General features: G+C 44.9%; 3 protein-coding genes across 8 annotated transcripts; 1 reads left to right on the forward strand and 2 right to left on the reverse strand.

The window, feature by feature from the left end:
- The first annotated feature begins 693 nt into the window (after positions 1–693).
- Positions 694–58,052, forward strand: SMG7 (SMG7 nonsense mediated mRNA decay factor). 6 transcript variants are annotated; one of them, XM_066597454.1, is made up of 23 exons: positions 694–913; positions 31,168–31,199; positions 33,616–33,733; positions 34,814–34,946; positions 35,039–35,210; positions 36,071–36,142; positions 38,254–38,404; positions 38,485–38,620; positions 39,818–39,980; positions 41,074–41,230; positions 42,120–42,190; positions 43,463–43,523; positions 45,563–45,682; positions 45,975–46,404; positions 46,498–46,621; positions 48,543–48,811; positions 49,812–50,207; positions 51,348–51,497; positions 52,317–52,397; positions 52,499–52,658; positions 54,640–54,810; positions 54,903–55,054; positions 56,394–58,052. In XM_066597454.1, the coding sequence occupies exons 1-23, from the start codon at positions 885–887 to the stop codon at positions 56,505–56,507; spliced, it is 3,462 nt and encodes a 1,153-aa protein (XP_066453551.1). In that variant the 5' UTR covers positions 694–884; the 3' UTR covers positions 56,508–58,052. The 6 variants fall into 6 exon arrangements, with proteins under 6 accessions (XP_066453551.1, XP_066453548.1, XP_066453549.1 ...); XM_066597451.1 differs by having other exon boundaries at positions 695–913; positions 48,543–48,928; XM_066597452.1 differs by having other exon boundaries at positions 695–913; positions 48,543–48,928; positions 52,320–52,397.
- Positions 58,053–59,796: 1,744 nt separating this feature from the next.
- NCF2 (neutrophil cytosolic factor 2) lies at positions 59,797–101,443 on the reverse strand. The gene is made up of 15 exons (XM_066597458.1): positions 101,174–101,443; positions 98,219–98,301; positions 97,283–97,391; positions 90,430–90,567; positions 85,362–85,469; positions 82,448–82,507; positions 77,915–77,958; positions 77,607–77,748; positions 72,635–72,697; positions 70,977–71,076; positions 69,955–70,004; positions 67,983–68,134; positions 65,059–65,164; positions 62,155–62,311; positions 59,797–61,224 (listed from the first exon to the last, which is right to left on the reverse strand). The coding sequence occupies exons 1-15, from the start codon at positions 101,345–101,347 to the stop codon at positions 61,154–61,156; spliced, it is 1,557 nt and encodes a 518-aa protein (XP_066453555.1). The 5' UTR covers positions 101,348–101,443; the 3' UTR covers positions 59,797–61,153.
- A 9,215-nt stretch (positions 101,444–110,658) lies between these two features.
- ARPC5 (actin related protein 2/3 complex subunit 5) lies at positions 110,659–123,724 on the reverse strand. Its single transcript, XM_066597459.1, has 4 exons — positions 123,470–123,724; positions 118,652–118,727; positions 116,339–116,515; positions 110,659–112,888 (listed from the first exon to the last, which is right to left on the reverse strand). Exons 1-4 carry the CDS (start codon positions 123,694–123,696, stop codon positions 112,826–112,828), a joined length of 543 nt encoding a protein of 180 aa, XP_066453556.1. The 5' UTR covers positions 123,697–123,724; the 3' UTR covers positions 110,659–112,825.
- Positions 123,725–144,179: the final 20,455 nt, after the last annotated feature.

Here is a 144,179-nt window from a genome sequence, read left to right on the forward strand (position 1 = left end):
TATGTGCCTGTTCTACCAGTCATCATCGCTCAGCTGTGGGAGCCGTGATGCCCAGAGTACGGCACGGGTCACTGCGGCCACTTATAAGATGGCACTATTGGCGAAGAACGGGATCGCCAGGGCAGAAGTGAGTGGCGGTTCCTTTCTTGTTTAATCATATTTCTGGCTTTTTTCACATTTTTTCCCTCCAAACCAAATACCCCCGTTATTAGCATTACCCCGCAGGAAGCATTACGTTTTTGCCGTAAAACCAAAATCGACTCATTTTTACATATATTTTAATTATAAAACAAAAAAAAAAACGTTTCCTGGCGATGATGCAGAATGACCTCATCTGTATACAAGCAGCCTGCACGCAAGGTCAAGAGCTCCATAAGTGCTGCTGTTCTATATACAGGGCATATACACAGGAGCTCCAGCGCGGATGGCCTAGGGCAGCTGCTGACGCACTAAGGCCTAGCGCCGCCGCACTCAGTTGCCTAGGAGACCGCTCAGCAGCAGGGAACTCGTTGCTACAGCAACCGAGTCCCCTCGTTCTCCCCTCCTCACCGCCTACCTTCCCGTGACGTCACTCCTACGGCGAAACGCGTCGCGCCTGCGCAGTAACGATGGGTAGGCGCGACTACACTGTGCGCTGGGAAGCTTCAGCCGGAGGGATATAGAAGACGCACCGACCGGAAGTTCTGTTTAGATAGCTGTTTCCGGAGGGGAAAGCGTTCAGTGGGACTCTCCGGGGGGTTGGTTGTCAGGGGGACAGGGGGGGTTTGCAGGCCCGGGTCCCCGACCTCACAGGCGGCTGGGGGGCCCGGAAAAGATGGCTGACTCACGACCGCTTCGATATTGAGCCTGTGTGAAGGGACCGAAGCAGAAAGCCCCGGTGGAGGATGAGCCTGCTGTGTGCGCAGTATCTCCGGTGAGGGGCAGAGCGGGGACGGTGCTGGTGGGATGGGGGAATGCTTCCATGTGTGCTGCTCGTCTGCTGTGCCATTGTGTCTGCTGGGCACCATGTGCTGCCCACCTCCCAGGATGCTGTGTGCTGCCCACCTCCCAGGATGTGTGCTGGGCACCGTGTGCTGCCCACCTCCCAGGATGCTGTGTGCTGCCCACCTCCCAGGATGTGTGCTGGGCACCGTGTGCTGCCCACCTCCCAGGATGCTGTGTGCTGCCCACCTCCCAGGATGTGTGCTGGGCACCATGTGCTGCCCACCTCCCACGATTGTGTGCTGCCCACCTCCCAGGATGATGTGTGCTGGGCACCATGTGCTGCCCACCTCCCAGGATGATGTGTGCTGCCCCTCTCCCAGGACAGTGTGTGCTGCCCACCATGTGATGCTGTGTGCTGGTCACCCCTATGGTAGTCTGTGCTGCCCACCACATGGCTACTGCCCACTGATCACTGGCTCTTGTGAGGTCATGGGGGTCATGGTTGCCATGTGGTGGTGTGCGCTGGGCATCTATGATAATATTTAGTCATCACCTGCTATGTTGATCTCTTATGGCCAGTGTATATTTTTTCACCCCTCGATGGTAGTTGGCGCTGGGCATCGGTGGCAATATTTAGTCATCTCCTACTATGATATATGCTGATGTTTTATGTGCCAGTGTATACTGGTCACCCACGGTTATAGTGTGTGCTGGGCATCGGTGGCAATATTTACTCAAAACCTACTGTATATGTTGATCTCTTAAGTGCTGGTGTATACTGGACAGCTCCGGTGGTGCTGGGCATCTACGGCAATCTTGGTCCATCACCTACTATGATATATGCTGATCTGTTATGTGCCAGTGTATACTGGACATCCCTGCTGGTAGTGGGCGCTGGGCATCTGTGGTAATATTCAAAATCTGTTACATATGCTGATCCCTTATGTACCGGTGTACACTGTGGCGGTGTGTGCTGGGCATCTATGGCAGGTTATTCATCACCTACTATGTTACATACTAATCTCTTATGGTCTTGTTTGCCAGTGTGTACTGATCACCCTCTGTGCCAGTCCCTCCATGTAGCTGGGTGCGCCGTTCATCTCCTAGTATTTACTGACGTCTTCCTCTTACTACTAGTTATGTGATCTTCCGGCCAGGTCTAGGGTCACGCCACGTGGCATTTACTGGTCCGTCGTATTCCCACTGGTTGGCACACGGCTCACTACATGCATACTGGTCCTACATACAGGTAGCGCTTCCCTAATCCTTGTGCTGTATAATACCGGGGGATTCTCCACCCCAAACTTCCCCAATAACACTTACAATTTTGTTTGGTTCCCGTGAAAACACCCAGATGGAGGTTGTGCAGCAGATTTCTGAAAGCTGTCTAAGACCCCGTTCACACGTAGCGGAAATCGTGCAGGATGTCCGCAGCGGAAATTTCTCACTAAATTCCACAACAAAAACCATGTCAAAATCCGCAAAATTGGTGCGGAATTTCGCAGCAGATCCCCAGGTGAAATCCGGTGCAAAAACCACAAGAAATGGTGAGGATTTTGATGCAGATCCGCACAAAATATGCAGCATGTGACCCTCCCGCAGGGCTGTGTATGTTAATGCAGAACTGCACCAAAATCTTGCAAAGATCTGCAGCAGTTTTCACGTTTTCCATTGAGGAGGTGAAGTTCGCCGCGGAGCCTCGTCAAAATCCGCACCAACGATGACCGAAATTCTGATGGATTTTGGTGCGGATTAGTGTGAATGCAGCATTAAAGCAAGCGGGTGTGCTGCCCATCGCAAGCAATCACAGAGCGGCTTTCATATCTCAAGAGCACTGCGAGGAGAAAAAGCTGCACTGTGATTGGTTGCTATGGGCAACAGACTGTTTCGGAACTCGTCCGCTGGGTTTACTGAACCATCACACCTGTAGGGTAGCCTGCATGTCCAGACATCGCTGCCACACGGGCTTAATGAGGACATCAGCATATGCGCGCCTTTTTTCTCGCACCACATGTCCTATCTTTGCGCGAGCCTCGCACAAGAATAGTACCTGCACGTGGGTGGTCTCCTGTAGATGATGCAGAACTCGGACAGCGCTGTCTGCGTGCCCGAGAATGTCGGCCACAACTCGCCGTGTAAGTACGGCCTTATGCAAGCGGGAAGGAAATGGGAAAGTTATTTTGGCGACTGATTCCTTTTATAAAATCTGTAGCCGCCAAGATCAGGGGGACCCGCCGCCGCCGGATGTCGTCTTATAGGGCTTTCTGGAGGGTTGCCATATGGCGGTGGGAAGTTGTGCCATCACTAGTGTCATATTGGCAGATGTCTTCACCAATATGCAGACTGGCATACGGATGGCGGAGGGGTCATCCTCTGCGGCTGCTCCGGGCGGCATACTACGTGATTACACATCCGTTTCAGATCGCCAGTAAGTCCGTAGACTTTGTGACTCCCAGCTTCGTGTTCAGAGCGGCTCTGAAGCAGAATGTCAGCGTTGCAGTTCCCGTCCGGCTGGGTCCGGTATTACTTGTATTGCTTGTGTTTTTTGTTTCTCGTCTGTCATTCTCCGGATCAGGGTGATGAAGTCGCTGATGATAATTCTCCATCTCCAGGGTTTGTTGGCCTGATGAGTCCGGTAGCGTCACCAGTGTCGTTTTGGATGTTTTCGATAATGTAGAGTATCCCGAATATAATGTTGGCTCACGTTTAGACCAAGCAAGAATCGTCCCTTTTATGCATGTATAAATATCATCGTTGACTCGTTCACTTATCATTCGGTGTAAACAGCAGTTGTTCAGTCTTTCACATTTGCATATGCCTGTCTAATCCGGCGGCACGAGAGCGAGCTGGCGGTGATGTAACTTACTCATTCAAACAGGAATGGTCTCATCTAAAAGGACCCTTAGCGGCTTAAAGGGGTATTCTGGTAATATCAGGTTATACACTGTCTGATTGGTGGGGGTCTAGTCCCATGGAGCAGCAGTCGAGCATATCTGTTGTCGCTATACCCACTACAATGGAACTGTAACAGGGGCGTAACTATAGGGGATGCGGTTGCACCCAGGCCCAGGATCCTTAGGGGGGCCATAAGGCCTGTCTTCTCTTTTATAGCGAGCCTAGTAGTATGAATAAAGCATTTTGCATTGGGACCCCAAATCTTCAAGTTACGTCTCTGGCATGGGTACAGATGGAGGAAGGATGGCCCAGCTTAACTTTTGCACCTGGGCCCCTGAGCCTTTAGTTACGCCCCTGAACTGAAGCATTGGGCCAATTCCGGCAGTCCCATCGGAAGGAAAGGAGATGCTGCGAGCAGGCTTGACTGCCACTCCATTGAAATGACAGGGATTTGGGACCCCCATTCTGGCAATCAGTGGGGTGTCATCTGTCAAGTCCTGATCTATCCAATGAGATATTATTGGAATACTCCTTTAAAGGGGTTTTCCACTTTAATATAAATGAAGCATAATTGTATAACGCATTGTTTTTAGATTCTTTGTTATGGTGCTTTCACATTTGCGCTCAGAGTTCCTCTTTCCTGCGCCGTTCGGAAAGCTGTACACTTATGCATTGATCTCTCCCTTGATGTCTTGATAGTTTGCTACCGTACAAAACGAAGCAGCCTGAAATCCATCGAAGAGGTGTCTGTCCTTACAAGTGAATGGCTCCTTTTGTTTCCGTTAGGGGGATTCCGTCAAGCTCTGTTTTGAGCAGCTGTTGCAGAACACCCCCCCCCCCCTCCACAAGTGCAGTCACATAGCGTGTACAAGAACACCATGTGAAACACCCCCCCTCCTTCCCGGACTGTGATAGGAGGGCCTGTAGCCTCCTGTAGGCAGTTTCTGTGGTTGGGATCATGTAACCATATCACACAGACTGAGAATCTGACTAGACACTGAATACATAACCCCAAGCAGATCTGAGCTGGGCCGAACTGAGATCACATGACCATCTGAGGCTGGAGGCTTCAGACAGAAAAAGATAACTAACCAATGTAACATTAGCCTGCTTGGATATACTGGGAGATAGCTACATAATGAATGATTTTAACCCCTTCCTGCTCCAGGACATACCGTATATACTCGAGTATTAGCCGACCCGAGTATGAGCCGAGTCAGTAAGTTTTACAACAAAAAATTGGTAAAACTTATTGACTCGAGTATATGCCTAGCTATACTCAAGTATATAGTAGGTAAAAAAAAAAAAAAAAAAAAAGCAGTACTCGCCTATCAGCTGGCATCTGTGTCCCCCATACGATGCTCTCCCCTGCGGTGCAGCCAGCTGCTGCAGTCTTCTCCCCGACTTGCTTTTGAAATCTCCGCCGTCAGCGCTGTGATTGGATCGAGCGCTGGCCAATCATAGCTGGCACTCGATAAACCAATCACAACCATTCAGAATGACATCACTGAATAGCTGTGATTGGTATATCGAGCGCCGGCTGTGATTGGCCGGTGCTCGATCCAATCACAGCGCTGACTGCGGGGTTTTCAAAAGCAAGACGGGAAGAAGATTGCAGCATCTGGCGGCACCGCCAGCGAAAGCATTGCGCCGGGAACACAGACGCCGGCTAATAGGTGAGTATTGAAGGTTTTTTTTTTTACCTCATTTGAGTATAAGCCGAGGGGGGCTTTTTCAGCACACTTTTTTTTGTGCTGAAAAACTCGGTCTATACTCGAGTATATACAGTACATTTACGTCCTGCAGCATCAGAGTATGTATGAAGAGAGGTCGCGGCGTGACCTCTCTTCATACAGCGCGGGCGTCAACTGTTTGTTACAGCTGACACCTGCGGGCAATAGCTGCAATTGACCATGCCGCCGACCGTGGCTATTAACCCTTTAAATACTGCTGTCAATTCTGACAGTGGCATTTAAATTCCCCGAACGATGTTCGGGAGTCCCATAAGGCTCCCCTGCGTGATATTGCAGGGAGCCGTACAGGTGTCCTGGCACCCGGAGTCCTTCTGAAAGGCCCCAGGCCTGCCTTAGCAGACTACCTATCAAGCCGTCCCCATGGGGTGGCCTAATAGACTGCCTGTCAAATCGCAGTATGATGTAATGCTACAGTATTACGTCATACTGCAGGAACGATCAAAGCATCGCTAGTTGTGGTTCCCTGTGGGGGCTAAAAAAAAGTAAGAATAAGATTAATAAAGTTTTATTAATTGGTAAAAAGAAAAGTAATAAAAGTTTAAATCGACCCCCTTTTTGTCATATCTATAATAAAAAATCGGAATCCTAAAAGAAAAATACATAACTGGTATCACCGCATCCGTAAAAGTCTGATCTTTCAAAGTAGCGCATTATTTACCCCGCACGGTGAATGTCGTCCAAAAAAGCAAAGAACGCCAGAAATGTACTTTAAGTCACCCTGTGTCCCAGAAAAAATGCAATTAAAAACGATCAAAAAGTCGTATGTATTTCGAATTGGTATTATCGGAAACTACAGAACATCCCGCAAAATGAGCCTTCGCACAACTATGTTGCTGGAAAAATAAAAGTACAGTTAAAAAAAAAACAAAAAAACTATAAAGAATAAAGTTAGTGTCTTTTTTTTATTGCAGACTGTGTGGCGTAGAAACAAGATGCACTGAAAGATGGCGGAATGCCTTTTTAAAAAATTTTTTTCTTCTTCATTTTACTCCACTTAGAATTTTTTAAAAGTTTTTCAGTACATTGAAAAATACAACTTCATACAGCGACGTCGATGAATAAATAAGAGTTACAATTTTTTTAAAAAGGGGGGGGGGAAATTGGGGAGGGGGGGGGGGGTTAATATTGTAGCATAAATCCATGGACAAATCTGCATTCACAGACCCAGACGCCGATTTGGCATGGAATCTGCGGTGCAATGAGTACGGTGCTATCTGCTTCTAATGCTGGTTACACTGACAGCGGACACGGCGATTGTGGGACCCCCACCAATCAACTGTTGATGACCTATCCTGCGGATCGTCATTAGTAGCAAGTCCTGGAAAACCCCTTTAACATCAATTTAAGAAACCAGTTCAAAGCATATTAGGAAAGAACGTAACTTTATACAGTGATTAAAGGGATTTGGGAGGTTATTTAAGAAATTTCCAAACGAGAAAACCCCCTGTATTTCCTCTTAATTGTCCGGCTGTTCCAACGCAGAAGCTTCTGCCGTGATCACATGGTGGTCGTCGTTCACGTGAGCGCTGCAGCCAATCACTGGCCTCAGCAGCCCCTGCCATTAGTGCCAGTAATTTAGATGATGAACGCCATGTGACCGCTGCGGGATGTTATGGCAATGGAGCGGTGGGTGGCAGTCTTGTTGAAATCTCAATCTCAAGCCTTGTATTGGAGATGCTGTGGATCTTCTGCACGCATGTTTTCTGCAACATATACCCCCGTGTGGCCGGACTGTCAAGTTGTTTTTCCTCCCAAGATGTTTAGGCATATGTACCTAATTTTTTCCGCTAGCTGGGGATCCAGTCTCTGAGAAGTCTTCCTATCACACCCACCTCTTTATTCAGTCTGCAGCCCCTTGAATGGAGAAGCAGCAGTGAGTGGACCCCAGATCTACTGTGGATCCCACTTATCAGGTATGTCCTAAATATCTGGGATGTCAATACTCCTATAACAATAGGAATCCATAGACAAACCTCACTCGGGGTCATTACTTCTACTCCAGTAAGTAGAGGCTCGGCTAATAAACCGGTGGCCTTGGATTAGTGAAGGTGGTGGTCTTGTGTCTTCCTCGGCTCTCGGCTATTTCTTTGTTGTATCTTGACTTGTAGATCGCACCAACACGCTCGCTAAAGCCTGCCATCAATAATTATAGGCTCTTGCTGGCATGTTGAGTATTTGTGTGACTTCCACACACTTGGGTGTCAAAACATCTAACTCTTCTCCACCTTCTCACCTCTCAGTCACCCCCTCCAAGTCCCATCAGCTTTTCTACAGTACTTCAATGCAACTAGCACTCGTTATGTACTATCCATTATATATTGGACCATCTTCCCCAAATTTTGTCAAACAGCCTCTTTTTTATATATATTCCCCTTTCCATAGATGCAACCTCTTATTTTTGTGACATCTCCTACTGGGGGGGGGGGGGACATCCAATGAGCAGCAATCTGCTTCCTCACCTGATAAAAGGCTCTCTGTATGCCCATTGACAATACCCAGTATACAAGCTCTGGGATTAAGACCAACATCAACAAGATATGTGAAGGGCTGTCACAGTGCAGAGGGATCAGCCCTATTCTCATTTGTACAAGGAAAGACCAGAAGCAATGGGATGAAACTGAAAGGGAGGAGACACAAATTAGATATTAGAAAAATCTTTCTGACAGTGAGGGTGATCAATGAGTGGAACAGGTTACCACGGGAGGTGGTGAGTTCTCCTTCAATGGAAGTCTTCAAACAAAGGCTGGACAGACATCTGTCTGGGATGATTTAGTGATCCTGCACTGAGCAGGGGGTTGGACTGTAAGCACAGATACTGACTGTGTCTGAGAAGCAAATGCATGTCGTAACTGAAGGAACTGGAAACAATAACTATGGGGAACATCATAGAGCTCTCGAAGTTGTTCAAAACTGTAACAAAGAAACCCCAGAATGTACCTGTTCCAAGAAAATTACCCCTCTCTTCTCCCATGGTGAAAACACTCCAACCTGAAAACATTTTTGAGCGATTTTTGTTTTTTCCAGAGGGGATGGGGGAGGGGTTTAAAGTCAATCCGTTTAGATGCAAAGGCTGCTTAAATATATTCTATAGTTATATTAAAGTAATTGTCGGCTATCGTCCCTTCTTTCATTCCTCTTTCACATGCCATTTATAGGGGGGCTACAACCAGTCATCTTAGACACTAATCTGCCCATCAACCCCACCCCATTTCTCTTTCCCCAACCCTTCAGACAGTTTATCGCTTTAAGGGGTCTCCCAATATAATTCTAGCAGATCTCTTGTTCTGTAATCAACCCCTAAATATCTGATGGAGTCTAAAAAAATATTGTACTGGAATCCAAACTGGAGGGTTTGTAAGGATATAAAGGAGTCGTGACGACCTAACCATGTTGATAAGATTCCCCCTGCCAAGTATCAACAATGGGAGACGATTCCAGACCTTGAGTCTATCCTCAAACCTTTGTACCAATGGAAGCAAATTGGCAGAAGTACGGTAGTTTTGAGGCTTGGGGCGCTTCTGCACAGATTATCATACAAATTCAAACATGGCTAACGATTTGTGCGAGCACGAACAATCCGTGTAAGAACGCAGGCATTGAAAGGTATGGACTTTCACTTTTACCTTTACACTTGTCGATACGACTTGCTTTGTTTTGCCTTGGAATCTGGATGGACGACTTCAGTTGATGTCATTGAAGGCCATCTGACCTGCAGAGTCGACGCTGTCGCTTAGCATCATCGTTGGGAAATGCCAACACGGAGAGAACCTGTCCTGCGCATGACCGCCTGTGAGGTACGCAGGGTGACCGGCCGGCCTCACAGCCGGAAACCGCTGCCCGCCCTAAATGCAGAATCAGACCCGTTTATGTGAGCTCGGCCTTAGAAGATGCCTCAACTCCCAAATATCTGAACTCTCTCACTAGATGTTCCAATGACTAGTCCACCGCTAAGGGATCTAAGGGAAGAATCGCAGATTTTCCTGGTTAATAGTAAGACCCAACATCTTACCAAATATATCAAAAATGGCCGTAATGGTAGCTTTCCTGGTGTAAACGCTCAACGTAAATTCATTCATCGTTCAATAATGTAAAAAAACAAAAACGTTCAGTCATTCGCGTTCCCTGGTACCGTGCCTCAGACCACCAATGATCGTGCCAATAAATTGTTTACTCGTTAGAATGATTTCTCTCTCATGACAGGAGCCTTTGGCCGTATTTACATGTCAAGAGTATTTCTTAATTTATGTATCTAGTGTCGCCCATTGGGGTATATACTGAACATGGAGCGTGTTGTCGGCGCACTTGGGGCCGGTTCACGGGCATAAACGGATTTCAGATGTGTAAATGCGCTGTGTATTTACCCAACTGAAAATCAAGATTGTCTGCGAATTTTGACCGTTCCTGCGGGTTTTTGTTTGTTTAAATACGCTGCATATTTACACACACAGAAAAATGCGCAGAAGGACCCATTGATTTGCTGCACATATCGGCAGTGAATATACATGTTTCCTGCACATTCACTGCGTTTCTTGCACTGGCGCGTTCACTTCTGTGGCCTGTTTCGTTGCGCAGTATGCACCAAAATAGGATGTTCTGCGTATTTATTTTTTTCTGCCACCCTTAGAAGTCATTTGACGGTCAGGCACCTGTGGACCGACAGTCGCTTGGTGAATGATCATTTTGCAGACAAACATAGGTATTGGCTGTCTAGAGTTGTCCAAACTGGCCATAGTCCGATTTCACATCTGTGACAGAACCTCCGGTCAGCAGATCCGGCTGAAGATGCCTAACGAAGAAGTGGTTGAGCCCCATTGTAGTCAAAGCGGTCTGTCTGGTGCTGTTTGGTTCCATCCAGAGACGGATCTGTTTGGCTGCAGGGGAACCCCAAACAGAGCCGAAAGCGGAACCCCGAGTGCAGATGTGAAACCACCCTGATATGTTCAAAGACACCGACCAACAGACGAATGATCTCTTAGGAACATTCTTTCAAGGAAAGGTCTTTCATCCAACTTCCGGGGTCTCTAATAAACTGGCCACTCTGTGTGTCTTCGATGCTCCGGCTTGCCGCTGTTCCTTCCTATAGTAAAAGCCTATGTTACTCCTGGCACAAGGCGAGGCGGATCAGTCATGATTAGATCAGTGTGCGACCGTTTCGGGTGAACGAGTCTGTTACCACACGGCTTGGTATTACTAAGGTCCCTTCAGTTGGTGACTGATAAAGAAATAAAATAAATCTTGTTATTTGTATAGCGCCAACTTATTACGCAGTGCTTTCAGGTAATTTTTTTTTATTTTTTACCCCCCACTAAGCTGTCTCATCTGACCAGATACAGGCTGCTGGAAGCTGACATACATATGGGGGGTCCTGAAATGAGGCTCAGGCACGCTTGTTGATGCTAAACGGGGATCTACGGGTGATTGATTTCAAAGCAGGGCTGGGCAGTCTTGCCTAAAATTAAAATCTCGATTTTTATCTTTTTTCGATTATAATGGTAACCTACTATGTGATGCCTCCAGTTCAGCCCATTTCCCCCTTCACCCATGTGGATCCAGAGGAAGGCAAAAAAGAGGGTGAAAAATTTTATATATATATAATTTTTTTTTTTTTTTTTATTTATTTTCCTTACATAAGGTAATTGCATGTGCAACAATATATCATATACTGACAATTCTGATTATCAGAATGCACCAAGGAATTGCTGTGCATGCATGGTCGTGTACATAGAAAAAAGAAAAAGAAGGGAGGGGGGTCAAACTTGAGTTGTATACACACATAAGATGAGGCTCCACTCCCTTTAAGGCCCATTTAGACACAACGATCACTTAAAAGCCATCTTTTACACGCTGTGCCTAAACTCGTGCCCTTTGGGCAGTTTTCGTATATCCGTGACTTCAAGCCAGCTTGAAAATCATCATGTGGTCTTATCAGTACTGCACGCTGAGTTCTCAGCGGGATAGCGCTGATGGCATTCTTTTAGCTGCAGTCCCGCTCGAGAGCAATGGAGCTGAATGCAGATAACAGACCTCCAGCTGTTATCTGCATTCAGCGAAAGGCTTCATTTGCACGCTAATAGGCTACCAAGTAGCTGAAGATCTCCTTAGTAGTTTATGCAAAATGATTGCTCAAAACTGCCATTCAGGTTCTCTTTTGAACAAATTTTAAGCGATCGTCTTTGCGTGTAAATGGGCCTTTAGTCATCACGGCTCCTCATGTTCTGTTCTCTCTCCCCTCTTATCACATTTCCCCACATATTGTCCTCTCACCTTTCATACAAGTCCACTGATGTATCTGAGGGTGCATTCTCACGGGCAAGAAAAGCGCTGCGAGATGCATGAAAATACACATGATTTGTAATGGGTGTATTTACATGGGTGGTTTTTCTCTCACAGCGACAGAAAAGTTACAGCATGTTGTGTTTTTGCGTGAGTCTTGTACAAGAATGGGACATGCAGTTGTGCGGTGACGGACGGACGATGTGCTGTGCAATTAAAGGGGTTGTCCCGCGGCAGCAAGTGGGTCTATACACTTCTGTATGGCCATATTAATGCACTTTGTAATGTACATTGTGCATTAATTATGAGCCATACAGAAGTTATCAAAAGTTTTTCACTTACCTGCTCCGTTGCTAGCGTCCTCGTTTCCATGGTTGCCGTCTAATTTTCCCCGTCTAATGGCCAAATTAGACGCGCTTGCGCAGTCCGGGTCTTCTCTTTTCTCAATGGGGCTCCGTGTAGCTCCGCCCCGTCACGTGCCGATTCCAGCCAATCAGGAGGCTGGAATCGGCAATGGACCGCACAGAAGCCCTGCGGTCCACCGAGGGAGAAGATGCCGGCGGCCATCTTCAGCAGGTAAGTAAGAAGTCACCGGAGCGCGGGGATTCAGGTAAGCGCTGTCCGGTGATCTTTTTTAACCCCTGCATCGGGGTTGTCTCGCGCCGAACGGGGGAGGGGGGTTGGAAAAAAAAAACCCCGTTTCGGCGCGGGACAACCCCTTTAAGCTCTCACCCAAGTGAATGCACCCTTGTTGTTTAACAGTCACACTTCACTTTCTTCTGCTACGTGGTGCGGTCCTCCAGCTGTATGCCAATGGGCAGTCCGACGCTGCCTACGGTCCGGGCTCTCTCCTTCCCCGGTGTTTGAAAACCGCCCATTTCCATCCTTAGTGACGTCTCGATTTCCGCCCCTCTGAGACTTTACGCGCTGATGATGGAATGCACGATGTGAATGGACCCATTAAAACTAATGGGTTGTATTTCTGCGCTTGTTTTGTGTAACTCGTCCATATTAAAGGGGTTGTCCCGCGGCAGCAAGTGGGGTTATACACTTCTGTATGGCCATATTAATGCACTTTGTAATGTACATCGTGCATTAATTATGAGCCATACAGAAGTTATTCACTTACCTGTTCCGTTGCTGGCGTCCCCGTCTCCATGGTGCCGTCTAATTTCAGTGTCTAATCTCCCGATTAGACGCGCTTGCGCAGTCCGGTCTTCTCCCTTCTGAATGGGGCCGCTCGTGCCGGAGAGCTGCTCCTCGTAGCTCCGCCCCGTCATGTGTGCCGATTCCAGCCAATCAGGAGGCTGGAATCGGCAATGGAACGCACAGAGCCCACGGTGCACCATGGGTGAAGATCCCGGCGGCCATCTTCGCAAGGTAAGTAAGAAGTCACCGGAGCGCGGGAATTCGGGTAAGTACTATCCGTTTTTGTTTTTTTTTTTAAACCCCTGCATCGGGGTTGTCTCGCGCCGAACGGGGGGGGCTATTGGAAAAAAAAACCAAACCCCGTTTCGGCGCGGGACAACCCCTTTAATGCACCCTGATGACTGCCGGTGGCACCTGTCTCTTTGCATTTCATCTATTTTTTTGATCCTCTTTTTGGCTATTTCTGTCTGCATAGTAATAAACAGGCAAAAATAGAAGTTTTATGTGAGGCAGCTAGTCTGGGTTAAGGGCCTTTTACACGGGCCAATAACAATCATTCGGATTCCCGCCATCCCGTGAGAATCTGAACGATTTATTGTTCTGATTCTCGTGGTGTAAACGCGTTCGACTGAACGGCATACGAGAATTCGTTCACTTCTCATTCGTCGTCCCGTTTCATCATGCAGAAAACTGGATGAGCGTTCCATGTAAACAGACAGTCAATCGCTTATGAACCACTGCCTGTTTACTGTGAATGGAGGCGGGCGAGCTGCAACGATCCCGATCCGCCTCTATTCACTGAACAATGATCGTTCTTGTGTAAAAGCACGAGGGATTATCGCTGGGACGAGCTGTCGGGTATCTGCGGCCCGTATAGAAGAGCCCCTACTCTGCTGCCTCTTACAACTTATGTAAGTGATCACCGTTGTGCCTTAAGTTTCAGAATAGTTTCATAACTCGACCTGTGAAAGCGTCTTTCTTTTGGGGGTAAAGGAGGGGGGGGGGTATGCATTTCTAGAAGTCTTTGCACTTTGCTGTAAGTCTACCTGTAGGATCACATGTGGGGTATGGAAACGGCCAGTAATAGACATCTGTTGCTTTCGTGGACCGCTAACTTCTGATTATGAAATTTGCTTAAAAAACCATGAAATCGAAACGACCCGTTACTTGTGAAAACTGTGAGTTGTGTTTGTGGAGTTAAGGGACGGGATGTTCATTAATGTTTAACATTGTGTGGGCTGCTTGTATACTTTATAACAAGCCATCACATAGGATACCTGGCAGTACATGGTATTTGTCTCACACATGGTTGCCCCATCCGTTAGTTGTGGGGGCTGCAGCCGCACTTCACAAAGTTTTACTTTGCTTTAAAAGCCCAAAGTGATGGCAGGTGTTTGGAATGGTGACGCTACAGCAGGCACCTAACATCTGGCGATAGCAGCAGCAACGAACACTGGGACCACAGCGGGGCTGCAGTGGTGGATTGCGGCAGCAGTGAATAGGTAAGTACTGCTGTTATTATTTTGGCACAATGGACATTAAAGACACTCTGTCACCATCTTGTTGCACCCTTATCTGAGGACAGCACAAGGTAGTGACAGGCACACGTGCGGTTGCAGCACCGGCCTCATTGAAATCAATGGGAGAACATCGCGATCCTCTGCCGCAGCTGTGACGGGGGATTCCTTTAGCCCTATAGTGAGGCTGGCGCATCCATGTCAATGGGGTTAGCCATTGAAAACAGTGGGAGACCATCGCGATGAAGGGAACCCAGACGGGGATGCGAGTCTGTTTCCATGTGAAACCACTTCGCATCCAGGGGTTGTGAGAAGGATTGTGAGGGCGATATTGGGCCGTGAATCACAGCCCAATATCACACTCTCCAGTGTGCAGGAGCCCTGACAGGCACCTCCTTAGGCTGCCTGTCCATGGGCATTGCGATATCTCGCAGCGGATCGCCGCCGCAGAGCAGGAGCCAACTGATGGATCTCTGCTGTGAGCCTATCTGACTGATAGGCTCACTGCGGAGAATGGCGGCAATTCGCAGCATGCTGCGATTTGCCATCCGCGAGTGGAGAATCGCTATGATTCTCCGCTAGTGGACAGGGGGGCTGCGCTTTCCGTAGTAACGCTATGGCAAGCGTTCACTGCTTTCCCTGCGGCCATATTCTTGCCGTGGGGAACGCAGTGAAAATTCGCCTGTGGACAGGAGCCCTTATGGTGCTCTCGGTGAGGACACCAAAGAGGTGGTGACACATTCCCCTTAAAGGCTTCATGTTGTCTGGTAGGTGGGCAGCCCCTTCAGAAGCTGATCAGCATGCGTCCACCACTCGGGATCCCCGCTGATTGTCTGACCCAGTGGGAATTTGAACAATTCTCACTCGGTGTAATCACACGCCACGAATGAACGACAAACGAGAATTCATTCGCTGCTTCCTTGTTTAGTTCCTGCATGCAGAAAAATGGATGACTGGTCATTCCGTGTAAACGGGCAGTCGTTGACTTGTATGGACTTCCTGTTTACTGTGAGTGGAGGCAGGCGGGCTGAGACCATTCTCGGTCCCTTCACTAGTAACGCTCGGTCCTGTGTAAAAGCACAAGGTCTATTGCTGGGGTGCTGTGCATCTGCGTCTGACAGGCCGTCCCGTGTAAAAGGGCCCTCAGGAACGTGTTGGCTCTCATTGCTTTGTGTAAACCTTGCAGTGATCGGCCCACAGATGAGGCGACGCCGGTCTGTTGGTCGGCGGCACGTTTACTTGGGACGGTTTAGAGGCAAGGACTATTGTTCATAGTTTTATGTGAACACTAATCATTCAGCCAGCGATGTATGTGCGCGTCCGAACTGGCTGCACGGGCGAACGATGGCGGGATTTGTCCGTTTATTCATATGATGGTTTGGTATAAACAGACCCGTTATCATGATCACAGGTCTGTGCCAACGTTCGTGCGGCGGAGCATCGTCCGTGTGAAATGACTTTTAGAAACTTTGGTTTGTCTGATTACGTCTTTAACTAGGGGATATACCGTTGTACGGCGCTACAAGCGCGCGGGGGGGGGGGAGAGGGGGTTGAACATCGGGCTCTCAAAAAGATTTTCAGAATATGAGTCCTGGAATATACGAAGAGGGCCACAAGATTGAGCCAAGCACCGCACTGTTATGGAAGCTGTGCAAAAGAAAATCTGTGTGGCCTACAGTAACCAATCACAGCGCAGCTTCCATTTTACCTCAGCAGTATAAGAAGTGGCAACCAATCACAGCGCAGCTTTCATTTTACCTCAGCAGTATAAGTAGCAACCAATCACAGCGCAGCTCACATTTTACCTCAGCAGTATAAGAAGTAGCAACCAATCACAGCGCAGCTTTTATTTTACCTCAGCAGTATAAGAAGTAGCAACCAATTACAGCGCAGCTTTCATTTTACCTCAGCAGTGTAAGAAGTAGCAACCAATTACAGCGCAGCTTTCATTTTACCTCAGCAGTGTAAGAAGTAGCAACCATTGACAGCGCAACTCACATTTTACCTCAGAGGTATAAGTAGCAACCAATCACAGCGCAGCTTTCATTTTACCACAGAAGTATAAGAAGTAGCAACCAATCACAGCACAGCTCACATTTTACCTCAGAGGTATAAGAAGTAGCAACCAATCACAGCACAGCTTTTATTTTACCTCGGCAGTATAAGGAATAGCAATCAATCGCAGCGCAGCTCACATTTTACCCCAGCGGTATAAGAAGTAGCAACCAATCACAGCGCAGCTTTCATTTTACCACAGAAGTATAAGAAGTAGCAACCAATCACAGCGCAGCTTTCATTTTACCTCCAGCGGTGTAAGAAATAGCAACAAATCACAGCGCAGCTTTCATTTTACCTTAGCGGTGTAAGAAATGGCAACCAATCACAGCGCAGCTTTCATTTTACCTTAGCGGTGTAAGAAATGGCAACCAATCACAGCGCAGCTTTCATTTTACCTCAGTGGTGTAAGAAATAGCAACCAATCACAGTGCAGCTTTCATTTTACCTCGGCGGTGTAAGTAGCAGCAACCAATTACAGCACGGCTTTCATTTTACCTCAGCAGTGTAAGAAATGGCAACCAATCACAGCGCAGCTTTCATTTTACCTCCGTGGTGTAAGAAATAGCAACCAATCACGGTGCAGCTTTCATTTTGCCTCAGCGGTGTAAGAACTGAAAGCTGAGCTGTGATTGGTTGTTGGCAACAAAAATCACAGGGGAAGACAGTGAGTTTTCGATTTTTAATTCCGCCAGTATTCGTCGCCGGGTGCTGAACAACGCTCACGCAAAATGTCACTCAAGTCAGAACAGAACTGTGGATTTGTATATGACACGAACAGATTGTGCGTTCTATACATACGATGTGAACATTGCTATCGCCCCTTGGTGCCCGCAGCCAGCCCCCCTCCCCTTGGTGCCCGCAGCCCGTGTGTAAACAGCGTACGCGTTGCCAACAATAATGAAACTGTATACTAACGATGGGTCACATACAGGACTGCTGCATGTAAATGGAGCTCGCCAGCGCTAATCCACCTGCTAATGTGGTTAATCCGCGCGCTATGCGCAGAACATCTGTGTTACAGGCCCCCCAGGCGCTCCCAACTCCTCTCCTAGAACTACAACTCCCAGCATGCCCTGACGGCCAGACGTTCTGAGGACATGCTGGGAGTTTTAGTTCCACTACTTCTAGAATGATGACTGACTTGCATCTTGTGCCGTGTAGCGCTGCGGTAATGCGAAGTGAACTAAAACTGCGGTTCTTGCAACTTTTCCGCAGTGACCTACTGTCTGAACGGCAGCGTGGCGGTAGAACAATCTAGTGGAGGGTGTGGGGTGAGACGCTGTTTGCCGGGACGCACCTTTTGTAAGTGTTTCCTGGAGCGGTTGTGTCCTTGTCACCGGCTCTCCTTGTATTGTGTCAGCCATGATGAATCACACTTGTGACATGTCGCTGCCTCCAGTGCTTCCACCGCAGCGGCTCGGGATCCCAGCTTCTCACTTTGATCTTAATGCAGTCTGAAGACTTGTACAAGTTCCTCGGGCGGCGTGTGGTGAGCGGGGGCTACAGAATATACAGATTACCTTCCATCACCTGCAATGTGTAGTCACGGCTCTGTTACATTTGGGCTGTTGTGCTACTATCCCATGTCGTTGGGGGTCTGGCAGCCCCTCTCGTCAAGCCTGTACATACACATTGTGCCGTGCGGCCCTTGCGGACAGGGTCTCAGTTCTGTTTGGCTACCGGTTGGTGAGGCCCCCTCCTCTCCTGTGGAGTCCTTTAAGTCTGTCACATCATTTTTGCAATCTAAAAGAAATGTAACTCGTTGCTGACTAAATCGGTACTTTTATTTTCTTGGATAGATGCTGCCGCGGAGAGATACGAGACGCGCCACCCCTGCCGTAGTCCAGCGACGGGTGAACTGTCCAATGGGCATCTGTCCTTGCTTTCCGGGTCGGCTGTCTCCCATTTCTGTCCTGTAAACGCAACCCTTGGAGTGTTGATTGACGTATCACTCTCTGGCAGCTGGAGACTTCTTGCGTTCCCAAGTTTTTTGCGCATGCACCGCACTACGGGAGCAGGCGCATGTGTGTGACCTCACTCGTAGTGTTGGCCAAGAGTAACAGTGCTTTTACACGGGATGAGAGATGGCCGTTCAGTGAATGGAGGTGGAGATCTCTTCTGGATGCTTACCTCCGTTAACTGTGAACAGGCAGTCGTTCATAGGTAAGCGGCTGCCTGTTTATGCTGAGTGAGAAGTCACTCGTTAGTCTCTTTTGGTTCCGGGAGCTGAAACAAAGTTACTAGTGACTAATGAGCGATTTTCTTGTTCCGTAACCTGCTTCTAGGCCGGGCTCACATGGTCAGATTGAAAGGCATGCATTTTTGCTTTTTGTCGATACGAATTACGTATAGCGCAAGCGCAAAAAAAACGCGGTATGCTCTATTTTAGCGCAGGTGCCCTTCATTTGAGGTCAATGGATGCTTGTGTTCCGTCGCACATACGCAATTAACATTGTGCATGAGTGATGGAAACGCTTACGAGAGAGATCGATCTTCCATGTGGATGATACGCTGGGAATCCAACCTGTGTGTGCGCGAGCCCAGCCTTAGGGCTCCTTCCCACGGACGGATATCCGCCGCGTAATACGCTCAATGCTCACAGTGCGGAATTCCACCGCGGAATTCCGCACCGTGAAATCACCGGACCTCACCCACGGCATGCTCTATTTGCCGCGGGTGTACGCACAGACGGCTTCCATTGCAGTCAATGGAAGCCGTCCGTCACGCTATTTTCCGCTGTAGCACAGCGGAAGATAGCGTAAAGCCGCTTCCCCGCCTACCGACGCCGCGTGATGTGACACGGCCGGCTGCGTCATGTGACGCTGTGGGCGTGTCATGTGATGTGGCTGGCGGTAGGCGGGGAAGCGGTTTCACGCTATCTTCCGCTGTGCTACAATGACTGTGCTACATTGACTGCAATGGAAGCCGTCCGCACGTACACCCGCGGCAAATAGAGCATGCCGCGGGTGAGGTCGGATGATTTTACGGTGCAGAATTCCATCGTGGAATTCCGCACCATGAGCCCTGAGCTATTAGGTTCAATAGAACCTAATAGCTGTGGGCACAGCGCAGCCGATTTCCGCCGCATAATATTACGCGGCGGAAATCCGTCCGTGGAAAGGAGGCCTTACACAAATATCAGTCTAAACCGCTCGTTTGCCATAAAAGAAAAGTTAAAAATTTGCTCAGATAGTTTGCTCTTGACAATTTACCTTAAGTCAGTGCGCATGACGCCAATCCCTCACTGCAGTGAATGCGCAAAAACTTTGGGAAGCTCCAGTGGTCATGTTTACAGGACAGAGGTGGGAGGAGGAGGAGAACTGTTCTTCCGATAGTCTACTCATCATTGGCATACCGCATGGGAAGCGCATCAAGTCTTGTCTCTCCACGCGGCATCTATTTAAGAAAATAAAGGTGCTGCTCTAACCCCATAGTGTTTTTACGTCCTAGCTTGCTGGGCCTTAATCCCCAGGGACGTAAAAACATGCATCCTGCATGGATTAAGGCCCTGCAAGCTGTGGACGTGACAGCTCAATGCTGCCGGAGCGGTCATCCCGGATCGCGAGACAATTATCAAATGCCGGCGATCATATGAAACTCAATAAAACATAAATAGAAGTTAAAGATTCAGCTGCCCTGATGGATCGGATCCATTTCAGTGCAGCTGAAAGTACTCACCCTCATCCTCCGCAATGTCCTGCGGCATTCTGGTCTCCCACTCCCGATAGCGCCTCCTGCACATGCGTGCCCAACCTTATACCTTGGGTGCGTCTGCAGAAGAGCGCGCGGACCAGGTAATTTAAATCATATCCGTGAGGGTAGATGAAATTATGTTCCTAAGGCCGCCAGATTTATCCGCAGACCTCACCACTGCTTCTGCGCACACGCCCGCCGCCAAAATGGCGGACGCATGTACAAAAGCCACAGATTGCCAGGGTAATTTTAAAATCTCCCTGCTCCTGGCTATCAAACATAGCCAAGAGCTGGAGATCTCACGGGGGGGCTGCGGTACGCGGTCCCTGGTCATGGGACTGCCGTTTTTCAATAGAAAACGGCAATCACATAAAAGTAAAGAAAAGCTAGTTTCACCTTCTATCACGGATTCAATCCTCCCCGCTCTCCCCCGCCAGCACCCGAATCTTTAGAGACGAGCGGGCAGGTACTCGCTTAAGGCACTACTCGTTCGAGTAGTTTGCCTTAGCGAGTACTCTCTATTAATAATCATTAACATCTTCTAAATGGTTAAACACTGAAATTTTCCAATGTGCTTCCACAATAAAGTAATCAGATGGAAATATAGATCTCATAAAAATGTGTACATTGTTTGCTCATATTTGAGATATTGCAGTTTGAAAATGTGAAAAAATGACAATTTTTTTCAAAATGTCCCCATTTTTGGCACTTTTAATAAATATACACAAGTTTGATCAGTCTATTTTCACCACCTTAATGAAGTACAATATGTGACAAAAAACAATGTCAGAATCACTTGGATATGCAAAACCTTTACGGAGTTATTCTATGTTAAAATGACTCTTGTCAGATTTCCAAAATTTGGAAATCTGACAAGCCTGTTTGCGCCTTAAAGGGGTTGTCCCGTGAAAGCAAGTGGGGTTATATACTTCTGTATGGCCATATTAATGCACTTTGTAATGTACATCGTGCATTAAATATGAGCCATACAGAAGTTATTCACTTACCTGCTCCGTTGCTAGCGTCCCCGTCTCCATGGTGCCGTCTAATTTCAGCGTCTAATCTCCTGATTAGACGCGCTTGCGCAGAAGGGTCTTTTGCCATCTCTTCGCTCCGGCATGAGCCGGCATTCTGGCTCCGCCCCCTTGTACGCGTCATCGCGTAGCTCCGCCCCCGTCAATGTGCCGATTCCAGCCAATCAGGAGGCTGGAATCGGCACATTGACGGGGGCGGAGCTACGCGATGACGTGTACAAGGGGGCGGAGCCAGAATGCCGGCTCATGCCGGAGCGAAGAGATGGCAAAAGACCCTTCTGCGCAAGCGCGTCTAATCAGGAGATTAGACGCTGAAATTAGACGGCACCATGGAGACGGGGACGCTAGCAACGGAGCAGGTAAGTGAATAACTTCTGTATGGCTCATATTTAATGCACGATGTACATTACAAAGTGCATTAATATGGCCATACAGAAGTGTATAACCCCACTTGCTTTCACGGGACAACCCCTTTAAGGCGCAAACAGGCTTGGTCACTAAGGGGTTAATGGGCAGCAGGTCCCACGTCTTGCACTAAATTTTGTTTCAGATCGCAAAAATGTGACAGAGTTTCTTTTAAAGGAGTTTTTGAGATTCCTACAAATTAAATGAAAGCCAAGCATTATTATAAGGCTATGTTCACAATTGCCGGGTAACCGTATATCTGGCTTGGCTTTTATTCCCTCTGGTATAACGGTGAAACCGGGAGGGAAATTGATGCCAAAACTGATCCCAGTTTTCTGCGGGATTGTGCGGCCTCCAGCGCATCAGTGCTGCCGTGCAGAAGAACGCCTGGCTACGGATGCTGGACCGCGGCACAATCATGGCGTTAGTGTTTGGCACCAATCCACTGGACGGACGCAACGTATATCTGGGACGCGGCCTAATAAAGTGGCTGTTCAGTCTAGATGACGATCAGACTATATTTTGGAATTTCAAAGGGTTCACTTACTTTTTCCCTGTAACTGGGACCCTTCAGGAAACCTGAATTGGCTGGGGCAGGCCCTTTCAGTGCAAAGCTCTAACCGCTGAGTCTCGTGGCTCGACCGTTGCAGACACCCGTGTAAAGGCGCCTAATAGACTTCTTTATAGTTGTAGTTTTAAAAACTTTTTTTTCTATATTAGTGGTAAATTAGTTTGTGGTAATGTTCCTCATCCGGCGCTGTTATCGCGGTGCGCGGTCCGTAACGGGTCTGACGTGCAGAATATTAATTGTCCTAATGTGCCAAAAGCCGGGTAAGAGAAATCTATAATCTGTTTGGTGCGCTTCCTCCCATGTAGTCCGCTCCCCCATGAGACCACCGCTTCCCAGCCTTCGGCTTCAGAGACGTGGGGTGGGTGAATGTTAACTCTAGTTTAACCCAGTCGTTCGTAAAAACACTATTTTGGTGATTTTATTTGCAGCTGCATGAATTGATTTTTTTTTTCTTCTCCTTTTTACTAACAATGGTAATATTTCGTCTGTACAAGGTCTTTGGGTTCTTGTCTATTAGGATTCGTTCACACGGGCGAGCGCGATATCAGGACGAGTAACTCAGCCCAATATGGCGCTTGCCAACATGTGCGAGGCATTTTTATTCAAAACCGCCTAGCATCACTTCTGATCCTCTGGCGTGTTACATGAGTCCGAGGATCAGAAGTGTTTCCCATTCATCCCATCATACGACATGCAAGTGCCATGTGGTGTCTTTTAAGGTCCCATTAGAAGGAACGGACGAGTCCTTGTACAAAACGGTGCAACATTCTTGCCAATGTGACCTCAGCGTTAGGGCTCATGCCCACAAGCGCCGCAGATTTCCGGAAATCTGCGGGAGTATCGCGTTTAAAAACGTGAGTGATCGCGTATTTCCGAGGTCTCCATTAGTACTGTATTAATGGAGACCTCCTGCTGCGGAAATCTACGGTGAATTAGAACATGCCACGACTTTTTTCCCGCAGCAGAAATCGGTGGCAGAATTCCGCATGTGAGCATTGGCAGCAGGAAAGCTATTAGGCTCAATAGAACGTAATGGCTACAGGAAACGCAGCAGCAATCTGTCCGTGGACATTAGCCCTAAGGCCTCCCTCACACAGGGTGTTTGCAGAAACGCAGTGTTTTTCAGCGCTGCGTTTACTGCAGATTCTGCCCGGTTTCTGCAGCGCTGGCATTCTTTATGCCAGCGTTTTGAGCACAGCTGTAAACGCAGCCACGGATGCTGAAGAAAGAAAAAAAAAAAAGCAATACTCACCTAGCCGCTGTCGTCCAGGTCGCGGCCGCTGGTCTCTGCTGCTGATTCCGGCTTCCCCTGCACACTCAAGTCTATTGCTGCAGGCCAGGTTTGAGATCCCCGCCTCCAGCAATAGATTGCTGTGATTGGTTCTGGCCGAGAACCAATCACAGCACTTCATTGACTGTCTCAGCCAATCAGAGCTTGCGGGAGGGGCTCTCTTTATTGGCCCCAGTAGTAATGGGGGGTCTCCCTATATTGCCGCTATGCTCTTCAGATGCAGGGAGAGGTTTAGCAGTGCGGATTACAATAGGGGCAATTGGGACAGCTGTGGGCCCCCTTGGACTCTCAGACCCAAGGCTGTCTCCCCAAACTCCCCTATTATAATCTGCCATTGGTCCCAGCTCTACTCACCCCTGTAGCCGTGTCCCGGCAGCCTGTACTCAGGAAATTAGCATGCAGGACCCATGGTCGGCATAGCAACGTAGATCACATGACCGGCGCCAGCTCATCTGCATTGCTATGCTGACCACAGGTCCTGCATGCTGATTTCCTTAATGCAGACTATCCAGACACGGCTACAGTGGTGAGTAGAGCGAGGCCTAGACCCTCCATCGGAGCCTCTGAGAAGCTCTCCTGTAGCCCCCAGGGCTCTGCACACCCTGGGAAACCCTGATTGGGAAAGGTTTGTGTATGCAATTCTTTGTGGCTCCTCCTATTTTAAAGGGGTTGTCCAGTTTACGGTGCATTCACACTTCCGTTAGGGCCGCCTGTTATTATTCCATCTTTATTACAATTTTGGAGCAGAGAAGCGGTATCAAAACGGAAATCCTGTGGGTTTTCGAAGGGAGTGATGAGAGGGAAAAAAAGGGAAGCGGCTCATTTAACGTGTGGAGTTTTTTTATCCATGTTCACCAAAGTTGAGACCCTTTTAGACAGAACGATCATCGTTCAAACGAGCAAAAGTGGCCGATTATCATTTGGTCTCAACGCACGTCGATGGTGAACGCTAATTGATCACTTTCCGTTTGTCCATTTTATACAGGCATACAAATTGGCGTTGGCTCATTCGCTTATTCAGTTTCTCTGACGCGCCTTCATTCGTTCTCAGTCACTTACACAGCGAATGTGAATGACTGAACAATTTCTCTTGTGAGCGCGCCAATGATGTACATGCCGGTATAAACAGGCTGCACCAGCGAACTCTGACATCATTGGCTCGTCAAACGATAGTCATTTGGTGTAAACGGACCCTTCGGGGGTCGGCCGTGCTTCTGAAGTCCGCCTTGGAGGTTACCGTCTGCAAGGCCTCATTCATACAGGGGTTTGATGCCGCGTTGCAAACGCTGTAAAATGCCTCCATTGATTTCAATGGAGCTTCTTAGACTAGTGGTTAAAAGCGGCATTTGTAACGCCACGATTTTCGGCACCTTTTAACGCACCTCATCAACCATTGCAGTGATGGGGTGCGTTAAAAAACCGCTGGCGACTGCTTTTGAAAACGCTGTAAAATGTGGCATTTTTCCGGGCGCCAGTGTGAGGCCATCTGCACAGTGAACAGGACGGATTCCGCATGCGGTAGATCACAGCGAAATCTGACCATATGCCTGTCCGGCGTCCGCGCGTACCTGAGGGTGAAGTCACACGAACGTTGTCCTCGTCTGCGGGGGGGGGGGGGGAGGATGGAAGAGCCCGGAGCAGGAACTGAGCTCCCGCCCCCCTCTCTGCCTCCTCTCCGCCCCTCTGCACTATTTGCAATGGGAAGAGGTGGGGTGGGGGTGGGGCTAAGTTCTGCAAATTAGCCCCACCCCCCCATCCCACCTCTCCCCATTGCAAATAGTGCAGAGGGGCGGAGAGGAGGCAGAGAGGGGGGCGGGAGCTCAGTTCCTGCTCCTGGCTCTTCCATCCCCCCCCCCCCCCTGCACACGAGGACAACGTATATCGGCTTGGCGTGAAAACCGAGCCGATATACGTTCGTGTGACTTCACCCTGAGAGTGGCCTATAGGCTAACTGTCTACGGGCATTGCTAAATACCGCCGTGGGAGCCACCGCTATTTTTTGCGACGAACACATCATAGTGATATGCCACGATTTTTAATACATGAGCGGCAAATCAACACGATTTTCCGCTCATGTACATTGGGCTGCACTTTCCATAGTTATACTATGAAAAGTGTTCATTGCGTTATCGTCGTTGGTAACGCAGTGAAATATCACCCGTGGGCACCCGGCCTGACTCATTTTTAAGCTGACTGACATCACCAAGATTGTGCTCAGCAATACTGAATGGTTGAGTGGCTGATTGACAGGCTTCTCCCCTCATTGCTCCTCTTTTATGTCCTTCACAACTCCACAGTATACAGCACCACTTCTTATGTGCCTCCTGAAGATGCCCTTCCGCACGATATTAGCCTGTAAATCCAGGTAGTTTCCCCCTTTGGCGAATCGCTTCCATCTGTCCTTTAGGGTGGTACACTATATATCGCAGACCGTGCGTTTACACGTATCTACGCACAGTAATGGCTGCTCCACGTAGTCTGTCAGGGCTGTTAGTAATTCCAGCAGTCACTTATAGACTGTAATAAGGGTTAAGGAGGTTATATTGTCTTCCGTGTACCCGGCTGCCTCCTCGCCGTCTCTGGCATTCGCGCCGCAGACCTGCCTGTCTTGCATTGAGGTAGTAATTAAACTGACAAACCAGTTTTGTTGATGCCGGCGCTTCTATCGCCTGATCTGCTCGGCACGGTGGAGCGCAGATGAAGTATGGCCGCTTGCTGGGACCCGGCGCTTCTCTCTGCAGCTCCTTCCAGTCATCTCCTTTCTTGAAGTGAGCAGATAATTGATGCTGAAGGTTCACTAGGCCACAAGATGCCTTCTTGGTGCCTCAGATTTTGCATTGAAGTGCGCGACTTTGAATTTATTTTTAGATGCCGCTTGTATCTGTCAAAGCATCAACTCCGCCGTCGCTGTCTGTCTGACTGTAAGATGCCCCAAGTTAGTGCAGTTTATTGGCAGGGGACAAAGACTAGTCTTATCTGCTATACCTGGAATTCATGGACCCCATTAACCCTTAGTGATGGCCAATACACCTTTTTACGGACATGACTAATGGGCTGCACATGGGGAGAAAAAATAGTGACGACTGACAGACAGGCTCCTGCTCTAACTGCAAGGAGAGACCTCCGATTCTGTTAATTTAACCCTTTGCAATCCAATTTTTGATTCAGGGTTTCCTAGGGGGCTTTCTCTTTCTGCCATTATACAATGGCGCCATCTGCTGGCTAGAGCCAGTACTGCGGTATGGGACATGTTGGAGAGGCCCCCGACAACAAAGCGGCCAGTAATATATAGTAAGAATACCCTGCCGGACGTCTTCCGACATCGGAGCTGTACAGGCTTCAATCAGAATGTCTTCAGACAGTGGATTGGAAAGGGTTAAGACCTTACATGCCACAGTCAATAACTGCAGCATGTGAGCCGACGACATGGGGAGGTGGCTCCTTCTGTCACCCATCAGCACCCCACAATTTGATCGGAAGGCACCAAAGTCGTCTCATGGTAGACGAAAAACCAACAACGCTATCTGCTCATCTGAGTACATATGCAAATTTTCTATTCTTTCAATGTGTGCAGAATCCCTCAGATCGTCCGTGCAGGGGATGATCGCAGATTCCGCAATTCAAATCTGGTTGTGGGACCAGCCTAACTCGGCAGACCGGCCTAACCATGCCACCGGCGGACTCGAATTAGGTTGTGGTCATTGGCATAGTAGACCGCACTACATAAGTAATGCAGTGGGCGATCGTATCTTTGAGGGACTAAAAAAATTGCGTGTTTTTAAAAAAGGAAAGTTTAAAAAAAAAAAAAGTTAAATACCCATTTTTCCTCACAAAAAACCCTTTTAAATGCGTAAATTAAAAAAAAAATCTACACATAAAAGATATTGCCGCATTCATAACGACACAAACGATAACCTATTGTATTTCTTGTGTAGTTAACGCTGTAAAAATACTTTTTTTTAAAGTCCTGCCAGAATTGCTATTTTTTGCTTCCGATGGTTAACCCCCAAAAAAGCAATAAAAAGTCACTCAAGTCCCCTATATCCCAGTGTGGTACCAATAAAAACTACAACTCTTCCTGTAAGAAAATGGACGTCACCGAGCTCCGCTGCCGGAAAACTAACATGGTCATGGGATCTGGTACGCGGCGATGCAGGTTCAGGTTTTCTTTTAAAACATGTTATTGTGCAAAAGTAGTATAAAATAAAGAAAAATCTGTTTTTTAAAGTGCTTTTAGACGGAGCTACCGTAGTATCGTTCAAAGGCAAAGGGTATCCTTCAACCTAAAAGTGAGCCAACAGCCGATGATGAGCGTTCACTTTTTGTTCGTCCATTTAAACCGATTTTTCGTTTAAGCATCGCTCACTGTCGGGGCAGCCTTCAGAATGGTTCAGTCGTTCACATTCACTGTGACTGAGCCAGACTAAAAGAGCGCTGGTTAAAGCGAACAGTAAGTGAAAGGGGCAACAAGAAATCCTCTCTTCTAAAGAGACCCTTAGGCCGCCTGCACACGAGCGTTCCGGATTCCGCTAGCGGATTTTCACGCGCGTATGGTACCTAAATGTGCTTGCGGATAGGTGCGGATGCGTGAAAAATCACGCGCGGATATACGCGGATGTGTTGCGGAAAAAAACGCGCAGAAAAACCAGCAGACACCCCTTATTGTAAACCCAACCCCTAGAGAACTGCCCATTCCTTGGAAAACAGCTTTAAAACCAACACCCAGACTCCGTTTTGTCCCTCTTGCTTGTGCGAGCACCGTTAAATTATTCTGGCAACATGCTTTCACCCGGTGAGCAGATGTCTTTGTGGGCATGGTTGATCCATGTAACTTTTTTCGGGCGCTTCTCCAGCGTGACTTTATTTCAGTCACTGCAAAAAAATTCACAAGAGGAATTCATTACTACAGATTTTGCATTCTTACATCCTGCATTGACAAGAAATACTACCTATCTCCCTCTACAAATTTGCCTGTGAAGCTCTGTGCTGTGTGTTGGGACGCCTCCTACCACGCCTACTTCCTGTAGCCATAGCAACCAGTGACTCCATCCGCAGCTGCACTGCGGATGTACTGCGTGAAAAAACGCACCCATTCACTTGTATTGAAGGCTTCACGCGCAGAATCCGACCCAAATTAGAACAGGTCGCAGATTTTTTCACGCGCGTGAAAAAACGCGATACAAATCCGTCCGTCTGGGGACAACTACGGATCCTCATAGGAGTATATTGGCTGCGGTCTGGGGCAGATAGGGTGCCTGCACACGAACGGAATTTCCAGTGCGTTATTTTAGGCACATTATCTGCCCCAGACCGCAGCCAATATACTCCTATGAGGATCCGCAGTTGTCCCCAGACGGACGGATTTGTATCGCGTTTTTTCACGCGCGTGAAAAAATCTGCGACCTGTTCTAATTTGGCTCGGATTCTGCGCGTGAAGCCTCCAATACAAGTGAATGGGTGCGTTTTTTCACGCAGTACATCCGCAGTGCAGCTGCGGATGGAGTCACTGGTTGCTATGACTACAGGAAGTAGGCATGGTAGGAGGCGTCCCAACACACAGCACAGAGCTTCACAGGCAAATTTGTAGAGGGAGATAGGTAGTATTTCTTGCCAATGCAGGATGTAAGAACGCAAAATCTGTAGTAATGAATTCCTCTTGTGAATTTTTTTGCAGTGACTGAAATAAAGTCACGCTGGAGAAGCGCCCGAAAAAAGTTACATGGATCAACCATGCCCACAAAGACATCTGCTCACCGGGTGAAAGCATGTTGCCAGAATAATTTAACGGTGCTCGCACAAGCAAGAGGGACAAAACGGAGTCTGGGTGTTGGTTTTTAAGCTGTTTTCCAGGGAATGGGCAGTTCTCTAGGGGTTGGGTTCACAATAAGGGGTGTCTGCTGGTTTTTCTGCGCGTTTTTTTCCGCAACACATCCGCGTATATCCGCGCGTGATTTTTCACGCATCCGCACCTATCCGCAAGCACATTTAGGTACCATACGCGCGTGAAAATCCGCTAGCGGAATCCGGAACGCTCGTGTGCAGGCGGCCATAATGTGCCTAAAATAACGCGCTGGAAATTCCGTTCGTGTGCAGACACCCTAACTTAGTGGAATAGTAATCCTGCTGATCCAGATGAGAAAGTTATGATGTTTTACCAAATGGGGACTACTGTTAAAACAAAAACGCAAAAAACGATAACGTAATTTTTTTTTTCTATTTAACCCACCCCAGCCCAAAACATAAATTAATAAGTTCTCCAACTCATTATATGTTCCCTCAGAGTGGTCTCTAATAAAGTAGCCATTCAGTGCATATTGGTGATCCTCCTTGACGGATGTGGGAATCTAAATAATTAATCGGCCCGTGTAAAAGGGCCCTTTACGTGCCGGGTACGTTGGATTTGGTGCTATTTTTAGTAGGAAGATCCTTTATTGTGAAGGTAACGATGCAACGACCTTTTTAAAGACTCCATTCCCCACGCAGGCGGCAACGAGGACAAATAGAGCCTTCCACAAAGTAGATCTATTGAAAGCGGCACAAGACTGTCGGGCCCAGGAGCGCCCAACAGCCAACCCATATGTTACCGCCCAACTATCCCTCCTGTGCTTGACAAGAGCGATAGCCTGTCCAGTGAATGTAGTCGGAGTGCCGGGTATCATTCTGGCCTACCCGCCAGGAGTTGCTCTAACATGGACTGGCTTCTGTTTACTCGGCCGGAAAGTTGTTTAGTTCTTAGTTTTGCTGAAAACCGAGCGACTTTGAAAAGTTAGCGATTTCTCACTTAGTCCTCTGTCGGTGGCTCCATGTATACGGGGTGACAATTTGGGCAGACATCAAACTACTCTTGTGCAGCCGCCCTTACACTTATCACATGATCTATGGGAAATACTCTATTGTAATCCAAGGCATCTTTGGTAATTGGTACAATTTAGTTACGTTGCAACAAGATGTCGAAGACCTGGTGGGTCCAGATATGGAAGCCAAGGTCGCCAGGTCAGTAAGAAGACCTCCGTCGCATTAATTTCTCCGTAGATCATCACATTAGTACTGGTTATTACAGCAGATATGGGTAACATGTGTTGCCCTACATACAGATTGTGATAGTGTATGGGTGAATACCAGGTGGTTTGTCTCCTACAAGGAGGACTGTAGTATTTGTTTGCTCTTTAAATGTCACCTCTGCTTTCGCCTGCCTGTGTTGCTTCACCCAACTTATTTCTGGGTCGTTGATGACTTTTCTTTCTTCGCAATATTGTTTATATCACATTTTTATGCACATTGGGTGATAAGTTACCAAATACTGCGAAAAAAAGTGTTGCCTGTAATGAGCAACGAAATTTCAGCTCCCTTCTTTCTGAGGTCCTTTGGAAAATCTATTCAGCAGTCCTGATTGCTGCGGGCAGCAGCGCCGCTTACTTTGGCCTCAGTTTCCATACATTTCCGTTATTGATGGGATGAAACCTATTAACAGATGTTTTGGCGGGAAAAAAATGACAGTTTATTGCTATAAAGATTTCTTGAGTACGAATGCGATTGTCTGCGGCGCGTTGGCTGAAGCGCTGATTTGTCCTGTGTTACTGACGCTTCTCTTCTCTCCGTACAGGCAGGCAGAAGACCTGAAAGCAGATATGACAGGTGAGCATGTTCTATCGGCACTCTTCCCATCACTGGTACCTCTGATGGAGTACACCGCCCAGTTAAGTCTCTTACCACTTGTGTGGATGAGGATAAACGCAAGTAAGACTGGCTCACACAACCATGTGGGTATAGCATATTCCAAGTTCCCGTAGGCGGCCATGTTGCTACTCTCACGCATTTGATCAAAAAGTGCACGCAAGGAAAATTGCAGCATGTTCTATCTTGGCACATATTTACACCCTAAGATAGTGGCAATGGGCAGTACGCAGCAGGTACACCAAATTATGGCCGTCTGAGCCTGGCCTAAGGCCTTTCACGTAGCTGTGTTTTTAGATCAGCATTTGTAAGATCCAGTACACAGAAGATGCACAAATCTTTCCATGATACTTTTATTTTTTTATCTTTGTAGGACCCATTCATGTTTTACCTTGCAAATATTGATGCAAAATACTGGCTAGATCTATATGGTTCAAGTCAGTTTCCTAGCTGCAGTACCAAGGGAAGCCTGTAGGAGCACTCCATTAATGGAATACAGGCTATTGTATAAATACTATGCCCTCCCCCCCCCCCATTTTAAGTTCATTATTAGCAAGCTTTTGGAGTGTGGGAGGAAGAATATACGAACTCCATGCAGATGTTGTCCCAAGGTGAATTTGACACTTGGTCCTCAACACTGCAAGGCAACAGTGCTAACCACTGAGCCACCGCGCTTTTAGCTTCTAAGCCTTGGATTGTGTACTAATGTGATTTGGGGCACAAACCTTTACAGTTTTCTAGAAAAGTCCCTCGGAGCTGCCGCACTCTCGTCATTCATCCACTCTCTTTCAGTGGGCAGTGACTGCGCCCGAGCGCTCTGCCAGTACTCGCACTTTCCGTTAGTCAGAAAACCTCAGGTTTGGTAAATAGAATTACAATTTCCTAGTTATCACATTGGCTATCGTAATAACATAGTTTTAGGGAAAAAGGAATGGGTACGACAGGGGGTGCTGTGTATATTCGGGGTGCCCCACGTATAGATTGTTAATTCTTGCTAATAAGGAAGATGGAAAAATACCTCTACAGCGCCATCTATTGAATGGCAACATTCCTTAAAATCAAAGGGACTTCTAACAAGTCCTCAATGATTGGGAATATTAAACAAAGCCAGAACCCATGCTGTTTCGGGGTGTTTGCCCCTCATTAGTGTACAGTAGGTCTTTGGCTTAGTCTGTGAGGGGCCTGTGATGTGGGTCAGAAGCGGTGTCACGTCTCCTTAAGAAGAGCACCCAAGAAGTGCATGGAGATACCTAGGGGGTGAGTGGATCAGGGGATGGCATCATCTCTCCCCAAGGAGAGCACCCAGAAGCGCTGTGGGGACACCTAAAAGATGAGTGAGGAGACTTATAAGGCAATGCTCCTCTGGGACATTTATGCAAATAAATATGGAGAGACTATACCTTCCCCTGATCCACTCACCCCCTAGGTGTCTCCCATACATTCTTGGGTGCTCTCCTTAAGAAGACACAGCACCTCTTCTGACCCACACAGACTAAACCAGAAGCCTGCTGCACACTGATGAGGGACAAGCACCCCGTAATAGTCTGCCTGTGTATGGTTTCTGGCTTTGTTTCCTGTTCCCAATCATTGAGGACTTGTTATAAGGTCACTTTGAATTGAAGGAATGCTGCCATCCAATAGATGGCGCTGTAGAGGTATTTTTACATCTTCCTTATTAGCAAAAAAAACCCAAACCCTTCATGGTAAGTACACCCTTTTTGTGAACCCTACCGTTTAACGTATCTGGACATAATAAAATCTTGCTCCCCTCCCCCACCCGACCCAAAAAAAAGTGCAATTGCGGTTTTTTTCCTTTTCACCCACCTACAAATTTTTTTTGCAGTATATTATTTAGTATATTAAATGATAAAATTGAAGAAGACAACTTGTCCCCAAAAGGAACAAGCTCTTATTCTACAGCTAAGTCGGCAGAAAAATAAGCGTTATGTTTTTTTGACGGTGGACGGGGAAACGAAAAATGTCCCTGTCCTCCTAGGGGTTAAAGAGAGCGAGTCTAATAAGAATGATATACAAGGAAGTTGTCGGCTCAGTAACTTCCTGGTGTAACCATGGAAGTAGATTCAAACTAGATTTTCGTGTTCTTGCACTGTTGATTTGTGGTTCTGGCTGACATTTTCCACCAGTGGAGTGACGTATTCGGCTTTTCTACAGATGATCTTGCGCCATAATATTGCACCACCACCCGCTGTGCGTTATACTTTGTGTATACAAGGCGTTAATGGAATTTTCTGTGTTACCATTGGCTGCCAGGGACGGGCATGGTTTGCCCAGATGCAGTGCTGTGCGTCTTCATCCTTGGGCTAACATGAAGAACTGTAAGTCTCTTGGCTGTAAATATGTGACTTCTTGATTTCAGAATCCAAGCCTGGCACAGCGGAGGTGTGGACGTCACGTCAAGCTCTACAGGACTTGTACCAGAAGATGCTTGTGACCGATCTGGAGTATGCACTGGACAAGAAGGTGGAGCAAGACCTGTGAGTTCTTGATTGGTTAGACAAGCTTGTGCTCCTCCACTTTCACCTGGGAAGAGACCGTCATTTGCTTTGGTTCCTAGCATACATTAAAGGGAATGCGTCATCACAACATGACCTATTATAGAAATCACATTTTTGTGTTAAACACATTGTTTTTTTAAGTAATCTTTGACTTTTTTTTTTCAATTTTTTTTTTTTTTTTAATTTCAGCCATATCTTATATTAAAAAAAAAAATCCTAAAATTCTGCCTTTGTCACACTGACCACAGAGCTCAATGTTAGGCTGATACTTCCTGATCTGTAGGGAGAATTTTGCAGCCATCATCTCACTAACCTCACAGGCCGGATTACACTGGGAGCTAACACCTATATGTAGAAGACACAGGATCCACCATTCACAATAGGCGATCAGCTGTGACTATATACTCCTCTCCCTGCACAATGACCCCTGCATAGGTCCAAGCATGTCTAGAACAGTCTCCCATACAAGTTAATGGATCGTCTCCTGTCCATTATGTCAATGGCCCATGAAGCTGCTGTAAATGCTGTTAAATGTAGCTCAGGATAGATGGCCGCCCCCCCACAGTCATGTAGAGCAGAATTAAGAATTGCACAATTGGGAAATAAAAACAGATTGGAAAAATAAAACGGTTTTCTCCATCTGGTTTTAATTAATCAGAAAGCAAAAGTATAGTAATACATATCATCGAAAACTTTTTTTTGTAATTGTCAAAATAACGAATGCTCAAGTTACATATCTTAAACCTGAATGCCTCCCTCTATCCCTGAGACCTCCTTCTGCTCAGACTTTATGGTGAGAACCTAAGCGTAAAAGCAGAGGTAGGTCATAGGTGTATACTTCAGGTATTCCTGGCCATCTCATCAGTTACAGACCACAAACCAACCTGCTATAGTCCGACCCGCATGCTTTACACCTCTTGCTAACGTACATCCGGTGGGTTGCAGAAAAGTAATGGACAGATGGAAGTCTTTTCTATGCACGGTTACATGATTGCGCTGGAAAATCAGTGTCAGTCATGTGCAAAAATGTTACCCAACTGATCTGTTTTGTCCATTTAGCTGGAATCATGCCTTCAAGAACCAGATTACAACACTGCAGGGTCAGGCTAAAAACCGGGCAAACCCAAACCGCAGTGAGGTACAGGCCAACTTGTCATTATTCCTGGAGGCAGCTAGTGGATTCTACACACAGGTGAGGCGGCGGGATTGAAGACTCGCTTGATTATGTAGATGTATATACTTATATTTCCATTTGTGTATGACTTTTTTCCTTCCTTCCAAAAGCTTTTGCAGGAGTTATGCACTGTGTTTAATGTGGATTTGCCGTGCCGTGTGAAGTCCTCGCAGCTGGGGATTATCAGCAATAAGCAGATGCACTGTGGGACCATGGTGAAGCCGCAGTCCAGCTCCTGCTCCTATATCTGCCAGCACTGCTTGGTTCATCTTGGAGATATTGGTGAGACTTCCAGTATGCTTTTGGTTTTAGGCTAGTGTGTTGTCCGTTCGCTATACATAATGCCCTATGATTACACCAATCGCTGCAGCGGGTTTTTCTTGTTTTGTTTTTTTAATCACTTTTAGACTATTTCTTAAACTGTGGTGTAAATTATATGGCAGCTCATGAGAAAATAAGATCCACTATCTGAAGACCGTAAATAAATGTTTCCACTAGGGCTTGTAACTGGTTCCCTTCTTCCCATCTTGTGTTTTGGCTTAACATATGCAGTTCTTGTGGGGTCAGCACATGCAGTTTTTGATGCAGTTTTCTGAACCAAACGCAGGAGTGGATATAAAAGACTTTACTTTAGGGCTTATTCAGACGTCCGTATATCGGCCACGTATTCACGCAGGCCGATATACGGCGTCCCTCTCTGCAGGGGGAGGAGGCTGGAAGAGCTGGGAGCAGTGCTCTAAGCTCCCGCCAACTCTCTGCCCCCTCCCCGCCTCTCTGCACTATTTGCAATGAGCGAAGACAGGACGGGGGCAGGGCTAATTCCCCAGACCTTAGCCCTGCCCTGTCCCGCCCCTCACTGTAAATAGTGTAGAGGGGCGGGGAGGGGGTGGAGAGTTGGCGGAGAGGGGGCGGGAGCTCAGAGCACTGCTCCCGGCTCTTTCAGCCTCCTCCCCCTGCAGAGAGAGCCGCCGTATATCGGCCAGCGTGAATACACGGCTGATATACGGTCATCTGAATAAGCCCTTATACTGTTCCTTTTTATGGGATAGACTTCTGGCTTTGACACAAAAAAAAAACTGAACCAAGAACGCTAAGATTCCAGCCTAAAAGATCTATCTATAATTTAATCTCTCTTTTTACAGCTCGCTATAGAAATCAGACAAGCCAAGCTGAATCCTATTACAGACATGCTGCTCAACTTGTCCCTTCCAATGGTGAGTAGTGACTTCTATATTTATTTATTTATTTATTTATTTATTTTTAATCCCTAGCCTTGAAACTTCAGGAAAACTTCAAAATGTTCTTTTCTCCACTCTGAAAAGAAATCTTAAGATATTAAAGGGGTTGTCCAGTTGTAAACTATTGATGGGTTATCCTCAGGATAGGTCATCAATAGTAAAACAGCAGTGTGTGCTGTTTTCTGACCCGTGCGCGCACATTTCTGCAGACAGCCTAGTTTCCATGGTATTTTGGTATTGCAAGACAAATTCCCCTTAAAGCAAATGTGAGCTTGGCCTGCAATACCAAGACTGGCCACTGCAGTGGGAATAGAGCTGTCTACCTTCTGCAGAAATAGTCTCAGTGCACGTGGGTACCGACCTAGAGAACAGCTGGTTGGTGTGGGTCCCAATTGATGAACCCTCGCTGCTCTATTACTGGTGACCTGTCCTAAGGGATAGGTCACCAGTAGTTTACAATTTGACAACCCCTTTAGGTCTCTCTATAATTCTAACCTTTACTTTTACACGCTTATGGGCTTATTCAAACGTCAGTATTTTGTAAGCCAAAACCCGGAGTGGTGACTCTAGCTCTCACAATGGTTGTCACAGTCTTCTCCATCCCCACAATATCATCTACAATTAATCCAGTCACACAATGATGCCATAAACCTCGCCCAGATCCAGTAATCTCCCACTTCCTGTCAAGTTGCCAGTTCAATAATACGCCATTGTTTCATATAGCGCTGATGTTCCTGTGGTTCAGGGCAATAGATGCCTTTGCACTGAATTTTTTTTTCCTTGTTTATTTGCTTCCTAAATGAAAGGGGTTTTCCTTGCTTTTATTTTAATTTGATGACTTATCCTCAGGATAGGACATCATCATTAAAAGATCTGTGGGGGTCCGACAACTGGCATCTCTGCCAATCAGCTGTTTCTTGGAGCTACTGCACAGCTCCGTACATTGTGCAGTGGCCTGGCATGGTATTGAACACGCTCGCTCCCATTAAAGTAAATTGGACTCAACATGCAAGACCATTCTGGGACCCTGCTAGTTAGCGTGCAGCAGCTTCGGAAAACAAATGATTGATGACCTATCCTGCAGCGCCAATCAAAAAACTGGAAAATCCTCCTCTCACAGTAGCTTTGTGTTTGATACCCAAAGGTAGGTGGGGGAGCTTTTACACAGATTGTGGAACTGAAAGCAACCATGCAAGTCTGTAGAGAGAAGATCACACAGAGGTGCATTGTATCAGAATATCAGATGCATTGTATCAAAATGTAGATAAGGCAGTATTTAAATGTTTATTAGCTACTTTTAGCCAGCCATAAAGAAAAAACCCTAAGGCAGCGGTGTCCACCAATTCCCAGCATTGCATTTTCCACACTCCTTCAATCTGGCCACAATCTGCATCTCCTGATCTTATATTTACCCAACCCGCTAGGCGCACTTATCTTTATGTTGTAGGCATTGTAGGTGTCTCCAGTCTGCTGTGGGCAAAGTGGCATAATTCTTATTGGATTGATCTTTATTAGCTGCTTTACTAGGACTTTTGTGTGTTTGCATGATTACAACATATATAGAGAGCTCTATACAAGCTGTAATCATGCGAACACATGAGGCCAGGTAAAGCAGCTAATAAAGATCAATCCAACAAGAATTATGCCGCTTTGCCCACAGCAAACTGAAGACCCCTGAAAACCCTACAACATAAAAATAAGTGCTCCTAGCGGGTTAGGTAAATAGAAGATCAGGAGATGCAGAGATTTTGTGCACACTGACTGCAGATCTGAGAGCTGTGTGTCGGGGAGCTGAGCCTGTGAAAATGGCCTCTCCCGCTCAACTATTAAGATGTCCAAACGTCCCAGTTACTACAGAAGCTGAGTGCCTAATGACAAGCGGTGGATTGCAGAGACGCCGCACTTCAGTCTTGATTTACAAGTGGTAAAACCAAAAACATTAATGAAAGTATACTGCAAGATTAATGAGACTCACGGACTATTATATGAACTTAGTGTCTGTAAGCTTACTGTCTCTTTGAAAAGTATTTCCTAGCCGAATCTACACACATTTAAATGTAGTCTCTTGAAATGTTTTTCTCTTCTAGGTCAGCCATATAATCAGCTGGCTATCCTCGCCTCTTCAAAGGGGGATCATTTGACCACTATTTTTTACTACTGTCGCAGCATCGCTGTTAAATTTCCGTTCCCAGCAGCCTCCACAAACTTGCAGAAGGCTCTTTCCAAAGCACTGGAAAGGTAGGGGTTAACTCGCTGACAACTCAATGGCTTTTTTTTCCTTTTGTGTTCATCTCATTTTCTTTTTTTCTTTTTTTCAGTCGCGAGGAGGTGAAAAAACGATGGAGCGTCTCCGATTTTATCAAGTCCTTCATTAAGTTCCATGGACACGTTTATTTAGCAAAAAATTTGGAGCGGCTGAGCCATTTACGAGAGCAACTGGAGGAGCAGTTCAAGGTGAGTCGCATTTTAAAAGGCTCCGTCATTGAAAGCAACCGAGCAGCCAGGTTTCCAGGGCAACATATATCTGAGAAAGTTCTCTTTGTGACAACTGCAGGAATCGGCCATGCACGCTGTTACCACGTTCTTACACTGTGAACCGCACCGCACATTTCACCCAAATTCTATAAAGTGATAATTAGAGATGAGCGAGCACATTAGTTTAAGGCTGATGCTCAATCGACCATCGGTCTTGTCGAGTAACTGACTGACTACTCATCCGGGGGGATCTCTCTCACTCCCCCCCTTCCCCCGCATGGTGGTCGGACAAGTAATCAGTTACTTGACATGACCGATGCTCGATTGAGCATCAGCCTTAAACTATTGTGCTCGCTCATCTCTAGTGATAATGTGACGAAATGAATGTTATACAAGATATACATAAGGGAATAAACCCTTCTACTAATATCTATATTTTCTGAGGTACATATATGCTAATTACTATAAGACCCAGGTTGACAAGTTGCAGAGTTCACACCATGCCTTTACGGATTTTAGCAGATCCTGTCCTTCATATTTAGCAGGCATTTTGTGGATTTCGCCCGTTTCACAGCAGGTCTGCTTTTTTTCCAGTCCAGAAACCTCGCTCTTGTTCATGTATCTGGCATTGCCAGATGTTATATAGGTTAGTGGGAAAAGATTTAGTATTAATTGTATTTTCTTTTCATTAAGTTCTCTACTAATTCTGACCTTCGATGTCCTACCAGTGATTGACAGCAATCTGTGTATTTCTGTGCTTACAGAAATGGCTTTCAGTCATTGATTGAATCTCTAAGTCCAGAATTAGCAGAGATCTAAAGGGGTATTCTCATCTCGGTAACTTATCGACTACAGGATAGGCAATACATTTACGAATGGTGGGGATCAGCCTACAAGGACCCCCACTGATCCAAAATTTCGACAGCCGTGGTCAAGCTACTGACTTCAGTGGGACTGCCGCCAATGGCACATTGCAAGCGCTCGGCAGTCCCATTGAAGTGAATGGCACATAGCTGTCAAAATTCAGTGATGCGTCAGGGCAGATCTCTCTGGATTGGTGGGGTTCCCAGCAGTCGGACTCCCACCAATCGTCAAATTATCCTCTATTGGACCTTTTCCCACTAAACTATACATCATACTGCCTTTTAATACATTCTCCATTTTCTTCCTTTGTAGAGTATGATATTTCAAAAAGCCTTCAATTCCCAGCAGTTGGTTCACATCACAGTGATCAACCTGTTTCAGCTGCACCACCTGCGCAATTTTGGCTCCGAGACCGAACAACAGAGCTTTAGCCAAGACGAGGACCTGTGCTGGTCTCAGCTGCTGGCTCTCTTCAGTAAGTGTCATTCTCCTCCACCCCCAAATTAATTGTATTCGGACTGTAGCCTTGTCCCAAAGACCTTCACACGTGGCAGATTTGTTCTTTTTGGCTCCATGTTTTTTTTTTCTGGTGCTCTGGGGGGAAAAAGCTGCAACATCCTGGTGCATGTAGGTGAATGGGATCATTTAAAACTCCCATTCACACACTGTTTAATGGTTTGGGGTCTTCACACTGTGTCTGAGCTCTACGGTTAGTGTGTACACCATGAAATGCTCCTGGCTTATGTCGCACAAATTCGTAGGGCTCCATTCGCCTGACAGATCTAACTGGAGTGTTGTTTTGTCCTCCATCGCATTTGTATACATTGGCATACTTTTTTTAATGTGTATATAAGTACAACAGTGTGCTTCGCCTATACAGTGGGTCATCACAAAATAACATACTGTGTGGCTTAAGTTGTGGGGGGTTCATTGGCCAACATATATGGCATTGTATGGCTATACAGCGGTGTACTTTGGGAAATCTCCCATCATATAACTCACATTAAAACCTGGAACGCTATGTGTACGCAGCCTAACTGCTTTTATTTGCTATTGTAGCATGCCCTATCTCATTTTATTCTTCTTTTCTTTTTCTCTAGTGAGTTCAGTAAGAAAAGACAATTTTAGGCTGGATTCAGACGAACGTATATCGGCTGGGTTTTCATGCCCAGCTGATATACGTCGTCTCTCTCTGCAGGGGGGACTGCTGGAAGAGCCAGGAGCAGGAACTGAGCTCCCGCCCCCTCTCTGCCTCCTCTACGGCCGTCTGCAGTATTTGCAATGAGGACACGCGGTCGAGGGCAGGGCTAATTCTTGTCACTTAGCCCCGTCCCGCCTCCTTTCATTGCAAATAGTGCAGAGGGGCGGAGAGGGGGCGGGAGCTCAGTTCCTGCTCCTGGCTCTTCCAGCAGCCCCCCCCTGATAGTTTAGCATTTGTCACTGTAACCACTTGTACCATAGCACTTGATTTTTTTTTTCTTTTCTACACTCTGTCCAATATTGTATGAGGAAATGTACTGCTGCCTTGTCTATGCTGACAGTCTATGTTGCCACTTTTCCTTGCACAGTGTCGTTCCTTGGCACACTTTGCAGAAGTCCCTCAAAGACCCGCCACTGTGATGAAACATCCTGTGCTGATCCCCTTCCTGCTATCAAGGTGTCTCTAGACTGGATGAAGCTACATCCCACTGTATTTCAAGAGACTGCGGTGGAGGAAAGACAGTAGTAAGTAGCACTGGGACACCATTGATCCATTGTCTGCGCTTGTTCACAACTTTCTGCATCATCTGTGCTCCATTCAGCCTTACGGCAGAAGTTTTGTTTCTCTGCTCATAAAAAATCCCAACTTGTGCGGGAGCCAGCTAGAGGGAGGGCCATTCTGGACCTGGCATTAACTAACAAACCAGACTGAATAATGGGGGTGCAGGTGCAGGGACACTTGGGAAATAATGACCACAAGATAATTAAATTCCAGCTGTTCTTCAATAAGAAGCTCTATCGGAGCGACAAAAAAAACTAAACTTCAGTAAAGGAAAATTTGATCAGCTTAGAATTGCTCTTGGGAACATTAATTGGGACGGAGTCCCCAAAAATAACAGTACAAAAGGCAAATGGGAGAAGTTTAAAAACATCCTAATAACGTCATGTGAGCAGTTCATACCCTTTAAAAATAAGAGAACTGCAAGTAGAAGGAAAGCAATGTGGCTCGACAAGACAGTAAGGGGGCAATAAGCGAAAAAAAAAAAAAACATTGCTAAAGCAAAAAGGCAGCGAAGAAGTGCTAAAATCATACAGGGAAAAAACAAATTTATGTAAGGAGAAGATCGAAACTGCCAAGGAGGAGGCAGGAAGACTGATCGCCAAAGAGAGCAAAAATAACCCTAAACTATTCCTCAATCCATAGAGGAGTTTAAGAGGGACTAGATGCCTTTCTAGAGCGCTGTAATATTACAGGATATAGACATTAGGTGACCAGTAGGGATGTTGATCAAACTCTGGATGCCCATGAATAAGTTTGAAAAAGCTTTATTTGTTCTTTGTTATTGGATGTACATATAATTTGTGCACAGTTTTTAATTGTAATATTGTGTAATACTTGTTGCTTTGCTTGCAGTGTTTGGCCATGGCTGATTACTCTGTTAAATAGTTTCCATGTGCTAGAGGAAGACCTGACCAGTGCCAACTGTAAGTAACTAGGAGTTCACGCTGAATGCCTCATGTTTGCTTACAACCTTTCAATGAGGAGAGTTTTGATCTATTCTTCTACAGGCCAAATTTTGCTTTGTTAGAATGTCATCTTCTACTCATGTATGTAATCGTCATTTACATTGTTTACCAAACTCAAACATGTTAAGACTGCTGCTTTGGAGCCAAGGGTATCATGAACCAAAAATTGGTGCGACGTTTGGCATAAACCAAATTAATGGTATAAAGTTAGACAACAGTCTAAGGCCGGGCTCACCTGAACAGGTGGGATTCCGCATGTGGATTTCCACAGCAGAAGACCTGCATTTATTTGCGGAAGGTTATTGAGAATGATAGCTGATACAAGCGGTTTTCCACATGGCTGTACGCTATGCACAGCGTATCGGCCATGGGGTAGAAAGAATGATCTCTGCCGGCATTCCGGCTTTTCTATTTTCCTTTTGACGTTTGCAAGCGTTTCCACCTCTCATATGCAAAGTTAATTGCGTACGAGCGACAGAACACTTGCGTCCATTAACTTCAATGGGAGCCGTCCGCACGGAATCCATGCTGAAAGGGAGCATACTGCGATTTTTCTGCCACTCGCAGACTACACAATTCGTACTCGCGAGTGTGAATGAAAAATCAAAATGCCTTTCGATGCCCACGTTTTACCGCAGATCTTCTGCACAGACGGCGATCGGGGATTCCACAATTAAAATCCAATCCTGTGAGACCTCCCCGTAAAGATTTGACAAATTTATTATTCAAACTCTCAGAATTTCAGGAAACTGATGTCCCCTGATCAGACTAGGTAAGTTCTGCGCTGTCACTACAATGAAAAAAAAAATCTTGGGAAGATGCAAACTCTGTCCAAGTCGATCAAAACATAACTTTTCTTGACAAATTTTCAAAATCTCAGTACACCTGACAGCTAACCTGTGGTTGGTGAGCAGGATAGTCGTCCTGAAAAGGACGACCCTGCCCCAGAATCTAATCCTTAGATTGCCCTATTGAACCCTGATTAAGGGTACCCTACTTATCAACCACAAGCTAGCTGTCGGGACATAAAACGGTGTAATAGGATTTATTTTTTACATTTCAGATAAGTTATGTTTAATCGACTTTGACACAAATGTATTATTCAGCATGAGCCAGTATGATGAATCTAGAGCATTTTAATTTTGCATGTCTAATTAGACAGTATCTGTAAATCTGCCTCGATATTTATCCAAAGTCACACTTTTTAACATTTTTTTTCTTCTTCCCTAGTGTTGCCGCTTCCAGAGGAGTTTGAGCTCCAAGGGTTTCTGGCTCTTCGACCAGCATTCAGGCAAGTGTGCTCCTCCTGGGATGACGACTCAGTAACCTTCTGCTGGGCTTGTTTCTTGATACTTTTACTCTTTCTCCCTCCAGTAACTAAATGTACAGGGGAGCAGCTGCAGGTCTGAGCCGGCGGCCATTGATTTCTATAGAGCTTGCTCTTTTGTGCAGTGGCTTACCAGAACAAACCTGCAGGTGTCTGCCTGCTCTCCATATCTTGTAGTCTGTCCTAGGCTGCTATCAAATCTGCTCCGGGGGTTCTTGCTCTGTTATGGGAACAGGAATGGGTCCGACGGTCTTATGATGGAACCGAACAGTGTCAAACGGACAATCTATAATGTTCGGTTTCTGCTGATCTGCCCAGCATTTTACTGTAAGAAAAAGCACAGCATGCAGCGCTATTTCTTGTGGTATATTGTGCCAGATCTACAACGGAACCTCTGACCGGAGGTTCCAGCGCAGAATTGGAACGGGGCCTTAATGGGAGAATTTTAATGCCATTAGATTAGTACAGACTAAAGGTTTTCTCTTTTTTTTATCTAAAGAGCGTCCCACGTGTGTAAAAATCGCAAACAAGCTGATACCAGCCTTTTCCAAGTCCTTGCTATGTCCGGAGCTGCAGCTCCTGGTCTTTCCCGAGATGTATTGTTTTGTATGGGATGTCACAGGCTGCTGCAGCCAAAGGCCGACTGCACACGACCGGGTCGGATTCCGTATGTGGAAGCCCTCAGCGAAATCTGACCCTGTGCCCGGCTGGTATTTGCATGTACCTGCTTTTCTGTACTACGGTGAGCTGTCTGACATGCGCAGTACAGATATATATTTTTTTAAAATCCCTGCTTTTCCCGCATCATCACCTAGTAATAACACAGAATCCGCGGCCTTTGAGTTCAAGGCTACCCATCCGCGCGGAATCCACTTAAAAATAGAACCTGCTGCTATGTTTCCTCCGTGAGCGGAAAAATCGCAATGGTTTCCGCTTGTGTGCAGGAAAAAGCATTTTTCAATAGCATTTCATGGGCGGTATTTGCTGCGGAATCCGGAGGTGGACGCCCACTTCGTTCTCTGCAATGCAGATGTGCCTGTGTGCAGCCACCCAAAGACAGAGCCCTGTACTTTACCGCTGAGCTCTGTCATTTGCTGCAGCAGCCTTTGATGTCCTGTATGTAGGATGTGGCAGCCGGCAAACGTCACTGGGAGGACCCGGAGCGAGTGACCATCTGCTTATGTGCCGTCTCACTGCTGACAATCAGATTTTTTTAATTTAACTCTCTTTTTTTAGTAGCCGTTCTCCCGCACAACAGATGTGCAGCACAAAAGAATATAGAAGTAAAGAAAGTCGTTATTCCTTAGTCCTCGGTGTGAGGTCCTGATCGGCGTTAGGAGGTCCAGAACAGTGTTGAATCAAAAATGGGAGCGGAGAGTTTTGTCCTTAAGGGGTCAGAATAGATTTTATGGACTCTGGTGATCCTTGTCCAAGTTATGTAGTGTAAATGAACATACAGAGTATAGTGAAGAAGTGAACGTCACCAGGATGTGTGTGAAACGCCTCTCAGGGTCTTGTAGACTTTTTAGAATGCTGGTACTGACACATTTCTGTAATTGTATCTAATTTCTAGTTTCTGTATGTTGCTTTTTGGATGTACAGATAGTCCCCCTACTTGCGAACATTCACGTTACGAACGTCGCAAGATATGAGCAACCTGTCCTGCAGTATGATGTAATGCTTTTGGCATTACATCATACTGTGCAGCGATCGGGCAGGCAGACTATCAAGCCGTGCCATACACACGGCTTGATAGCTTTTCAGAAGGCCCCTGGCTGCTGTGGCAACCGCACGGCAACCCGCAATCTTACCGCAGGAGGCTGTACGGGACCCCCGAACGTCGGGTGCAGGCTATGTCTTACACCCAACGCTCGGCAACAGCAGTTCCGACAAACCCCGCCGCTCAATTCTGACAGCGCTGTTCAAAGTGTTAACAGTTCCGACGAGCGGTAAGCAACGGGGAGTATCGGTACATTCTAAACAATATTCTATTTCTATTTTAGAAACCTTGACTTCTCTAGAGGCCACCAAGCCATTATTGGAGATCGAGAGACGCAGCACCGCAGGCTGCGACCCATTCGCCTCGTCTTGTTAGGAAAGTGGATATCTGAAAACCAACCAAGGTGTGTATTCTAAATCAATGCTAGCTATTAGTATATAGCCAGAAGGCTAGTATTAAGAAATCTTCAGAGGAAATTAAAGCGATGGAGCAATCCTCTTTTGCCTTCAAGTTAAAGATTTCTTGTGACTTAAGAAAAAAAAAAAGATAAGCTATAAAACTCCAGCCTGTACCCCACTGATGGCACCAGAGAGGTCCCAGCGAGCCGGCTGTGCTCCCTCTCTACCTATATGCATAGAGAGGGGCTGCAATTTTATGATCATTTCTATCCTGTTCTCTTCCATTTCTGTTGCCAGGCTGCTGCAGTACCGCACTGTGCAAGGGGAAGTTTCCTTCTCCACGGATATTCCAGAAGTCATGATGGAAGATGCAGATGATACAGAAGACTTCTCACCGCTGGAGGCTAGACAATTGGACACTCAGAGAACAGAAGGGAGTCCCGGTCTGAAATCTGTCCTTTCCACCGGGCGCAGTCCCAACGGTGAATCTTCTGAAAAGCCTGTGGTTACTTTTAAAGAGAACATAAAGCCCCAGGAAATAAACCGTGAGGTGCCGGCTCGGAGTTATACGAGAACGGCCAATGCTGGGAAAGAACAGAGAGACTTTATTAAGGGGATTAATGCTACTGTTAACAAGAAGGATAATAACAGTAAACGCAAGAATGACCTCAAGAAGCCCGGTACGGACAAGGTGCAAGAACCTACAAAACAGAGCATTGCTGTGCAGGTATGTGCCATATACTGGGAGCAGTCACTGATTGGTAGAAGTACACAATGTGTCATGTGGGAGACTTTTATCACCTTCCTGCCCTATTTGCAGGTAAAAACGCCAGTCTCTGAGGCCAGGAAAACGCCAGTGACGCCAACTTCCAGTCCAAGCACCAACACACAGTTCATACCTATCCACCACCCTGGAGCCTTCCCACCTCTGCCTAGTCGACCAGGTATTTGTTAGAATTGCGCTAGGGCTATGCGGCAAAATGAAGTTCGCAGCGTTGCACTGCAAAATCACGTTTAATCATCACACTGGGCAACAAATGTTTTTTAAAAAGTTCGTATCAAAAAGTAATTGATCTGTTTCTGTAAAATTAAAACCTGCTGATTCCACCGGTTAAACTGAATAATAGCGGCACGTCTTGTTTTGAACTTATTTAACCCCTTCGTGACCAAGCATATTTTTTCGTTTTAAAAAATCATAACCCCTTTTTATTTATCCATCGACGTCGCAGTCTGAGGGCTTGTTTTTTGCGGGACGAGTTGTATTTTTCAATGGAGCTATTTAATGTTCCGTATAATGTACTGAAAAACTTTTAAAACGTTCTAAGTGGGGTAAAATGAAAAAAAACCAACTGAATTCTGCCATCTTTTGCTGCGTCTTGTTTCTACGGCGCACAAACTGCAACAAAAATGACACGACATAACTTTATTCTATGGGTCAGTACGATTACTATAATACCAAACTTATGTGGTTTTTTGTTTTGTTTTTTGCTGTACTATTTTTTTTGCTGTACTATTTTTTTTTTTATTTTTATTTTTCCAGAGACCTTTTAATTTTTTTTAAAACTATTTTCTGCCGCCATCTTCTGCGTGCAATAACTTTTTTATTTCTTCGTCCACATAGTTGTGCAAGGGCTCATTTCCTGCGGGACATCCTGTAGGTTGCGTTAGTTCCATTTTGGAATATAAACGACTTTTTGATCCCTTTTTTTTATTGCGTTTTTTTTCTTGGAGACAGAATGACAAAAAAACATTTCTGGCGTTCTTTTTTTTTTTTTTTTTTTTTTTTTTTTTTTACGACATTCACCGTGCGGGGTAAATAATGCATTACTTTGATAGATTGGACTTTTATGAACGCAGCAATGATTTTTTTTGTTTCTTTTATTTAGTCTAACGAATGACCTGTAAAAACACAGTTCATTAATTACAACTTAAAGCCCATTTACACGCAACAATTATTGCTCAAAAGCTGTCTTTTGAGTGATAATCGTTGTGTCTAACTGCACTGACATTGTGCAGTTTTCGTTAAGCCGTCTCAGATCTTTCAGCATGCTGAAAGACAACGATGAGCCTTATCAGAAATTCACAGCGGGATACAGCTGATACTATTGTTTCAGCTGTATCCCGCTCCGTGATGACAGATTGGGTATGAAGAACAGAACGGTCCAGCTGTGTTCTCCATACCCTGCTCGGAGTGCTCAGCTCCGTTTTGTCTTCTGCATCCTCTGCTCGAACTGCAAGGTGATCGCTCAACGTTTGAGCGATCATCTTGTGCTGTAAATGACAAAACAATTATCGCTCAAAAGACATCTTTTCAGCGATAATCGTTGTCTAAATTGACCTTTACTGGTGGATGATTCACAGTGTTTACACCACGTGGACAAATACCCTATATGTTACATAAACCTACCCTTATAGTGTTCAGTCAGCGCATGGTGTGTAACCGTGATTGCAAAATAGTTGCATAATCACTTTTGTTCCTTTTTTTGAGCTATGTTAATGGTGAGCCAACTGGATTAATTGTATAGGCCAAATCACAGCTCCAAAACGGTAACTCAGTGTCATCTGGCATAGCATCCATGTGTTCCATGGCTCACCCAAAAAATTGGGTCTTGCTCTTTTTTTTTTGCTGGGAAAGACAGCCGAGACACTGGGGGGAGAGGGGAGGCACACCAGTGATGCATACGGATTCAACACAGACATACACACAGATTTGAAATCTGTCTGTTTTATCGTAAACCAAGATTGGACACTGAAATAAACAATTATTGTGAAGTCCTCTATAATTTTACCTCTTTTCTGAGTGGTGGATTTTTAAACTTCTGTAGCGACTCAACATGGCAAGTCTGACTAACTACTTCTCCGCAGGATTTCCCCCTCCTACCTACGTCATCCCACCTGTGGCATTCTCCATGAGCTCTGCGTACACCTTTCCTCCTGGAGTCGGTGTTCCTGGATCTTTTCTGCAGCCTTCATCTCATTCTGCTGCTGGGAATCAGGGACCTCCAGGAAAACAGTCCCACATTCCCTACAGTCAGCAGCGGCCTTCTGGCCCAGGGACACCTAACCAAGGAGCTCTTGGTAACCAGCTGCCCGGCCAGTCGCAGCCACAAGCTCCGTCCAGCTCTCCAACGCAGGCAAGCACACCAACCTCAGCACAGCTGCAGATTCAAGTAATGGCGCAGCAGCAGTCGCCCACTAAACCTATACAGCCACTTGGAAAGAACCCCCAACACCACCCCTCTCTCCAGCAGGTAGCATTCTTATTGTTCACTAATTTAGACTTATTGAAACCCACCCCTACTTTCAGTTACCCAAATTTAGTTTTTTGCAGTTGTTAACCTTTTAGCCACAATTTCGCTGTGTATTCGCATTTGTTCTAGTATTTGCTACGCAGCATCGCATATTAAATGCAAAATAGTCAAATTATGTCTTTAGGTATATTATAATGATGCTCAAATCTCCTAAGATACTACCGTGAGGCAAAAAACATAATGCGTAGTTATTTCCATCTAAGACCTTTATGGCGTATCGACTGTATATGCTATAAATGTGTGATAAATATGTGTCCGAAATCTGGGACTAGCAATAATTTTGCAATAATGAGGTCTCCAGCTTTTAACCCTTTGCAATCCAATTTTGGATTCAGGGTTTCCTAGGGGTTTTTCTCTTTCTGCCATTATACAATGGCGCCATCTGCTGGCTAGAACCAGTACTGCGGTATGGAACATGCTGGAGAGGCCCCCTGATAACAGAGTAGCCAGTAATATATAGTAAGAATACCCTGCCGGATGTCTTCCGACATTGGAGCTGTACAGCCTTCAATCAGAATGTCTTCGGTCGTCAGACAGTGGATTTGAAAGGGTTAAACGGGGTAGTAGCTGGTATTCCATTCAGTTGCTACCTAGATGCAGTAGTCATTAGCCGCCACAACAGGCACAACGAAGTTGGGAAACCCCGGTTCTGGAGACTGGTAGATGCCGGTTCCATTTCTGCTGTTGATGGCATATCCCGTAAATGTACCATAAATATCTCAGATGAGACATTACCCCTCTCATCGAGGGGGAAGGGGGGGGGGGCTAGGAACCGTATTTGGATTCTGTCTTTTGTAATTCTTTACTTTTTGTGTTTTTCTAGTACCAGCAGGCAGCAGACGCATCTAAGCAGCTATGGAACTCTCAAGTCCCAAACTCACTTGGAAAGTTGCTGCCACCCATGAAGCAAAACTACTTCATGGATGGTCGTCTACCCACGGAGTCCCTGAGCATGTTGGAGCAGTGCCTGCAGCATCCGGTCATGCAACAGCAGCAGCAGCCCTTGGAGAAGAAGATGAAGTCTTTCCCAATGGATGCCTACAACCAGAACACTTCTGAGATGAAGATGTCAGACTTCTACTGGGGAGACCAAACCTCCTACAACCTCAATGATAACCGCGCTCTGCTGGCACAGCAGTCTATCAATAACCAAAGGGGCAAGCGCCAACCGTCTGGCTATCGTTCAGGGCAGGATTCAATGACAAGATTGCCGTTTGAGGTAGGATTTTATTGGGTGAAAACCGTTTAGTTGCCGACGGCTTATTAATCTCTTCCCTGCTATTCGCCTTCTTAACTTTTGCGCTGTTATCAAGTGTGTGAGTGGCTTTCCGGCTTTGTGGATTTCTGGTTCTTGAATTTTTTTTGTGTTGTGTTTTTTTTTTGTTTGTTTGTTTTTCATTCTTTGGCACATTTGATGGAGATTGCAGAAAAAAATACAGCACTATAATCTGCACTAAGATGCACTTCTTCACACGGTGATTGCTCTTTGTAAGCTAAAGCTGAACCCATCGCCAGCTTCATGCTACCTGAACCATGGGCAGCATGAACATGACATAGATGCCCGTTCTGCTCATGTATGTATTTTTTATTCTGTAGCGTCTGCTGCAAGGGAAAAAAAAAAACATTCTTAGAAGTTTGACTCTGTGCTCCGTTAGAATGGAGCTCCGAGTCAGAGGTGGACGGCGCTGGGCTCTCCCCGATCATTCCTTCGACTGGAGAGCTCAGCGCAGAGCCAAGCTTCTAAGTTTTTGTTTTTTCTGAAACACAACCGCGTAAAATATACATAAACCAAACGGGCATATCTGTCCTGGCCTCATACTGCCCCTAGTTCAGACAGCATGAACCCGGTGACCGATTCACTTCAAACAATGTTTAAGCCATCTTTTCAAATGAGAGAAACAAGATGGATTAATTTTTGCAACTTTGCCGTCGGTCCTACTGAAAAACTTTTATACAGGTTTCCCCCCCCCCCCCCCCCTCCAATCTACAGTTGCTATGTAGTCCTATACGTCTCCGTAGTAACAGACTACAAACAACCCTGTGTGGTGGGATCCTGTGGTCCTTTTCATTCGTCTATCTCCTACTTCTTGCTTAACTTGCATACAATTGTGTGGTCATTTAAAAAAAATTGTAATTTCGCCGACGGACATTAAGCCTCTGACTTATAGACCGAATTTACTGTGCTGCAATTTTCGTGCAACTTCCCCTTTGCATGATGAACTTTGTATTATACTTCTTGTATTCTACTCTATATATTTTGTATAACCTCTTCTCTTGTACGATCTCCTTTTTATTTTTCTGCTCTTTTCCTCCTTTTTTTTCTTTTCTCCCTTGTTTGTTTCTGCCTGTCTCTTACTAGGAACCCAAGCGTTCCCCTCTCCTTCCCCCGGACCTGTTAAAGAGTCTGGCTGCTCTAGAGGAGGAGGAAGAGCTGGCTTTCTCCCCTCCTCCTGACCTTTACCCAGCTCTGCTCGGCCCTCTGGCCACACTCCCCGGACGAAGCCTCTTTGTATGTATTCTGTGTGGTGCGCTTCTCCCTGCTTCTCATTAATGTCACCTTTTAAGGACTTTGATATCTTAATGCTACATTTTAGACCTTGTTCTTGCTTCTCTCAGTGCAATACTAATACTCCTGTGTACTGATATGTATGTCTTTGTGGAGTTAAATGGGTTTTCCGTCTCTTCCACTAGCCAAGGTAACAGTTTGCAGTGTTGATTCTGTAAATCCAGTGAAGTGTAGAACATGGTGGGACCTTGCTGCACTCTCGTATCTGTCCAGCGTGCAGCTTCAGGGTGGTTTTTTGGGACACTTGTCACTCCAATTAAGTAAACTAAAAGGGCAAGCTAAACGGAGATGGGTTACTAGAACACACACTCAAGGGATTTCTAGAGCTCTGCATGAATATGGTAATGCAAAAGGGGTTGTCGTCTTTAGGCAGCACCTATTTATTGGAAAAGGTCTCCCAAAATAGGCTGAGCAGAGAGAGTCCCTCTGTTGCAAACCCTATCAATCGTCTGCAAAGGAGCCTTGTTTAAAAAGTGCTCCGTTTTCCTATAGCACCTCCACAGGGATGCCAAGGCATTACATCACACCCATTGAAATCTGTGCACTGCCAATTTAATGCATGGAAAAGCCAGGTCCTCCAGAGAGAGGTTCTTGGAAGCCAAACAACCACTTTTTAAAGTATTTAATACCCTTATAGTTAGGTGTGTGCAAAAGTGAACAAACCAGTCTTTGACAAAAAAAAAAGTGCCCGTACCCTGCCGCCACAGTCACATGTTGGTAGTAAATTGGTCTGGCAGTAAATTGTCTCTCTTTCTTTTGGAGAAGTCTCTTCTGGAAAAGCCATCTGAGCTGATCTCCCAGCCCCCCTCTTTCCTCTCACTCACTGGATTTTCACTGAGCCAGGTAAGGGAGGGTATGAGAGCGGATTCGTTAGCGGAGACAGGACTTGTGATTTTGCAGTGATTAATTTTCTGTGATCTAATGCTGCATTCTTCGTGTTACAGGAAAGGTTCCCGAGTAACAGCGTCTTCAATGATGTGTACAGCAAGTCGCCCTGCAGTAGCACCAAGTCTGAAGTGTGCGCTCCCATCGGACAGCAGGAGACCTCTCTGTATTCCCTGTTTGAGGGTAAACCTTGGTCACCATCTCTTCCAGCAAGCTCAGGTGAGGAGGGGTATTGGGCGTCAATACACTGGGGAAATGTTTGAGTTGGGGCAAGTTTACACCTCGCACACAGAAAATCTGCACCAAAATTCACATACGATTCTCACGTGGATTTTGGTGCATTTTGCACTGCAGAATTTGCTCAGCGTTACAATGAGTGAATTCCAGAGTGAAAATCTGCGGCATTTTCGCAACAAATAGAATGGCAGCATTCCTGCAAATCAATGTCCGACCCTTTATACAGGTCTTTATAACGATGATTGGGAATTAACATTTGTTTTCAATTACCAGTTATTGTTATACAGACCTGTATAAAGGGTCGGACATTGATTTGCAGGAATGCTGCCATCCAATAGGTGGCACTGCAGAGCTAATGTTCCATCTTCCTTATTTGCATATATTACCCAAAGGAGCATGCATGGCCTTAAAGGGAGCCTGTCGACAGAATCGTGCTGCACTAACTGTGCACAGCATGAAATATCAGCAGGTTCTCAATACAATTAAGTAATCTTTTTCCTGAAACTTTAATATTGCGTTTTCTATGAAACTCCCTAGAGAGGTTGGCTCTTGGAACGTGTCCACTTGATGGCCCCCCTTTGGTGGCTGCTCTCTACCCAGCTTGGCTTGATTGACAGGTCTCTCCTTTTAACTTAATAGGCAGAGACCTGTCAATCCAAAAAGAAAAAAGATCAAGGCAGCATCACATGGTGCAATTAGAAATCACCCATGCAGGATGGAAACTTTTACTGCACTCCACAACCTAGCAGCAACGTTTGGACCCAGAAATAGCAGGGTCTTCGTCAAGCTACCTGGGTCAAAACGTTGCTGCTAGGTTGTGGTGTGCAATAAAAGTTTTCATCCTGCATGGATGATTTCTAATTGCACCATGTGATGCTGCCTTGGACTTTTTTTTGGAGTTGACAATTTTTTGGATTAAGGGTCCTAATCCGTCCCTTTGGCGTGCATCTGTGATTACCTCCGCGGATTGCCGGTAATACTAGGATATGCCATCACTTGCTGATTTATGGGGGACCAACTGTAGAGATCCTCACTGATCGTGAGAGCGAAGAGCCTGAGGAAACGTCTGCACTTCCTCTGCACAGCACCAAATACTGGTGCCAGTACCCCAACTCGGACCTATTCACCTGAGTGGGGGTTTCTTCAGAGCTCCTGCATAGGAGTGACAAAGACGTGCATAAGGCCCTATAGTAACTTTTCGTTCATTAACAAAAGGGGTCCCTGTGGTCAGACGCCAACCAATCAGCAAGTGCAGCCATAAGTCTTGTAGACGTTCACCTGTTTACTTAGTCCTGAGATGGGGATACATCAATTTTATGATCAAGCGGTAGAGAATATCAATGTTGTGGCAATTTTTTATTTTTTTTCAGCCCTGCCATGATTATAGTGATGGCTTGAATCATCTGAGCCAACAGAAACCCATCCATTGCAAAGGAAGAACTGTTTTCATCATTTAGTGCATTGTATGATGCATTTTACATATTGGCACTTTATATTGGAATTAAAGGGGTTGTCCCGCGGAACAAAGTGGGTCTATACACTTCTGTATGGCCATATTAATGCACTTTGTAATGTACATTGTGCATTAATTATGAGCCATACAGAAGTTATCAAAAGTTATTCACTTACCTGTTCCGTTGCTGGCATCCTCGTCTCCATGGTGCCGTCTAATTTTCAGCGTCTAATGGCCAAATTAGACGCGCTTGCGCAGTCCGGGTCTTCTCCTTTTCTCAATGGGGCTCCGTGTAGCTCCGCCCTTATAAATATGTGCAAGATTTACTTTTTTTTACAAGCGGATGGTTCAGTGTGAGTAATAGTGAAACCTTCATTAGAATGTATTAGGGAAAGGATTACATTTCCTATTGAGGTGAAGGATCTCCTTTGTGACGGTGTAGAATTGATTCCATAATGTAATACATGCAAGAAGTTCATTATTTAGATGCTTTGTCTTTAATTCTTCTAGATCATTCTACACCAGCCAGTCAGTCACCTCATTCTTCAAACCCAAGCAGCTTACCAAGCTCTCCACCCACCCACAACCATACAGCTCAGCCTTTTTCCAACTTTGGGCCTATAGGAACCCCAGACAACCGCGATCGGCGCGGCGCTGACCGATGGAAAACTGACAAGCCAGGTATTCCTTATTTTATTTTTTAATCTACTATGGCCGGATCATTGTACATGTCTGTTTATAGTGAATACTGATTTTGTCTGTCTTCCTGCCAGCAATGGGTGGTTTTGGTCTGGACTACCTGTCTGTGACCTCCTCGTCGGAGAACAGCTGGCGCCAGATAAATAATTCCAGCAGTGCTAATGCTTGGGCAGCTCAAAGCAACGCAAGAGAGGACTCTTCTGCTGCGCTCATGGAGAGCTTGAAGGTTTGTGTCCATGTGTTCCTTATTATACTTTATAGATTGGAGTGGGAAGGTCATCTGTTCAGGAACCCCCCTGTAATACACATAGCAGGGTGCTTGCTCTCGTTCACTCTCTTGCTGAATTCTATTGCACAGTCTGACGGCTATTGACTTTACTGGGTCAGATAATTCTTTTCATTCAATGCAATGCTTCAGCAATAGAAGAGTAGCATTCCAACAACTTACAGGCTATCCCATTTGAACTAATGCACCACACCAATTTTACCACTAGAGGGTGCAGTAGGACCACAAAACTGCATGCAGGCATGGTAGGCTCCATGCTAAACTGAAGTGTATTAATGCCATGCATATACTGTACACTGATCATTAGATTTCCTGCTGCAGCAGAAACTGCTGTTGACAGGCTACAGATATGCTGCTTTAATTTTTTTTTTGCCTTTTTAGAAGCTCAATGCTTTTTTATGAATATAGCTAATTCAATCTAAGGATGTAGAAATCCATTGTGGAAGTACCAGTCTGACTTCCATAGTGGAAAGTTTTATAGGCCTTTAAAATACTAGAAATATTAACCATAGTGTGTGTGTGTGTGTATGTATGTATATATATATATATATATAGTGTGTGTGTGTATATGTCAATCTCTACTAAAGTCAGGCCTTCATAGCGACGCGTTGCTCAAGATGCTTGGCATGCTAATCTTTACATGCGTATGTCTTGGACTTCATGGAGATATTTTGCTGTATTAGCTTCGCTATTCTATGAAGTATGGGTAAGGAAAACAATTCTGATTTGTGAGAATCAAAGTGTTCGACAACCTTTTAAATACCTTTACATCATGGACATATGCCGTGTGATGTAACGCAGCACCATAGACTTTCATCAGAGGCAATTTTGCACTTTATTCGAACGTGAATGTGCTTCTACGATTATTGCAAGCAATGTGATGCTTGTGGAGCCCTGACCTGGAGAAAACCTCATGGAAATCTCTTCCCGTGACCTTTCCGTGTATTACATGTTAGTGTTTGATGTGTAAACTATAGTATGGGCGATACTAGTTAGTTGAGGTAACAGTCATATAATGCCATTCCTGCTGCCTGTCCTAAGGTTGCGAGTTCTGAAGAAGTCTTACCCGCTTCCCTCGCTGCATCAGCAAGAATCCAGAGGGGATTTTCTGATGTTATCCTGGGTAATTTTAGTTGTTCTTTACTTTGGCATATTTGGAAGAAATTTCTGCTTTAGGTTAATTTTGCTGAATATTTGCCTGGGTACATTTTCCCTTGAACTGCGAAACCTTTTGTTTGTTCTTGTTTGATTCCTACTGACTGTGTGTTTCCTCCCTTAGTCGATTTGGTCAACCACAATGATGCATCCTGGCCCATCAGCCCTGGAGCAGCTCCTGATGCAGCAGAAGGAGAAGCAGCAGCGAGGACAGGGATCACTCAATCCTCCGCACTGAGAGAGACAGGGAGAAGAACCCAGTGATACATATGGCATGATTGGTCAGCAGCACAGGACAGGATATGTCCTGAGCCCTGAGGAGGGCAGCCCTCTCTCCCCCCTCACCGATCTGGGGGGAGCACATGTGGGGGAGCGTCCAGCGTACCCCACCAAATCTGAAAACCCCTGCCCGCAGGCGACGCAGTTACCTGACGGATACAGCAGGAAGTTCCCATCCAGAGGGAGCTTGGGACTTCTTGAGTATGGGGGAAAAGGGGTAACGTGCCCCCATCTTTCTCGTTATTTGTGCATGCCTCTCACAGCACCCCCTGAACCTCCGCCTAACACACGGATAGGAAATATCCCCCAGCAGTGCAAGGCAGGTGGGGGGCAATAAGAACTCTCCCTTCCGTTGTAATGAGTTTTTATGGTTCTGTTTCTAGGTGGCGGGTGTACAAGGAACACCCCCACATCCAATTTACAACCGAATGTCAGGAACTCTCTCCATTAGTGGAGGCGGAGGAACTGATCCCCTCTCGTCCGCCGGCTTGTGCTGGCTGAGGGAGGTGTGATTGAATGGGTGGCTTTTTTTTTTCTTTCCCCTTTTTTAAGGGGAATGGGTGAGGGGTTGTGTGTCTGTGTCACCGTTACGAATGCTTGCTTGTTCCCATTGAGTGTCCTTAACCTACTTTTGGTGTCTGTCCTTCCCTGCCTGCTTAATCGTCATGTGTGTTTGTGTGTGCGCTCAATGTTCCCCTAAAGCTGAGTATTACAGGATGGATGGTGGCATAGTAGGGGAGGTGCTTTTATGATGGGGCAGAACATAGAATCAATAGAGCCTGGCTATACGGCCTCCCCGTGGTTATAGCTAGAATACAGCTGACTTTTTTTTTTTTTAACCCCCTCTTCCCCTTATTAGCCTGCCTCTTTACGAAGTCCCTTCCGTCTGGCAGAGGGGCAACCGAAGCGTAGGATCAAGTTGCAATACTAGGTGCAAGTGCCAGAGCTCATAGCACAAGGCAAGAACACAAACTGTTCTGTCCTCGACACTGCTCCAGCAACATGATGAGCAATTGCGCACAAGCAGTGAGAGAGCTGGGATGGTTGCGATTGGTGAGCAGGACGAACACACGATCAAGTGGAAATACGGTGAAAATGAGCATGAGTGCCTCACGTTTCCATCTGGAAGGGAATGAGAAATGGTTCTTCTACCTGGAGTTATCATACAGGTTCCCCTGTGTGTGCTTTTTGTGTATGTCGCTGGTACCATTTGGTGTTCCCAGCACGTTTTTAGCACCTCATGCATTGAACATACACCTTGACACACAGTTTGGGGCCAAATATTTTGTGTAGCAGGAAGGATTCTCTTGGAAGAAGCCAGTTCTCTATAGGGATAAAAAAAAATAATAATAAACTAAGAGATGGCAAAGTGCCACTTTGGCTATCTTTTTAGCAGGATCTAGAGTGTGGAGACCCCTATTCACTCCCACCCTTTCCTTGTGTTCTTGTGTGAGCACCGTCTGCTCAGATCTGCTTTACCATTAATAAACCCATCTTCTCTACAGCCATCAGCTTGTTTGTCGTCTTTTTTTGTTCCATTCTGTAAAGAGTGCAAAACGCCGCACTCTATAGTGCAGCGGGCTAGTCAAATCTAGCAAATAGGAATATTAGTACCTGGATGGTTGGCCCACAAAAGAAGCAGGTCCTGCACTTAGACGCGTCGCCTATCCAATTAAAGTGTTAGCCAACTGCTGATGTCTTGGTTCCAATGTTGAGCAGCACCCCAAATACCCTGCTATGCCTGCTTTGTGTTAAAGAATAAGGCTGGCGTTGTAAGGAATTGCTGCTCAGTAGATTTGTGATCTGCTTAGGCCATGTTCACATCTGCGTTTCGGAGGCTGTGCCGCAGATCTGGCATTAAATGACAAACGAAAAAATCCAGTATTTCAAGTTGCTTGTTGGAACACAGCCCCTACAGACAGACCCCGTTATAGACAATGGGGTCAGATCGGTACCATTCAATCCCCTTGCCGGGTACGTTTAGCCAGGGGATTCCCCTTTCCTGCCCCCATAATCTGAGCAGACAAACTAAATTCCCAAAGCAGATATTGCCTTGGTCAAAAATGATCCACTTTTGTGTTTTGGAGGGATTTTTTGGTTTAAAATGAATAAACGTCCTATTGCACAGGACAAGAACTAGCTCGCCAAAAAATGGTTTCATTGTAAATGAACTTGCAGGAAGATATAGAATTTGCTAAAGGTTTTTTTTCCCCATCTCTCCAGTCTTTTTATGGCATTTTCAGAAGTCTGGTAGATGCTGGTCCCATTTCTGAGACCCACTCTTGCCTTGAGTTAAGGTCCTGGCCGCGCTGAATGCAGTCGTCAGCAGGATGAAAATAGCTGAGCAGCCTGTACTACTCAATTTCAATAACTCCCATAGAAGTCAATGGCAGTTACACGAATGGTATAGCACAGTGAGCTAAGTGGTTTTCATAACTCAAGAGCTGTGGAAACTACATAGTTAGCTGTGCTACGCTGTTTGCGCAGTTCCCATTGACTTCTGTGAGCACAGAAACTGTGTAGCTCAGCTGTTTCTATCCTCCTGGCCACCTTGTAATCTGTTGTGGAACCATCTAGGCCCTGTTGGTCGAGATGGGAAGACCACTCTTAAAGTTGACACCTAAAATGTCTTGCTAGCAGAAGGCTGTCAGTTCATCGCATGAATACTGCAATATGATCTCTGTCCACAGAAACAAGTAACCCCTGTAGGTGCAAGGCCAGCACGTCAAGAATCACCCGAAAAAGCTTTATTATGAAAAACAGGAGTACAATCCATGCATAGGCCATTTTATTAATCTACGCATTTCGAGTGATAGCTCTTAGTCATGCCATGTTGTATATGAATAAGAGCTTATTGCTTGAAACGCGTAGTCCTCTTTAAACCTGTGTGTGGTTTCTACTCCTGTTTTGCAGAATAAAGCTTTTCCATATGATTCTTAACATGCTGATATTTGAACCGGAATGGTATACAATAGGGGTAGAGGGGTGGGAGGAGGGGTGAGTACTTGCCTGTTAAACCCAACTATAGCTGGTTATGCAGTGATGACCTCACATACATCATTGTGACTACTTCACTGGCCTCAAGGATGACTTGCATGGACGGTGCATGAATGCTTAAACCAATGATCATGGGGCAAATTCTTTTCTGGATGTTTTAGTAGCTATTGACAAACACTGCAGTCGTCTTCCTGACGTCTATTACAGGATAGTACGGTATTTGTCATCAAAACACCAATCAAAAGGCATGCTTTTTTTATTCTAAATTTTATTAATGATATTTTAAGTTACAAAGTAAGAGGTTATATGAGAAGCCCTCCAATGTTATAGATATTAACCCTTTGCAATCCAATTTTTGATTCAGGGTTTCCTAGGGGGCTTTCTCTTTCTGACATTATACAATGGCGCCGTCTGCTGGCAAGAGCCAGTACTGCGGTATGGGACATGCTGGAGAGGCCCCCGACAACAGAGCGGCCAGTAATATACAGTAAGAATACCCTGCCGGACGTCTTCTGACATCAGAGCTGTACAGCCTTCAAATCAGAATGTCTTTAGACGGCAGACAGTGGATTGGAAAGGGTTAATACATGAAGGAAGACCGTTGCTACTGGTAGGACTTATTGAACAGGGTATAGAAGAGACATCACTACAGCCAATATTTAGCCAACAAACTGGGCCAATAGCCAATATCTATGGCCCATTGGAGGTGGGTTTTAGTTTGTTTTTTTCTTATTTGTGTTTTCTCCTTGGACTTGAACAGCACTGATCACCCACGGAGCGGCCGGGACCGCTAACGCAAAGTGATGTAAAAAGACTATTCCTTTCAAGTTTTAGAAATTGTAGTTTTCAAAGACTACAAGTATTCCTAGAACATTTACCGCATCTACATAGTTTTTGCGCACTTTACATTTAAAGGGGTGTTCCAGGCATTTAGATCTACAAATTAAACAACTTTGCTAATTGCCGTTGTGTTTACAGCTCCTGTGCAGAACATGTAATCTATATGGGGACATACATTACACTCCATGCAGTCAGATCCTCAGGACTTCCTTCCCTTTTTGTTTATTTTTACCATTTGCTAATATATCAAATGTACGATAGAAAGAAGTTGATCTATTTCTGATGATGCATGTAATGTGTTGGCTGCTTTCTTTGCATATGATACTTCTGGAGCAAATTAGACTTGCTGAAGCTGTAATCTTGCACAAAAGTTACTGACTAATGGATACTAAAATGGATGTAAAATCTGGAGACTTGCAGTCATTCTCCAAAAAGGTTCTTGATTGTTTTTTGCACGCACGCACACACTTTAAAGCTGTTGTCCCAATTCTGGCGGTTTTGCTGCAGGAAGCAGACAGCTCTGTATATTGTATAGTGGTCCAGGTTCATACTAAAGGATGAGTCCTATTGAAGTGAATGGGATACAGCCTGCAGTACCATCCCGAGCCACTGTGCAATGTACAGAGCTGTCTGCTTCCTGTGGGGCAACCCCCTTCCAATAAGAGCTTTTATTGCACAGCAGGATGTTACACAGTCTTGAGAACACTTGCAGGCTGCTGGAGTCCTTGCCCTGGCATGGTATCGGTTGCAGTTTCAATCGCTGGATATTTACTGTACAAAAGCAGATGGAAAGATGCCCACTTTCTCATGACATTCTCCTTCCCACCATTCCTGTGACACTGCAAGAGAGCAAGACAAACTCCTTAGTACAAAAGTACCATTAAATGTATCATTGCTCATACTTTATAACTAAAGGCCTCCGTGCAGAGAATCATTCCCGCTATACATGTGCTCTGCCATGACGGCGCATTACATCACACTTCAGAGCTACGACTTCTAGCACGTAGCCTTTGGGGCAATGTGTCACATCCAGCGGGAGAGACATGGCTCTGACCACCTCCCTGTCTTTAAAGGGACTAGATCACAACTTTTTTTTTTTAATTAATTAATTAAGACCAGATAGTGAAACATTTTCCTAAATTGTTTATTTTCTAATGGACACAACTAATACAGATCTCAGAAGTCCATGGCTGCATTAATGACCCGCCTTAACTTCATAGAAACACACATTCAATAGATAGAGGAAAAATGCATTGCGGAGCTTCTCCCTGATAGGAGCAGAGAGTCTAGGGGAGAATATGGCGCCTTTGATACCAGCTGGAGTGCCTAAGGGGATGATTTAGTGATCCTGCATTGAGCAGAGTGTTGGACCAGCTGCCCCTGGGGGTCCTTTCCAACTCTACCATTCTATGTTACTAATGGGCTGTAATACCATGCTGCCATATAAGATCCATCTCTGTTATCATTCCCATTTTTCCTGGTTAACCCTTTCCAATCCACTGTCTGACCTCTGAAGACATAATTTAAGGCTGTACAGCTCTGATGTTAGAGGACGTCCGTCGGGGTTCTCTTACTGTATATTGCCAGCCTCTCTGCTGTAGGAGCCTATCCAACGTGTCACATCATGCAGTACTGGCTTTAGCCAGCAGATAGCGCCATTGTATAACAGCAGAAAAAGAGTAAGCCCCCTAGGAAAACCAGGATACAAATTGGATTGGAAAGGGTTAAGAACCTCCTCGAAATAGAAGCCAGAAGGAAGCCATGCTTACCTTTATTGAGAACCTTGATAACATCTCCTTTTTTAAATGCCAGGTCTTCGGGCTGCGATGCAGCATAGTTGAACAATGCCGTTACGGTCGTCCCTGCGTTATCTTGTAATGCCAGACTTAGGCCTTCTTCCACGGCGCTTAGCAGAGACTGTTCCATCTAAGAATAGTAGATGTGCACACGGGTGTTCAGGCTTAATTTATATTACAGGGATAAGGCTACAATTAGAGGGGTGTAGTGTATATGTAATAATCTGTATCCTCAAAACAACATCACAGATCCCAACGGTAGGACTGGGGGTCGGGGTTGGGGGTCATTTTGTTACATATAGGATACAGTAAGGTAAGTTCACCTATACCATGGCCATTTGAATGAGGCCTACTGGATTACTTGCAGACACAAATTAACTGAGCAGATGAGTTGTGTATATATATATATATATATATATATATATATATATATATATTACATATACATACAGTGACTTCGGTTGTACCTCCAAAGCTGCTGGCTCTCTTTAATAATGATTATTATTTGTATAGCGCATGCATATTACGCAGCACTTTACATTACTTGGTATTGGGTTCTGTCCCCATCGGGGTTCCCAGTCTATAGTCACCTATCAGTGTGGGAGGACACCCATGTAACGCTGCTGATCACTAAAAGGGGTTGTTCAAGATTAAGTAAACATGGCTGGTTTCTGCTAGACGCAGCGTCATATCTGACCATGGGTTGTGCATCATATTGCAACTGCATCATTCACTTCAATACAGCTCAGCTGCAATACCAGACACAACCTATGGACAGGGGTGGTGCTGTTCCAAAGTGAAACCAGTCAAGTTTTTCTAATCTTTTAAAAACCCTTTTTAAAGGGAATCTATTGTTTTAACCATATAGTGAAGCATTTTTCCTAATCAGATTTTGTTTTCAGACTTATTTTTTATACGATTTTAGACATGACTACGGCTGCTGCTATATTCCCTGAGTAGCAGTTCACAGTCTTTAGGCAGAGACTTTTTGCAGCAGCCTCCCAGGCCAGTCGCACAATGGATAGGATATGACCAATGGCTCTCTATGGGAATGTGGTGTGGGCATGGTCTGTGACCTGTGTAGGGAAGGGGAGGAGGTGAGCTGTGACATCAGCTATTGTAAATGGTGGATACTGTGATGTATTATAATAGTAAAAAAATAAAACCAGTTGAGAACTTTTCAGCAGTCATCTCATCGCGGCAGGACTGCAATAAAAGGTAACACACTATATTTATACACATATATATATATATATATATATATATATATATAATAGTCTATTACCTGGAACTTGGCTCCGCCCCCACTCCGCCTCCTCATTGCAAATAGTGCTGAGGGGGCGGGAGATCAGTGCACCACTCCCGGCTCTTCCAGCCTCCTCCCCCTGCAGAGAGGGATGCCGTATATCGGCCGGCGTGAATACCCGGCCGATCTACGGTCGGCTGAATAGGCCCTTATGGGGTATTCCTGTGTCAACTTTTCATAGCTGAGCTGGGAAAACCCGATCCCTTTGTTCCGACCAACTGTGGAAAGAGCTGAGACCTAAGAGCTTAGCTCAGCAGATACCACGGCTCTTGTTGAAGTGAATGGGAGTGACGGAAACAGTGTAGCATTCTGTACTACACTGTTTCTATAGTTTCCATTTACTTTAATCAGAGCTACAGGAACAGCGATATCCTGAGCACTCTGCCACTGCCAGGTGCCCGTTACCCATGGCAGTGCGTTCCCATCTATGCTATGAAAAGCCAAGAAGAAAATACCCCTTTAACACACACACCACAGTCATTTAGTTCCTGAATTCTATTGATTAATGGGAGCCACAAAGGAAGTGTAAATTAGTTGGCACCATAGTGTCACGATTCCTATGTTAAGCATGGTCATCCATCCAAAATCCTTCTTTTCCTAGAACAGATCAACAAGTAACTAGAGCCAGACCCGGTCCACGTCGCTTACTAAAAAAAGAATGGCCTTCTAAGTCTTCTCACTGTCTAGGTGCTGTTTCAGACAAGCGTCTATCGGCCGCCCAATACACGCTACGATGTGAGGCGTAAAAATTTGTGAATGGGCACACAAATCTGGCGCATGTACACAGTGGTCGCCATGCCGTTGCCCCTTCCTTCGCCCTCACCGGCTCACCTCTCGCCTCACCTCCGGCTGATTTCAATGGGAGTTGGTGGAGCTAAGTGCAGCCTCCTCACATTGCTGGTTGGACAAAGGGGCGGGAGCTTAGCTCCGCCCCATTCTTTGTCCTCAGCCAGAAATGGGGTGGGGTGACTTAGCTCCGCCCCCTCCCATTGCAATCAGCCAGAGGAGAGGATAGAAGAGGGAGTTTAGCAGTGATACTGCTAAACTCCCTCCCACCTCCCTTCTCCGGCCGCGGTCATTAGCTTCCATAGTAACCCATGCAGCGGTCGACGTATTCCATTCCAAAAGATAGTTCCAGGACTATCCTTTGGGCCTGTCCTATAAACGCCCGGCGCTATATTGGCCCGGCTGGGCGCTTTTACGTCGTGGGAATACAGCCATGTGATCTGATGCATTGGAATCCAATGCATCAGATCGCAGGGTATATCGGCCGACCGTGAAAACGGCGGGCCAATATAAGCACGTGTGAAAGAGCCCTAAGGAGAAAAGATAGCATTTCTGACCCCTGTCCCAGGCCTCTTAGTAGCCAACCCAGACTCCTGCTGCACACTGATGAAGGGCAAATACCCTGAAACAGCTGTCTGTGCATGGAGTCTGGCTTTGGGTTTAATTCACAGTCATTGTTATAAGTCTTGTATAAAGAGTCTAACTTTGGCTTGTATAGGAATGCTGCCTTCCAATAGGTGGCACTGTGGAGGCATTATTCCATCTCCCTTATTTATGTCTCTTACTTGCACATCTGAGCATTTGAGTTTCAGGCAGTTGTCTGTGATTTGTTCCCATGCTTTTCCTACATTGTCCTTGCTGAGCAGGACTTCTGTGTCGCCATCTAGAAAGCTGAAGAAAATACAGGTAATGGCATATATCAATGGATTCTTAATAGAGATGAGCGAGTATACTCGCTAAGGCACATTACTCAAGCGAGTAGTGCCTTAGCCGAGTATCTCCCCGCTCGTCTCTAAAGATTCGGGGGCCAGCGGAGGGCGGGGAGAGCAGGGAGGAACGGAGGGGAGATCTCTCTCCCTCTCTCCCCCTGCTTCCCGCCGCAACTCACCTGTCACCTGCGCCGGTCTCCGAATCTTTAGAGACGAGCGGGGAGATACTCGGCTAAGGCACTACTCGCTCGAGTAATGTGCCTTAGCGAGTATACTCGCTCATCTCTAATTCTTAACCCATACAGACCATAAAGACATATATTCATTCATTCATTCATTCATTTATTCGTACTGTGAGCAATTCCATATACAATTTATATTTCTCCAAGCTTGCAGTTCAGGGTCCCTTGCTTTACTTACAGATAAAGGATTGAGGGCTCCTTCACACGAGCGTATGCGTTTTAACGGTCGCCTGCACGCGCTGTAGAATCGTAGAAATGAAGCGAGCAAGTCCCAAGCTTAATTAGCATTTCTCGTCCATTTACACGGCTGGGTGCGACGTATTAGCGGAAAAATGTGGTGCAACCTGGGAATCACTCAGCTGCCATAAATCCTCGGAATGACTTCTAATGCCCAAATAGAGGCACCTGTAAGCTTCCCTGCATTCGCAGCACAAAATCATCCATGTGAACAAATGCATCGGCATCCAATGCCTTAGATGATCTTGATTTCCGTCCGGCGTGAAAGTGCGGCTAAATGTAGCTTAGCTCCACCCCATCCTGCCTTCTCCCATTGCAAATAGCCGAAGGAGAGAAGAGAGGAGGTGAGCTGACGAGGGGGAGGTAAGGGGGAATGTCTCCCCAGGCTCCACGGCATGGCAGCCTTGGCGTATATGGGCCAGGCCCTTTGCCGTTCAGGCATTTTTACAGCGCCGGCAGATACACGTAAAACGCCTATGGCCGTGTAATTGGGCCCTTAGGCTGCATTTCCACAGGAAAGAATAATGCATTTGTGAAATGGACAGAACTCGTTGAAATAACCCATTATTTTCAGCACGTTAATTTACATGGGTAAATTATTTTTTTTTGGGTGTGGTTTGCACACAATAGCTCGACATCGAAAAATTGGCGCTTGTCCTATCTTTGTGCACACAAGAATAGGACATGTAAGGTGCAGTGTCCCGCACAGCACACGGATTGCCCATGTGCTGTGCTGTCCGAGTTGCACTTGAGATTTTGGGGCACAATTCGCTCTCGGCCATGTTACTATGGCCAAAGGCTGTGTTCACACTAGCATTACTTTTGACTGATCCAGTTTTATTTAAAATGGATGTAAAATAGAAAACATTTGTAAGGTTTCCATTTACATTCATTTTTCAATATTTAGGAAGGTGGTGGTTCTTCTTCAATGAATGCGGCTCAGTTGACTTGCAAATGCTGGGGTTCTAGGTTCAAATCCCATCAAGGACAACATCATCTTTGGAAAGCTCCTTAAGACGTCACCCTTGGTCAGATTAGAGCCTATAACTCCAGGACTGCAAGGCTGCGGTGCTAATGACTGAGCCAGCATGCTTCAGGAGAATGGGAACATACAACCTCCATGCAGATGTTGTCCATAGTCAGGCGTCAACCTAGAAGCCCGGTGTTATAAGGCAACAGTGCTAGCCAGTCAGCCATCAAGTTTCTTCCTTCCTCCAACTGCTTCTTTGTCAGGAGGAAGAGTAAGAATTGGCGCATATGATGTATAGCTGCTATACAGTTCAGTACCACCTCTATGATCCCGTATAGGATACCCTTAAATTATGACCTGTTGGTGGGTTGTGAGGACTAGAATTTGAGAAACCCTGCTCTAGACGGTTATATAGTTGATGACATTCCATACCAAGCTGGAGTCGGGCTTGACTCATCCATTTCAACTGTGTTGTGCTGATCATGTGACACACTAGTATATAATTGTTGTGGGTTGTTTTCATGAGATAGTGTCAAAAGACCTTTACTAATGACTTCTGTCAGTGAAAGGCCCTTAAAGGGGTGTTCTGACTTCTAGTGGTTTTCAGACAGCTCTGTATATTGGTCTAGGATGTCACTGCAGGCAGAGTCCTGTTACAGTGAATTGTACTCTGTTTGCAGTCCCAACACGGGCCACTGCACAATGTACGGAGCTATCTGCTAGAAGTGGGAGACCCCCTTTAAGTCAACCAACCAGTTATAGAAGCTTTATTTTTTTTCCAATATGAAGGAGCTGGAAAACTACTATGTGTAAAGGAAAGAAGGGCATTTGGCGCATTGTTTAGAAAGAAACACATCTCCAACCCCTATAAATGTATATTATGGCATTATGGTGGATGTTAAGTTTGTTTGTTAGATTGTAGCTCAGTGTTTAAAATATCTGTTTTTGTTCGGTTCCGAAAGCATGCTTATACGACTGCATGTCCATAGACCTGTGTCAATGCCGGAGCAGTGTTTGGCACTTATGACCTATCCACTGATCGCAGAACAGATGTCCCTGATTCCTCATTATCTCCAGCAGCAAGACTGTAGCTAAGAGACATTTGAATGGAACGGCGTTGGTGCGGGCACCCTGTAGCTCCATTCAAAGCTGATAACGCCAAAGGAGACGGGCAACACGCAGAGGTCAAACCTCCACCGATTCAGCATTTATTACCTGTCCAGCGGATACATGATAAATACTTATAGCTGAAATACCACAATAATAGATGATGTGATTTTTGAGTTTGACCCTTTCAACAACAAAAAGAACCAAAAACGCATTGCACTTACTGGAGTTGGATGGCGCTGGGACTCAGCTTCAACTTACTGCTGATCAATACCAAGAGGTCGTCATAGGAAAGTTTTTGGGAAACTTGTATCGCTACCGTATATTTGTAATACACTTTAACAATGTACGATGCTGCGGCCGCTACTGTGGCTTCCTGCAAAAAAAAGACATGAGGCATGAGATGGCATAGCCCTTATCAATCAGGCTGTATTTGCATTGGCGATGCCCGTTAAGCGCAACTTGCATTGCACAGCAAATGGATGCACAGTTCAAGTGTTCTGCGGGCCGTCACACATTACATGCTCTATTATCGGGCGAGACTTTCAAACTTGGACCATCAGTCTAAGTGAACAAAATCGCTTGCGTGCATGAACCTATTCAGATAAATGAGTTCTTTACTTGTGAGAGTTCTCTCCATATTGCATCAGACGTAACTTGCGCATGTTTCTTACCCGTGTAAATAAAGCCTCATGGAGCATTTTTGTATAGCAATGCTTTAAATAAGTCACTAACCCAAGTTCTACCTTTGCATATTCCATCAGTCATATATAGGGTGGAAGCAGAGCATCTAGCGGACAGTCATATATAGGGTGGAAGCAGAGCATCTAGCGGACAGTAATATATAGGGTGGAAGCCGTGCATCTAGCGGCCGGTCATATATAGGGTGGAAGCAGAGCATCCAGCGGCCAGTCATATATAGGGTGGAGGCAGAGCATCTAGCAGCCAGTCATATATAGGGTGGAAGCAGAGCATCTAGCAGCCAGTCATATATAGGGTGGAAGCAGAGCATCTAGCGGACAGTCATATATAGGGTGGAAGCCGTGCATCTAGCGGCCGGTCATATATAGGGTGGAAGCAGAGCATCTAGCAGCCAGTCATATATAGGGTGGAAGCAGAGCATCTAGCAGCCAGTCATATATAGGGTGGAAGCAGAGCATCTAGCGGCCAGTCATATATAGGGTGGAAGCAGAGCATCTAGCGGACAGTCATATATAGGGTGGAAGCAGTGCATCTAGCGGCCAGTCATATATAGGGTGGAAGCAGTGCATCTAGCGGACAGTCATATATAGGGTGGAAGCAGTGCATCTAGCGGCCAGTCATATATAGGGTGGAAGCAGAGCATCTAGCGGACAGTCATATATAGGGTGGAAGCAGTGCATCTAGCGGCCAGTCATATATAGGGTGGAAGCAGAGCATCTAGCGGAGAATATGTCTACATACAGCAACCGTCAGAGCCAACTGAGGCTCACTGCCGTGCAGACACTGTGCACCAAGCTCTGCGGTATATAAGCTCTTATGACACAGGCAACCTTAGGGTGGAGTCACATGGGCGATTTTCACGCGTGAGTTCCTTTAGATAGTGATATGGATGGAACCCACATGTGAAAAGTACCTATTGATTTTAGTCTATATATTCAGGTTGGTCCCAGTAAGAAAAGTCGCTGTATGTCCCATTTTTGGGCAATTTCTTGCTTCCAATCACCCATTATTTTTAATGGGTTCTTTAAAAAAAAAAAATCACATTGCCCTCGCATGTCATGGGCTCTGCATGTGAGTGCGATGCAATTTTTACCTTTCAAACTATTGAAAGTACTTGTGATTTTTTTTCACGCATGCGATGCCCTTTAAAAAAACAAAACGCATCATACTTGCATCCAAAATCACAAGTTTAAAAGTCCAATATCAGTCCGAGTTTTCCAGACCGATATCGCATTCGCCCATGTCAATCCAGTCTTACTCCACAGCCATAGTCTGTGAGCGTATATTAACAAAGTAGTTCCTTATATAGAGGCAGCGTCCATTCCATACATAGAAATGGGATTGCTTCTGCAGGATATACTTAGATCTCTGCAGCCACATTCAGATATTCTCCGCACAAAATCTGCTGCATGTGAATGAACCGTAATGAGCTTTATAATGTATGTCATTGCTGTTGTTAGTTCTAAATATATGTGAACCCCTTGCAACACGTACCACAGGGCTGGTTGGGTATTTTTCTCTTGTGATAGATATACTTGGTTTGTCTAGAGGTAAAAAAAAAAAAAAGAAAAATTGTACCATAATTAAACGCTGATGGCAAAATCTACATAACGGTAATCTGACAGTTTAGTATATATTTTTTTCTATTTCTACATGAAAAAAGACACATGTCCGTCCAGTTCAGTCTATTACCCCCCCCCCCCCCCAATGTTGATCCAGAGGAAGGCAAAAAAAACCAATGAGGTAGAAGCCAATTTTCCCCGTTTAAGGGAAAAAAATTCCTTCCTGACTCCAATCTGGCAATCGGAATAATTCCTGAATCAACAACTATTGTAAATTTATTAACAATTATAACTTATAATATTGTATCGCTCAAGAAAGGCGTCCAGAATCCTTTTGTACTCTTAGTGAGTTCGTCATCACCAACCACATCCTCAAACAGAGAGCTCCACGGACTCACTGCTGTTACAGTAAAGAACCCTCTAATATGTCGGTGTAGAAACCTTTTTCCATGTGTGGTCTGATCAGTGACTTGTAAAGAGGAAAAACGAAAAAGAAGGGGGTTTGGTCTGGTGTTCGCCAGTAGAGCAAAGTGTGATTGTTCACAGTGAGAGAAACGAAGTGATCTTGTAGATCTGATGCCTTTAAATGGCTAACAAAAATACATAATTTTTTTTTTTTTAAAGCCTGATGAAGGGTTGATGGAAGAACCTGAAAGCTCGCTGTAACATCATGTATGTGTGGTAGCCATTTAAAGGTATCACATCTACAATCTTCCTTGGTTTCTCTCTCTGAGAACAATCACACTCAGTAAAGAGGAAGAACAATCTTCTCGTCATGAGCCCCTAGACCTCTATTGACGCACCCCATGATCCTATTTGCCTTGGCAGCAGCTGCCTGACACTGGTTGCTCCAATTAAGCTTACAGTTAACTAAAATCCCCAAGTCCTTATCGATACTGACATATATCATCTGTAAATAAGGAGTACTGGATTTGCTAATTCGAGCACCCGGACCTTGCACGTTTGTAGGGGCAGCAGAAGTGGGAGCTGCAGGAATGTCGTCCTTTGGAGTTGTAGCGGTTCCTGATTCTTCCTCTTCCGTTGACTCAGCTGCCTGAAAGTATTAATGAAGATTATACACCACATTAATGGTCTTTTTCAGATTAAAAGGGGGCGTCGGGGCTTGACTACACCGCTAAAAACTGTTGCTCCAACCCCTTTGTAGTGGCCAGCTCTTGTAATCGCAGGCACAGCTCTCATTGAAATTAGTGGGAGCTGTGCGTCTGACTGCAGGCGGGGTTCACATTGATTTCAATAGGTTTTGCACCTGCAATTACGAGTGCTGGAGCAGTGGCTTCCGCTCTGACTCCGGTGTACCCTGGCACTGACAGCCGGCGCTGCCTGGAAAACCCCTTTAAAGCTCCTGGGCTTCATTGCAAAATCTATAACAGCCCTCCTACTCCTTCCCCACACCTACCATGCGCCTTTCGTGACATTGATGTCTTTTGATGTGACAGAGGGGCCTCCTACTTCTGCATCCCTTACAACTATGCCTCTAAAATCTTTTGTGCCCCTTGCATTTCTCATAACCCGCTCCCTGGTTCCTGTCGTGCCCGCCGCTGAAGATTGCACACAGCGTTGAAAATTCAACTCCTTTCACAGTGCTATGTGTGCTCTCCGATACGAGTCGGTGGAAGGGCGCACGTACAGCACTGTGAAAAGAGTCAGGTGATAAGAAAAATACCTCCCTAGCACCGTCATAACTTAGTTTATGATGCTGTGACGACATGACATGAGTTTTTTCTTCCAGTTCGTGTAAAAGCACTGAGGTTTATCTTGCCACATTGACTAATATGGTAATATGGGGCTGTATGCTGTCCAAGCCTGGTCCATTTTTCTTTTTTAGCCAGGCAGTATGCAGACAAGAAACATGCTAGTGTGCTGGAGGCCTTTCTGTGATAGATAGGTGAAGATGTTGGGGTGTAGTGGCATAGCTATAGGGGTCGCAGGGGTTGCAATTGCGACCTGGCCCCTGTAACCACATAATATGTCTGACGGTTAATATGTCTGACTCTGTAGTCAGTGTGCCTGTCTTACTACAGAGCATCTGCCCACTGGGCGTTGCTATCAGTGGGAGCTTTCTGTCACAACTGTTCAGTCACCTAACCCGACAGAACAGAGACTGACTTCTCTGTGTCTGCTGTCTTTGGCCTGGAGACACAGGAGAAGCTGGGCTCTTATGCTTCCTGGTTAGGTTACTGAACGGCGGTGTGAGAAACTTTGAGTTCCTGCCACAACTCCTCGGTCATCTAACCTGGCCGGCAGCATTGGAGCCTGACATTGCAGACAGAGGAGCAGTTGGGCTTTGATGCAGCCTGATAGGTGACCGAGTGGCAGTGACATGAACTTTGCATTGATAGCAACCCTTGGTGGCCAGAGAGCCTACAATAGGGTAAGGGGCCATCCTTGGTGGCACTTTTACTAAAAAGCCACATTTGAGAGCACTCTTACTCAAGGGGGCATTTTTCCCATAAGGGGCCATGTTTGGAGGCACTGTTGCCTTGTATCGGAAGCCTGCACTAGTAACGTCCCGCCAATCAGAAGAGTCCTGTTTCTTTTGGGTACCCCCGTGTATTGTCTTTGTTGGAGGCATATTATACTATAGGTCTTACCTGGGCTTGGGACTTAAAGCGCAACTCTACGGGCTCCAGATAATTGCACGGTACAATCCCTTTCTGTTTACACATACAGGAGAGAACAGAAATAGAGGTCAGTTCACAAAGGATGGAAGTGATGCAATAAGTAAGGATCTGCCGCTGAACAAGGGCCACAACTGATATGATCAATAATACATGATATGTGTTCAATGACAGAAAGGACCCTTAGCTTTACCGTATGACCATTGTGAAATTACATCTGGAATATTTTATAGTGTCCACGTGGGCTACAGCTACGTGTGATACGCTTCATATGACGTTTCCCTTTTCTGTGTAAGTTCTCAGATCCCTCGTTCTGCGGTGAACATTTCCTTATCTCTTCCTCAGTCTTATCTCCCACTTATGGTTTTACCCGCAGTATATCAGCAGGCTCATACTTTCAGCTTGAATCACAGAGATTAGCATTCATATCTACTGCAAATTGGCTATATGGTGTTCGCTGTTATGCATGGCTCATATGCCATAGTATATCAGTAAGGGATCCTCTAGTCCTGCAGTGTTCGGAGGAGTACTCATGTAAGGAGAATTCGTGTATTTACCAAGGAGAAGACCGTCTCAGATCCCGTGTAGAAAGCATGGGCCCTCAGGAGAAATACAAATCACACCAGCCTGTTGCGGTATCCAATGATTTCTAATTTAGTCGAAGTTGCATGTGGTTTATATACCATAAATGACATCACAGGAAAAGTACATACCTCTAAGAATAATTAGAATACATGATAGGCTACAACTAAAAGGTTTAACATAAATTACACCTTTTAAGGTTTAACTATAATATACAATGAAACCCTATGATTTCACTGGGAAGGAATGCAAGGGAGGGGTCTGGGGGACCATCTTACCTTCTGTCTTATCTCCTACTACTCTCTGGTATATAGAAATGGTTTCACTTAACCCCTTCACTACTTATACTAGCAGCATGCTATATCTTCCTAGTCTACAATCTAATAGCAAAAACAATTAACTGATACATTGATCTACAATTTTTTTTAACAACTTACACACAAGGTTACTTGTCATCACCGGAAAGGCATTTCCAATGACCTTGTTGCTGTCACAGAACTTACCCTGGCTGCAGAGAAAGTCATAACCCTAATTACTTTTAAAGGGAACTTGTCACAGTTTGACATCCCAAGCCAAGTTTACAGACAAACCCTCATTTTAAAACAATTATGTTCCTTAACCCCTTAAGGACCATTGTCTTTTGGTTCTAAAGAACCAGATTTTTTTTTGTGATTTTACCCATGTGGTGGTTTTATGGTCCTAGTTTTTTTTTAACTGCCTGCCAAAATTATTGTTGTTGAGTTTTTTGGTGACTCATAGGGCTATTTTTTTTATTTAATTTTTTTAGTCTATTTTTAATACCTTTTTTTCACTGAGTTTTTTCAGGGTTTTTTTTTCTTTTTTAGGACTAATGTGTACAAACAGTAAAAAAAAAACAAGTTTTATTTTTACAGTTCTTTATTTTTAAGATTACCTGTACTTTAAAATAAAGTACAGGATGGGTTCACCAACTTGCTTCAGATGTTTTAATATATAATTTGTATACAGGGTGGATATGGTGACAGTATAGGTTGGCGATGGGATGCTTTAATTTTTATCTATACATTTTTTCTTTTATTCTGTAACTTTTTGGCACTTATTTTTGTAATTTTTTTATAACATCTATGTCCCCCATGATGTCATTACAGACCTCTTGTGGACATTCATGCTGTATTTCTTTTTGGATTTCACACTTTCCCACTGTAACTGGGGTATCCATAAGAGCAGCATGCACAGGTGCCCCAGTTACAAGGGAAAACATCCTGCTATGGTGACATTTGTCACTGTGAGAGCTGAGCTGGGGTCTGTTAAGACCCTGCAGCTCCGACATGCCAGGGATCGTCAGGTCCCATGCAGAAGCGGCACTCCCACTTCCGCATTTCAATATAACGCACTGAGCAATATGCAGCCTGTAAAAGAGAAGGTAGAAGTTGTTATGAACCGCTTCTATCTTCTCCTCCGGATCCTCAGCTGTCTCTGACAACCGAGTACCCAACTGCTCCCGATAGATTGCAGGAGCTTTAATCCAGTGCAGTATTTTTACAATGGTGCGGGATTAAAACCCAGGACTAAAGGCCTTATATTTACGGCATTTGGTTCATATCTGGTTAAGGCACCTTTACTATCATTTAAATAGTCACTCAGAAAAGTCGTTGAAGCATACGAGCATCAGTCATTCATTTGCTTTTACACGGAGCGATGATTGTACACTAGTTGTTTGCTGAGATATAGTTCATAGAGGGGATCTCCATGCAAATTCATTAGCAAGTCGTCAAATATGAACGACTGTGACGTCACACCACAAGACTTTTGATCAACTAGTGACTTTTTGTTTCGGTAAGCTGAAACACCACTACTACCGACTTATCGCTTGTCAGCCTTTTGCTGGCCAAGTTTACCCTGAACAATAGTTGGTATTCACTCTTCATGGGATTATTTGGCCACCAGTCGTTCCGTGTAAAGGTACTTTTTAGATGCTCAATAGTTTGTAAAGCAGCCCATGTCACTCTATGCTCCTGTCTCTATATGGTAGAGGTAATGAGGAGAGATGGGTTCGAGGTCCTCCTGACACTCAGAGCTAACCATTCAACCTTCTTCTTGGTTGACATCTGCCACCCCCCTTTCTGAAAGCAAAATCCCGTATATGCGCATGCAGTGTATTGCTTGGTACATGCGCATAAATGTACTCAAAGTGCCCTGTGGCTTTTTCTTTTGTACACTATGCATGTATCTGGATCCATCAAGACATCGTCATATGGCCTGACAAAAAACACATGGGCAGCAAAAACACTTATGCGCATGATTTCTGTTGAGATTGGGAGGACTTAAGGCCCATTTACACGGAGCGATGATCGCTCAAACGACAGTTTGAGTGATAGCTTTGAGCGATCATTTTGCATAAACTTTTAAGTAGCTACTCAGCTACTTAAGAGCAATTAAGTATGCAAATGAAGCCTTAGCTGAAAGCAGTTAATAGACTTAGGGCTCTTATCAGCTTTCAGTTCTTTTGTTCTCCAGGGGAAAACAATGCTATCACCACTACCTGCGGAGAACTGTGGTAAGGCTGAAGGACGATTTTTAGGTTGGACTGAATTTAACGATCAGCTAGCAGTGCCCGAAAAAGTGCAAGATGGCCGCACATTTGGACGCAATGATTATCGCTCAAACGATTGCTTTTTAGCGATTTTTGAGCGATCATCGCTCCGTGTAAATGGGCCTTAAGCGGGGCCAGTGCTGTTGTCAGGCCTGGATGCATGGTTACAATACGGGGATGGCAGCCTTGGTGATGCTGAAGAAGTTATTTACATAGTAGGGGGTAAAAGTTCCAGGGCACAATAAATGGGTATACTTGTGATTTTAGAATGCAAAAACAAAAAGTCTGAGCTACTATTTAGGGCAACTACTAATACAAGGTGGTGGTGTTTTATGGGGGTAAATTGTGGTGACAGTTTCCATGTACTTAGAATTACTCTCAGATTTTCTGCCTCAGTGCTGCAGAAGCTGCCTCGTAGGGTAATACTTTAACTTGTAGACAGAATAGGGGACTTACATTTGAGGACCCAGTTCCGTGTGCTGCCCCTTCTCTATGTCCTTCACCCCATAAGCATCCCATACAATTTTCCTCCCCAAGCGATGATGTTGGTATTATTTAGTGGTGGCTTACAGGCATCTCGTTAATTTACATGAAGTTGTATAATCAGATACATTATGCTACTGGCAGATGGCTCTCACTCAGGACATCCAGTTTCATGACATTATTTCTTTTTGCAGATGGTTGGATGTATCCAAATGACATATGACGAAGATTCAGAACAGGATGTAACCATTCATACTTCTCTGGCACTAAATCGTTCAGCCCGAAATATCTAGAATGCATTCATTTCTTGTGAATTGCTTGAATGAATCCAACAGCAATTTAAAACAAACACAAAAAATGTAAATTATACTTTATAAGTTCCATATTCACCTCTGCAGGAGTAATGTGGTGTCACATGGGTGACCATCTGCATGTGGTCATGCTCAGTCCTCCAGCGTGGGAACTGTTCTTGGAAGTTGGTCTAGCTCCTGGAGGTCAGTCCTGAGCAGGGGACCCCAATCTATATTCCCTTTGATAACTGGGCGGCTAAGCAGATACTGAATAGACCCCATTATAGTCAATGGGGCCCGTTCAGCGCAGTTTGGTTCCATCCTAAGACGGAGGCATTTGGCCATGGGGATTTCCCTTTCCTGTTCACTCTGCGGTGAGTATATTTCTTTTATATAGTTTTGGGCATGGCGAGCCCAAAACTATGTAAAATAAATAACGTGGAAAACCCCTTTAGGCTTAACTGTTTATGTAGGGTCCTGTGCAGACTTTACTCATTTCACGGTTTTAACCTCAACAATCCCTTAAAGTGATCCGGGGGAAAATTCTGAATCGCGGTAGGGGGTATACTATTGGCAATTGTTCTCTGCTGGCCCTCTGATCTGCTGGTTTTGGGCCCTGCTTTTGGATATCCAATATGGCTGCAGCAATTTTCTATCTACCTAATGCACACAGTGTACTGCTATCTGATTGGCCAGCGCTGATCACATTAGCAACTCAGTCCAATCAGAGAGCAGGTATAGTGCATTGGTAGTCTAACACTATCAATGTACTGTGGTCTGAAGATTGCATCAACCATCTTGGATGGCTGAAAATAAAACCCAAAAACGGTGTATCAGCGGAATGGCAGAAAAGAACAACTGTGGGTCATATACCTCCCACTTCCTTCAACCCTGGGACAGAAATTTGTCCCAAAACCAAAGGGTCGCTTTAATATGTGCCTGCCACATGTGCCTCTTAAGCGCCTCTGCTGCAGATGCTGCCTAGAGTACCTGCCACAGAAATGACCGCCATACTTACCTTTCCATTGAACAGAACAGTTGCCCAATTATCATCTCCTTTCTTGAGCACAAACACAATATTTCCTGGCATGACCCCCATCTCTTCTATGGTTTCAGGGGTAAATTCAAATAAAACTCGGTGCGGTTGTCCCTGGAGGGTCCTAGATGATACAAAAATTATTCTACTTTTAATAGGAGCAAAATAATAAAAAAGGGTACATTCTGAATCTTTTGGTACCTCATACATATCTAGCACAAACCTCATCAGACACTTGAGAATTTCCTTTTTTTTTTTTGATGGCCAGGATAAAAACCTATTTGACTTACCTCAGGATCTCAGGGGTTTTTGGGCGTGGGGGTGGGTTGTTGGCCTATCAAATAAAAAAGGCAAAAGCATTATATAAAATCAAGATATAAGGAAAGTAACGTGACTATTTAAAATACACTGTCTCCATCTGTCTTGTATCATGCAGTTTAATGCCATATTAGTGCTAATCTCTATGCTTTTTACAAGCACACATAGATGACATTTGAGTGGGCCGTATCAGTCTCTGAAAAGGGAAACCTTAGTAACATACATTTACGAAGAAGCAGCAGTTTTGCAAAACTTTTTAGGAGTTTCCACTTATAAATAACTTCCCTCTTTGCTTACTCCATCCTCCAACGCAGAGCATGTCACGCAACCTAAAATTTCAGTGTATGATTGGGTAAGTATTTTAGCTAGTATTCGTTCTTCAACAGCTCATCAACTGGTGGTTTACATGACATTTTAGCAGAGAGATGTAATCATAGGACCTCATTGACCCGAATGTCCTTTTGCCTTAGGTCAGGGCTGAATAGTTGACTATGCTATTCAATACAGAGGTCCATTCACATTAGCAATGATTCCTGCATGGCACCATGATGGGATACTATGTGGGAAACACATCGCAGCATGTCCTATTATTCTGCGACGTTGACCATAGTTTTCAATGGGGCCAGCGGCAGCACTGCTGGCCCCATTAGAAGCAATGGGAGAACTCTGTGATCCTCCAGGATTCCTTCATCCCCGCAGTGATGCAAGGCTTTGGGAGCGCGATATTCGCGGCCCAATATCAGCCATGCCAGTGTGAAGGAGTCCTTACTGCTTCCATAGAGCAAATAAGAGGGTAAGTAGCAGCTGGTTGCTGCTAATTAAATGTCCTTGATTAATTGATCACCAGCAAGTGCGACCACCTCTATAAAAGAAGAAGATTTGGCAGTTTGCTACTCTGGAACATTTGGACAACTAATAATAGAATGCCAAGGAGGAAGAACATCAGCAAGACTGCAAATTTCATAAGGGTGATTAGTTCTTGAGAGCAATTAAAGATAACTACCTTACCCAACTTGTGCGGGAGCCAACTAGAGGGAGGGCCACTCTGGACTTATTATTTACTTACAAACCAGACAGACTCTCAGGGGTGCAGGTTGAAGGACACTTGGGAAATAGGGACCACAAGATAATTATTTTCCAGCTGTCATTCAATAGGAAGCCTTATCAGAGAGTGACAAAAAAACTAAACTTTAGCGAAGCAAAATTTGATTAGCTCAGAATTATATAAAAAACACATTATATAAGGAAAAGATCAGAACTGCCAAGGAGGAGGCAAGGAGACGGATTGCCAAAGAGAGCATAGTTGACCCTAAACTATTTTTCAATTATGTAAACAGTAGGGGGATTTGCACTGATAGCACTGGCTCATTAACAAATAATACAAGAGAAACCATGGAAGACGATCGGAGGAAGGCAAATCTATTAAATAGTTTTTTATCAAGTGAATTCACGAATGAAAAAGAAATGTCACACGAGATGCAGGGGGATAAGACAACCCCCCATCCTCCAACCACCTCCACTAAATATCACCTGCCTATCACAGGAGGAAGTGCAGAGCCGGTTAAAATCAACAAATCTCCAGGTCCAGATGGAATACACCCAAGGGTTCTGAGGGAACTGGCTGACGTGATAGATAGACCACTATTTCTTATATTTAAGGACACTGTTGAGACTCGTGTTTTGCTGCTGGATTGGTGCATTGCCAATGTGGTTTCAATATCCCTTCTGTATATTCCAATATCTCTTCTTCGGGTAAGAAGAGAGCCTAGTAACTACAGGCCGGTAAGTCTCACTACAATAATTGGAAAAATATTCAAGAGGTTTCTGAGAGATTTTATCCTAGAATACCTCAAGGAAAACAACAGTATAACTCCTCATCAGCATGGGTTCCTAAGGGGTTGATCATGTCAGACCAATTTGATCAGCTTCTACAATGAAGTAAGTTCTAGGCAGGACCTGAGTCTATTGATCTCATATATCTTGATTTCTTTAAAGTATTTGACACCGTGCTGCATAATAGGTTGACATATAAAATGAGAGAGCTCGGTCTAGGCAAAATCGTATGCAGCTGGGTAAAGAACTGGCTCGGAGATAGAAAGCAGAGGGTGATAATAAATGCCTCGCACTCTGATTGGGCCACCGTTGTTAGCGGGTTGCCATAGGGTTCAGTATTAGCCACCAGTCTGTTCAATATATTTATTAATGACCTGATAGAGGGATTGCACAGTAATAAATGTAAGACTATGCACATGGGCAGGAAAAATGGATGCCACCAATATACACTAAATGGGGTACTGCTAGGAAAAAGGGATATGGAAAAAGACCTGGGGGTACTAGTGGACTGTAGACTTAACTGCAGCAATCAATGCCAGTCAGCTGCTGCAAAAGCAAATAAAGTCTATGGGTGCATTAAAAGAGGTATAGGGGCGAAGGACGAGAACATTATTCTTCCACTATATAAGGCACTTGTCAGGCCTCACATGAAATACTGCGCACAGTTCTGGTCACTGGTGCTCAGGAAAGATGTTGCAGTGCTGGAGGGGGTTCAAAGATGGGCAACTAAATTAATAAACAGAATGGAATACCCAGAGAGGCTAACAAAATTAGGATTATTCACCCTGGAAAAAAGATGGTTATGGGGTGACAAAATAACTATGTATAAATACATGAGGGGACAATACAAGGATCTCTCCCAGGATCTGTTTATACCCAGGACTGCAACGGTAACAAGATGGCATCCGCTACGTCTAGAGAAATGAAGGTTTCATCACCAAAACAGAAGGGGGTTCTTCACTGTAAGAGCAGTCATACTGAGGATGTGGGGATGGCAAAATCAATGGAGGAGTTTAAGAGGGAACTAGATGTATTTTTAAAGCACTATGATATGACAGGATATAGACATTAAATAACCAGCGGGGTTGTAGGTCCGGGTCTTGAAGTCAGGTAGGAGCTTTCAAACATTGATCCAGGGATTATTCTGACTGCCATTATGGAGTCGGGAAGGAATCTTTCCACCCCAAATGGGCTAAATTGGCTTTTGCCTCATTGTTGTTGATTTTTTTTGCCTTCCTCTGGTTCAACAAGGGGGGGGGGGGGATGGAAGCAGGCTGAACTAGATGGACATTATCTTCTTTCAGCCAAACATACTATGTTACTATCTATATATCAGCAGTATTTCTCCAAGTATACCTCTGATGTACACAGCAAATGCAGAATGAACATAGCCTATCCTATAGTTACGAGTTTTAAAACATCATATATATTTTCACTATCATCATTATTAGCATAATATTAATCATCAGGCGAATCATCGACAAACAATACACGGTGAGGTGCCAAGGAGGGTGCACCACGCTTCTGGAAAAAGCCCTAGATGGCCCATTATTTAAGTACATTTTTTGGTTACAGTAATCTATGCTTGATTGCACCCTGAAACGCGTTGTATCCTCTTTTCACCTCACCCTGTATTGTTTGACGATTTGTGGTCCTTCCTTCCAGATGAAACCATTTATGATACACCTTCTCTATATGGCTGTTTGTTCCATTTAAAGGGGGCCTCAAGCACTATACTTTTTTCCCTTTTTTCTTATGAGCGCAGGATATTTTACACTTTTTTCCTGTTTTATCATCCAAATATCTCCCACGATATCTGGTGACTCCCAAGCGCTCTCCCCATTGTGTGGCTGTATCATTGTACATAAGGAGTGGTTTACCTTTTTGCCTACCGGGACGTCCGGTGTTTGCAGCTGGCCTGTATCCTGGGTTAAGCTGCTAACACCAGGTGAGTTCTTTCTTGTTTTATCATCACCTATTCTATTTTTTTCACATCATCATTCCAAAGCACTGTTCTTCTTATTTGTCTTTCTTTCTATATATACAGAAAATGGGCATGTCTGCTTTTATTTTCATAGTAATCTTATTTGTCCGTATCATAGTACACACAGGACACATCAATAAGGTCTAATAATGGGGTGCACAACTTTTTCTGGTCTTAGGGCCCCATTGACTGATCTATTACATCCAAGTGCCACAACACAACTTACAGGGATTGTCCACTTTCTACTGCTTTTTACAGTTTTTATTTATTTTGTTACAGAACAGGAAATTATACCATTTTCTAATAGACCAGTATTTAAAATTCTGCTCACATCCTTTTCCTATAGCAGCGCAGGGGACCCTATCTGCACAGTAGAATGGTATAGTCCACGGATTGGAAGTGCATAGTAATGGCGTCGGTCATGTTACCTCTGGTCTTCAACTCACACTGTTCAGGAAAGCTATACGATTTCCTATTCCATAACTAAATAAATAAAAACTACCAAAAGTTGTAGAAACCCCGTTAATTTATATTATTATCTGAATCATCTATGAAGAAGAACAAGCACATCTGTGTTTTCCCAGAGGTATATAATGATAAGACTGCTTCATCTACTCCTCATGGGATCGCAGCTTCTGTACTAATTGCTACAATTTTTAGATGATCCATTAGTATAGATTAGACTTACCTGAGGTTGCAGGGGTGCAAAACCAGAGAAACTGTCTTTGTCAACAACAGAGGCCACAACCTGCAAAGCAATAATGTTCTTCATTACTAAGAGAACTCAGGATGTGATCAAAAGCCAATTTGGAATAATATGTTTCCATTATTGCAAATGCATAGTGTAAGGAAACCTAGGAAGTTGTTTAGGTAGTTTGAGAGAATGCTGATAAGGGACAGTAGGACCAGGGTAAATGCATAGAGCCACGCACACACTGAGCAGGGTCCTTCTACCCAGACATCCCTCATTCAAAAAGGCACATTTTGTAGACTCTGCAATTTGTGAATCACTTTTAATATGACAGACAGTGTAGACCCACGCTGAATATTGAAAGGGAAAAGTCCTGCCAAAGATATGAACTAGTGACACATTTTAGCTTAGTGTTAAAATATGGATTTGATACTTTTGATCATTTTGACTCAAGTACCGAGTTCTATGGTTAGGTGCAACGTCAGCTGAGGCCCTTGTGGAAGGTCGAGACTGTTATTCTTAAACCTATTTAGCCTATTTACAACTTTGGTAAAGACCTCAACTGACGTTGCAACTAACTTTAGTAGTACTCTGACCAGAGGGGTAACTTTAAGCTCCGGGGGCCCCAATGCAAAACCTGTAACAGGGCCCCCAACTATAACGCTTTATTCATAGTACTGGGCTCCCTATATGGAGAAGAGAGGCCTTATGGGCCCCCAAGGCTCCTGGGCCCGGGTGCAACCACATGCCCTGCATCCCCTATAGTTATGCCTCTGACTCTGACATACCAATAGGGCTTGAATTTTGACCAACTGGTTGGGGAATACTGATTGAAACTAATGGTGATTAGAGAAGGAAACTGTGATATTTGGAAGTCTGTATTTACATAAAATAGCATTAAAGTATAGGTACCATTTTCTACTCTATTTCACTTCCATTAATCCCTTCACTATCTTAACCCCTTGCTGATGGTAGATTAACATCGCTGCTACCTGTGCTCTATGCAGCAGCCACGTAAATTTGTCAGCCACTCTAACGTTGATAGTGACCCTCCCAGCGGGTAAAACACCCGTAAGAGGCTGTTCAGGTGCTGTCATTGGTACCTGATTTGTTCAGGTACAGATGAAGTCATCAGGGTGACAGCCGCTGGAGCCACTTCTTGCGCTGGCCACGAATGTTTCCTATACAGTCAAACTTCTAGTTTTGTTGGTAATCCGTTCGAAAGAAATCGGCTAAGCTTGAAACCAATGAAACTCGAGGCAATTATTTCCATAGGAATCAGTGTAAATCCAATTAATTCGTTCTAGACGAAACTAGAAGCAGGCGACGAAAGAAGAGGCGAAATCCTGCGTTGAAGAATCGGCGAAACTGGAAACCGGTGGAAGAAGAAGGCGACAAAAGTAGAGCTATGACTGTGGTTACAAAGTTTTCTGGCTTGTCAGCAATGTTCAGGCCCATTTATATAGAGCGATGATCGCTCAAAAATCGCTAAAAAGCGATCGTTTGAGCGATAATCGTTACGTCTAAACACGCGGCCATTGTGCACTTTTCGGGCACTGCTAGCTGATCGTTAAATTCAGTCCAAACTCAAAATTGTTGTTCAGCCTTATCAGTAGTTCTCCGCGGGTAGTGCTGATAGCATTGTTTCCCACTGAAGAACAAAAGAACTGAAAGCAGATAAGAGCCCTCGGTCTATTAATTGCTTTCAGCTAAGGTTTCATTTGCACACTTAATTGCTCTTAAGTAGCTAAGTAGCTACTTAAAAGTTTATGCAAAATGATCGCTCAAAGCTGTCACTCAAACTGTCGTTTGAGCAATCTTTGAGCGATCATCGCTCCGTGTAAATGGGCTTTTAGTCTCTCCTTCCCCAGGGGATAATAACTAAGGATAATAGGCACTGCTCTAGAGACTATTACGCACTACTGGCACCAGTGATATTATCAAGATAAAAGTAATCTCACTAGACCATAGACTCAGTAGGGGTCTTTATTTTCACTACTGAGTGTGGCTCGTGACCAACAAACAGTTGGGGACCGCTGCTTTAACATAATCTATAAGTGAGTTCTAAATGAGAAGCTGCACTTAAAGGGATTTTATCATCAGGTTCAAAAAGTTTGACTTGGAGCTGAGCTCTGAGTCATGAAGGCAGCCACATAACCTCTCTTCGCCCTTAGCATGCAGAATGACAGTTCTCTCCCTATACACAAAAGGGGAGAATGCTTTCAATCTGCTTGCTGCGGATTTGTTTTAAAGATTGGTCTCACTGAATTCAAAGTATATCTATTGTTTCTCTTTTTTTTTTTTTTTTACCAATATAGGTCCAACATTCTCTGCTGATTATTTTCATATATTTATAGGAATCAGAGTCCTAGAGTTTTTTTCAAATGTACTGCTTACCATCATCCAGCGAGCATAAAAAGGGGTTGTCTGGGACTTTTACTATTGAGGACCTATCCTCAAAATAACAAACTAAACACTGGTTAGATGTCACCCTGGTTCCAGTGCAGTTATCCCAGGCCACGAAGCTCCTGCAGCGATCATATGCCATTCATTATTCACATGCATGCTGCAGCCAATCGCTTGCCTCAGGGGTCATGTGCCATTAAAGGCAATATCACTACTGATATCAGTGCTTGGCTGCAGGGATCACATGAACAAGAAATGGCATATGACTGCTATATGAGCTTTCGGGCTGGATTGGAGCAGTGTTGGACTGGAGGGACCTCTAAGAGGTGCTTAGTTTGTTATTTTGTACCATTTACTGCCTATACATAATTTATTAGTCTTGACAAACCCATTTAACACACCCTAATATCTACTTGCTCTAATGAGAAGTCCCAGTGCCCTGTTTGCCACCCTATGTGATGCAATTCATGTTCTCGTAATGCGCAGTGCAGCTTTCCGAACATACCAATGCTTTCCCCAGGTAGTCCTTCTTCTCCAGTTGCTCCACAAATTTCTCACTAGGCTGAAACAACCTTCCTTTTGGCATCGTTATCGGGAGAAAGTCCTTTTGTTTCTGAAGATATGAATATAACATGGTTACCGTGTGGCGCCAGCGAGGAAGCGTTCATCGTAAGCTATAATTATCATTGTCCCACTGTGCATATATAACGGTCGCAGGATCAAACACATTGTCCAAAGGACTTCGGAAGACAAAGGCTGCAAACACTGTTCAGTGAATGTCGCCATGTAATCACAGGAGGATCTCATTCGGGAAAGTTTTCCTCTCTTTTGTTGAGAACATTTGATTGTGAGATAATTAACAGGACGTACAAAGCGCTGGAGGTAAAAATAGCTGTCAGCCCACATATAGAAATTATGTAGGAGCTCTAAAACCATTGGGGGCTGCCATCCGAAGGCTCCGAGCATTGTACAGAACACTTCGCTGGTACTCGATGTTCTTTTCACACTCTATGGGAAGCTCCTCATTATTCCCCGCAGTATTAGATTCTGCCTTTTGCTATTCTGAAAAATACTCAGTTTTGCAGAATTATTGGAAACAAGAGTGGCAATATTTATCTCGATTTACCTCGACTTAAACATTAACATATATGTGTATAGGGTTCAGCTTTGCTAGATCTACACTGATATCCTAGAGCACACGTCATACACAAGGGCCGCAAACGAAATCCGGTTCGCCGCCTTGTTTTATGTTGCCCACCGGCCGAGCAGCATTCTACTCACCCAGCCTACAGGTGAGTCCTATGGGTGAGTCCATTGGCGGCAATGCAGTCTGACCGCTGACCTCTCCACCCGAGAGTCTGTGTGCGCCAACCTGTATGCAGCGCGGATGCTGAGGGGGAAGGTCAGCGGGCACAGAGTGGGTGAGTGGAATGTCTGTAGGGATGCTGCCTGGCCCAAAGGCAATAGAAAGTCATTAGCCCAAATGGGACTACTATGGGTGTCACTTATTACTACTAGGGCCAATATATGGACACTATTACTACTGGGGTCACTATAGGATGCACTATTACTACTGGAACCAATATGGAGGACACTACTACAACTGTGGTCACTATTAGGGCTCATTCACACAGGCGTAAGAGCATTTTGATCACGTTTTTTTGTCCCCTCTGGTATGTTTTTGTGTGTCCAAATACGCTGTGTATTTGTGCACGCAAAAAAGAATACAGACGGACGCATTGAAATACATAATCACTGCGTATTTGCACTGGCCTATCACTGTGCGTGATATGCAGCAAAATAGGTCACGACGCATATTTTTTCATATGATTGTACATCGTGTGAAAATATACGCTTGTGTGAACAAGCCCTTACTATACAGTCTCACAATTACAATCAGCCCTTTGGAAGGCAACCATAAGGCTGATGTGGCCCTCGATGAAAATGAGTTTGAGAACCCTGTCTAGGAAGGAATTCATATCTATGCAATTCTCTTATACTTTTATTAATGTGATGCATTCTGGTAATGTGGCATGTAGGGTCATACATGGTACAGGGGCATCCTATGCTGTTTTTATGGGGCCCTTAAAGAGAGGGGGCTAGTGCACTGAGGGATGGTGGCACAAGTACCAAGATATGATGCAGCAAATGAAGTAAATAGAGCGCAACGTTTTTATTGAAAACACAGAAAAGAAAGTGAACAACTAAATATTAACGAGTTTGCAATTAAATTTTCACCTTCATTTATTTATTTATATATATATATATATATATATATATATATACTATTAATTATAGCATGGCAATAACTTTTGAGCAATGGCAATGATACTTTACTAGCATCAATATAGTTTAACTGATATACGGATTACAGAACATTACACACAGCATCTCTTTCGGTTGAGGCTCGTGCACCTCTACAGTAGTCTTTCTATTTTCTCCATGCAAATCTTTTCAGTCCTAATGAGCGTCCCACGTTCACCAATACAGTGATGCCGCTCAGGACTTAGAGTGACGGAGAATGTCTTTAATGATTCAATCTCGCTAATATGATCAGTAGATGATGTGGCAGGCATGCTGGCTTTTTATTAGCTCTCCGAGGCTGGCCTCACTTACAGTTTGATGCACTAGGCAGCTCAGCCTATACTGACAAATATTATCCCATGGCTTTAACAGGGACTGGAACACTATTCCTCACTCCCTCTGTCCATTTCCTGCCGTTAGCCTTGCACCCCACCAGCTTAGGGCTGTTGCTCCTCCTTGGTGTCATTCAGCACAGACACCAGATTGCTTGCTCCCTGGTCCTGCATCAGCTCAGCTCACTACACAGCAGAAAAATGTCATTTTTAGAGTCAGGTCATCAGCCAATCAACAAGTGTGCAGTGAGCATGCTCAGTCCCATTGCGCCACATTTTGGTGCACACTACTGCTTGGTGCAGATTTTGGCACATTTTTCTATTATACCGCTATGGCACTATTACACAGTAATGTGGGTCCTTGCACTAGACCTGGTTGGTCCTATTCCCTTGGCAGGATGCCCTTGAATTCTACTGCTTAAAAGGGAGGCCACCAACCAGGCATCAAGTAACTGAGTTGAGCAGATGAGGGAAGATTGTATTGAACCATCACTTTGAGGACCACTATACGATACAGCCTGTTAACTATTTACAAGTAGCTCCTCCTGGACTTTATTGACCTAATTTAGGTCATGGAAAGGGTAACAAACACTAGGCCCCTTTATCCATGGGTTGCAAACCCAGCACTATGATAAGGACCCACTTTGATTTTGGTATGAGAGCCCTCTCCTCTAGAGTAGGCAATGTCATTCGAATTCCGCATGGTTTTTCTACTATCCCATACACAGTGTATGGACTAATGTAAGCAGCAATATTCTGATGGACTTACATGTCAACTGGCTGTGTATTTATATTCCCTGCATCTTTATCATCTCAATCTCCAATTTACAGAGGTAGCGCTTATGCTAGTTAGATTGTATTATGGCGTTGTCACTTATGCCATTCCCAAACATATTAAAATAACACTTTCTGGTCTTACATAGCCTTGTGAAACTATTGCTCAAAATATATTGCCTTATCACCCTGACTTCCGTCTGTGGTTTGCAGACATGTCATTATCTGACAGGGCACAACTTTTATTGCACATGGAAATATAGTTGTGCTGTTCTTTCTCTACTGGACACTGAAGCTTTATCAGAAGCTTGTTGCATTGTTATGTAATAAGGAGGTTTGGAATCGTGCTAAATACTATATATACACTCAGCGATCGCTGCATTAGGAACACCTACCCAATAATGGGTTGGTTCACCTTTTTGGGTGATCACTGCTTTCAGACATCAGGGAACAGATTCCACATGGTGGCAAATATCTTCCATACTCAGCTGAACCCATGCCCGCTGCTGCATAGCCGTCAGTTGGTGCACATTTTGTGGATAAGTGGGAGCAGATCTCACAGCCTTTACCAGCATATCACAAAATGGGGTTATAGTCTAGTGAGTTTGGGGGCCAAAATAGTGTGATTTCATTGTCGTGTTCCTCCAACCACTCCCTAGTGATCCGAGCTTGATGACATGGAGTATTGTCTTGTTGAAAAATGGCGCTGTGGTCAGGATGACTTTCTAAAGATATGGGTGCAGTAGCAGTATGTTGACCATTCAAGGATTGTTGTGTGATGACCAACGGTTCTAAGCCATGCCAGGAAAACATTCCCCAGACCATGACACTGCCATCAGCGGCCTGTTGAACTCCAATTGTACACCCATGGGATATGACTTCATGCGGAGCTTGACATTTGCAAAGATCAGTAGGAAACAGGATTCTTCATTCTATACCATCTTCTGCTATGTGTCCAAGGTCCATTGACATCTTTCCTATGCCTATGCAAGGCATTGTTGGTGATGACCCAGAGTCATCAGGGACACCCCTGTCAGTCTTTGGCTATTGAACCCCAGTCAATGCAAGGTACACCACAAGGTCATTGTGGAAATGTGGCCAATTGGTCAGTTGGTCCACTGAGGCACGTTGTTGCTGAGATACAAGATGTGCCACCCAGCACTTACTACTAGTATCAACCAAGCATGGCCTGCTACTGTGTGATCATCTGTCAGATGTCTGTCCATAGTTCAACCAGTCTTGGTACACTCTTGATACCGTGCTTTGGGAACAGGCAACAAATGCGACAATTTCAGAAATACTGGCACCACACCTCCGGGCACAATAATCTGTCCACAAAGTCAATCAAGTCACCTTATTTACACATGACTGTCAATGTTGTCTTCTGCTCCTCAGGGAAGAGGTCAGCACATTATCTGAGAGACGATCGTGATGTGCCCATCAAGTGGTACCGTGTTACTGATCACAAGATATCACGTGCCAGCCGTCCCTAATGCAGTGATCGTTCTGTGTACATTAAGAAGCAATGTTATTCATCACACTGGAGTACTTCTGCTTAAGGAGTCTTCAAAGGTTACCATACCATATAAGAAAACACTAAATGGCATTAGGCAGTGTAGGGGCAGTTTGCTTCAAATATGCCTCTTATTAAATGCCATCTCTAATGGCCAACCATCTAATAGGTGGCAAGACCAAGTCTGTCTAGGCATTCTACCATGGTTAACAGAGGAGGGGCGGTACCTCCTCTATGAAATATATATATCATAATACTAGGGAACATCTAAAAGGGTCTTCTCCATGTCAGACCATCATATAATTAGGGGTGATCTTCTGTCTGGTTTATATAGTCCATCACAGTACTTATGTGAAATCCATAGTCTAAAGAAGCATATATGAAGATCTGTGTGCAAATAAACTTGTATACATTTCAGAAAAAAATCTGAATAGACTAAACAAGTTAAGATCGTCTTGCATCACTTTCAGTAGATGACAAAAATTGAAAATTAGCAAATGCACAACAGCTGAAGGCCATAACTAAGTTAAACTATATCACATAGTAATAATTAGGTCATTCCAAGAGGAAATTAGGGGTTAGACCATCACACAGAATAAAAAACCTTTCATGGACCCACAAATGCAGAATTGCACAAGGCTCAGTCTTACCAGGATTTCCTGCATTGCCTTCTCTATCTTGGTGCCATGCCGCGGCTCTACCTTCTGGCTGAGGGCTAGGATAAGGCTTTCTTCTGCTTTTGCCCAATTCCCCACTTTTGTATATGCAAGTGCGATATTATACAGGATCTGAAAAATAAAATACCAAAAAGTATAAGGACATCAATAATAACACCAAAGATCCGTCAAAAACAGTAACATTTCGGTCATTACGCCCCCCACACAATGCAGGCAGACATTTGTGAAGGTATGTTCGTGCACAGCAGATTTGTGGCTGTGGTCCGTGATCCTGATACAGAAACTGTCCCATTCTCATGTAGGGAACAGATTTTACAGTTGTGGAAATTTCTGCAACAAATCTGCCCCATGTTGTACATCGTCAGCTGCTTCCATCCATGTGAAGTTAGACAGCCTGGCCTGCTCCTATACAGATGCAATCAAAATTATGAAAACCCCAATTATGTTTATTTGCCAAATTTAGGGTAGTTTCACACTTGCTCCCAGGGTTCCGCTTTCCTACTCCATTCGGGGAGCAAGTAAAGGGACTCCCTGTGACCGAACGGCTCCGTCTCATGACAGAACCGAACAGCACCAAACGGACCCCATTGACTATAATGGGGTCCGTTTGGTTCCTACACAGCTGCCCAACTTTTAGACGGAAGAAAAAGCGTTGCATATAGTGCTTTTTCTTCTGGTATTTTGAGAGGAATCTGCCTCGGAACCTCCACCAGGAGGTTCCAACGCAGATGTGAAACCACCTTTAGAAACTTTCAGCTGTTTGCTAAAAAACACAATCAAAGAAGAACAATTTAAACAGCTCAACACAACTAATATAAGAAGTGTTTTTTCCAAATGCTACACAAAATGACACTTTTAATGACTACTGCAGTCTCAGAACTATTCAACCCCTGGATAGAATCCCTCATAAGGGCGCGTTGACTCCTTCAGCCTTCGTTCAGGTTTTTGATGCAGTTTTTGACGTCAATACAAGGAGTTGATCCAAAAAAAAAAGGAGGCGCTGTATTCATCCTTTATTCTTTCTCCCCTTTTATGATCTTCATCTGGTCTTGGCTTCACAAACCTGAACAAGACCTGCATAGGTGATAGACTATTTTGGCACAATCCCTTTAAGAGAAGAGAGCGTTGCCTTGCAGAAAGAAGGGAAAGGATCCACAAAGATAGTAAAGGCACTGAATGGCTCTGCTGAATGGAGTTTCTCCATAAATGTATAGCGGTACCTACACCCGAAGGAAAGCAAATTTTGACTGCCCATAAGGATGAAAATGCACAAGGCAACCTCTTTCCACTATTAGGATATTTGGATGTTACAGAAGGAATATTAATGGCCGGCTGCAGCTTCCCCTAACAACTGGGGGATTCTAAAATCAGACCAACATAGATTAGCAGATTACCAGATTAGCTTTCATCTCAAAAGCGTCCGCCTTCATGAGACATCCACTTGGAGAAATCTGGGTTTTTTTGTGATGAAACCTTCAGCAAAAGAACATCGACATGACTTTCATGTTCCTGTTTCCCTTTGTATAATCATTGTTTCTTGTGATACGTTGGTACTATTGGAACTAATTTAAGATCCTGGAAAAGGAACCCACATATTATGCTTGATTAAGGCTTCATGTCCACGGGCAAAAGAAGAATTAAAATCCGCAGCGGATTTTAACTCTTCTCCTGCACGCGGATCCGCATCCCATAGGGATGCATTGACCACCCGCGGGTAGATAAATACCCGCGGATGGTGAATAAAAGTGATTTTTTAAAAAATGGAGCATGAAAAAATCTGGACCATACTCCATTTTCGTGCGGGTCTCCCGCAGGCTTCTATTGAAGCCTATGGAAGCCGTCCGGATCCGTGGGAGACAAAATTCGGAATTTACTCACCCGCTCCGGTTCTTCCCTTCGCCGCGGCTCCATCTTCTCTCCGTCGCGGCCGGATCTTTTTTCTTCGGGACAGCGCATGCGTGGGGCACGTCACCGACGTGCCCTGCGCATCCGCCGGGCCGAAGAAAGAAGATCCGGCCGCGACGCAAAGAACATGACGCCGCGGCGAAGGGAAGATCCGGAGCAGGCGAGAGGTAAGTTTATTCTTTTTAGCGCTCATGTCCACGGGGCAGGAGGGACCCACTACGGATTCTCCATGGAGAATCCGTAGCGGGCCTGATTTTCCCCGTGGACAGGAGGCCTTAAGGGGTCAAACAACTTTAAAAATTGGAGGCCCGCTGTAGAGATGCTCCTCCCCAGGAGATATGTTTCACGCATGATGGTCCTGTCCTCAAGCCAAAAGACTCTGGATCACGGTATACTTCGTACAGTAACTGCGTATAAAATCCATGAGCATCACTACTAAACAAATGGATTGCAAATATATCTCCAAACTCTAGAAAATTGATTTCCTTCTTCTTCTTAGCCACGAAAAAACCTATTGCTCATTCATGCCAAAAAAACCTCCTTGGACTTTTCTGAAGGTAAACGCCGAATGAACTGGTATCTGATTAATGAAAAATTGACATCTATACTAGAGGACAAGTATGACAGATTTTTGAGTATTTGGACCCCATGGATGGATTTCACCCTCCCTGCGTTTGGAGTTGGCACTTCTTTATGAAAACATTGCTGGAGGAATAGCCTTGGGGCTCCTTTTTTGCACCCCCCGGGTTGCTGCCCCGTGAGAGAGGAACCCTCCCACACACCACATCACCCTTGATCATCCCTACCTCCATCTTTTTACCCTCCTAACCTGTCACCTGCCCAGGCCACTATGTTTCGTGAACTATTTCCATGACTGACGCAACAATAAGAGGTGGGAAAAAAAACTGAATATAACGGATCTGAATCATCTGATTACCACTTACCCAGCCAGTCCGTACTTTGATTGTTAATTTCTCAACCATATACGCCTACATACATTATCTTACTGTCTTAAAGGGGTTGTCCCGCGAAAGCAAGTTGGGGTATACACTTCTGTATGGCCATATTAATGCACTTTGTAATGTAAATTGTGCATTAATTATGAGCCATACAGAAGTTATTCACTTACCTGTTCCGTTGCTAGCGTCCCCGTCTCCATGGTGCCGTCTAATCTTCAGCGTCTAATCGCCCGATTAGACGCGCTTGCGCAGTCCTGTCTTCTGTCTTCTGAATGGGGCCGCTCGTGCCAGAGAGCGGCTCCTCGTAGCTCCGCCCCATCACGTGTGCCGATTCCAGCCAATCAGGAGGCTGGAATCGGCAATGGACCGCACAGAAGACCTGCGGTCCACCGAGGGTGAAGATCCCGGCGGCCATCTTCACAAGGTAAGTAAGAAGTCACCGGAGCGCGGGGATTCAGGTAAGTACTACCCGTTTGTTTTTTTTTATCCCTGCATTGGGTTTGTCTCGCGCCGAACGGGGGGGCTATTGAAAAAAAAAAAACCCGTTTCGGCGCGGGACAACCCCTTTAAGTTAAAAAAAAATGGAGGGCCTAGCCTCAGGATAGGCCTGGTATCCCTGCCAATCAGCTTGAAGGGGTTATGCAGCCTCTTCGATATTTAAGTCTGTCCTGCAAACTGCTCTTGCTCAGAATGCCGGACTTTTCATAGCGGTCGTTTTCAGTACTTCAGCATTAGCTGATTCTTCCTTCTATACTTAGCAAATCTAAAGCCTAGCAGTTTTTGCCCTTTTTAGAATTTCAGTTTCTTTGTTTTACTCAATCCAATGTCCTGTTATTATATAGAAACCACCAACAAGACGACTAGCTGATTTCATTTTTTTATACTTATTACGGTATTTCTTTCACTTTAATACTTTATAAAGGTGTAAAAATGGATTATGGATCTTATTGGCTAATTAAATGGCCACTCTGGTGAAATATTATGTAACTAGCGCCCAATATATACAATACACATATTGTCAAAAAATCCATCCCTTAGAAGAAGTTGTCGGAATTGAATGAAACTTTATATGTGTGATTGTAACGTTGATATAAGGGCTTCTTCACACTGGCGAGAAATTCGCACAATTTTCTTGCCATGCGGAGTGAGTGAAAACGCATGATTATGAAACCAATGATTTTCAATGGTTCCATTCTCATTTGCGATGTTTTCACTCCTGTGATGCTGCGTAAAAACAAATGCAGTATGTTCTACCTGTTTGCAGCAGCGCCAGCCCCATGGAAAGCAATGAGAGAGCATTGTGATCTCCTGCTGTGACAGCCGCCGCGGGGATGAAGAGGGCCGTTTCCATGTAAAAACACCTCACATCCATGGTTTTTCAGAAGGATTGTGAGGGCGATATCAGGCCATGAATCACGGCCCAATATCACCCTCGAAAGTGTGCAGGAGCCCTTAGTAAGTGATTACAATATCAGAGCAAAAGTGTCATTTATTGTGTAAAACTGAACACTTGAAGGAAAGCTCCAGTACCCTGTTGTACCACCTCTATCTTGGATGCAGGATGTGATACGGGCAGGTATGGAGGCTCTATTAACCTTTTGTTCCTCCTCTAGCTTGGATACAAGAAGTGATACAGGTGGGCACGGAGGCTCCAGTACCCTGTTGTACCGCCTCTAGCTTGGATACAAGAAGTGATACAGGTGGGCATGGAGACTCCAGTACCCTGTTGTACCGCCTCTAGCTTGGATGCCAGATGTGATACGGGCGGGTATGGAGGCTCTCGTAACCTGTTGTTCCTCCTCTAGCTTGGATACAAGATGTTACACAGGCGGGTATGGAAGCTCTAGTATCCTGTTGTACCACCTCTAGCTTGGATACAAGATGTGATACAGGCGGGTATGGAGGCTCCAGTACCCTGTTGTACTGCCTCTAGCTTGGATGCCAGATGTGATACAGGCGGGTATGGAGGCTCTAGTATTCTGTTGTTCCACTTCTAGCTTGGATGCCAGATGTGATACAGTCGGGAATGAAGGCTCTAGTATCCTGTTGTACCGCCTCTAGCTTGGATACAAGATGTGATACTGACAGGTATGGAGGCTCTAGTACTCTGTTGTACCGCCTCTAGCTTGGATGCAAGAAGTGATACGGATGGGCAGGGAGGCTCAATTCCCCCGTTGTGCCATCTCTGGCTTGTATGCAAGATATGATATTGGTGGGCATGGAGGATCTAGTACCCTGTTGGGCCACCTCTAGCTTGAAAGCAAGATGTGATATCGGCGGGCATTGTGGCATACAAGTTCTGTATGATATCCTGCAGTGTATCGCTTTACATTTGCTGTAACTGAGTCTTTGGATCATGCAAACTTGTAGGCTGTCAAAGTTGGCATCCCTGGTGGTCCCATACATGTTCTATTGGCGATAAATCTGGCGACCGGGCAGCCACGGAATTGTGGCAATGTTGTAGAAGCATTCCTGTGACCCCCTCGCTGTGTGCGGCCAAGCATTATACTGCTGGAAAATGCCTCTTGGGTGCCTTGTTATGAGAGATAACATAATGCTGAGCTGTCATTGTCCCTCAAACCTCTACTAGGGGTGACCGATGGGACTGAAGCACTCACCCCGAGGTCTCCAGACACGAACACAGCTGTTGTCAGTGCCCAAATTAAACCTGGAATCGTCACTCTAGACAACCCCATTCCACTCCATAGCAGTCCAGTTTCCTCGTTCACGACTCCACTACAAACAGAGGCGACGGTGAGCAGGTGTCAAAGGCAGTAATAGGTGCCGTGAGACCAAATGTCCTTAATCCAAGTGCCTGGAAAAGATTCCTACAGACACAGGGGCCTGTATCTGGATGACGGACAATGAAACAATTGTAGCTCCTCATGGGTGTGCTGGCTGGGATCTGTGGTTCTGCGTGGGTTTCCAGCAGCACAGCCCCACAGGTGGGGGTTGATTGAGTTGGCTGGGTGTGGATTTCTCCGGCCAGCCAATCCAGCAGGACTGCTGCTCATATATACCAGCTCCTCTGTGTGAACAATGTCATTTCCCTGCGTGTTGGTGCATGTTTTGCACGTATGGTGTGAACAGTGTCATATTCCTGCGTGTCAGTGCACGTGCCGGACATGTGATGCAAACAGTCCTGTTCAGGGTGCATGGTGTTTGGTGTTGTATGCAAATCCTTGCTGTGTTGGTGTGAGCTGCGTTCAGTCCTGTTGTGTTTCAGTTATCATCTAGGTAGGTCCCGCATGCAGGCAGGTTTCCTGGGGTTAGTTGTCTCGTTAGAGTAGAAACCCGCGAGACAATGAGGACCCTTGAAGTGGGCTCGCAGTCTTAAGTATCTTGGCCAAAATGCGAACTAATACCTCATACATTCTATAGTTATTCCATCTGGCTATGTGTGCAGGTATGCAAGTGAGTGTTTTGAGCGCTTGTCAGTCGTTTGCTTATGTCTGTCCGCATGAGTTCGTCTGTTGGCAAGCATGAAGTCCATTTCGCAGTTCTGCAGTTCTGAGTTCAAGATGGAAACTGATAAGCATCACACAGGAGGCTGCACAGCATGGAAGTGTGTGCAATATACACAGAAAACGTCCAGAGTGTGACAATCAGGTGAGGGGGCAGGGACAGCAAATGTGTTTTTGCTGGAGTGGATCTTTAACACCTTTATATCCAGAACAGAGAAGTCCAAATGATATAACATATGACTGCCTAAATGTGTCAGTGAGCCACAATTAGAATAAATGTAAAGACCTAAAAACATCTGTCATCAGCAGCTATTCAGCTTGTTAACAATTTCCATGCCGTACGGTAATAGAATTACTAATTTACAGAAGTTACTAGTTACACCTGGATTGTGAGTTCTGCAATATTCTAATCAATGTATCAGCTCAGATACATTCCTGTTTCATCCCGATTGACTCTATAGAAGTAAATGCAGCATTTATGTCTGATTGGTCTCTCACCTCACAACTGTAGAGTTTAAAGGTCAGACCCAGGATCTTGTAGTCAATGAGTTGGTTGCCCCTTAGTTCTGTAAAGCAGCGGGACCAATCCTGGAGTGCTTGGTCATACCTGCACACAAATACATGATTATTACCCGTTAGTAGACAGTCCTGTATTGTAGACATTTTTGCATTTCCTAATTATATATATATTGAACTCTGATCAAAATAAACCCTTTTGCTAGACATCAATGTGTAAAAAATTATCATGATGGATCCGAAATACTGCCAAAAACACATGGAACTATTGCAGATAGATGCCATCTCTGGTCAGTAACTATCATGTTTTACATCTTCAGCGGATGTAAAATCTAGAATATTTTTATTATAACTTTTTATAATCATTTATGCTGTTTTCAGTCATTCTTCAGCTTTTACTTACAGTTTGTGTTTAAAGAAAAATCTCTAAAGGGTCAAAAATGTGCTGCTGGTAGAGATAAGCGAGCGTGCTCGTTTAGAGCAATTACTAGAAAGAGCATCGCTTTTTTCGAGTAACTCCCTACTCGTGCAAAAAGATTCGGGGGGCGGCGGGTTGGAGCTCAGTGCACTGCTCCCGGCTCTTCCAGGCTCCTCTCCCCCTGCAGAGAGGGACGCCGTATATTGGCCGGGTGTGAAAACCTAGCCGATATACAGTCATCTGAATGCGCCCAAATATTGAGAAACTCAGAGCAGTGTCGCCCATGTGAATAAACCCATTTCAATGTACAGTGATGTGTTTCATATAAATGGGCCGAGGTTCGCATTGACCATAATAAGATCAATCAACAGCAAAAAAGAACATGTATCAGAAATATGCTAAATTGTACTATACTAGCTACAAACCCAACAGTAACGAGAGATGGAGCTTCACTAATTGTTAAATGACCCGTATTATATAAAAGGTATGGTGTCTCTTACTTGCCCTTCTTGTAGAGGACTGAGCCATGCTGAAAGTAGCCCACAGCCAAGTGCTTGTCTTTCTCTATGGTGCTTGTAAAGGCCTGCAAGACAATATTGATGCAAAAGGTCAATATAAATCAGCCATTGTATAAATGATACTAATTTATATTGTATAGGTAGGCGGCACCTATAAATTTTACTTAAAGGGTTTATTCAGGGTTAGAGAAACCTATTCACAAGTTCGGTGTAGTATTCGGCGAGTCCTATTGTCCTCAGCCCCATTCACTTCAATGGAGCTGAGCTGCAATACTAGACACATCCAGTGGATAGGAGTGGCGCTGTTCCTGGGACAAAAAGTGCAATTTTTTTTCTACTCTTAGGAAACCCCTTTAAAAACATGGCCGCTTTGACTGTGAATACAACATGTTACATTATTGTAGGTACACTGAACTAGATTTACAAATCCGTATTCTCCCATTGGCAGGTAAGCATTTCATTGGCTCACGGGTGTTCTCCAGTTCCAGCAAATAAAGTTTATTCATTGTATAGAGAAAAGTTGTATACTTTCTATATCAATTTAATTCAGTTTTCAAGATTTTTGCTTAGAGGCCGACTTCACATGTGTGCAATACGCAGTGAATAGAACCCATTTATTTCAATGCCCATTTTTTATTCACATGTTGGTCACACACAAAAAAAAATGCAACACGCTCTATATTTCTGCGCATTTACAAAGTGCACAGAAGTCAAGGGGGATGTGCAAATGCGTCTGCAATACGCTAGGAAATGCGTCAAACACTGCATAATTGCGTTGGAAAAATAAACACAACTTGAAGGCATTAATAATTGGACATTTCAATGGCTGGGAGCATCGGGGCTTTATTTTTTGGCACACATAAAAGTGCATGCCCTGTACACGGAAAAAACTGCAAAATATACACCAAGGCGTGTGCAAAAAAGCATTGTGCATTACGCAAATACATTTATGCTCGCGTGAAGTCGCCCAACGTCAAGGAATAGAAACTTTTCTAGTTTGCATTAAGGGGCTGGAAATTTGACATAGTGACTAGAGATGAGCGAGTATACTCGCTAAGGCACATTCCTCGAGCGAGTAGTGCCTTATCCGAGTATCTCCCCGCTTGTCTCTAAAGATTAGGGGACCGGCGCGGGGAGGAACGGAGGGGAGATCTCTCTCTCCCTTTCTCCTCCCCCCCCCCCCCCCCCTCCCCGCCGCAACTCACCTGTCACCGGCGCCGGCCCCCGAATCTTTAGAGACGAGCGGGGAGATACTCGGCTAAGGCACTACTCGCTCGAGTAATGTGCCTTAGCGAGTATACTCGCTCATCTCTAATGGTGACATAATGCTCACTAGACCCTTTACCCTCCAATGCATTGTACAAGCCATGCACCTGTGTTCATCATCGAGCCCCTCAGACTCTGCCCATCAAGATCCCCACACCTTAAAGAGACCTTCCGTTCCCACAACAGAATTTGTGCAGGAACTCGAGGGGGAAGTTAAACAATTAGGGCCCCTTCATGCGAACATAAGTGCTATTGGGCCCACCATAGTGCAGCATTTGTGTGCTGTGAACAAGGCTTTTTCCCGCGAGCCGGCGTATTCTACTGTACTTTTTCTGCCTGCAGGGCCTATTATTTTGCACGCGCCAAATAGACACACTAATTATAATAGTAATTAGCTCCAAATGTCTCTTTTTCCAGCAGAATTACACTGTTTCAGACATCTCCTTACGTATTGCGTGCACATTTGCGCAACCCCATTGACTTCTATGGGGACCTTTGTTGTACAAATACAAAGAAAAATAGAATATGTTCTTTTTTGGGGTGTTTTTTGCACGCAACCAAAATGTGCCTATAAAATATGGAAATGGGTTGTATTCTTTGCATATTGCCCATGTGAAACCGGGGTTTAACAATTAATTTAGGAGGGATTTTTTAATCATTTTTTATAATGAATCATTTCATCAGTTGCAAAACGAACCATGTGGTTACATCATTTTCTGTACTTCATTGTTTAAGATACTGGAAATAACATTTACTGTTTATATAAAAGGATTAGTGAATTCTTCAAAACGGAAAATACAGGAATTGGTGCAAATGTCTAATCCAACATGTTTATGAAATGCAATATTGACGATCTGCGGTTTTTGAGAATAGAGCGGGCTGATTGGCCAAATGAGGGTAGTGATCGGTGTAGACTGTTACTGGAAAGACAAGCTAAGTGGATTAGTAAGATGAATGTTTTGGGGCTCTTGGGCTAAATGATAGAAAGTGGTAAAAACATACAGAATAAAAAACAACTAAATATGAAAGCAAAAGTTATTGAGCTCATCTCTCCATCAGTTTAAGGCCTTATTCACATAAGTGTTTTACGTGGCTGTTTAGCCGTGTTTATACATTGGCCAAAAAGCATTGGTTTCCAATATATTCGTTCAGATAAGTGATTTTTAGCCAGGAAAGATAGGACATCAGCAACCAAAATAGGCAACTGAATTTATACGCTTCTAGAAAAGATAGGTCTTGCCCTATCTCTCGACAGATATATGCTGGCAGCTCCCATAGACTCCTATGGGAGCTGCAGAAAAGGGAGGGGGAGGGAGTTTAGCAGCATCCAGCACTGTAAAATGCTTACAGGTATCTCTCTTTACGTATCAGAACTCATTCCGAGGATTTATGCCGACCGAGGGAATTCTGGGCTGCGGCATATTCTTTTGCTTATATATCGCACCCTGCCATGCGAATGTCCGAGAAAACGCTTATTAAGATCGGGACTCGATTGCTTCTTTTCTTCATTCACATGATTTTACGGCGCGTGCGGATGGCTATAAAAACCCATACGCTCGTGTGAAGGAGGCCTAACGTGAATGCTTTCATATATTGGATGACATTTATTAAACCAATTCCCTAAGATATGAGAAAATGAGGACAATGCATTTCAATAGGCATTCATTTTACCTGTTCTGCCCCATGTAAATCCCCCAATACCAGGTGGCAGCAGCCGATATTAAAGCAGATCTTGGATCGCGGGTCTATGATGGCTGTGAAAGATTTCAGGGCGTTATTCCAGTCCTCTTTGTCCGCAGCAGCCACCCCCTCACTCCAAAGGCGCATAGTCTCTGCCAGGGCCATCGCTGCGACTAGGATGCTCTCCTTCCTTCACTGATACTTTGATTCTCCCTCTGGTACCAAAGTCATAGGACAAGTAGCTTCACCCTTGCCACCCCCGCACTGTACATATGTATTGGTGACACAAGAGGAAGCAGCGTGACAATACAGATTCTGAAACTGAAGCTTTCTTACAATACGTAACGACTTCCTCTATTTAATGACCTTCCTCTATCACCAATGTGCGGAAGAGAACAAGTCTTCACCGTCCATGTACCCTACCCCATTATATGTAATTACCGTGGCACTGTACAGAGATTGTCATCATTCTCATCACTCTTTACCCTTATAGACAGGTAGAATCTAAATCCCCTATCTGAAAGATGCATATATGAGCCAATTTCTTATCAAGCTAGTTTAAAGTAAACTTGACATCACTTTCGAGCTCCTTTAACTACGTTATGGGGTTCATAGGTGAGGGAACAAGGAGACTGGGGAGCTGGGTTTAATTCTCAGTGCTTGAGATGAATGGGTAAGTGGATGCACAGAGCTGGCTGAAAAGAGCATATTTGAGCCCCATAGGTTACCTTCAAAGGGGTTTTTCGAGAATAAAAAAATTCTGGGCAGGGAAAGGGTTAAAGTAAAACTAATAAGCAATACTGATTGGTTAGATGAGGTATCACTCTAGTCCAGTGCAAAAACCCTGGTCCTAGCTGCTAGGTGAAGCTGCAACAGTCACGTGTCGCTCATTGTACATGGCTTCAGTGGTCCTGGTCCATTCACGGCAGTGTACAATGAATGGCACATGACTTCTGCAGGGACTGGGACTTCTGTGCTGGACTGAGGGGCATCTAAACAGTGAGTTTTGCTTTTTTTTTTTAAAGCCCATTCCATTACCAGCCTATTTTTTTTACTCTTAGAATACCCCTTTAAACTATCAAAGTACCTGGAGGAAAATCCATGCAGCTCCCCTGACCAGCCTATTTTATTAACTATTGGTAAAATGAGAGAGAACAGCTGAATAATCTGATGGGCAATGCCATATAAATAAATCTTGTTATTTGTAGAGTGCCAACACAGTGCTTTCAGGTGATTTATTACTACCCACCAAGGTGGGTACTCATTTTACTGACCTTGGAATGATGAGTCAACCTTGAGCTGGCTACTTGAACCATGTGGGGATTGAACCAATAACATTCAGGTCATGAGCAAGAGCTTAGGACTGCATTTCTGCTGCCTTAACACTCTGCAATCCCTGCATATCACATTGTTCTAAGCCAAATAGCATCTCTGTGAACCTTCCCAGCATTGTTAAGTGAATGACAGTAATATAGTCCTCAACAGTTCCCCCACTATGCATTACCAAGATGATTGATTTTGTCTAAAATTGGAAGTAGAGTAAGACCTCAGCATGGTTCCCTACAGGCCCTGAGCCTCTCCTCGTTTTCTAGAGTGGCTCATCCTTCCAATGAACTATCCATGAGATTACACCTTTGCCTCAATTACCACTCTGACCTGATTGCAGAAGGGATCTGCTCTAGGCCTTAAAGGGATATTCCCATCTCAGACTTTTATGGAATATCCACAGAATAGGCCATGAATGTCAGATCGACATGCACCTAATCTGTTCTGGCCCATACTATCCCCAGAGCGGCTGTATGAGGTTGTCAGTATTACAGTAACAGGTGACTTTGCTACACGGTTTCTGTAACTCCCATGGACGTCAATGAGAGTTACACAAACAGTGTAACTTTTGCGTAACTGCCTATGGGAGTTACAGAAATGGCATAACCCAGCCAAACTTGCCTATTTCCGTAATCCTGACCACCTCTTACAGACTAGTGTTCCCACAGTGGCCATATTTCACTGAGATGGGAACACTTCTTTAAGCTGTTCAGTACAGAGACATCAGTTTCTGCTGATATCCTTCCTCTGTGCTGATCTATAACCAAGAGAAAGTTATATGCACAGATATGGATATGACTGGAAACATTTGGGCTTCAACTGAAAATCTATTAGAGCCCCTCAAGTCTTTTAAAGAACTTCTATTAGAGATGAGCGAGCGTACTCGGTAAGGACAGATACTCGAGCGAGTATCGTCCTTACCGAGTACCTGCCTCCTTGCCTGCAAAGATTCAGGTGCCGGTGGGGGTGAGCGCTGTGTTGCGGGAGTGAGCAGAAGGGAGTGGGTGGGAGAGAGAGATCTCCCCCCCGTACCCCACCAGTCTCCCCCACCACCCCCCGCCAGCACCCGAATCTTTGCGGGAGAGCAGGCAGGTACTCGGTAAGGACGATACTCGCTCAAGTATCTGTCCTTACCGAGTACGCTCGCTTATCTCTAACTTCTATTGTTCTGTAAAGCAGAGTTGCTGTTGGGCCCCCTCAGGCACTAGGGCCCAGGTGCACACCATTTAGTTATGCCTCTGTATATGCAGCAGCTACTGCTAATAGCTAGTACATTGCATATAAGCAGCCTAATGGTGGAGGGGGAAGTATGGGATCACACAACAGGTTTACATGCTGCAGATTTGTTACAGACGTTTCTGAGGCTGATCCATTTATCTGATTGGGACTTGCTGAAATTCATGCATATACTGCAGAAACAACCAGATTCAGATCTACAGAGGAGGTAATCAGTCGCAGACTGCAGCATGTGAACGTGCACTACTATGAGTTTTGTATGGCCATTGGTGTTATGACTAGAAGTGTTTTAAAACCAAGACCACATAGAATTCGAATAAGAATGTGCAGTATGTGCAATGTCCACCTTTTCATCTCTAAAATGGGATTTGGGTGCATTTTCTATTTTCACATCAGCCAGGAAAAAAAAAATAGAATTACCATTCGATGCATTGAATGAGAAGATGAGACACTCAAAAAGTGCATCTCTCCCCAATGGCATTCTCTCTCCCTCTTGCAACTTCAGTGCTAAAGAACAGTCCTGAGACGGCATGTCTAGTGTTAAATGACTTAAAAGCTAGTTCTATATTCCAAGAGAGCTCCTATAAATAATTAATTCATTAATTGGATAACTGGTAAGAGGGGAAAATATAGAGAAAATGCGAAAGATACATACAGAGGAATGTTTCAGCTGCAGATATATTACATGTACTATTTTTAGTTGACAGCCAGTTGAAAAAATATTCCTTTTTGGCGTTATGCATTATGAATTTTTTATATGCTTCTAAGACACTTGAGTCATGGATTCCACTTAGCAGAAGTCATAACGCTGAACTTTAACTATCATATGATTCATACTGTACCACTGGCACCCATCGGACCCCAATGACTTACAATAGTGTTCGTTGTATGTTGCACTATTCCTCACATCAAATGTGACAATCTGTCATCGAACCTCTGACACAAACATAAAGCCCCATTAGAGTAATCCACTATGTTTGGGGCTGGAGAAGATTGAAGGAGTGCCACTACCAGCTTACCCTCTCCCCTCATCTGTTGGCACCTATGGCAGCAGAGTGTTCGGTCAGCGACATCTTACAGTAAGCACTGCTTCTATTTCTTGAACATTACAGTTTTCTACTTCTTGGTATCCAAGGAAATAAAAGTTGGGAGAGTCTGTTAGCTACTCTAACTAGAGATGAGCGAGCACGCTCGGATAAAGCAGTTACTCGAGCGAGCATCGTTCTTCTCGAGTAACTGCTTACTGGGCCGAGCAGGCTCGGGGGGGCGGCAGTGGGTAGCGGGGGGAAAGAGTGAGAGAGAGAGAGATCTCTTTCTCTTCCCAAGCACCCCCTCCCGAGCCTGCTCGGACCAGTAAGCAGTTACTTGAGAAGAACGATTCTTACTTGAGTAACTGCTTTATCCGAGCGTGCTCGCTCATCTCTAACTAACTAAAACTCAGTTTTCAGCTTTAGACGGAGTTACTCTTATAACGATAGTATTCTATATCATAATGAGATAAATCTATTTCACTACATGACATGTATCCAAAAAGAAGAACATAACCTGCTTTATTGCAAAGATCAGTTCAGCAGCAATAAAGCCAATGATGTGGAAATATTTCCTTCCCTTCCTCTTCAGAGGAAGACGTTATGGAGAAATTCCATTGCATTATGAGCAAGTATCACCATGGGCACTGTATTGTTGCCAAATAATGTAACTGAAGGCTATTTGTTTATGAGAAAAAGAAATGTATCAAGATTAGATCTATCACTTTGTAAATACAGGCCTGCTACATTATACTAAAGATCCTGCACAAAGGGACTGGCATAGAACAGTCAATGTCTTCTTGAGCTTTCATAGCACTCAGCCATACCCCAGCTGATTATGCACTCGTCTAAAGACATTCTACGCGTTTCTTCAACAACATTTGAGTCATTTTATAATTTTTTTTTCTGCACATTCAGAATGCAAAAATGTCAGAACGCATAGAAAATCACTTTGGTAAGTGGAATTTCTTGTTCTGTCTGTGGCAAACATTTAAAGGAGATGTCCCGCGGCAGCAAGTGGGTCTATACACTTCTGTATGGCCATAATAATGCACTTTGTAATATACATTGTGCATTAATTATGAGCCATACAGAAGTTATAAGAAGTTTTATACTTACCTGCTCCGTTGCTGGCGTCCTCGTCTCCATGGTGCCGACTAATTTTTGGCCTCCGATGGCCAAATTAGCCGCGCTTGCGCAGTCCGGGTCTTCAGCTTTCTTCTATGGAGCCGCTCGTGCCAGAGAGGGGCTCCGTGTAGCTCCGCCCCGTCACGTGCCGATTCCAGCCAATCAGGAGGCTGGAATCGGCAGTGGACCGCACAGAAGAGCTGCGGTCCACGAAGGTAGAAGATCCCGGCGGCCATCTTCAGCGGTAAGTATTGAAGTCACCGGACCGCCGGGATTCAGGTAAGCGCTGTGCGGGTGGTTTTTTTAACCCCTGCATCGGGGTTGTCTCGCGCCGAACGGGGGGGGGGGTTAAAAAAAAAAAAACCCGTTTCGGCGCGGGACATCTCCTTTAAGGGCAAGGGCATTAAGCAAAATACAAGCACATTCTATAGCAGCCTTATGGTTTAAAGCACTTTGTGACAACCTCTCCACTCACATTGCATACAGGCTGCTGACAAATATAGGGCTATGCTTGGAAACTGCTAAACAACTATAGACAGATGTGTTACGGCTCATTTATATCAGTTTCGGAAGTTCCAGTCGGAATCTCCACTGTCAATTTCTGCTGAATTGAAAAAAAAAAAAAGTAGCACAACATGCCATTTTGTCTTTTAAAATGCCAGGTGGCAATGGGTCATAGAATGGTAGAGTTGGAAGGGCCCTCCAGGGTCATCGGGTCCAACCCCCTGCTCAGTGCAGGATCACTAAATCATCCCAGAGAGATGTCTGTCCAGCCCGTTTGAAGACTTACATTGAAGGAGAACTCACCACCTCTTGTGGTAACCTGTTCCACTCATTTTATACGGCGCATGAAGATCGGTCTTGCCCTGTCCTTTGATAAGATAAGCTGGAAGCTCCCATTGGCTTCTATGGGAGCTTAAAAAAAAGGGAGGGGGAGGGAGATTAGCTGCATCCAACGCTGGGAAAGATTACATCAGCCTCTATTTAAGCATTAGAGGATTTTTGCCGAATGAGGGATTTCAACACCCCAGTATATATTTTCGCCAATATGCCACCCATGTCAATGGATGAGAAAACGTTAATTAAGATCCGGATTTGATCGCGGCTTTTCTCCTATCATGTGATTTTTGGCCACGATCCGGCAAGAGTACAAAAACATATACGATCATGTAAAAAAAAAAAGTCATCATCTTTATAGTCTCTGTAGGTCCAATAGGATGTATTAAAATCCCACTGCTGAGAATGAGCCAGTTTTAGTATCAGCCGTGGCCGAAACTACCAGGATAGCAAGTAGAGTAGTTGCTATGGTGCCCAACTGCTCAGAGGGCCAATCTGTACCCCAACATAAGATGCAGTGAGTGAGGATTATGGATGATAAAGCAAAATATGAAAAACTGAATTGATCACCATTCCATGATGCACTATATAGCCCCATGGTCACTTGTTATGCCCCTGCTGTACTATCCCGCTTCTGTAGCACAACTTGCATTATTCTTTACCTGTGACATGTTTCCTGTATTGTGATGGCATTACATGTATTTCACCTTTCTTCTTTACAAGACTCCTGTGCCAACATAGTGTTCATTATCCCCATACATTACTATTTAATTCCTGTTCTGTGACTGCACTGAGCAGTTATTCTTGCATTGACATCATTGTGTGCATTAACCCTTTACCATCATACCTTTGTGCAAACTTGAGACAGTTCTAGTACATGAGCATCTGTGATCCTTAAAAATTATTTGGCACAATTTAGTAGGGTTTCTATTATATGTGTGGTCATTTTAGCACAAAACTGTGTGGATACATGTTAACCTAGGTGAAGAAAGCTCCTCTAGTAGAGTCATGGGGCCCTTCTCCCTGCGCTCCCCTACTACACATCTGCACCACTTCACCTCAAGAGGCCAGCATCAGGAGCAGCCCTGGGATGGTCAGATACATGGCCCAGGGCAACCAGGTCCTAAGGAAACTCTCCGTGCAGTCTTCCCTTATGGCGGACAGCTTCTCGAACATCATCATTCTGGAGATTCGGTCCATATGGAGAGATGGCGATAGCCACTGGGATGCCTCATCACCATACAAATACATTGTGAGAGCTTGTGCTGTTGGTTACTATAGCCTGTTGGTTTGTCCACCAGGAGGCAAGCCGATGGGATAAGGGGGAATGTTTTACCCAGGACTCTAAATATCAGGTGGGCCACCTGTCTCCAAAGGGCCTTCACTGTTGGCACGTCCACCATATATATGAGAGAGACACTGTACCCAAAGCTCCACAGCCTTGTCCCGTAACTTTTAAATGTATCCTGTTCTACACCAGCATGGTACACTCCATATGATTAGCCTCTGCAAAAAGTCAATGCGAAATGCAATGGTAAGCAGCTACTCCCTCTTAAATGGATGATGCTTAAGTGGTGTCTATCCATATTTTGTACCATCACAACCTCCTCTGACATTACAGCGAGCCAACACCCTGCTGGAAACTGCTATTGCATTAGCCCTTGCAGCAGTAAGCATGGCACTTTTTTTTTCAGTGTTTTGTTTCCAGGTTCTGTAACTTGGGTCTGACTGCTTCCAATCTGTGTCCACTTCTATACCAACTTTAGGACTTGTCACTTCCAATCTGTCTAAAATAATCCTTCAAGTTTAACCCTTTCCAATCCAGTGTCGGACCTTGTCCACCACTGTGATTTCCCTGCATAGCTGTGATGTTGGGCGAGGTCCATCACCCGTTTCTAATGCTGTGCAGGACAGAGCTCCGATGTCGGAGGCTGTTCTGCATATGTATATTACCCAATGCAGGACAGCGCTCCATTGGAGCACTGTCACGCATAGTGTAACATACATATGCATAACAGCCTCCGACATCTGAGCTCTATCCTGTATAGTGTAACATACATATGCATAACAGCCTCCGACATCTGAGCTCTATCCTGTATAGTGTAACATACATATGCATAACAGCCTCCGACATTGGAGCTCTATCCTGTATAGTGTAACATACATATGCAGAACAGCCTCCGACATCGGAGCTCTGTCCTGTATAGTGTAACATACATATGCAGAACAGCCTCCGACATCGGAGCTCTGTCCTGTATAGTGTAACATACATATGCAGAACAGCCTCCGACATCGGAGCTCTGTCCTGTATAGTGTAACATACATATGCAGAACAGCCTCCGACATTGGAGCTCTGTCCTGTATAGTGTAACATACATATGCAGAACAGCCTCCGACATCGGAGCTCTATCCTGTATAGTGTAACATACATATGCAGAACAGCCTCCGACATTGGAGCTCTGTCCTGTATAGTGTAACATACATATGCAGAACAGCCCCCGACATCGGAGCTCTGTCCTGTATAGTGTAACATACATATGCAGAACAGCCCCCGACATCGGAGCTCTGTCCTGTATAGTGTAACATACATATGGAGAACAGCCTCCGACATCGGAGCTCTATCCTGTATAGTGTAACATACATATGCAGAACAGCCTCCGACATCGGAGCTCTATCCTGTATAGTGTAACATACATATGCAGAACAGCCTCCGACATTGGAGCTCTGTCCTGTATAGTGTAACATACATATGCAGAACAGCCTCCGACATTGGAGCTCTGTCCTGTATAGTGTAACATACATATGCAGAACAGCCTCCGACATTGGAGCTCTGTCCTGTATAGTGTAACATACATATGCAGAACAGCCTCCGACATCGGAGCTCTATCCTGTATAGTGTAACATACATATGCATAACAGCCTCCGACATCGGAGCTCTATCCTGTATAGTGTAACATACATATGCAGAACAGCCTCCGACATTGGAGCTCTGTCCTGTATAGTGTAACATACATATGGAGAACAGCCTCCGACATCGGAGCTCTGTCCTGTATAGTATAACATACATATGCAGAACAGCCTCCGACATCAGCGCTCTATCCTGTATAGTGTAACATACATATGCAGAACAGCCTCCGACATCGGAGCTCTATCCTGTATAGTGTAACATACATATGCAGAACAGCCTCCGACATTGGAGCTCTGTCCTGTATAGTGTAACATACATATGCAGAACAGCCTCCGACATCGGAGCTCTATCCTGTATAGTGTAACATACATATGGAGAACAGCCTCCGACATCGGAGCTCTGTCCTGTATAGTATAACATACATATGCAGAACAGCCTCCGACATCAGCGCTCTATCCTGTATAGTATAACATACATATGCAGAATAGTCTCTGACATCAGAGCTCTGTCCTGTATAGTGTAACATACATATGCAGAACAGCCCCCGACATCAGAGCTCTGTCCTGCATAGCGTTAGAAACCTATGCTACACATATTATATGCAGTTAAAAGATTGCACTTCATAACAGATAGTGATTAGAGAAATTAGAAATGAAGAGTCTTATTATATAAATATAATATCAATATACATTTACAGGATTATTACAAATGATCTTCCCGATGTGAAACGCTCATCGCTTACGTTTAATTTTCAAAAAATTGCTAACAGCACAATTTTATGTGTTTGTTGAGCAATCCCAAGAAAACCACGACACACTTTCCCCACCCAAAATAAATAAGAGCTGGGGACTGTGTGGGTGGCAGGGAAATTGGATTGGAAAGTGTTAATAGCTGCGCATAAAGACATTCATTCAGACCCAGGAACGGAGTCTGTCCTGCTTTTCTGCATCTGAACAGTTATTTTATCTTCTGGTGAACGTAATGTTTAATAAAGAAAAAAATACACAACGCAGTTAATCCAAATCAATATTTAATTTGTAAAAAAAAAAAAAAACACTAAACAAAAAAACATAGCAAAGATTAATTCCGTCAGTGCTTCAGGTCCTTCAATGCAAGTGTCAACATTAAAAGGCCCCTCTAGCAAATATTGGATTAAGGCTTCAACCCCTTGTTGGGTATTGTGGTTGCAAGGTGCTTTCTAGCTTGGTAGCCGTCTGCTGATCCATGAAATTGCTGGGCTGGTCCCATCGTATTGTCTGCTCTGCAGAGGAAGTGGGATCTGAACCACCCATATTAACTACATGGATCCCTGTGCCAGCATCAGTCATTAAGCCTTTCAACCATGAGCCTGTCAAGAGAGAGGCAGAGACCATAATGCCAACTCTGCCCTTGGGTACTTTCCGATTGTCAAAAAACACCAACTTGTGAGGTTTCTTTGCACAATGCAAAGCTATTTATATAAAATCCTTTTTGCAGAAAGCTGCAGGGTGCCATCGCTTTGGGCCCTTCACCTGACCCAGCATTTAGCCTGAGTATTACAAGTGCTATCTGGTTGAATGAGCATTATGGTCCATACCAGTGACCAACAGCTGGAATGACAAAGCCTAGCCCTTTAGTATATGGTACTTTTGTACGTTTTAGGTTTCTGGGTAAATTCTGTTAGGTTTACATGTTAAAAAGAAATATGTAGAACAGTACTTTCTATAAAGCTGCCTTCCTGAAGTTAGATTTAAAAGGGTTATCCACTACTAGATGTTTTTGCGCAGGATCAGATAGCTCCGAACATCGTGCAGTGGCCCGGGTTGGTACTGCAGGTTGAATCAAATTCATCTCAGTAGGACTGAGCCTGCAGTACCAGCCCAGGCCACTGTGCAATGTACAGAGCTGTCTGCTTCCTGCAGCAAAACAGCTATAAGCAAGACAACCCCTTCAAATCAAAGTATTAAAATCAGCTACCAAGCAGTTCTAAAAGGTAGTCTGTGGACGTAGCCAAGACAGACTTAAAGTGCCAATACCCTTTATATTACAAGAATGTTCTAACCAAGCTGGCATCACTGGGAAAATATCCACAAAGGCCACCGTTAGCATTTCTACTATATTTTGACATGGTTTACAAAAAGATTGCATGGACTCATTTTTTCCCCTCCACTTTTCCTTTGCACTAGCAATGATAAATATCCCCATGACTCAAAAACACTTAATGATTTGAGGTTCACGTGATCATCTCACGCTAAGGGTGAAGTCACACGAACGTATATCGGCTCGGTTTTCACGCCGAGCCGATATACGTTGTCCTCGTGTGCGGGGGGAGGATGGAAGAGCCAAGTGCAGGAACTGAGCTCCCGGGAGACGGGAGCTCAGTTCCTGCTCCTGGCTCTTCCATCCTCCCCCCCTGCACACAAGGACAACGTATATCGGCTCGGCGTAAAAACCGAGCCGATATACGTTCGTGTGACTTCACCCTAAAGGTTAGCTCACCAAATAGGGGCAGGTGAAGGGCACTCTGATGTAGTTCTGCAGACCTCACATTTGTTGGTTAAGGAAAAGCAACCCAAGAAGCCACAGCAGCAGAGAAAGATCAATTTACTATATAATTTATCCCTTTATACACCTAGGACCTGAGGGAGTTAATGGTAACGAAATCCGGACCCCTGCCAGCGTGAAGCTGGACTGAGCCTAGATCGGTCTCTGGACACTGTTCCATAATATAAAAGCCTTAGATAGCAAAAACGCCACTCCTGAGAGAATCATCCTAATGGTGTGGAAGGTGTGGCAGCAGCAGGAGGGATGGAGGAACAGGGGGTCAGCGAGCTTCAGCAAGCCAAGCTGGAAGGATTAGCCCTGACAAAATAAATGAGGTTATAAGGCGCAATACCATTCAGCTCGGAGCAGAGAGCACTGCAACCTGTAGAAACGGGAAGGGTGATGACTATTCAACAGAGCCCAGCTCAAGGAGGGCAGGGTACGCTGATAATTTAACACTCATGAGCACTGCACTCACTGCACACTCTCACATGTTCTGCGTACTTCAAAAACTGTATAAAAAATGAAAGCGGAAGAAGAAAGGAGGATAGAAATGTGGGCAACAACAAAGTAATGGATGGGCGGCTACAGCAAGGCTGCAGCTCAGAGTTTTGGTCTTGGCACCAGTTCTTCCATCGATCACAACCAGCCGAACATTCAAACGGTCTTCCTGGCAGTCAGTACCCGGACTATAGAGCCCACGCCACCTACTGCCAAAGCCTGTGGAGGAGACAAACAGATAAAGTCAGAGAGGGGCTACATAGGCATTTCACCAGCAGTACCATTAATATATTCGGGAATTTGGCTTCAGGTGGGAGTGGAGCACAAAGAAAAAGCTAAACTTAGTATTGAACTACGTTAAGGGCTATGGACATCTTAGGGGGCATTTATTTCACTTAAATGCGTGTAATTTGGGCAGACGATCATTTTTGCAATAGGGGTAAATTAAAAGTGTTGCACCATTTGCCTTCTGCAGCTTCTACATATCGCTGTAAGTAGAGACTGCAGTCCGAGGGCCCTTTTACACGGAATAATTACATTTAGTTTATTGCTAGATTTTTCAAAACTGAACAATAATCGTTCAGTGTAAACAATGCCGGCGACTAATGATAATTTGTTCACTTATTAGCTGTTTGGTTTATGAAGGCATAAAAATCAAATGACGATCGGTCCATGTGAACAGGCAGTTGATCATCTATGAAAGACTGCCTGTTTACTGTGAATGGAGGTGGGCTGGCGGAAGCGATTACCGCCTCCATTTACTAAATGATTATTGCTCCTGTTTGAAAGCAGAGGAGCGACCGCCATCAGGATGACTCTTGGGTGCTTAAGCACCTGACAATCGTCCCGTGTAAAAGTACCCCAAGTCTCTATAAGAGATCTGTCTGTAAAGATGGACTGGCGCCTTAGTCTCCCCACCGCTCTCCCCTCTCGTATCTGCTTATCCTTATTGTGGACATAAATTAGCCAATAACAAGTGCGGGAGAGAAGAGGTAAAATTAAAAACAGAAGCTCTAGTTCACTGTGTTTTTTTAAGGATCTAGGTACAGATCTGCCAAGAAAGAACAACTTCCATCAGTTTTTTCCATTTTAATGTCCCTTTAGTCTTTTTTCCTTCTGCGCATGCTCATTCAAAAATGGATCTGTTAAACATTAAAAAATTGGAAACCTTTCCGTTCCGTTCACCCGCTGGTAAAACAGAAGAAAGGAAGGATTTTTTCTGTTCACTTTACATTTGTTTTGCCAGAAAAAAAAAGTGCTGCAGTCGGCGCTCATTTTTCTGTTTAAAATAAATAAAAACATGAAACTGAACCGAGCCTAGCTGAATATACCACTAAAATCAATGGGAAGTGACACAAATCAGCTGCTCCTTGGAGCAAAAAATACTGATGTGAGGCTGGAGAAGACAAAACGGTATTAAACCCCAATGCAAAAATAATCAGCAAAAATACATGCATTTAAGTGAAAGTATTTGCTCCACCAAAAGTATCCACAGCTCTTAAGTCTCTAAGTGCCATTTGGTGCATTTTTAACAGCATTTTTGCTTTACAGCAAGAAAATACTTTGAAGTTTATATTGCAAAATAAAACGCATCACAGAAAAACGGTCTTTGGGGCTTTCCTTTTTGGATTTCAAAAGCGCATGACGTTCTGGGTATGGTATTCCTACCAGTTTTTTCCATAGCCTATAAGACTTGAAAACCGACAGAAAGAAAACCTGCACATTTAAGCGTTATTAAAAATAAATAAATAAATTTGAAAAGAGACACCAAAGCGCACATTTAAAAATGCAGGAAAAAAGTTTGTATGAAGCATCCCTTATGCTGAAATCACCAAGAGAAGAATTCAAGATGTACTGCAACTTACTGCTTGCGAGAAGTAAAGGATGAAGCATGTAAGATTCAACATGTCCGGGACGCTGCTATACACAAAAGACAGTTGGCCTGTGGGTTCAGATGACTTTTCTCTTAGGAACATGGAGACCTTAACCCTTTCCAATCCACTGTCTGACGTCTAAAGACATTCTGATTGAAGGCTGTACAGCTCGGAAGACATCCGGCAGGGTATTCTTACTATAGATTACTGGTCGCTCTGTTGTCAGGGGCCTCTCCAGGATGTCCCATGCCGCAGTACTGGCTCTAGCCAGCAGATGGTGCCATTGTATAATGGCAGAAAGAGAAAGCCCCCTATGAAACCCTGAATCCAAAATTGGATTGCAACGGGTTAACACTGGCCTATACATATTAGATGAAAGCGGTCCGAACCCACAATGGCCAACCATCTAGTGAGTATGGCAGTGTCCTGACTTTCTTCCGACGGCAGATGTAAGGGAAGAAAAGGGTCAGGCATGTTGAATTTCAATATGTCCGATCCTTTTGTTCTTGCTGGAGATAAGCTAATAAGCCACTGCAAGATATCTGTCAGAAGCTTACTTCCCCCTCCTTACCAGGAGCACACACAGGGTTTGGGAGGAATAGCTGTTGGTCTACCGCTACCCAGTGTAAGGCCAGCGTATAAGTTTAAAGGATGTGTATCAGCTAGACATCCCCTGTCCCTATGACATACTAGGGTATTTAGATAGATGTGGGACCCTTCTATGAGCCAGAACAGAGTGCAGCTTTTTACATCTCTGGGGGTTAGAGAAGTTGGATAAATCGATCGTAATACCAGCTTTTATCTAAAAAGGGGTTTTTTTTGTGAGAGATTCCTTTCTGAACATTACACATAAGCATCGGTTTACATCACATTTGGGCCACAAGTTTCAGGTATAAAATCCCCAAAAAACTGCAAAATGGAAGATCTCAATGTGGGCCTTTTTAGATCAGCTAAAAAGGTACAAGTTTTCTATCTTAGGCCTCATGCCCACGACCATGACGGACTCCGCTAGCGAAATATCGCAGCGTTATTCTCGAGCCGGCGCGCATGCGCAGTACAGCGCATCACGCGCTGGCAGGTACGCGTAGTCACGCGATACTTCTGCTGTGCTACAGCATAAGTATAGCATGACAGCCAGCTTCCGCTGACTACAATGGTAGCCGGCCGCGCGTATTCCCGTGACAATTAGGACATGCCGCAGTTTCTTTCATGCTGCGGAATTCCGCAGCATGAACATTGAGCTGTTAGGTTCAATAGATCCTAATAGCTGCGGCATAAAGCAGCGGATTTCCGCCTCGTGAAACGCTGCATGAATCCGGCAGTGGGCATTAGCTCTAAGCTTCATTACTGGAATGATAATTCCTGGGCAGATGCTTCCCTGTATGCTGCACGTTCATGAACCATGACGCCCACGCCTGCTGGCGGGCAATGGGAATCCCAGGTCTGTTTTATGCCAAATTTACACATTGCAGTTTAATTTTTGCTAAAATCAGAAATGCATACAATAAGAAGTACTAAGTGAAGATACTTTTTATGTATCCATGGCGCTCATTTTTGGAACTATTTCTGGTTCTTGCTAAAAATAACTATATCTGCACCACGAAACACCAGCCTCCTATATATGATCATTCTGTCATATTCTCAACCTCCATTGCGTTATTCACTATACAAATTTTGCTATGACGGAAGCCATGGTACTAATTGTAATGAGCTTTTATTCCAAATATCAATGGATACGAAAACTGATCTATAGCCATAACCAAACCCTACCATGTGGGGCTTAGTAAATGCTCACCTTCTCATGCCACTGCAGTAGAACAGCACTGCTGTTGTCAGACGGGCTCTCGAAGCCTTTGTAGATGTATTTCATTAACAGGTCCACACTGTTCTTATCCAGGGACTGGACAGCCTTCTCTATCTCATTGGCTTTAAAGGAGACCAGAACTTTCAGCACCAGACTCTCCGCTCGATCCTGTAAGAGGAGCACGAATATTGTTAAGATTATAAACTAACGGCTATGGAAATCTTTGTGCATGAAAAATCAATAAACATATCTACTAAGTATCTGTAGAAAATAAATAATGCACTGATTTGGATTTTGCATTGAGTTTTCCTTTTCATGCATTTAGAAAGCATCATGCTTGGTTTTCAGGTTCTCCTACATTCAGGTTTCTTGCTAAGAGGCATTTCCAGCACTGATTAGCTGGTTCCTCTCATTAACCCCACACAAACTTAGCTCCAACTACTCTCCTCTTTCACAGGCTGTGTAGCATAACCACTCCCACTCAATACTACACAGCTATCTATCCTCTACCTCATCCTCTCTCAGAGTAGCTGCTGGTTCCACTCCTCCTCACTGCTGATAAGAACAGAAAATTACAAGCCTTCCGTAATATTTGCTTTCTCTACTCTCCGCTACCATCCCCATACAACCTTCTGTAATAGGTTAGTGGAAAAGGCAGCAAATGCATGTTCACAACAGGGAAGCAGGCTAAGGGAGGAGCTGAGAAACAACCCGTCCGTTTGTTCTGACAGAATTTGCTAAGATTTCAGTCCTCCAGTCAGGTCTGACTACTGGAACCCACTGATCCTAAGTAAGGGTTTCCTGAAGGTCCCTAAATAAATGCAGCAATGGTTGAGCATGCAAACCATCACTCCATCCATTCGGGGACCTTCAGGACACCAATTCTCACGATTGGTTGGGGAGTCCTAGAAGTCGAACTCTAACCAATCAGATAGAACAACCCCCCGAAAGGGATTTAAAACCTAGAAATAAATGAGAAAGACATGCAGGTGTCAGTCTGTTTGCTTCCGTAACTTGCAGAAAGTTATGCAGACTGGCAGAGAAAACAGGGTTACGTCTCTCTCCTGGTGCCCATCATCTCCGGTTTGGACCAATGAGGGTGCTTATCATGCCTGACTTTTCAGACAGGGCAGCCTAGACATACACCTACATGTGTTAAGGAAACCTGCAACTAAAACATACTAAGCTTACTGAGGCGATTAGGAAGGTGAACTAGAGGGCTAAACTGTACCCACTAAATGGCCTCCTTAGGTGCCAATCATGGGCTGGATGATAGCTTGCTAGAAAAGAGCCAAGAAGGATCACCTAACAGACTGATTGTGGCCTCGATGAGCCAGAGGAGACCAGGACCGTAGTTTGCTTCTTCTGGACCTTGATGGCTATTTAGTGGATATATTGTGCCCACTGATTCGCCCTTAGAACAGTATCATATATGCAAGGAACATAGAAGGCAGCTGTCCGTTCCCTATTCCTGTAACAGTAGCTGACAATGGAATGTCCAGAATGGCTTTTCCACCAACTTCATGTTTTAACTTTGGGTATCAAGTTGCAACATTAAGAATCTTCTTTATATGAAAAAATGCAATTTAAGTGAGATTTAAGTGAAGCCTCAGGAAAGGAAACCTTACTTCCAGCACAGCAGTGGCCTCCCACATGCATTCGCTTTCCATTAAAGGAGTTTTACAGCCCTATGAAATTTATTCTAAACTGTTTCCATGGTATAAACTAACAAAAGAGGCAATCCTCCCTTGTTGAGACTCCCCTGGTCCCCCATCGGTCTCCGATTATTGGGCTCTAGTGATGACATGGAATGCTGACACCTCACTGATGCAGCGATGAAGTGTCAACGCTACTGAGGTCAGTCAGTGATTGGCTGCCGAGTCCACAAGTCATGTCATTATTACATCGCTGGAGCACGTTCAATAGGGACCAGCGGGGAAACAATGGCACAGGATGAATAGGGCAAGTATTAACACTTTTGTTAGTTTATACCACTGTTACGTGAGCACTCAATTTCGGAAAAGGTGTATTATCAAAGGTCCCCCCCCCCCAATGTGACTTGTAGGCCAGATTCGGATGAACGTATTGTCACACATCCGTAATAAGGATGCGTTATAGATGACATTGCAAGCGTACTGCGTTTTAACAATATGGCTGTGAAAGATACGGCCAGGAAAGTAAGATACATATTCACATTAGTCCCGTATCACAATACGCAAAAACAGACCGTTATAATATGCTCCTCTGAAAGCAGCCTTATGGTACATCTACCTGCTGTCCCCCAATACATGGCTGTGACCTTACCTTAGCCGACTGATTCTTTGTGTTAATGGGTGGATTCTTCAGAACAGCCTGCAGAGCGCCCATCATGTTCCCTGTGCTCAGGGGTTAAGGGAATCACAACCACCAATGATTTCATGGAAACTGCCCTAGTAAAGGGTACTCTGGGATTTACAAAAATAACTAATTTCCTAACATAGACTGTCCTCATCTCAAGGACTATGGCTGCAAAGGAGAAGAATAACTTAAATATCTGCAATACTCTATGTACATATCGACAAATGGGGCACATAGCACACATTCTACTCCTCTAACATCAATGTTTAATACCAATCAGTCCTACGGGGTTATTTAAAGAAAATGGTGTAAAAGTAAAGCAGATTTAGTCATACATGAATTTATATACAGCAGCCAGAATGGAAGGAAAAGATAGAACTCTTCAAGTTTTTATTGCACCTTAATGATGTTCGATGTGGGTGATATTGGTGACATCAGACGACCTAAAGCATACGTCGGGATGTGTCTGAGATGAACTGGACTACTGACTTGACATTTGCTGTGTCACCAATGGCACCCACATCAAACATCTATAAAAGGTGCAATAAAAACTTGAAGAGTTCTTCTATCTTTTCATGTCATTCTGGCTGATGTTTGTCAATTCATGTAAGAATGAATTCACTTTACTTTTGCACCTCTCTCTTTAGATCACTCTGCATTAGCAAGTTAAAGCACATCAAGAGAGCCATTTTGCAGCCATATTTATAGACGCCTGGAGAACCGCCTTTAATGCATGTACAGCGCATCCTGTCGATAGAACGCCCCTTAGCTGAATACCCTTTCAGGGACCATCACTCTTGGCTTATATTCAGGATATTATGAATCAATGCACTCAGCCTGAATATAGCTGTAGAGCGATCATTATCTCTAATAGCTATATCAGCAGCAGCCGTGATCATATATTTATCTTATTCAGCAACACATCTCTTATTAATAAGACATAGCGGCACTATAGGGCAGATACAGGGAACAGGGCTGAGGACCGCCAACCATCAGGTCACCTGTTCATGCGAAGAGAACATCTAAGGAGGAGCCATAAGCCCTTGAAGAATACACCAGGGGGACTCGCATTATTTTACAGCACAGAGAAATCCACCACAGAATCTGCATGCCTCTTATGCACATTAGGATGCAGAATTGCTGCAGAATAGAAATTTTCAGTAATTCTGTGGCAAATCTGCTTCCAAATCCACGTGTAAGATATGCAAATTTTGTGAAGGATTTGTCCATGCCATAAAAAAATTAATTGACATTTTCCAATCCACTTTCTATCCTGGTTTTCCTAGGGGGCTTACTCTTTTTCTGCCATTAGACAATGGCGCTATCTGCTGGCTAAAGCCAGTACTGCATGAGGTGACTCGTTGGATAGGCTCCGACAGTAGAGAGGCTGGCAATATACAGTAAGAGAACCCTGACGGATGTCTTCTAACATCAGAGCTGTACAGCCTTAAATCATAATGTCTTCAGAGGTCAGACAGTGGATTGGAAAGGGTTAAAAAAAAAAAAATGTGAGAATCTCTAAGATAAGACAAAAAACTAAAAATGAGGTCAAGTTCCCAACCAGTATGTTAAAAAGTTTGTACCAGAATTAACTTCTATCAACAATCAATAGCATGAATCAACAATCTCATCGCTGAAACCCCCAACCAATCCAAAGAATTAGGCCCGTGCCCCCCTCGTTCCGTCACTGTGGGGTCGCTACTTCCAATCACAGTAACTTGATTAAATGGAACGCTGGCCGCGCATGTGAAGGCGCCACTCCATCCATGTCAATGGCATTGACGGAAAAAAGTTGAGCGCTTGTACTCTGCTTTCTCCAGCAGTCCCACTGCAATTGAACGCAGCAGCACCGCACACGGGCGCCCATCTCTCCATTCAATCACTTCCTCACAGCGGGGGTACAGAGTCTGCACTGAGGAGAATGGGGGAAATGGGACCCTTGTTTCTGAGATTGGTGGGGTTCTTACCACTGAGACCCCCACTGATCAGCCTTTTATCACCTATCTTATAGACAGCTGCGTGAAGTTAATTCTGGTGCAACCCCATTAAACTGCATTCCAGCAACGCCCTGACAGCCGGTAGCATCGCCGCTTCCATCGAAAGCAATGGGAGAAACGCTGCGATCCTCTGCTGCGGCTGTAACAGGCACGCCGGAGGATCACTGCATCCCCAAAGTGATGGGAGGCTGTTCTGTTATGGAAACGCCTCGCACTGATGGGGAATTCACAACCTTGGGTCACCGAAAATTACCCGGGCACCACCCTCTTACCAAAACTGTCTTAAAAAACCCTGAAAAACTGTCTTTGTTGCCCATAGCAGCCAATCACAGCGGAGTTTTCATTTTACCTCAGCAGTGAAATCTGCGCTGTGATTGGTTATTATGGGCCACAAAGCCCGATTTGCTTTCAGACAGCTTTCATAAGAGTATGGTGCCGGGCTACTTTTCCGCGGCCCGCCCTGTATTAAGACCAGCGTATAAAGCGATTGTCTAAATAAGTTCCCCCACTGACTTCAGGCAGTGAATAGTCAATAAGCATGGCCTGCATTTCCACATTCCCTGCGTCTCTACTTCCTGCATTCCTGAATGGCAAGCAAGATACAGCTTGTATCCCTCCAGCCGGGCTGAACGCCGTGTACTTACTGATAACACGCAGCGAGATGTGGTATAATCTAGGTGTGTATACAGCGCCGCGCCAAACACTCCCCGTGCAGCGTAAAGGTCACAGCACTCAGTCTGTACACTCCCTAGAGAGTAAGGGCGCTTTTACACGCAACGACTATCAGTCGGAACTCCACGATCCAGCGAGAAGTGGAACCAGCCTTCTTTAGTGTAAATGCATGCGGTGACTGAATGAGAATTCGTTCGCTTCCCGTTCGCCAATCTGTTTATGTACGCAAAAAACTGAACGATGGATCGTTCCATGTAAACGAGCCGTTGGCTACTTATGAATGGCTGCCTGTTTGCGGTGAGGTGATCCCCGGCCGCTCCGCATCCACTCACTCAGCGACGCTCAGACATATGTAAAAGCAAAGGAACGACTATCGCTGGGACGACCTGTCAGGCATCTGTGTAAATGCACCCCTTAGGGAGCGTTCACACGGCGTCTATTACTACACGGCGGGATTCGGTCTGTCACCACTATGATGGCATCAGTCACAGTCATTAGTGAAACAGACACTGCGTTGGCGCCGTTCGTTTCCGTTATAACAAATCGACTGCTCTATACTACAATTACAACGGAATTGAACAGAACCCTCGTTAAAGTGAAGGTTCCGTTCAGGGATCCCGCTGCTGTGACGTAACCTTTAAACGGAATCCCGCAGCACAGTAAAAAAAAAAAACGCCGTGTGAACGCTCCTTTATGGACCCCAAGCACTTTGATATACACTATTATCACCACGATGCTTCAAGGGGGAAAACATACAGGGCGGGCCACAGAAAAGTAGCCCGACACCACAGAAAATTTGTCTGTCGCCTATAGCAACCAATCACAGCTTATACTGCTGAAGTTAAATGAAAGCTGCACTGTGATTGGTTGCTAGGGGCAAACACACACGGTTTCTTTTAGACTGCTTTCATGAGAGTTTTATGTAAATGAGGCAAATTAAAATTATTTCAAGATCTCTGCTTTCTGTCAATGAATGGGGACATTCTTGCTTGCATCCAGAGACTTCTCACAGCTGCAAGTCTGCTACACTTGCATGCAAGCTTTGGCCAGGTTCGCATCTGAGCTGGATCCTCTGTTCGGAGGTTCCGTCGCAGATCCGGCGCTGCATGCATCGCTTTCTCTTACAGTAAAATGCCGGGCAGCTGAGCGGAAACCGAATGGACCCCATTATAATCCGTTCAGCTCCGTCATAAGACAGATCCCTTCATCAGGTGGATTCCCCCCCGAGCAGAGCAGGAAAAAACGGAAACCCCATCGCAGATGTGAACCCCCCCCCCCCCCCACGCCGTGATCTGAGCAGCCCGTACTCCTGACTGACACATTTACCTGCACTGACACATTGTAGCAAATGATCAGGAGAGACCTGCGCTGCTGATGAAGGGCTGTCTAGACGGGATATAATAGTATCATCAGTCTCAGCCATCCGCTAGACTGGAGAAATTGCGCTGATTGCTCACACTGACGCTCACATTTGTGAAGCCCCGCCATTTTTTTCTAGCATCTGTTTAGTCGTTTGTTGCACGACTTACCCAAAAAAAAAAAAAAAACCTGCACGGAGAAAAAAAAATAGCGGTAGGTACAATCTGCGATAGCGTTCGGCTCAAGGAGGACACCCCAATAAGACATAAGCTGGGGTCCTCCTAGTGCGACAACCCCACACATTAACCAGAAACCCCGCGAATGATGAATGAAATGACATTGAAACAAGCGCCGAAGTCAAATCTATGGCCGCCACTAGCTTGTATGACACCCCTCCAGGAGCAGGATGTGCAGAAGCAGAAGTAGAGGAGCCGCATGCAAGTTCCTCTTTACCCCTCTAATATATATATATATACACACATAATATACACACACACACACACATAATATACACACACACACACAATATACACACACACACACACTATATAATCTCCCTGCTTTCACGCAGCCCACCAGGACTAATCCAATGCAGCAGAGGAGAATGTAATTCATTTGTTGCTTCTCCCTTCTGCTTCACCTGCACGAGTTTTGCTACATGACAAACCCAGCTCTACTACATCCAGCACGCCGCTGAGCACCGCCGCATCTGCACAGCCGCCGAGCTCCCCTGCAGTTAGCGCCGGGCGCAGCGCACACAGGTACAGAAGGATATCCCCGGATAGCGCCGTCCACCTCCCCCTCGTCCGGTCCTTGCTGTCCTTCTCCCGCCTCCTCCTCGTCCACGAACTTGTTCTCATCGTACTCGTCCACATCCACCTTGCGGAACCGCGCGGACACCGTGTTCTTCGCCATCTGTACCGGAGCACCGGGCGGCGGCGGTAGCAGCAGCAGCAGCAGGGAGCGGCCGGGCTCAGTGCGCATGCGCAGCGGCTTCCGCTCTGACCGCCGGCTTCCTGTACTGACTGTGTGGAGCTGACAGCAGGGAGGAGGGGAGGCCGTCAGCGGGCAGGGCGGGAGTGACGTGGGGCTCGTGTGTGAGCAGAGGTGTCTGCGGTCCTCGGACGGGACCCTCGGGGGGCTGCTGACGTGGGGGGGACCTGTCAGCCCCTTAAAGGGGTCTTCTCAGTGGCATTTTTTTTTTAGCCCACTTCATCTATGAGAAGGGAAAGGGTTTGTGTGAAAACCTTTATTACGCCAAGCCTTGCCCTTCGCGCCTAATGTCCGCAGGCGGGTTTGATTTGCGGAAGATCCGCGGTTCAAGCCGCCCGTAGGGGGCGCCCGCACCACAGCTAACACCTGTGCTGTGATTATCTCGCGACAGTATTGCGATCGCCAGTGGGAAGGAGCCCTTCGGCGGCGCTCACACGGTGCTGGGGATATCGCTCTCCTCCATTCGGGGACAGGGAAGCGGTACACCCACGGACTAGCAGCTCGGTCGCTGGATGGAACCGAACCGCGCCAGACGGACTCCATTGACTATAATGCGATCCATTCGCTTTCAAAATTTTGCGCAAATTGAACTAATTTCACTAATTGCCTGCTGCAATCAGCGGGGGCGTGCCTGCCGGCTTCTTTTGCTCATCGAGATGAAAACACACAATCCGCGATCACATTTTTGTACGGTCCGCAGCACGGACGCAGTGACAGCTGCGCCTGTACCGCCGATCTGGACGGCTTCAATGGGAGCCGTCCGTGCGGGAAAATCGCACAAAAATGGAGCAAGCTGCGGTTGTTTTCCCGTGCGTGCGATCCGCACACCGGGGGGAGAATGATATCCACAGGTGTTTAATTACCTGCGGGCGCCCAATGATTCCCTATGGGCACGGATCGCACGCGCAGTTTTTACAATTCCGTTTCCGCCAGGGGTTTAATAACACGGGGCAGACTGGTTGCAGAAACTTCTGCATCTGGAGATCACTTGCATTCCAGAGGATGTTTTGTGACAAGGATCTGGGGGTCTGCAGGACCCCCACAGATGGATGGCAGTCCCCACATATGTGCCACGTGTGAATTCACCCTCACAGCGGGTTCACTTGGCGGTTCTTACCATTGTAGAAATCTGACACACATTCTGTGGCAGAATTCCAAGGCGGCCCCTCAAGCTGGCGGACTGCCCGTTCTCTCCACCAGACAAAATCCTGGTAGGCCGGTCCTGGGACCGCCCACAAATACCGCTGTCGTAGCAGCTATAGCGCCTGCTACAGGCTATCCCCTAAGGATACACGCACACGGGCGGATTTGAATTGCGGAAACCAGGGTGAGCGACCGCCTTCAGATTCCGCGGCATATACTGCCCATAGCATGCAATGCAACAGTGATTCTTCATGCACAGGAGCGGAAACCGACTGCGGTTCCCACTTCTGGATGAAAAATCGCAGCATGCTCCATTTTTATGTGGGCTCCACATGGAAGCCGTTCGACCCGAAGCCCATCGGAATGTCAATTCTGGATTGGCTGTGGATACTCACATCATCGCCTAGTGATGGCCCGGGAAATTCTGTACTGCGCATGTGCAACGGCTGAACAATCCGCAGTACAGAAAAAGAAAGAAGGAGACAGGTCCGCAGGGTCACCGGCCGCGGTCAGGGCTGGATCCCGCATGCAGAATCTGAGTCGCCCGTGTGTATGCGGCCTAAGACCCCGGCTCACAAGGTGGCCGGAGGAGGCTGTGAGGTAGGAAAAAACAGTATACTTGCCTCCTTCTCTTTCCCCGGCCCGGTTCGTCTTGACTTAGGCTAACTTCACACGGGCAAGTGCGAGATCCAGGCGGGTGCAAGGCGTTCTTATATCAAAAGCACCTCGCAGCACTTCGGGGAAGTAGTGGAGGATCACAGAGTTTCTCCCATTGTTTTCAATGGGGAAACCTTGCATGGTACTGCAGGCACCTAGCGTGTGGTGCCATGCTGCTGCCGGTCCATTGAAGACAATGGGCAATGCGATAAGGGGGACTGTTTTTACTGATGGGGGCTACAAGAGGCTGCATTATTACCAACGGACAACAAGGGGGAGCATTATTACTGACGGGGACAACATCGGGGAGCATTATTACTGACGGGGACAACATCGGGGAGCACTAATACTGATGGGGACAACATGGGGGAGCACTAATACTGATGGGGGCAACATGGGGGAGCATTAATACTGACGGGGACAACATGGGGGAGCACTAATACTGATGGGGGCTACAAGAGGCTGCATTATTACTGATGGGGTATGGGGGAAAATGATTAATGATGAGGCAACAAGGGAGAGCATTTTTAATAATGGGGCAATAAGGGGGGGGGGCTTTATTACTAATTAGGGCAAAACTGGGGCTCCTATTCTGTGGGGGTTACTAACTAAATTGGTGCAGTGTGGGTAGGAAGATTGTATAGAGCAGACATGTCAAACACAAGGCCCGCGGGCCGAATCCGGCCCGCCACCTCATTTTCTGTGGCCAGCCGGCTATGCAGCAAGTTCCCTCACCCTCCATGCTGCCATCAGTATCAGGTCATCTATCGGCTTGTTTTGTCTAGTAGACAAAAATACACGAGTGCCGATTGCACACTGACAACGGCCGTCAGGAGGGAAGAAGCCTGCTGAAGACATAATCTGTGGTGGGAGGAGCAGCTGAAGGAGGAGAGCCACTCAGAGCTGACCATTAGGGGGGTCAATATTACTACTGGGACCACTTTAGGAGCACTATGACTACTGGGGCCATTATGGGTCACTATGGGGGTTACTTACTACTGGGGCCACTATGGGTGACCCTATTACCACTGGGGCCACTATGGGTGACCCTATTACCACTGGGGCCACTATGGATGAGCCCATTACCACTGGGGTCACTATGGGAACCTTGTAACTACTGGGGCCACTATGGGGGACGCTATCACCACTCAGGCCACTATGGGGTTCGCTATTACTATACAGTCTTACAATTACAATCGGCCCTTTGAAGCCAACCATAAGACTGATGAGGCCCTCGGTGAAAATGAGTTTGACACCCCTGGTATAGAGGTTTGATGGTGAGTATGGACCACATCCCTGACTCTTTGGTTTTTGCGTTTGGTGTTATACGGTGTGCAGCCGGGTTTATTTTGTCTTCCTACACCAAGCCAAGATTGCAAAGGCCCATAGGTGTCAATATGATAGATTTTTAAAAACTACACCCCTTAATATATTCATTGAGGGGTGTCAGGAGTATTTTGATCCCACCGTTTTTTTTTCAGGAGTTAATGCAATTTAGAGGAGAAAAAAAACTTTTTAAAATAACACAATTGCCAAAAAACTGAAAATCATATTTTTTTTCTTTCTGCTTTGTTTAGATTCAGTCAAAAACGGTGGTGTCAAAATATGCAGTACACCTCAGATGAATTTGTTAAGGGGTCTAGTTGTGAAATGGGGTCATTTGTGGGGTTCTCTGTCGTTTTGGCTACTCAAGGGCTCTACCAGTGTCCAATGGGGCCTAAATCACCTTCAAGCAAAATGTCTGTTCTGAAAACCACCGGCTGCTTCTTTGGGTTTGGGCCCCGTTGTGCATCCAGACATAAGACTAGGCCCACAACGGATATATGGTGAAATCACTTTTTTTCCCCCATTTCTCCCTACTTAGAAAATTCCAGTACATTATATGGTACTTTAAATGCTACCACTGAAAAATACAAGTCTCCCACCAAAAACAAGCCCTCATGTAGCTTTTCCGTCAAAAAAATTGAAAAGTTTTGATTTTTTTTAAAGCGGGGAGGAAAAATGAAAACTTAAGAAATGGCTGCAGCCAGGGGCGTAACTATAGAGGATGCAGGGGATGCGGTTGCACCCAGACCCAGGAGCCTTAGGGGGCCCATAAGGCCTCTCTTCTCCATGTAGGGAGCCCAGTACTATGAATAAAGCATTATAGTTGGGGGCCCTGTTACAGGCTTTGCATTGGGGCCCAGGAGCTTCAAGTTATGTCTCTGTGCAGCATGGTTTAGGTATGGGCACGGGTGCAGAAACAGATAGAGGGGGAGCCCCAGCTCACGTTTTGCATCAGGGCCCCTGAGTCTTTAGTTACGCCCCTGGCTGCAGCTGCTGTCTTTTACTAAGGATAGGCTTATTTCTGGCCACTCTGCAATAAAGCCCAGATTGGTGGAGCCCTGTAGCGATGGTTGACCTTCTGGAAGCTTCTCCCATTTGCACACAGGATCTTTGCAGCTTAACAAGAGTGACCATTGGGCTCTTGATCACTTCTATCACTGAGGCCCTTCTCCTATGATTATCTTGTTTGATGGGTCGTCCAGCTCTAGGAAGACTCCTGGTTGTTCAAAACTTCTTCCATTAGAATTATGGAGGCCGCTGGACTCTTGGGAACTTTCAGGTCAACAGAATTTTTTTATAGCCTTCTCCACATCTGTGCCTCCACACAATCCAGTCTCTGAGCTCTACAGGCAGTTCTTCCCTCTTTATTGCTTGCTATTGGCTCCGATATGCTTTGTGAGCTGTGAGACCTTCTAATACACAGGGGTGTGCCTTTTAAAACTATGTCAAATCAACTGAATTTACCACACGTGATCAAGAAAAATGGGAGACCCCCAGAGCTAAATTTCAAGTGTCATACCAAAGGCTGTAAATACTTAGGTCAATACAAAGTGTTATTTTATTTTATTTTTTAAATGACAAAGAGTTCTTCTATTCTGTTTTCACTTTGTCATTATGGGGTATTGGGTGCAGAATGAGGGGGGGGGATTATTTTAAAAAATTGCACAAGGCTACAACATAACAAAATATTAAAAAAAGGAAAATGGTCTGAAGACTTTCCTAATACAGTGTATATGGAGTTCCCCTTTAAATGCTGATTCCATAAAACACTGTAACTGGTGATAATGCGGTGATATGTCCAAACAGACTGTATACGCCACATAAATCATAACTATACAATAAGGGCTACTTCGCGAATCAACAACATCTATCCAACAACATAGAAGGGCTCCCCGGACATCTCCACCGCCAGTTATTTACTATGTCGTAAAAGAAGGAATCTGTAAGTGGAGATAAACTGATTTATTGTGAAGCGTTGAGAACAAGAACCAGATGATCTCTGAAGGTTTCCGCAGGAAGGACGGAGCGCACATGACATTAGACATATGGCAACTCTTTTGTCCTGCAGATCAGATCCAGATAGAATGGGATTTGATATTAAATTAATCTCCAGATTGAAAAAAAAATGCATTGATACCAGAGAAATAAGGCTAACCCAATTATATCGCTTTTCGAGAGACCTTTGCCATATAGAATCAATTTTAATGTTGTCAGGATAAAGCCATTATTGCCTTACTAAGCTTGTATTGCCCTGATTATGGATAGGTCAGGCAACAAGGGGAGATTTCTCTGCAGAGCATTTCAACCACTGCCTTCTACTTGTATCCATGTGTTTCAATTCCTACCTAGTAGTTCTGTGCTTGATAAATCACGCTGCCACAATGAGATTTGTTGTTTTTTTTTGCCCATGTATATTTAATAGAGGTGAGCGAGCATGCTCGGATAAAGCAGTTACTCAAGTGAGCATCGCTCTTCTCGAGTAACTGCTTACTGGTCCGAGCAGGCTCGAGGGGGCAGCGGGTGTTAGCGGTGGGTAGAGAGAGATCTCTCTCACTCTACCCCTTGCCGCCACCCCCTCGAGCCTGCTCGGACCAGTAAGCAGTTACTCGAAAAGAGCGATGCTCGCTCGAGTAACTACTTTATCTGAGCGTGCTTGCTCATCTCTAATATTTAACCCCTTAATGACACGGCCTTTTTGGAAACGGAAGACGCAATGATTTTTTGGGATTTTCGTCTCTAATTTTCAAAAGCCATAACTTTTTCATTTTCCCATCGACATCAGGACTGGCTGTATGTGTGACGAGCTGTAGTTTTTATTGGTGAAGCGTGCGCAATTGCATATTCTGTAGAGATGAGCGAGTATATGCATTTTTGTCCGAGTGTGCTCAGGGGGCTGGCGGGGGTCAGTAAGGGGTGGCAGGGGGGAGAGAGATCTCTCTCACTCTCTCCCCCACTATCCCCTGCCCCCCCCCCCCCCCCCCGCTCCCCGACGCCCCCCCGAGCACACTCGGACAAGAATGCAGTTACTCGAGAAGAGCGAGGCTCGCTCGAGTAACTGACTTATCCGAGCGTGCTCGCTCATCTCTAATATACTGTCATTGGAAACTGCCCTGAAATGTTGGAAACGCTCTGTTCATCTGGAAGATATAAGGAATAACACTAAAAGCGGTATCTTACCTGCTCTTGAATCTCTTTTACGCGGCGGTTGTGTTGTTTCAGCGCGCTGCACATCTTAATCACCGGTCATGCTCTGGCGTAATAATACATATCGAAAACAACGGAGAGAGGGAGCAAGAAGAGGCAAAGAAATACCCATCTGTGGTGGATGATGACTGATTCAAAGCCTTTTGTCTTCATCCACAGTAGTAAGAAAAGGACAAGTGGCCCAGCCAGGTATAAGGTCATGTTCATTGTTATAGGGGAAGGAGAACCTGGAAAGCACAAGGTGTAAATAATCCACCATGAGACAATGGTGAAACCTTCCAGCATGCCCACAGACATCAGATTACAGGGGTTATGTATTAAAGTTGGGAAACAAAATTCTGGGAACTGCTGTGACTACTGGGGGAGTAGGGTGGTAAGATGTTGAGAGGATTGGGAAGGGTTCTGTAAATACTGACAATATAAGGCGTGCTCTAACAAGTGGGGAACTGGATGGAGGTGCAGGTTTTAATATTAGTAATGAAGGGGATACTGCTGTGACTAGTAAGGGGAGCACTTTTTAGACTATTGCTGGTAAGCAGTGCCAAAACCTCAAGGGACGCATAAGGCCAGTTGTCCAGTGCAGACCTGACTCTACAGTACGTTCACCTCTAACTGCACAATGTACAGGAATTGCATGTGTAGAGATAACCCCTATACAGAGTTACCCAACCTCTATGTCACATATCTTTATGTGGGTGAAGAAATAAAGAAGCACATCTTGCTGGATGTGACCTTATTGCCCCTCAACTTTGCTGCGCTTTATCTCTCTTCATACAGTTGGTCTCTCTCTCTGTCATTCTCTCTGTCTCTGTCTAGATGTCAGTCTCTCCGTCTGTGTCTCTCTCTGTTTGAGCAATGCTTTACTCTCTCTAGCAGGGCTGTTGCTGAAGCACAGCAGCGCAGAGAGACAGAGAGTCAGTCTATCTATCTATCCATCCATCCATCTATCCATCTCTATCCATCTAGCTATCTGCAGCCAGGCTCATCTTTCTGTACAGCTGCTACTCGGATGCCTCTGCCCTGTGCCAGTCACTACAAATACAAAATGTGCCAGTCACCTGTCAAATACAGAATTCAATTTAAACTCGCTACCCTCATCCATAAAGCTCTCCACAGTGCAGCGCCACCCTACATTGCCTCCGTCACCTCAATCCACCACCAAGCCCGGACCCTCCGCTCGGCTAAAGAAATCAGACTGAGTACCCCTTTCATTCAAACCTCTCATTCCCGCCCCCAAGACTTCGCCAGAGCACCACCATTCCTTTGGAACACGCTACTCCAAGCTATCCGGGCAATCCCACACACACAATACTTCAGGCATTCTCTAATACGCACCTCTTCAGGGAGGCATACCACATCTCCTAAACCAAACCCCTCAGTACTCCGCCTGATAACATGCTCCCTGTCCTACTGACTGGAATCCCTGCTAGCTGCAATCAACCGCCCCTGCAGTCATACCAATTCAGCCACTATACTGCTTAAGTCTGACCATTGTCTATGTGTATAGCACCTCTCAATTTATATGTCTCATATCTATCTCTATCTATCTCATATTTATCTCTCTATCCATCTATCTCCATCCATCTCTATCTATCTATCTATTATCTATCTATTATCCATCTATCTGGCTATCTCATATCTATCTCGAATCTATCCTATCTATCTATCTATCTATCTATCTATCTATCTATCTATCTATCTATCTATCTATCTATCTATCTCATATCTATTCCATATCTATCTATCTATCTATCTATCTCTCTGTGTCATATCTTTCTATCTCATATCTATCTCTGTATCTCATTTCTCTGTATCTCATATCTCTCTATCCATTTTTCTCATATCTATTTCATATCTATCTATTTATCTCATATCTATTTCATATCTATCCATCCACGGTATCTCATATCTACTTATCTCATATCTATCTTTCTCTCTATCCATGTATCTATCTTATATTTATCTATCGCTCTTTATATTTCTCTATCTCAAATATTTCTGTCTCATATCTATGTATCCATCTATCTTATATCTATTATCTATACCATATCTATCTATCCATCTATCTCATATCTATCAATCTATCTATATATCCATATCTATCTATATATCCATATCTATCTATCTATCTATCTATCTATCTATCTATCTATCTATCTATCTATCTATCTATCTATCTATCTATCTTTCTCATATCTATCTATCCATCTATCTCATATCTAGTGAAGCAAGGCGTCTACCAAATAAGCATATATTTGGTAGGCGCCTTGCTTCACTCATTAGGAGAACTTTAACCCCTTAATGACGCTGCTTCTTTTTTTCCCCATTTTAGTCCCCCCCCCCCTTTAAAAAAATCATAACTCCTTTATTTATTCATTGACGTCACTGTATGAGGGCTTGTTTTTTGCAGAACGAGTTGTAGTTTGTAATGGTGCTATTTAGAGAAGCATATAATGTACTGAAAAACTTTTAAAAAATTCTGAGTGGAGTGAAATGAAAAAAAAAAGACATTCCACCATCTTTCAGTGCGTCTTGTGTCTACGGTGCACAAACTGCAAAAAAAATGACATGATAACTTTTTTCTATGGGTCAGTATGATTGCTACGATACCAAACTTGAGTAGTTTTTTTTTACTGTACTACTCTTTTTTTTTTTCAAAGACATTTTTTTTATTGTTTTCTGTGGTTATCTTCTGTGCGCAATAACTTTTTTATTTTTCTGTTGACGTAGTTGAGCTAGGGCTCCTTTTTTGCGGGATGTCCTGTAGTTTCCGTTAGTATCAATTGGGAATACATATGACTTTTTGATCGCTTTTTATTGTGTTTTTTTTGTGAGACAGGGTGACTGAAAAAGTGCATTTCTGGCGTTCTTTTTTTCTTTTTCGGACGACGTTCACCATGCAGGGTAAATAATCTGCTACTTTGATAGATCGGACTTTTACGGATGCAGTAATACCAAATATGTATTTTTATTTTATGATTTAGATTTTTTAATTATATATATGGCAAAAGGGGGGTGATTTAAACTTTTATTACTTTTTTTTTACAATTAATAAAACTTTATTGATTTGTTTTTTTACTTTTTTCTAAAGTCCCCCTGGGGGACTACAACATACGATGCTTTAATCTTTTCTGCAGTATGACATAATGCTAAAGCATTACGTCATACTGCAATTTGACAGGCAGCCTATCAAGCCTTTCAGAAGGCCCCCGGCTGTCATGACACCTGCACGGCTCCCCCAATGTTCGGGGGATTTAAAGTCGCTGTCAGAATTTAAAAGGTTAATAGCTATTGCCTGTGGGTGTCAGCTTTAATAAACAGCTGACGCCCGCGCTATATGAAGACAGGTCGCCCTGCGACTTGTCTTCATACATACCTCGACACTCCAGGACATAAATATACGTCCTGGAGCAGGAAGGGGTTAAACTAGAACAATATGGGAAGGTAAGTGAAAGGCCAGGTAAAAATATACAGCTAATTAATACATTTGAGAACTTTGTTATTAGAAGTGGAAAGAAAGAACAAAGACGAAAAAGTTCATAAGGAAAGTAGGGGAACAAGAGACACCGAACACAAACTAAAATGTTTCTACACAAATGCACAGAGCATGGGAAACAAGCAAGAAGAATTGGAGCTCCTAACACAGGAAGAGAAATATGATGTCATAGGCATCACGGAAACTTGGTGGAATGATACAAAGCTTGAAGGATACACCTTGTTTATAAGAAAAAGACCTAAAAAAAGGGGAGGAGGTATTGCATTGTATGTCAGGAAAACATTAACCTCCACAGAGATTCAAGCTTCAGAGCATGGGAGTTTTGTAGAAAATGTATAGGTAAAAATACAAGGAGGGAACAACAGAAAGGACACCATTGTAGGCATTTACTGTAGGCTGCCTGGACAAGCAGAAGATATGGTTGAACTCTTTCTACATCCAAGCTCTCAAAAAAGCATGACATAGTGATTGTGGGAAGAGTTACCAAGATGGTGAGCGATCTGCAAATCATGTCCTATGAGGAACGGTTAAAGGATTTGGGAATGTTTAGCTTGCATAAAAGATGGCTGAGAGGAGACTTAATAGCTGTCTACAAATATCTATCTTTCTCATATCTATCTATCTCATATCTATCTATCTCATATCTATCTATCTATCTCATATATATCTATCTATCTCTATCTCATATCTGTCTATCTATCTATCTCTATCTATCTCATATCTATCTATCTCTATCTCATATCTATCTATCTATCTCTATCTATCTCATATCTGCCTATCTATCTCTATCTCATATCTGTCTATCTCATATCTATCTATCTATCTATCTATCTCATATCTGTCTATATATCTCTATCTCATATCTATCTCTATCTATCTCATATCTATCTATCTCATATCTGTCTATCTATCTCATATCTATCTATCTCATATCTGTCTATCTATCTCATATCTATTTATCTATCTATCTCTCATATCTATCTATCTATCTAAAAAAAATCACAGACAGTATGTAGTCTATATTAACTAGCAAATCCCTTCACAGATTAGACTAACTTGAACTAAAAACTCACGTTTTATTAGACGCAATTAAAATACATAGCTGGGCTGACAAACACACCCAACAACAATAGGAATATATGGAAACCCGTTTGGGGTGCAGGGAATTGTTAGATGATATTCTACATATATCCCTTATTGTCCTCAAATGTGATATTATAATCATAAAAGAAGGAGCAATGGGTACCACATAACTATATGGTTCATAGACCACAGGGTGCAGTATATCACCAGTCTGTCTAGATGTATATTGACAGTTTAAGGTGGTATACTCCTCCTGGGAGGCTGAGATAACTAGATTCACCTAACAAAAGGTCCAGCAAAACATGTCAAAAAAGCACTCTCAGATATAGAGTATGACTATTGCATGTGCTAGATCGCTTATGGCTGGCCACCTATGATAAATTATACTGGTGGTCTAGATATCAATATAATTCCTCCCACCAGGAGGGCAAGAACTGCTCTATAAGTGTGAATGTTATAACTTATATAGAGAAAGTATTAATCGTTTGATTGTTCAAACTAAATGAGCTTGTTGATAACAACTGGTTCATCGATAAAGACTGATTCTGATTCCACACGATTCCCTGCCAGATTTTTTTGGCAGTTCATCAGGAACCACAGTTATATTGATAAGATGAAATACGTAGAAGATAGTCCACCAGATGACAGACAATAAAGAATGTTTTAGGTCTGAATCAATACATTTTGGGACAGCATCTTAGATAGTAGGATTGGATAGAATATAGGCGATACTGCAAACTCACTTGCACTGAAGATATGTAGATCACCCATAACACTTAAAGGGGTTGTCCCGCGAAACAAAGTGGGGGTATACACTTCTGTATGGCCATATTAATGCACTTTGTAATGTACATCGTGCATTAATTATGAGCCATACAGAAGTTATTCACTTACCTGTTCCGTTGCTGGCGTCCTCGTCTCCATGGTGCCGTCTAATCTTCAGCGTCTAATCGCCGGATTAGACGCGCTTGCGCATTCCGGTCTTCTTTTCTGAATGGGGCCGCTCGTGCCGGAGAGCGGCTCCTCGTAGCTCCGCCACGTCATGTGCCGATTCCAGCCAATCAGGAGGCTGGAATCGGCAATGGACCGCACAGAAGCCCTGCGGTCCACCGAGGGTGAAGATCCCGGTGGCCATCTTCACCTGGTAAGTAAGAAGTCACCGGAGCGCAGGGATTCAGGTAAGCACTGTCCGATTTTCTTTTTTAACCCCTGCATTGGGTTTGTCTCGCGCCGAACGGGGGGGCTATTGAAAAAAAAAAAAAAACGTTTCGGCGCGGGACAACCCCTTTAATGTGATGCAACTGGTTGATATATGCCAGACTGCATTAGAAAGAGGACTCTAGATCTCACACCAATTCTCCCAATGTATAGTGTGGGAAAAGTAGTATTACCACACTGAGTGTTTAGAGAGATATCTTAGAATTGACTTGTGATTTATACTGACATAGTTTTGTAGTAGTACTTGACTATGTAAGGCTGTCTTGAAACCAACTGTTGACACTTGCCGATTGAAGAATAATCTAAGAAAAGGACCGATTGATGCCCGCAAGGAGAATTACAAGACAAATCCAGCAACCGGCTAGGGAGTATTAAGACCCAGCTCAGTGCTAGAATGTCAGTCAAGTTAGTAATGTCCACTGCCTACAAATCAATCAGTGCTGCGAGCTAACCCAGATGCATAGCTGGGAAAACTAGCTCAGAGTCAGTTTTGAGATAAATTAGTGAAACCTAGTAATAGAATAAATAGTTCCTATTTCTATGTCAGAGATGCTGAGACAGACTGGTGATATACTGTACCCTGTGGTCTATGAACCATATAGTTATGTGGTACCCATTGCTCTTTCTTTTATAGGGTTCCCATATATTCCTATTGTTGTTGCGTGTGTTTGTCAGCCCATCTATGTATTTTATTTGCTTCTAATAAAATTTGAGTTTTTAGTTCAAGTTAGTCTTATCTATCTATTGCAACACCCAGAGGGGTACCCCGGACACTTGACTAACGTGAGAGCTGGGAGGGTAAAGTGTTGGCTTGTCATGGCGGCTCTTACCAGGCTCTGGTCCAAGAGGGATGACACATGGCCAAGGCCAGAGCAGGATTGCAGGCCACCTTTGACAACCCTAGAATAGGGAATGCCAATAAAGGGGCCGATGGGGGTAGTAGTTGTCACTCGTGACGCCACCGTTCCCACACACTGGTATGCTACGCAGCGGAGAATAAACACAGAGACTTGTGTATTGTACCTCGGGTCTCCAGGAACGGTTAGGCTCCGGTATAACTTTACTTGAAGTAACGTAGGCAAAGAATTATTCAAAACAATACAGGTACAATTCTTCAAAGTGTAGCAAAACAGAGCTCAGACATAAGAGAGGATACACAAGAAGAAACCGGACCTACAGTCCATGTTATCTGTACAGTACAGCTCCTGGACTGGGAGCACTCTAGAGGAGGAAGAAGGGTAGGGATCACTCCGCAGACACTCTGGCGACAATTATTTACTTTAAAGATTAGTGATAACACCCCACACAGCAGACGCATGGGTGTGACCTGTAGCGTACCTCTATACAGTGATCGTGGAGTTGTACGGCCGTATAGGAAAAACTTGTGGTATGAACTGGTACCTGTACGATGGGTCTCTATATACAGAATTACTTGGGGATGCTCTCTCTTACTGTCTTAGGACTCACTCCACTAACATCCAGACTCGAATCACTATGGGATATCTCTCCTTTTCCTCCATCTTCACCAACATGGAAGCTGAAGGTGTTTTCATGTGGCTCTGTGTTAGGTGGTACTCCGGTAGCAGGCAAGATGGAACTCCTTTCCCGCTCTCAGTCACTCCTATTTATACCTTCATTCACATCACATGACATGACAGACTGTTACATTTACATGCATGCAAGGATTTTATTGAAGTTAACCTCTCAAGTGCAGCAGCTGTGCAACACACACAGTGCATCCACACAGGACAAGCATGTATGACATTTATGGAGGGGACCAGGATGGTGTTCTGGGCCATTACTCACTCTATCTATCTATCGATCTATCTATCTATCTATCTATCTATCTATCTATCTATCTATCTATCTATCTATCTATCTATCTATCTATCTATCTATCTATCTATCTATCTCATATATGTCTAGCTATTTTATATCTGTCTAGCTATCTCAAATCTATCTAGCCATCTCATATCTGTCTAGCTATCTCATATCTACCGTGTTTCCCCGATAGTAAGACGTATCGGGGGTTTCAGGGGGGTCGGCCAATGTAAGCCGTACCCCGAAAGCAAGACATATGTCTTACTTTCGGGGAAACACGGGGGTATTGCCGCCTCCCTCTGATCTTAACCCCTTCCCGCTCCAGGACGTACCGTTACGTCCTGGGAGCCTGGTACTTCCCGCAACAGGACGTACCGGTACGTCCTGGAGATAGCGCGGGATCACATAAGATCCCGTGCTATCCCGCAGCGGGAGCCGGCTGTCACAGCCGGCGTCCCGCTGCAACAGCGGGGGGGCATCAGAGATGCGCCGCCCCGCTGTTAACCCCTTCCCTGCCGCGATCTAAGTAAATCGCGGCAGGGAAAGAGTTCACAGAGGAATCGCGATCCTTCTGTGTCTCCGGCCGGCTTTCGCGATGTCATCGCGAGAGCCCGGCCTGTCGCCATGGCAACAGGACGCCAGACACTGGCGTCCTGTATTGCCTGTGCCTATAATCGCTGTATAGGCGATAAGGCATGGGAGAGCAGTAGCTCTGCCATGCCTTATCACAGCGATCATAGGCACAGTGCTGCAAGTCCCTCAGAGGGACTCAAATAGTGTAAAAAAAAAAAAAGAAAAATGTAAAAAAAAGAAAAATGTAAAAACAAAATTTTATTTTTTCCAATATAAGACATACCCCGAAAGTAAGACATAGTGGGGCTTTTGGGGATAAAAAGAAAGTAAGACACTGTCTTACTTTCGGGGAAACACGGTAGGTAGCTATCTCATCTATCTTTATATCTCATATCTATCTATCTATCCATCTATGTCATATCTATCTATTCATCTATCTCATACCTACCTAGCTATCTCATATCTATCTAGCTATCTCATATCTGTCTAGCTATCTCATATCTATCTAGCTAGCTTTCATATCTGTCTAGCTATCTCATGTCTATCTAGCTTTCATATCTGTCTAGCTATCTCATGTCTATCTAGCTATGTCATATCTGTCTAGATATCTCATATCTATCTCATCTATGTCATATCTATTTAGTCTAGATATCTCATATCTATCCATCTATCTTATATCTATCTGTAATGGCCCAGTACATGCTTTCCTGGCCCTCTCCATAATATCATACATGTAATGTCTTGTCTTAATGCGCTGTGCAAAATGACATGTCATTTTGTTAGGTGTATTGCACAGCTGCAGCATGTGATTGGTTAAGTGTCTGCAATACTGAAGACTGTCTGTATCAATTCTGTTCTGTCACGTGGTATGAGAGAGACTATAAATGTGAGTGCTTGAGAGCGGGAAAAGGGTCTTCCATCTTGGCTTCTATCTGGGGGTTCATCTTCTAGAGCTGCTAGAGAACACAGAGGCACATGGAAGCACCTTCAGCCCTCATGCGTTGAAGATGGAAGAAGAGGAGAGGTTTACCTACAGTCATTGTTCACACTCAAGCGTCTGGAAGTCTGAATCCCGCTGAGTGGAGGTATGTGTCTTTAATTGGTCACACACGGGTTGATCTGAAGTCTGGGTCACCGTGTGGAGGTATTACTGTCAAGTTTATTAAATTTGCCCACACTGTCTCTTTTTCTAAGTGTGCCTTGTTCTGCTGAAGTTTTCCAGTAAAGTTATTTCCAGGCCCTAACACTTCCCAGGGACCTGAGGTACTTAAACTGTCTGTGACTCATTATTTTTCCCCGCCAATGGTCATGCCGGAGGGGTACCGGAACAGTGGCAAATTCCTCTACATCTGTTATCCTGTTTATTGGGCATCCCCATGCCGGGGGTGTCAGGAAGATACCCAGCGCTGCTCTGGTCTTGACTACGTGCATCCCTCTGGGGGGGCACGTGGTAAGTGCTGGCTCTGGGTAATGAAAATGGAGTAATTAACCAGAGCCAGCATGGGTTTGTAACAAAAAGTCATGCCAGACTAATCTAATTTCCTCCTATGACAGTTTCACCGACTGGGTTGATCTGGGAAATGTGGTGGATATAGTATATCTTGACCTTAGTAAAGCATTTGACAAAGTATTTCATACTATACTAATTGAAAAAATGACCAAATATGGGATTGACAAGGCAACTGTTAGGTGGATTCACAACTGGCTGAGTGGTCTACTCAAAGAGTGGTCATAAATGGCTGCACATCCAAGTGGAAAAATGTATCAAGTGGGGTACCACAAGGCTCTGTCCTAGGCCCAGTGGTGTTCAACATTTTTATAAAGGATCTGGAGGAGGGAATTGATGGGAAACTGTCCAAATTTGCCGATGACACAAAGCTAGGAGGGATAGCTAAGACTAAGGAAGAGAGGGAGAGTATTCAAAAAGTTTTAGAAAAGCTTGAACAGTGGGCGACGACTAACAGAATGGTATTTAGCAAGAAGAAACACAAAGTCCTACATTTGGGCAAGCAAAATGAAGAAAGCACATACAGAATGGGGGGAATTGAGCGAAGCAGCAGCACATGTGAAAATGACTTGGGTATATTAATAGATCATAGAATGAACATGAGTCAACAATGTGATGCAGCAGCCAAAAAGGCAAACACAATTCTGGGATGTATTAAGAGAAGCATAGAGTCTAGATCACATGGGGTAATTATTCCCCTCTACTCTTCCTTAGTCAGACCTCATCTGGAATACTGTGTCCAGTTCTGTGCACCCCACTTTAAAAAAGACATAGACAAACTGCAAGTTTAGTGAAGAGTTAACAAGATGGTGAGCGGTCTACAAATCATGTCCTATGAGGAACGGTTAAAGGATCTGGGAATGTTTAGCTTGCAAAAAATAAGGCAGGGGGAGACTTAATAGCAGTCTACAAATATCTGAAGGGTTGTCACAGTGCAGAGGGAGGACATCCTCACAATTGGACCACTATTTCTAGAGAGTGCTTGGGTGTCTTAATCAATCTGACATTAAGACTTGTCGCTCACCAGGAAGCCGCTGCAAGTAATAGACGTGTCAGACTCTCATCATCCTCTTCAGAGTTAAGGAAATCTTCCGGCAGCTCAGGTATGCCCTGCTAGTAACATATCTCAATTGTTTGCCCTTTAAAAGTTTGTGCCTAGATAACATTCCCTGTTCACATGTTCTATTAGAGCCTATGAGCAGAGACGCCCACCTACGTCTTAGGGTGGAGTGCCACTCGGTAAGAGTGAAAACAAAAAGTTAAAAAAAAACCTTTGCTGCGCTACACGGAAGATCGCTGAATATAAATCGCCAACCAATGGCTGATTTCAAAAAAACACTACAAGGGTTTATTAAATAAAAAACATACTACAAATAGACATGCATGCAACGCGTTTGAGCGGGTACAAAGCGCAGCAAAGGTTTTTTTTTATCTTTTTGTTTTCATTTGTATTTACTCGTCCCCCTCGGGGGTATTGAGTGAACCTCTGCTGCTAGCTCTCCATACAACTGGATCTAGGAGGACCGCCGGTTTGAAAGAAACCTTGCTGTGCATACCTGGACTCTGGGTGCAGGCGCGTTCATTGGAGAGCGCGTCCTGCACCAGGTGAGTTGATTCCAGCTTTACTTTTTATTCTTGGCATTATTCGTAAAGTCAGGCGCTCTCCTTGACTATACTCGGTAAGAGTGGCTCCCATCCTAGCGGGCCTTCTGCCTTCCTGTTACTACATATGTATTACTTGTGCCGTTCTGTTACTACATGTGAATAGCCATCCTGTAACACTGTTTCACCTGCATTACCTGTTGCAGGGGAATTGTCAGACGGGCCGCGGTTTCCTTGGTTAGAGCAGGACTCGGGGCGATCAGCTTTGTACAAAAAGTAAGAAATGTATTCTTTATTTTTAAACTCCATATATTTGCACTAACATAAAGTACAAGAATGTGTTTCCCAATTTGTTTGGGTTGTTTTGATGTAATTTGCATAGTTTTGGATTCCAGGGCGGCCGTGGCGATGGTTGGGGTTGGCGGTGGGTTGATTTATTTTTCTTTAAATATATTTGTATTCTTTTTTCTCTTACTTATTATTGTAACAATATTTCTTTAACATTTCTGTCCTCCATGATGTCATATATAAGACCTCTGGGGGACATTCATGCTTTTTTTAAACTTTCACAGTTTTCCACTGTAACTGCAGCATCCATAAAAGCTCCACTTACAGGAAAAACACCTTCCCTAGTGTGGAGTAGTCACTGGCAGCGCTGGTCTCAGTCTGCTAAGACATGAAACAAGGATGCGAACAGCAGCAAGGAGGGCAAGGAGAACCTGGTGGATTTTAGAAAACGTGTTAAAAACAAACTTATGCTTTAAACGAAAATTTCATTGAAAACTAGAATTTCTCAAGTGAGGACAATGTTGATTCTTGTGGCTTTCTGCATAAATAGATATCCACCAGGATTTGCCTAAACTCACCTCTCCCAGAGCCAAAGATCGATCCTGTCCCTCTCTGCAAGCAATATGACAGCCAGGAAATGTTCCAGAATATTCAAATCAACAGCTTAAGGGCTTATTCAGATGGGCGTATATCAGTTGGGTTTTCACGCTCGGCTGATATACGCTGCCCCTCACCACTGCTTGCAATAGGAGGGGGCAGGGCGGAGCTACATTCTGCCCTGTCCCGCCCCCTCCAATTGCAAACAGTGGCAAGGGGTGGAGAGGGGGTGGGAGCTCAGTGCACTGCTCCCAGCTTGGCCTGCCTCCTCCCCTTGCAGAGAGGGACAGCGTATATCGGCCGGGCTTGAAAACCCAACTGCTATACGCCACTGTTTACTGGGCCAGTGCACTCATGTGCCGAACTGAATTCTGCAAGAAGCAGACAGCTCCATTCTTACTGTAGTGGTCAGGCTTGGTATTGCAGGCCAAGTTCTCTTTGAAATGAATGGGAACTTTGGCTGCAATACCAAGCCTGGCCGCTACACTAAGAACAAAGCTGTCTGCTTTCTGCAGAAATCTGCTCTGTGCACTAGCACATCGGTTTGGCAAAAAACTAATTGACAGGGGGGCCCAGGCAATGGAGCCCCTCTAAACTTCTACTGGTGACTTATCCTATTTATCACCAATGGTGTTCAGTATGTCTCAGGAACCTTGAAATCCACTGTTCAAGCTGCCTTGCTCCGTATGTAAATCACGCTGGAGTGGTCCAATGGGTCATCCATTGCTGAACCGCTCATTGGACCATATATATTGTGTGACGGAGGCAGAGCAAAAGAGTAGTTCCATATAGGATGTCCCCCGTGTCATTGTCCCTGCCATACTACTGGTTTAATAGCGGCTGGGTTGCTGACTATGTTCTTTAACACTATTCAATATATTGATGTCATTTAGAGGTTAAACAACTGGTCCTATGTCCTGCCCACACAGCTGAGGGTCTGTTACTGTATATCAGTGTAGTGGGTGAAATGCACCAACTCAAATATCTCTCATGCTGGACTTTTCATTGATCTTTTACTTGGTGATAGATTGGGCAAAGGGTTTGCTACAATGTATATGACTGGGTTATGCACAATTTCTAGAATGCCTATCATTTCCTCTTTCACTTTATTGATCACTTTTTACGATAGCTAGTAAACTGGATTTAACCTGGAATGCTTTTGTTTGTTTTTTGTCTCCAGCGCTGCTCCTGTGTCTTCAGAACATCGGAAAAAACTGCAGCAATTTCTTGACTTCGAGGAATAGTCCATCAGCTGGAACAGGGGCGTAACTAAAGGCTCAGGGGCCCTGATGCAAAACGTGAGCTGCCCCCCCCCCCCCTCTATTTGTATCTGTACCCGTACCCATACCTAAACCATGCTGCACAGAGGCGTAACTTGAAGCTTCTGGGCCCAAATGCAAAACCTGTAACAGGGCCCCCAACTATAATGCTTTATTCATTGTACTGGGCTCCCTATATGGAGAAGAGAGGCCTTATGGGCCCCCTAAGGCTCCTGGGCCCGGGTGCAACCGCATCCCCTGCACCTTCTATAGTTACGCCCCTGAGCTGCAATGTGGCTTGTGTGATATCATGGACATCCGGCCAGCTGCCACCACCACAGTGCTGTACCAGATGTGACGGCACTAGAGATGAGCGAACGTACTCGTCCGAGCTTGATGCTCGGGCGAATATTAGGGTGTTCGGGATGCTCGTTACTCGTAACGAGTACCACGCGGTGTTCGGGTTACTTTCACTTTCATCTCTGAGACGTTAGCGCGCTTTTCTGGCCAATAGAAAGACAGGGAAGGCATTACAACTTACCCCTGCGACATTCAAGCCCTATACCACCCCCCTGCAGTGACTGGCTGGCGAGATTAGGTGTATTGAAATCTGCCCCTCCCGCGGCTCGCTACGGATGCATTCTGACATTAGTTCAGGGAAAGTGCTATCGTGTTGGAGCTGCTATAGGGAGAGTGTTAG

Source organism: Eleutherodactylus coqui, chromosome 3 (assembly GCF_035609145.1).
Source record: "Eleutherodactylus coqui strain aEleCoq1 chromosome 3, aEleCoq1.hap1, whole genome shotgun sequence".
Lineage (NCBI taxonomy): Eukaryota > Metazoa > Chordata > Amphibia > Anura > Eleutherodactylidae > Eleutherodactylus > Eleutherodactylus coqui.

Bases quoted from the DNA above. Each gene is read 5' to 3' on its own strand.
- SMG7 (XM_066597451.1), top strand. From the start codon at position 885: ATGAGCCTGCTGTGTGCGCAGTATCTCCG. The intron at 41,231-42,119 runs GTAAGTAGCACT...CTTTGCTTGCAG, and splicing joins GCGGTGGAGGAAAGACAGTA to TGTTTGGCCATGGCTGATTA. The intron at 50,208-51,347 runs GTAGGATTTTAT...GTCTCTTACTAG, and splicing joins TGACAAGATTGCCGTTTGAG to GAACCCAAGCGTTCCCCTCT.
- NCF2 (XM_066597458.1), bottom strand. From the start codon at position 101,347: ATGGCCCTGGCAGAGACTATGCGCCTTTGGAGTGAGGGGGTGGCTGCT. The intron at 77,959-82,447 runs GTAAGTCTAATC...TTTATTTGATAG, and splicing joins TTGCACCCCTGCAACCTCAG to GCCAACAACCCACCCCCACG. The intron at 70,005-70,976 runs GTCCGGGTGCTC...TTTTACCTCTAG, and splicing joins TGCCCCTACAAACGTGCAAG to ACAAACCAAGTATATCTATC.
- ARPC5 (XM_066597459.1), bottom strand. From the start codon at position 123,696: ATGCGCACTGAGCCCGGCCGCTCCCTGCTGCTGCTGCTGCTACCGCCG. The intron at 116,516-118,651 runs GTAAGGTCACAG...CTCCTCTTACAG, and splicing joins CAAAGAATCAGTCGGCTAAG to GATCGAGCGGAGAGTCTGGT. The intron at 112,889-116,338 runs GTGAGCATTTAC...TCTCCTCCACAG, and splicing joins TACTGCAGTGGCATGAGAAG to GCTTTGGCAGTAGGTGGCGT.